The sequence below is a fragment of the Polyodon spathula genome, chromosome 25 (assembly GCF_017654505.1).
Source record: "Polyodon spathula isolate WHYD16114869_AA chromosome 25, ASM1765450v1, whole genome shotgun sequence".
In the NCBI taxonomy this organism is placed as follows: domain Eukaryota; kingdom Metazoa; phylum Chordata; class Actinopteri; order Acipenseriformes; family Polyodontidae; genus Polyodon; species Polyodon spathula.
The window spans coordinates 18,633,386-18,777,564 of record NC_054558.1 but is presented as its reverse complement, the minus strand read 5'-3'; the positions used below and the strand labels follow the sequence as shown (position 1 = coordinate 18,777,564).

The following is a 144,179-nucleotide window of genomic DNA, read 5'->3' as shown; positions in this document are numbered from 1 at the left end:
ACTATAGGTTACAAGGAATATACTATGCATACAAGCTCTGCGGAGCTCAGAACTTTGCTCTGTTTCTTAACACCTGCGTGTGTTGAGATTGTTAACTATTAAACTTATTTACTCAAATCTTGTCTGTTCTACTGAGTCTCTATCTTACAGAAGCTAAAGTGAAAACTTCCACAACAATGGCAGGTGGTGATTCTAATAACATATAACAACGCTTGACTGATAGTTAAATATTATGATAACAAAACGTGTGAAGTATAAATGCAAAAGTACAAGGTGGAAGACAATTGCTACAGTATGGCTATTCTTTTAGTCAGATGTAGCTTGGCATCAATTATATTTACCCCACGGCCAAAACAATCTCCATTGGCCTTTTCCTTGGCTTTCAGCTTGTCTGAAGAATCCTAGGTGCCGGACTAACAGCCTTCCTCATTCCATTCAAATCATGTGACAATATAACCTACTGTATGTTAGCCACACCTACTCTGTCTGTACCTGTCTGCACAGTGGAGTACTCTATAGGTGGATCAGCAGAGTTGAAAAGACACATTGTCACATGATGTGGATGGATTGAGGAAGGTTGTTTAATCCCAGACCCATTCAAGATGATTGCAAACACAACAGGGCATGTGAAAATATATATTTCATTGACATTTGAACCAGCTACTGTAACCAACACTTTCTTCTGACATTGTTTCTGTCAACTGTGCTATATAAATTATTGTATTAACACAACCAATTTAATATTTTTCCTGCATATAGTAAAACAAATAAATACACAAATAAATACAGGATTTACTATATATATATATATATATATATATATATATATATATATATTATATATATATATATATATATATATATATAAGAACTGTTATAAATAACAGCTTCTTATGAGTCACAAGAGATAGATACTGTTCTGTGGTTCAAAAGGTTTATATTAACACAGTGGTTATGTGCTACTTTTATGTTCTAGCACTTTGTTATCATATACATTCAATTGTGCATAATGTGTTCACATTTTAGTCACAATACCCATTAGTTCAAAGTCTTATAAACCTTGTTTAAATTTGTCCGTTCCCTTTTTTTTAGATTTTCAGCACTTCTGAAAGTCTTTAATTGTGCATTATTCATTTTTTTTCTATGATTATTCCATGGCTTACTGTAAATGTTTTATAAGTCAAAGCCAAGTCACATTATGTAATCAGGCTGCAAACTGTCTTGAATCCTAGCCTTGCTGTGAATGCTGAACTGACTTAGGTTTCTTGCACCTTGAATATGCTTCTCTGTGTTTGCAGCGGTATAATTTTTCCAAATTGCTTCTCAGTATGGGTTATCAGCCATGACATTTATTTTATTTTATTTTTGTTCAGTGAATCATTGTTCAGAATTATAATTCAGATAATTCAGAATAAAAACATTGTAGCAAACAGAAATTACTTTTTAACATTTCACTGACATTTAAAACCTATGTGGATATAGACCTCTAAGGGTCTGTCATGCAATCAGAGGGCATTAATGACATAAACCACATCACCTGCTTTGAAAAGGCAAACCTGAGCCACTTTTCAACTGCAAAGTAAATTCAAAACAGTGACTTCACAATCAGTCATGTAGCATTTTACATTATTCTCTTTCAGCCTCGGTCAGTTGACAACTTGTGACAATATTCTCTCATACTCACATTCCCATCCTGTAACACTATAATACCTGTACATTGATACAGGTACAAAACACTGTAGAGTTAGCTTTTTAAAACTGCACAATGAGAGGAGTAAGAATTTATAAAAACATTACAGAACATTACATGAGTATTTAAACAAAAGAAGATGTAGTATTATTGCAGTACAGGGAGATTGTCTGCCATTGATGTAGTAAAAATAAAGCCTTCAATAGAAGGAGTCTATTAAATGAAACAACAGCAATAAACAAATATACCAAGAACATTGTGATTATGTAAAGGTCACACTTAAGTGATGTAACATGTATGAATGGGCTGTCCTTATCATAACCCTATGAGAATGGTATCGTTTAAAATGTAGTGAAGCCATTTAATTCTATTCAATTCAATGTACAGCTCTCCTAGGATTCTAAATGTAAAGTGGGGTCTTCAGGAACTTCAGTTCCTTTACAAAACCTGTTTAGCAGTATGTGAGGCATGTGTTTGACATTCATTATATATTATTTATTTATTTATTTGTATGCAAATCTGCAGCCATCTTTGATTCTTCAAATAAACTGAACTCTTAAAAGGACAGGGAAGATGTGTTTTTTTTTTTTTTTTTTTTTTTTAGATTAACATGGATATTTAATTATTGCAACTACCATAGGGTATATTTGCAGACATGAAAATGTTCTACTGCCACATTCTTATATTTTCCATGTTTTTCCTTATATTTCCATGGAACCCATTTAGGCCCACTTGTGGCATCTGGCTCATTTTAAGATCGTTTTTCCTGTGCTAGTGCCATCTATAAACAGCTTCCGTCTCCAGCATGCTGTTTAGCATTTGAAGATGTGATAAATACTAAAAGATGATATTGTTTAAAGATGGCATTCACATTAAAAACAGGATAGAAGTGGGCCTAGGATGCAAGTGGGTTTTGATGAATCGCAACACTAGTGATGTGTTGATTAAAGGTGTATGATATTAAAAAGAAAACATGTTCACATGAGCTACAAAAAGCAGATCTTGTAAATGGCAATACAAAAATCAGTATTGTATCAGTGTTTTCTTTGGTTATAAGTGCTTTGTTTAAGTTAGTTCATATTGTTTTATTAATTATCAGATCAAATAAAGTCTTCTGAACAACTGACTGCAATATTTTCCAAGAAAATAATCATCATTCTCAAAATAATGCTTGATGATGATAATGCATGCCAAACAATTCAGACATTTTCTACTTTTAGCATACCCTGTGTGTATGAGATTGAAAGAAATAAAGGATACATTTCAAAGTACACTAACTACACCTACTTACACTGTAGTTACCCTTTACCAATATTTACTACATGCATTTAGCTCAATACTCTTGTGTTTGTGAGAATGGAACTCAATATATAAACAACATGTAGTCTAATGTGTTTGTATTTTGACATGCAGCTCAAATAAATAGCATGCTGTGTATTTAATGACTGATTGGCTGGAAATAAGGCAATTTCTTTTGGGATCACACATACTACCACAGGTCAATCGTTTAGCATTTCACTAGAAAGTTCCCTCAAGCCTTGATTTCAGCCCACGTTAAAAGTGATTGAAAGAACCAAAGAAATAACCCCATTCTTTTTCACTTTCGTGGTCAATTTATCATGTTTTTTTTTTTTCTTGCAGAAAGTAATGCCAGTTTAATTTTCTTTTAAAGGACACAACAAGCTTTTTTTTTTTTTTCAACTCAAGGTTAGTTATACCTTTGACATTGCAGTCACATCAGTGGAAGAAAAGGCAAGACTCTTTTTGAAAGGTATCATTGAGACTAGATGATTTTCTCAACTGTTTAAGATCTACCGTAACACCTTCGGTTCTTCAATAACATCAGCATTGAACAACAGTCTTTTTAACTGGATTTTGTTTAAATTTTCCTAATATGTTTTCTTTATTCTATTGTTAATTAGAAATGAAGCATTATTAAAACTCCTGAGGCAGGAGTGTGGTTAGCTGTTCCGATAGAGGAGTAAGACCTTGTGAGAAACGAGCTGCCCGGGCAGTCAGTGTCATTAGCCTTCAACTGATCAATACCATTGTAGTGGAGCTGGTGGGTTAGCTGGAGGAGCAAGAACCCAACCTTAGGATAATATACCGTAGGGTAACGATTGCTCAACATCACAAGATATGAAACTCTTTGATTTAAGGCTTTACACATGTGTATCAGCTATAAATATATGTGTCACTAAATAACAAAATGATAAATTAAGGACCTAACAAGAATCAGTCATTGAGCTTCTAGGCCTAAATGTCTTTATAAAAGTCTACCATGGTCAATTTGCCTTGCTTTTCTGCTACTCATCCTACTATAGTGAGTATAGATACTGCAGTAAAGATTTGTAAGGGTTCATTGTTTGTATTCAGGTTTTTGTTTTGAAATATTAACAATGCATTTTTCCTTTCATGAAAAAAGGTGCTAATCTGTCATAGTATATAAATATTAGTATGTTTAAAATAATTAAAACAAGTAAATTATATTCATAATAATTTAGCCATCCAAGTATCTGTAAGCATTCATCACTGGGTTTCATTTATAGCTGTTTCTGTATTAGTTTAGGTAACATTACTATGACAGTACCACACCAGTAAGATTTTGGATGTGGTGCAGTACATTGTTTTTTGTTTTCCCTTTGAAAACTCATTACTAGTTTAAATTATCTGACAGGCGTATGATAGATAAGCACTGTTTAAAATCCCTACGACAGTTACAGTTATTGCTGTCTGAACTTTCGGGCTGCGAGTAACATAATTAGCAAATTGCAAACTGCTCTGGGTTGCAAGGAGATGAGGGGTGATGTATGTCACGCTAACACTGTAATTGAACAGGCTTTCAAGCTAATCATCTGTTAATGCTGGGTTGGTTTAGGATAGTACCTATTTATTTCAATAAATACCAAGATTGTTGTAAAGACTTCATCGCGTTATTATATAAAGATATATTTATAGTCAGGATAGTTATTCTAGAAAAGGTTTAAAAGCATAATGTTTCTAACAGTGTTCAAGAATATTGGAAGTATGCCTGAGTTGACAACTCAGGGATTTATTATGTAGGGCGAGATTAGGAGATACTGTACCAGTTTTGAATACTTTACAAGTACATTTTTTTATGAATTCATCATCAAAACAGTCATTCGTTGTGAGGCGAGAGTGTATTAAATGGAATGTCCAGACAGTAATTTATGTGTACAGAAATAAAATAATTTATTTTTATTATCTATACACAACAAAATAATTAAATAACAAAAGAAAACAAAACGGCGTGAGGGAAGGAGTGCAGGGGTTCCAAAATCCAAAACCCAAAACAGACCGTGAGAACTTGTCTTTAATCGTCTTCGTGGCAAACCATACATAAACAAAAAAAAGACAAAAGAAATGTTAGTGTTTTCAAAAAATCCCGCTGCACCAAACTAGTCTCTCCCTCCACCCGTTACTCCGCCTGTTTTACTTTCGGACCAACCCTGAACACAGTAGTACTGTCCCTTTAGTATGTAATGTCCCGCCTCTGTAGTCAGTGGAACACCAATCCCCAACTGCGATGTGTCCTTATCATTCACTTGACTCCAGTGGCTGGAATTTACATACTCATACTTCGGCCCCTCACCAAGGTGCCTCCCCTCAAAAAGATGACTTTTGCCATAGTCACGAGATCTTGGTAAGGGAAGTCCCGAGTTGGTTTGATGCCATCTACTGTCGGGAGGCTGAATCACAGACCGAAATCCCTTTGACTCGTCACATTCGTCAACACACATAGGTGAATAGAGCACTTACAAAAGGTCCTAACCATGCTATATCAATGCAAGCTGTTTTCAGTTTGTCATGTGTCCTTAACACCAGCAAAATAAACACAACTGGTGTGTGTGTGCAACAGCTGAAGGCCACAAAGCTCACCCAGATCATGCTGAAAGAATTTGAATGAGATGTTTTTCTCGATTGGAATGTGTCTGATTGCTTTGCCACCTCGTTGAGAAAATGCTAATCTAATTTAATTAGATGAATAAGTTGGTGTAGTTTTGTTGCGTTTCAGTGTTTTTATTGATTGCAACTCAGCCAGCCATTTGTCAGCACTAATGTGTTAATTCGGAATTAGGGACTGGCTTGGTAGCTTCATCACTTTTAATGTGAAAGGATTTTGAGATAGGTTCCACAGCTGTTTCTTTTAGATTTAAAGGGAAGAGTTAGAACATTTGTTTTCCAAATTGCTTAACAACTCTTCCACATGCCAATAAAAATGATTTAATACATCCCCTTCGGTCACAATTTTTAAATTACATTTTATATAATATATTATATAAAGTTTTAATTACAAAATGTTGCCTTGCCAAGACTTTAAAACAAAACAAAACTATACTGTATATGCATTATAAAGCAAAGCATAGATAGGAAACTTAACATGGTACAAACATGCATTGACCTAAAGGGGATATGAAAGCTGTTTTGAGCTTCACAAATGTGGTTACATTTTGTATTGAAGGAATATGGAAGTTCTATGGGACTACACATTTGAACAGGGTCAAAGATTATATGCATTCCATTCCTTTACCTAGATTCGATTTGGTGTGGTATCAAAAGCCTGGAGTGACAGGTCATCAGTTGTGTATTAGGAATGTACTGTATTAGAACAGTTTAGAAAAACTTAACAATAATGATGATGAAATGCATGCTCCTGAGGAGATTTTGACAAGGTTCAAGGATTATAGCTTTCATTTATAATTGGTATTAAAGCTAGTGAAAGGTAGGATGAAGGTCTTTCAAATTTACAAAACATCTTGGCAAGTAATCCATGCACATGGCTCTGTATTTCATATTCACTTAAAGCCTTCATTACTTAGCCAGTTTAGTTTCATTAAAACCTGTCTGCCTAACCTGAGAAGTGATTTGAGGGATTCCCTTTTAAAATGCTCAAGTTCATCAGAATACATTTGAGAAGGTTACAGGCAATAAATCTTTATTGTTCTTTATGCATTCACTGGGTAGGTGCGATCAAATTAATTTCCTCCCGGCTTGCCACAAAAGGTAGGAAAGTAGCCCCCTTCCTCTGAAGGGTCAGTTTCAAAAGGCAGAGGGACTATTACAACCTGTCATGGAATCTGACATTGAAAAAGGATAAGGATTTCATACAGTGCTCTCTCCTAATGAATGATCTCCTTTCAGTTGTCCCTAAACATTTACAACGGTAAATAGTTTCACAGCGGAAATGTACTCATACTCATTTTAATGATTAATATGGTAAACAAGAGTCCCCAAAAGGTGCACAGTTATAATGTATTTGTAATAAGAGGGCTGGAAAGGTTCTATCAGCCCATCCTCAAGTCCAGCAATGGGCATCCTTGCCTACCATGCTCTAATCTATCAAGCTGGCAACTGCCCTGGAAGTGAAGGAGGGTATATAAACTACTGCAAGCCCACTAATCAGCTTACCTTTAACCCATTTACATTTCATTTCAATAAAACCCTGGACTTTGTCTCTGTGTCGCTTTGCATATGCAATAACAAATATTTACAGAGAACTGCTCCTTCGAATACAGAATCATTTCACTGCTATTTCAGCAACAGCAGCAGAGAAGCAATAAAGCTGTCAAACGTCATGATAGACAACAATAAATAACTCTGTACGTTTACAGGAGTACTTGCAATTGCTTGAAATGGAATATGAAAAAAAGTCATTCATCACAGCTTCAGATCCAACTACATGTCTCCTCGCTCTTCACGCTAAATTTCTCAGTCAACAAGTAATCAATTTTAATCATGCAAAAATTGGAGTGCAATAAAAAATGTAAAACAGCATGAATTCTGAATTTACATGTAAATCTGGCCATTGACATCCCTGCATGCTAACACCCTTAACCTTAACAGCCATTCCCCTGCATAACACATTAATTCAGGGTTATGATATCCCATTTTAGATTACAGCTCTTTCCCTTAGCCCTGTTCCTGTATCATGTAAAGCACCATTCAAAGCTGCCTTTCCTCTATATGCATAAAGCTCTGATTAAATATCCCTCAAAAGAACGCAGTCATATTTGCACCCAATTTACAGCAACCTTGTCACAGTCTGTAGCTTACTGTTAAATTTCCTTATCCAAAATATCTGAATCCTCCCTGTAAGTTAGGCTTACTTGTACTTACTGCAACTCAAAGACAAAGTTATATTGCAACCTACATTGCCTGTTCATTGAGCTGAGTTAGCAGGACAGATCCTTTAGCTCTAGTACTTTAATTTATGCACATTGTCTAAAGAAAGCTAATTAAATTATTGTTGAAGAAGTTTAAGAATTACTAACCTTGTCACAGCCGACCGTGACCGGGAGTTCCTAGGGGGTGGCGCACAATTGGCTGAGGGCTGCCCGGGGGGGAGGGCCTAGGTCGGCAGGGGAATGTGTGCATCAGCGACCCCTGTGGCCGATAGGGCGCCTGTGCTTCTGCAGTGGAGCTGTCAGATCTGTGTTGTCCTCCTGTGCTATAGGTCTGGTGGCCTCGCTGTGGATCTGCAGTGCGAAAAATGACAGATTGGCAGGAGCATGTTTCGGAGGACGCTAAGTATTTTGCTAAGTATTTTCTCCTTCATAAATGTGTTGCTTTGACAGTAGTACTTTCTTTCCAGTTTTCTATCAAAGTACACCTTCCAGACTGATGATAAATATTGCAGTACAGGATGTATCTAATGCAGTTACAATCATCAGGTAACATACTCCAAATGATCTGGCACTTTCAAAATAAGACATATTAGTTTCCTTTGCATAAATCAGGACTAACACGGTTGAACAACGACTGTCTGCAGCTGGATTTCCCTAGAGCATATCCTTACAGTACAAGGGATTCCAGCTGGATTGCATCATCCTCTTATTTTTAACGGATAATCCCAGGATAGCCAAGGATCCAGGTTGATGCGATCCAGGCTGATTCCACAGTGTAAAATGTTTCACCAAAAAACTGTGATTTGGCAAAGTATTAGATACTCCCAAAAGTCCCTTGTATTTAGGCCTGGAATATAGGCTCGGGTAGAAATTCAATTGAATATATTCCACAGCTACTTTACAGCTAGGATGGCACAGGCATGTCAGAGATATAGTTATCAAACCTGTATTTTTCTAAATAAGATGTCACTAGAGATACAGTGAGAATGTAGCCACCTCTGACCTCTGACAGCCACAGCTGTATTCAACTGTTTGACTGAGGCTTAGGTGACAATTGATTGTATGATAGATGTATCCTGAACAAAGATACTTGTGGAGTAGTTCATCTGCTCAGCCCCAGTGATAATTTGACAAAGACCCTAGAGAATAAAAACCTTGTGTTTATTACTGCTAGTGGAGCCGACAAAATGTGTTTCTTGTGATCTTAGGTACAGAAGGGCCTGCTGGCTTGAAATTTTCCATTTAACCCAATAACAGGGAAAATAAAAGTCACATATTGATTAGCTTTCAGTGAAGGTTAACTGTGATTTTCAGGCTCAAGAAGAGAGGCATCGATAGGAAAAGACTTGTAAGTGACAGTCAGTATACATTAGTAGTGCTTCCACATAGAATGACAGGCTTGTACCACAGGTTGCCTACTCCAGATTGTAAAGTAGCTTTCAGGTCTCTTCTCTTTTTAAACACAAGCCTTTTCACTGCTGAGCTTTTGGCTCAATCAAACGTCCATGTTGAAGATGGGGGTTTATATTGAATTCTCATCCTATTTTACATACTGTACAGAGAGATCAGGAACAGGGACAAATGACTCCACCGACAGTCAAGCAAAACAACCTGTTGTGGAATAGGACTGATTCGGTTGAAGTTAAATTCAGAGTGAAAACAGCACAAAACTGACTTTATTAAAAAAAAAAAAACAGCCCCCAAACAAACGGAATGACCAAACCATTTGTCCCAAAATAGCTTGACATCACATCTAGATTTCTTAAAGATAACTAACTCAGTCTCAGATTGTATCCTCTCAGAAGACTTGACAGGCCTTTCAGTTATTGTTTAATTGACTTTGTATTAAAGAATGAGAGGAGGTCTTTTAGCTCATTGATGCTTTCTGGTTCCTTGTAGCTAACAGCTTTCAAACCTTTGTCAAGTTTGGTCTTAAAGGATCCAGGTGATTCAGTATTACCCAAGATTTGGTTTATAACTAAGGAAATGTTGACGTTTCAGGCACTTCCACAAAGTTGTGCAGCAGGTAATTATAAAATTCCTGGGCGTGTTCTGTCATTATATCATTTAAAAACAACCACAACTATTACAACCTTCTGAAATCATAAATAAACAAAGATTTGTTCCATTGCTCAGAGCATTCTCTTCAGTTCCTCAATTTAATAACGAGGTTCAAAGTTATTTATTTGATCTGCAAATAATTGCGAAGCCTTACTTTCAACACAAGGTAGCAGACCATAACCACAAATGGTAAATGTAACTTACACCTCGCTGCTAAATGAAACTTATTGTATGTAGTATAGGGCTATGTCCAAGGGAAAGCTACATGGACCATGAAAGAATCTATTTTAAAATCTATCAGAAAGCAGTGACATTTTCATTGTGCCATTAAGATCTACACGGTTTAATGATATGGATCAGAGTTCTTGTGATATTTGACGGTGTATTATTGTACTTCCCTGGAAATACAGTAAGGTATATGCTTTAATTTTTTTTTTTGAAATGTGCATGAACAAGCACACTGTTCTTATGCTTTTCATTTATGTTTTGTTCAGTTAAATGTGATCTGCCTTTTAAAAATATATATTAAATTAAGAAAACCTGTGAAGCCTTGTCAGAATAAACATATTTTATCTGCATTCTATGAAAAATGGGTCCTTAATAAAAAACTGAACTTTTTAAAGAAGGTTCTGCTTTATTTTAGGTTCCATTGATACAGCACCAATGTAAATACGTAGTAACTACAGCTATGGCCCAAAGTTTAGCATCACCCTATAGAATTAACAAATTTTGCTTCATAAAGTCGAATGAAATCTGCTGAATAATTTTACGTTAACATATCATACCACTTTGTAGTTTTCCATAAACGTAACAAAAAACTGACACATTAAAAATGTGACTTTTTTAAATCTAACATGAAATACTGTACTACAATTATGGCTTCCAGCAGACTTTTGCGATATAATGCTGTAATTTCTTTGATTCCATGATGTCAAATAAAAGATTATGTTCATACATATATATATATATATATATATATATATATATATATATATATATATATATATATATATATATATATATATATATAAATGATGTCTCAATCCTAAAATTCCAGGTGATGCTAAACTTTCGACTAGAGCTGTACTTTAGTTTACAATAAATTCTTCACACAAATTCAAGCCAATCAGAATCACCAAGTGGAAAACCCAGATAGATTTGGATGAAAGGAGCTGTCAAATTTTTAAGAGAGTTTCATTTATTTCCTTTATCTACAGTAAAATATTCATCAAGTCTGTAAAAATGTAAATCTTCCAGATGAACTGAAGCAAAAATAAAATGGCAGCCATTGGATTTTTTTGTTATGTAATAAAATAAAGTGAATTCATACTGGAAGGGGGGTGGGGGGGTGTGTGTACCCCCACCCCCACCCTACCACACTGTGACTCTCCTGCAATGTATTATCCTTCATGCATTTAATCCATTTGTTCGTTAACTACTTGCTTACAATACATGTGTAGATATACAATTAAAATAATATACAAAAAACTCAGAACATGCACTCATGAATTTAATGAAACATGGGATTCCATAGAATGCATTTGTAAGTGTAAGAGAGTGGGATGACTGCAAGTTAGAAAGGTTATTTTAAACAAAGTATCAGAGCTATTCAATAATACTATTGTGGAGCAGTTGAACACACCTCAGAAGTCTGAATGCCATCCAATAATTATAATGTGACAAATCCACAGACAGTATTGGTTACCAGCCAGGTCAGCAACACTGACATATAATACATATCTCATGTGGTAAAAACAAATTGATACCATAGGTAAATCTGAGCACATGTTTGAAATCTTAATAAAGTCAGGTCCCTCTTCCAAAGTGCCTCCAGCAAAGTGCCAGCACAGATCAATTGAATTATGCTGTGTGAGCTGCAGCACAAACAACTTCAGCTTAGAATACATTGCTGGGAGCTCGTTTTATTCCCATGCAGCCAGTCACACTTAATTTGACTGATACTTGTTTTTGCAATATAGTCTGTGTTCACCACATTAATTTTCAAGTAATCGGTATGAACTGCAATTACTAGTAAAGTTAAGCTTCATTTTATCAAAGGGAAAAGGTTTAATTAGGTTTAATTAGGATTATATATATATATATATATATATATATATATATATATATATATATATATATATATATATATATATATATATCCTTACAAAGAGATAAAGTTCTTTATAATATAATGTGGACTTTGAGGTTGTTATACGGTACGTTGAATTTTGTTAACGTCTGTCCCACCTTTGCAACACACAAATAATTCATACTTTGTTTATTAAGTATGAAAGCCTAAGACTCATGCGTATATTATATATCAATATAAATTTCACAAGAGCAAACACACCGTCTAGGTTGGTTTAATTCCTGCAAATTAACTCAGACTTTAATTGTTAACACAGAGTCTGTTCAAGAGATGCATGCAAATAGAATGGCTAATCACAACAGTGCAATTGTTATAAATTACAAAAGACTTGCATTGTTTAGGGCTAGATTCTCAAGTAGTGAAAACTGTAACAAATAATACCGCACCTCCAGAGCGTTTGATTGATTCCCGCCATTGACAAGGCACTAACACGGGAGCGGTATTTTTTTAATTGAATCTCCCTACAAGTGTATTCCTTCCCCTAGTGAGGCTTGTCTTCAGCCTGTGAACCAAGTACAACTAATCATTTCATGGACAGGAGTGAGAAAATTCCATCAGATCTTTTCTGTATTCACCAGAGGTTGCCCTAACAACTCTGCTCTGCCATCTCTTACAGGGTGCTTCTAGAAATCCCCCACAGTACTATTTAGCATAAATCAAACAGCATCATAGATTGCCACTGCATAATATACACAGTCAATTGACCCAGAGGATCTAAAATTGATAACAATAGTTCTTGCAAATTATTCCTGAAATTCTCCAAGAAGCACTAGTTGACTGGTTGATAATTGGTTTTCTGTGGACCTCTGTGAGTAATGTCATCTCAAGAATTCAAGCCATTGTGGAAACAAACTGTGATCTCATTAAGCACGTGCTGTGTCCCTGATTTAGAAACATGTTAATGTGAATCCAGTCTAAAATGTGACTTTTGAAGTCCACAAACTCATCTGTAAAACTTCGGGAAATAGTCCAGCAATACTACAGAAATAGTTATTAATAAAGAAAATGATCTAAATAATTTATTTTTTTTTTACTTCAAAAGATTAAAGCAGAGCTGCTTTTCAGTGACAGATGAAATAGTTTTTGACAATGAAAAATGAGTAAAATGAGTTCTCCATGCAGACAGGCAATTAAAGCTGAACACAATGTTTCAGTATTCATGACTCAGAGTCATAAGTTCTTTGGTTATTTGACTCAGGCTGAGTTTCCCAAATAAAATTCCTACTCTTTGATTTCTTTTTTGTTTATTTATTTATACAGCATTAAGATTATTTTTATGAGTTTCTTTCTGATATATTATTTATTTACTTCTTAACATAATACAAAACCATGCATGCTCTGACATATACAGTCAATATGGATCCTCAACCAAAATCTTCAAAGGACTACACAAAGCTTCTTTTATCCTTGAAGCTTTGTCTGAAGACCTTTCATCACAGAAATCTGAAAATAACTATTATCTGAGTTCTTTATTATTTAGGAACATGTTCGGCATAAATCAATTTTATCCAAATTACTGAAATTGTCATTCTTTCACCTTTACTTCAAGTTTCAAGGAAATTCCAATTAACCTTAATTCCTTTCTCCTAGACAGTGAGCAAAAACACAATCTTCATTTTTGCTGGTTAAAATATATACTGTGGCGTGCGCGGGGGGAAGGCAGCAGCAGGGCTGATAGGTGACGTGATCACACACAAAGACATAATTCCGATATACGCTCCTTTTGTACAACTGTATCGGTGCTATGCTTTAGTGCGAGAGGTCCCGGGTTCATGCCCACCCTCCACCTGTGTGTGGATTGCCTCGCCCTGTGTGATGCGCTAGCCTGCATTAACCAAGATCGCTGCAATACTTTCAGACGTCATTGGGCTTCACTTTTAAACCTACATTTGAGGCAATGTGTCTCATTCACATTTAAAACATACTGTGGCATGCAACACCAATACTTATGGTGAGATATATTTATTGTTGTGTGACCCCAGTGTAGCAGCTTCCCTCACACCCAGTAAACTATCCCACAGCTTCCATTTTATGTTTATAGTTTAAACAAGATGCTGCAGCTCAGCCGAGCAGCCCTGTGTAAATATCAAGCAGATGGCATGATGGGTTGAAAAGCCTCTTTTGGTTTGTAAGGTTAGGATGGGTTTAATTCGCAGCTGGGGTTCTAACTGTCTTTATCAAAGTCTATAATTAGAAGTTCCTGGCATGCTTGACTGCAGGGTAGGTTAAATCATACTAAGAAAACAAATCAAAATATAGCTCTGTCTAATAGATACTGCTGAGGAGGTGTGTAGTGCCACCAGAATTTAAAGATCACAGAAATAAAAACGTGCATGTTTCTGCTGTTTCAATATGGTACCAAGGGATGAAGCACATGCGTACCTTACTTATTAACATTTTAGGTAAATGTGTACTATGCTATAATAAAACAAAACATATTAAAGATATTAATTCAAATGTCTTGTTTCAAATTATTAATAACTGTGAAAGGCCCTTTAAATGACACATGGAGAAAGAGGGGTGCAGAAGAAAACAGGTTTTTATTATGTGCATGTCACGAAGTGCAACAAACAAGTTCATAAATAAACAAAAACAAAAACAGTGCACTGTGACTTTAAATGCAGTGAACTATTGACAGTGTGTAGCTTTGATTCCCAGGGATTCCAGGATGGAAGTGCTTCAGATCGCCGGGAGAACAGGAGAGCTGTAGTAATGAGAGCCAGGCACTGCAGACAGCTGACGTTCCTCAGTGGTCTGGGAATACTCTTTGGTGGACTGGAGAACCGCGTACCTCCTCATCATTCTAGGAAAGGCAAAGCTTTTAAAAGAGTTTAGCACATTTTCTTCGAGCGCACATCGTGTACATCGTTCACCTCCTCCAGCCTCGTATCTAGCCGCTCCTATGGAAAATTAACCCTGTAGTTGCCAAAGCCTACTGGATGGACAGGTTCCTCCTGCTCCCTCTGCTGGTGGGAGCTTTTCAGTGCAGGGATTCTATCTACCCTGTCACAATAACCCTTAGATATTTCTGGGCATGCTGAACTACTCGTAGAATTCTCATACAGATATTAATTGTTCTTCTACAAGTACAAAGTGTTTTTCTTTAAGCAACACATACAGAAAATTGCTTAAAACATATAGTCAATGAGCAACCCTCAAAGGCTGACATGCAGATGGACTGTGATTGGCATGCATGCAGTTCCACAAATTGCTGCATCTCTAAATATCAGTAGTTCTGTAACTATAGTAACAAGTGGTACTAAAGAAAACCAGGTCCTGGCAGCTGTGCTTGGCATGGAGAAAACTGCATTCTAAATGAGAATGTTATGTGCTACATAATTTATAGAGGAATTAAACATGTTGTAATAGATTGCATCACCAGTGCATTGAGAACTGCTTTTAAAGAAGATATTGGCTACAGACTTTCACTTAACATATATATTCTTTAGATTTAGGAGTTGAATACAAGATGGTATCTCAAATACATGCACAACAAAACCATTCTGTACACTGAAAGATTAGAGGATTTGGTATTTATAGTATTAGTCTTACTGAACCAAAAGCTCTTGACAAGTCTACTTTTCAAGTCAGCAGGGACGTTTTCATACTGAACGTTTATACTTTATGATAATGACTTCGATTCAGAGTTGCTCATTTCAAGATGAAGTTTGTGTATTAAAGAGTCCCCATGAAAGATTTTTTTTCACATTATTGACCTGTTTGATTACATGCAGGTCTTACTGATGAAGTGAAGAGATTAGGAGATGTATAATGTCTTTAATGTTGTACAGTTCCAGCTCTTACAGGAGTTGATTATCCAGGAAATGTAACTGATGAAGGACAGTTGAAAGAAAAACAGTGTTGTTTCTCTTTCTCACCTGCGAATAATGTTTTGTGATATACACAGTTTAAACAAGCAATACATTATGGCACAGATTACATTTCTTACATAATGGAGTTGCCTTTGGCCCTTCATAAAATAAATCTTTATTATTATTTATTATTATTATTATTATTATTATTATTATTATTATTATTATTATTATTATTATTATTATTATTTCCAATAATAAATCATCCTGCATAAGGATTACTAATTAATTATATTAAAAAAAAACAAAAAAACAAACACCATTAACAGTATTACCATCTTTATTGAATATGCTTGTAGCAGGGCAGCAGGAGAGAAGCCTTGCACATGAAAGGGGGGCGAGGCAAGCCCTGCCATAAAATATGGTGTTTTTGTATTGTTTATTTATTTTAGAATGGGGTACCCCTCCGCCCCTGTGTTTAGTGTGTATTATTTTGTATCTGTTCTGTTTTGTTTTTGTATTTATTTTAAAATATATATGACGGCGTACCGTGTTATTGTTTACATGTGTATTTTATTAAATATTTGACGGCTAGAAGTTGTAGCTTTTGTTTTGCAGTGTGGATGGGAAGTCCCATCCACTATCAAAAAACTTGTGTAGAAGGTGGCCATCTCCCGAATTGATTAAGTGATCAATTTGTTGCTAATCGGGAGATGGTCACCTGCATAAATACCTGCAGCTCTCGGCACTCTGGGTGGGTGTTCGGAGGCGTGAATGAGAGGGAGTGAGGAGAAAACGAAAAGAAAACCCATTGTTTTAAAACTCATTGTTTTGTTTTCACAGAAATCCCAAGGAAGGCAGCTTTTCTGAGTTGAATGAAAATAGCCTCAAATATATGAAAGTAGTATTTGAGAAAAAAAACAATGCCATGCGTTTAGAGATGAACCACTGACCCAGTCCTTTGAAATCTGACAACCTCTCATTTTGATGCTTCGCAGTGTTTTAAAGTTAGTCTAAACAAGCATAAGAAATATTCATATAAATATAAGCAAGATAAACTTTGGCCCGACAGAAAAAAAAACTAAACAAACACCTTGATAAATCCAACCTGCCTTTGGCACTGGCGCAAATAATTATTTACCCGAGTTTTATTTTGACAGTTTACTTCATATTATCTGCATGGTCTAGACAAGAAAAGCATTGTAATCGTTAAGTATCCACAACATTGCAATCTGGCATTATGCAGTATAAACTTGCTGGCTATTGGAAGTGGAAAGCAAATGAAGGCAGAGGTATATTAGCTTCCAATCTGTGAATAGAAAAGGTGCTAGCATTGTTTGAGAAAATTACACTGTGATTGGAAGAGCCGCTACCATCTGGAGAGAGTAAAGATTACCGACAGCCATTTGTATAGCTTTCTAAACGAACCAAACCACTTCATATGCTTAGCAAATCACTTGGATATGAATACGGCTAATGCAGTTCAGATCCATCACCCTCTCCTATCACAGTTAAGCACTTTTCGGCGAAACTATTCTTGTAAGTAATTTAAATTATTTTCTGAAGGTATTGGTGCATTACATTGAAACCACTGACTGAACAGTTGTAAGTTAATGTGAAAAGAATTAGTACTGGTTTCTAAATGTGTGAAATAACAACTCCGAAAACAGAAATACTTTGCTGATCTTTTTTTGTACAGAGCATTCTGTTATTCCAAGCTTTAGGTTATATCATGGTTCTCTTGCCAGTTTAGAATACAGTACTTAATTATTCTCTACTCTGTATTCCAGCAACCAACCAATATGGGCAAAATAGTCACAATTCTAGGGCATTGCCATCTGGTAGATTCACACACACACATTGCGAAGGTAAGACAAAACTGACAAACAGTGCCTTCATTGTAATTTGAAGCATTTTAAATCGAACAATTGTACAACAGTCTTTAGTTGTTTGTGTTTATTTTTTATTTTGAAATGCATTTCATGGCCAAACCTTACAGGCCACAGATTTGATTACAAGCAATCAGTTATGACAGTGTTGTTTAATGTCTTACTGCACTTAGGAGTTTAATTGAATTCTTACTGGCTGTACTGTACGACTGTCAGTTATTTCTACAATTTGAGTGTAATAAAGATAATCTAATTAGATGAAGTTCCCAGTTATTAGATGCAAGGTCATAATGGATGGGGAACGTCATGCTGTTAATTCAGAGTGTGGTATTGTGATTTACATTATAAATAGCCACAAGCGACAGTGCTGTTGAATTACAGAATATACTGATGAGTGCAGGAGAGCAGGAATCAGAATCAGAATGGAAGTTAATGTTTTTATGTTGATCAGATTCCACTAAAGTAAATCCTCATTACATCATTAATGCCTCTTCAGCACAACACAAGTGGGTAATGTTTTGTAAAGAAATGATACCATTGTTTTCTACACATTCAATGTTGATGATTTGGTTTTGATATGACTTCTCTCATGAAACTTGTGATTTGTCAAGCATGTTCTATGTTTGGATGGATAAACAGTGCCCCATGTGCAGTCAGCAATATAATGGACTCTGCACACGTCACCAACTAATAGTGTCTGAAGGCTTTCAAAGATTCATATTGTCCACGCTGAACAACAACACAATGAACGTCTCTGTTTAGTGTTTTAATTCTACCAATCTCTTTTTCCTTTTTATTCTAGACTGTCTGTGCTGTCTGTCATATGCCTTCACTTGATTCAGAAATGGAAGATGAGTAGATATTATAGCTGGGCTTCCCAAATTGTGCAATACCAGTATATAATATATATAATATATATATTATATATATATATATATATATATATATATATATTATATATATATATATATATATATGCAATAATAAAAAGCAACAATAAAATCATGGTGAAGAAAAAATAAGATTCAAATGAATGAAGAACAATTTAAATACATTCATTTACAGTGCTACAGGTTTAAAAATGTTTTTTAATTACAGGTGGTCAGTTTTCCCAAGTGGGCCACAGTGCCGAATAAAGCTCAGGTACAGCTTACCTAAGGCCTCAAAAAAGATTTGGGAACCCCTGTATTAGAGGACTGCTTTATCTTAAAAACTTGTATGTACTGTATGAAGGGTGTCTAACAGCTGAGGACAAGACGAGGCAATAACATGAGTAAGTAACATTTCACTCCTGAATATTAATCATTAGCTACGGCTCCCTTAGACACTGAGTTTGAGCATGATATTAGATTTTCATTTAATGACCTTGCACAGCAGCTCGCAGCATTTGCATTTAATCTAGTTCAGTTAATTATGGATAAGATCTCATTACAAGACCTTGTGTCCCTTTTCAGGGCCATTTTTTACATTCATTTTTTACATTAACCTTTCCCCAAATTACCTAATTATTATCCCATCCCCACCCCACCCCACCCCCCATAATAAAGCTACCGTAAAGGACTGGACGATGATTTTATTTATTTATTTTATTATGTCTCAACCCTAAAATTGTAGGTGATGTAAAGTGTTTGGGTATAGCTGTGTATATTATTCTGCTTTAAATAGAATTCAGTTCCTGAGTAATGGGAGCAGCAGAAGAAAAGCATGCTGTTAATGGCGTGTCGAGGGTAAAGAACAGCTCTGGGGCAGTGAGAAACAACTGCAACAAGCAGATACGAACCTCCTCAGCAGAAGACTGCCATTGTAAATGAACAGCCATGTGGGATAACAGTACACATTAATAAAATGCAAGGTAACACTTCAAGAGGCATTAATTGCAACAATTGCAGTGTGAATTGTGACAGTGAAGGATACTGGAGCTTGGTTTATGAAGTCCTACTCTTTTTGGTAACACTTTAGTTTAGGGATCTGTTATAAGTGGTTAAAAACAACAGCGAAAACAAAACAATGGCAAAATTGTATAATAACTGTATTGCAAAATCTAAGCAACACCATATAATTGGCGAGACAGACAGACAGACAGACACAGAGGCATAGAAAGACAAACAGACCCAAAAAGATAGACAGACTATATCTGTTATAAGCGATTATAAATAATAGCGCAAGAAACAATGACAAAAGTGTATAATAATAGTCTTATTATTTCTATTCATATTCTATAATTGTTAATAGCATCATTAATAACATGTTTACAGATTCTTTACAATCGCTTATATTGGATACCTTAACTAAAGTGTTACCCTCTTTTTTATAAATCTATTTTTGTGCACAGTTTGTAAATCTAGTGTCCAAAGCAATGTGATTACAAAAGACAATAGCAACCGACAGCCTTTTTCATTTTGTAATTATAAATGTGCTGTTACATTGTCAATACATACTGGTGTGTGGTCACTGTGTTATTACAGTGTAATTACAATGCAGTTAGAGACACTTGCTACCAAATCCCCCTATTTGGTCCTAATGGAGGGAAGAAATCTTCAGATACAGTAGCCTCCAAACTGACAAAGTGTTTATATATATATATATATATATATATATATATATATATATATATATATATATATATATATATATATAGACACTCACACACAAAACTGATCATTTTTAAATTAGCCAGTTCAGGAAGTCAATATATGCTTCATTATAAAATGATTAGTATGACACGGCTGAAATGTGTATATTCAGCAGTTTCATTTTTATTTTGCTCATTAAATTCAATATCTGGGCAGGATTACCATTTCACTTAAGTATTGGTACATTAGCAAAGTGTTCAAGAGTCCAGGGTCTCACAAGTTCATGCCTTAACTGTTAACTGCATAGACAGCTAGTTCAACATGGTACAGAACACAGGTAATTGCTTAGGACTGCTGCCTCTTGCACATTGTATAATGCTGCTGCTCTATTTTAGATATAATTGTTTTGATATTTCTATTGCCATATACAAGGTTATTAATCAGCTGGGCAATCTATTTCACACGCCATCTCTGGTATGATGAGTAAAGTATCCATTTTTTTGTTTTTATTCCCTGAACAATCATGTAGCTTTTTTTCTGTTCCACAATAGCCAAGATGAGTTGTTGAAAAGTCCATGGAAATGTTCCAAAAACAAATCTATTAAAAACTTGAACCCCAATTTGCAGCCAGGCATACAGTAACAAAACCCAATGGATTTTTACAGAACGCAGCTAGCGCTCCATTAAAAAGTTTTTGTCTAAAAGGTTCAGCTGTTGATATGCTGTTGAAGCAATGGATTTTTTAGTCAGATGATAAACCCTTTTTTTCTTTTAAAGCATGCTCCTTAGATTAAAACCCAGGTGGATTGAAATGATTTTTTTTTTGCAAATGTTCAGAGACACAACCCTCTTCAGAGCTTGACAGTACTCAGCAAGGAGGGTTATTCACAATAAAAGGGATTTCACTCTTGTAGTGTCATAAATATGTATGACATAAATAATACAGCAATACAAGAATGTTGACGTACAGATTGAGTGTTTAAAATAATATTTAAAAAGTCTGGACTTTTGCCTTTTGTTTCTGTTTCTGTACCTATTACTTATTATTATTATTATTATTATTATTATTATTATTATTATTATTATTATTATTATTATTATTATTATTTTCAGTTGTTTTTGATTGTTCTAATTGTTGATTTATGGATTTATGGAATTGGTTTGTGGCATAAAGGTGATCAATCACTTGTGGAAAATTCAGTGTATTAAAAGGGGTATTCCTCTGTCTCAAATTAAGTCTGCTCATGATCAAGACTCTTCGTCGAAACGCGTTGAGATTTTGTGAGATTTTGTTTGTGAAACATGTGAAGAGAAAAGCTAAAAAAATAAGAATAATGGAAATAATTTGTTACTTTTTTTTTTTTTTTTTTAAGATTTGGTTGCCTTTTTCACTCGAATGACTATAATATAACAGAAATGAATTCCACGTTTACCACAAAAAAGACACTAGTCTACAAACTTACTCTCTAAAAAACCAATACTTGACAGTATTTTTTTTTATCAATATAGTTCGCTTTAGTGTTATCAGAGGGAAGTGAAATTAAAGGAATAAACCACAAAAATCTGATTGACTTTGAAACACGTTTTGCTAAAGAATACATACAAGTAATTTGCAAAATCAGAAATGAAAGCATGGAAATAATATGCAGAGCTCATACCAGTAGCCCTGTGGCCTTTATTGGTTTTAAGAGTATTACACCTGTAGTTTGATGTTTGCTGTCTTTCTATGTAAATCATTGATATCTGCAAGACGTTTTTTTCTTCTTTTTCCCCTTAAACATTAATGCTATGCTTTATGTGAATACTTAAACAGCATGACATTTACATCTACCTAACTGGCTGCATCTCAAATTGTGACTGACTACATTTTAAATGACTTTGCCACAGATTAGTTGTGTGAACGGTCTCTTTTAAATTACTAGTCCTTGGACCGACATTCTGCATTAATTTTACATTTGGATAAATAACGCTGCATGTTACAGAATCTAAAGCATGAAAAGGGTTACTCTTTTTTAATATAAAAATAGACTTCTACACTACTGTGAGGCATAGATTGGGGCCACATTCAAGGGTACTGGTGTGTATATGTTGTTAGTTTATAGGTCCAGTTGCTGTAGTTCTTTCTGATTTTATTTTCAATGTGTTTACAGCTAGCAATGCAAACATATGCACTGCAAGAAACCAATAGAGCTACATCCTGCAATGTTACCATCATATGGGAATCAGATTAATTACCTCCATTTCAGAAATGTCTTTTGTAGTTATGAAAAAATGTCACAGTTATATGAAAGATATGCTGACCGGCGTTTACTGGAAGTGTCTCCACAGGGACCCTGCCTACTTGTGCACAATAACCCTGTATATATAGCTCAGCTTCTCCAGTTCCTCCCCTCACACGTAGTAGCATGGTGTATAGAATAGACAAGATCACAATCCCAGAAAGACTAATGATTGCACAGCAAAGACACCCCCTGTTGCTGAAGATGGAAGGTAAGCTGCTATATCAGGAATCAGAATGCCAAAATAAATTGAAGGATTTGTTGTCTGCTATCAAACAACAAGAAGTCGCATCCCAGCCTGTGAAACCAAGATACAAAATACGTGTCTTTGAGCCCAAGGAGGTGTTAACAAGCCATTTCAATCTGAAATACTCTTTACTGCTACTAGTTCTAGCTGTAAATTGTTCATTACTTTTTATTACACAGAACACATAGCTAGGTCTGACAGTGTACACAGGCTATTGGTTTTACAAATCTTCCAGAATGCTCCCTACTAATACATTAAGTCATAGCCTCTGTCTTTCTGCTTTCTCTTCATCACCTTTATAGATGACCATTTCCTCATTACAATTCACTGACATCAGAACTTCAGCCTAGTTCGGATTGGCCAGCATCGAGACCCATACCACCAGACACGACAACAAAGAACATCCCACTAAAAGAGAATGATCCACCTGGGTAATAAAACGATTTAGCATGTGTTATTGAGAGTATTAGGTTCTTGGGATATAAAGGGGTGTCTGTCTCTCTGTACCTTTGTCCACCTGTGACACTAACGTTTTTGCATTTATCTGAAAGCCGTCTCAATAAGTTATCAATTATTATTTATCATTTTATTGTATCAGATAGTGGGGCTAAATGAAGTGTCTCTGTTTGCACATCTGTCTGTATGTCACATGTACATTTTGAGCTCTTAAGAACACAGGTTATTCCACATATTCAGTCATTCCTGTATACTTTGCCATGCTGATTAAAGTATTCGCTGACATTTCTTATTCTTAATAATTCTGTACATTCTGCTAAAATTAATTATGGTCATCAACTTGTTTGTCTCACTGATAGCTCTAATGTTGAATTACCAGCTGTAGCAGGAGATATATGTTACTGGTATACCTTTTATGAACACATGTGCCAGTCTAATGTAATAGTCTAAAAGGATTTCACTAATCATTGCTGCCTGCCTAGTATCCTTTAAAAAAAGGGCACTGTTTATTAATAAGCTTTATTTATTTTTGTGAGACCCTTTTGTGTAATCAATAAAAAAAACAGCAATAAAAAATAGATTTTGAAAAATAGCCTTGACAAAGATATTTTTTGTACTGCTACACTAACGTGTATTTTGCACAAAAATAAAAATAAAAATTGCCATCATGTTATAGTACATCCCCAAGCAAAAAAATAAATACAAATCTGCAACTGGTGCCATTATAGAAACCTGTGCAGGTCCGTGTAATAAGAAAAGGGTACGGCCTAATAAAAAGCACTTAGTTCATAATAGGGAAAAGAGAAATCCGAAGAAGAGAAAACACAAGGATTTGTTTCGGACTGCACTTTTAAACATTATCAGGATGCACTAGGAGCATTAACAAGAGAACAGGAAGAGATATGTTTGATTTTGTGCTAGTTTTTGTTCTAGCTCTGTGAGCAAATCGCTGGTGGGTAAGTTATTACTCAAACTTCGGAAAAAAAATATAATCTGTGTTTTAAAATACTGGAAAGAGAGTTCTTTATTTAGGTTCAGGGATAGAAATGATGGACATGGTTTGAAGTGGCAATTGCCTTTCTGAACAATTAGGTTGTGTATTAAGGGAAGGAGTCTCCTAAATACAAAAATAATGGGGCAGTCATTATGTGGAAGGATGGGTAAAAATCAGGTACAATAGTAAAGTATGTGTTTTTGATAATGTGTAAATGTGTGCAGTGCAGAGATAAACCCTTGCAAGGCAGGTTATGAAACCACTAGAGGTTTGCATCTGTCCACCAAGAAGAGTTGTGCCCATATTGCAGTTCTATATTGTAAGGATATAATGTAAAAGTGGCTTAGTTAAACAAGACAATACTGGGCTACTCAGCCCCACCATGTTGCTACTGCAATATAGATAGGGGTCAAAATGTGCCCAATTCTGCATTGTTTAGCACATCCACTATTACATTACATCTATATTTTTATTTCTAACTTGGCTTGTTTTGTACATATCACATCTTTATGAGACCCGCCTGTGCATCCGAATCTTCATTACATATTTACCAAAAAACTGAGGCCATTACAGCTGGATTCTAACTTGGCCGTTTCAGTACATGTGAATATATATATATATATATATATATATATACACACACACACACACACACAAACATGCACTGACGAAGGCCAGTGGCTGTAACATGTCTGTATGAGCATGAATTCTCTTGTTCTATAGATTTTTCTAAAAATTATTTTTTAATAATAAAGACACAAGCTTGATAGCTGACATTTGGTGAGTGCTTGGCGTTTTATAATTTCATTTTGAATATTTCTTTGAGCCTTTAGCACCCGGTGAATACAGAACATTGCTGCACATGTTTTTTTCAGTGTGCTCCTATTTCTTTAATTAATTCTACTTGTTCACACCTTGCATTACCAATGTAGTTCTTATCCAGTAACTGTTATTATCAATGAGCTATATAAACAGATCTCCTATGTCTATATAAGTTTCTCATAATCCCCTGGACAGGTTGTATGCTTGTTACAGTTGACCCGACACTGTTTCAAGGGTTACTGGTTTTTCAAGCAGAGCTTTTCGGATTAGACAAAATAATACACTGCTACAGTGTATACAAGGAAAAAGATCATCTTCAAATACCTCTTTATAAGGCTTGACATCATTTCAAGGTATTGTCACTTTTGTTCCTCAAGTCTAATTCACACAGAACTGTGTGCCAAAAATAACCAGAATAGAGAACATGTACAGTAGAAAGGGTCTCCAAAGACAGTAGAAAGAGTCCCAAAGACAGTAGGATGGAAAGAGACTTGCTTGAGTCCCATTCACAATGATCCTGTACGCGAGATAAAAAAGGTACTTTGTGGTGGTAGAACCAGGTTATTTAAGGTTCCTCCTAATGTAATCTAACCTATACTATTTTAACTGGTGAGGACTTCATCTCTGTTATATAATATTTAATACAGAAAACCATCAATAACAGATGTACATAATGAGCAAAACTCAAAATGCAGTTCTCAGAGGAGTAAAGAAATAAACAGGCATCCACAACTTCAGCCTCGTTACTAATGGGCAAAAAAATGAAGTGAACAAATATTTAGGTCAATGTCACAAGCTGAAACATTGCTTGGGTTTGAGTTTTGCATTAGGGATACTAATACATTTACAGTAAGTTGCACTTAAAAACACTGTCTAGGGAATCAAAGAAACTTAATCTGCGCACATTATGTTACAGAAAGGAAAATTAGGTACAGTACTCAGGGTCACTTGCAAGATCAATATGGTTTTCTCAAGCTGTTAGCCTATTGGTGAAAAACCTAGTTAACAATTATTCCCTGAAAAAAAAATAATGTGGCATTTTGTGACATTAACATATAAATTATATTAAATTTAGAATGTGGATATGGATTTGGGAGGAAGGTGGCTAAACTCTTTATTGGATCAACTTTTAGGTCAAATATGTAGCTATTGCATACGGAAAACTCAATGGCAGTGTCATTTTATTGTATCAATAGATGAAGCTAGTGAATGACATGTGCTTCACTCCGTTTCTACAAGACAAACAAAATTGGGCTATCCTAAGCTGAACTATCAGGAAATAAATACCCATCACTTCACAGAGGTGTGCTATTGAGAGACTGGCATTCTACAACATAAACACGTGACCTTTTCAAAATGTCAAATCTTCTAGTTTTTATTCATGCAGGGGAAGACAATTCCACGTTCCTTAATCCTTACAGAATACAGCATCTGGTTTACCTAATTTGAAAAAAAAAAAAAAAGAATCTGTCATTTATCCATGGGACCCTCAGTCTCAGAAACAGCACACCTTCCTTTCAACAAGGCTTTGTTTTTAATTAAATATAAAATTATTCAATAAAACCAAGTTAATTTGATAGATGGTGTTGTTTACAAACAGTTATTTCTCTGTGCCTTTAAATTAGTATACCAAGCATTACCAGTTATTGTTTCATACGGTTGAGTTTTTTCGAGTTACTACATTTCCAATCTGTTATATTCAAAATACATACTTTATACCCAACCTCCCAATGCTCCCTTTTTTTAATGGCAGGTCATTAAAGATAGAGAGAGGAAAAGGGCTAAGTTGGAAACACAAGGTCTTTGTCATTTCACACTATTATGTCGAGATCACAAGACATCATTCATTTCGTATTATAATTGCTTCCATGTACACAATGAGCCATGGCAATTTGTTAAGCTTGGTAACTTCTCTTCTCTGTAATGATAACACAACTCTGAAATTTAAAAAGCAAATCAAATATTGCGTATTTATTATCCAAGTCTTTACTGAGAAAAACACAATTATTTTAAATTGAAATACAAACACCAAGCACGTTATACCTTTGAGATCAGTAAAAGAGAGTGTTACTCAAACTGCTCAAAACTTTTTTTTATTATTTTAAAGTCAGGCCCCAGCTGTTATTTTGGTTGTAATCAAAAGTTTAAAACCCTATATTATTTTACAAATATATTCTCAGAGAAAATGTGTTTTGCTCTTCATTTAAATTGAAACAACCTCATTCTTAGTCTCCACAGTAAATGAATATCTCATGCATGTGATGAGAGTAAAGCTCGCAGTTGCCATAAACACATTAGTTATTAATCATGCCACTCTTCTACTTTCTTTAATTAGTGAAATATCTGATTTTGATATTCTCCATGGTATGCGGCACAGTATGACTTACTTTCTCTAAAATGGATTCACAATGAATACCACAACTTACCAAAATCATATTATTTATGTGTATATTTTTTATAGTCCATCAACACTGGTAATGACAGTCTTACATTTTAAAAGGATATGCAAAGTAAAATTTGACAAATAAACATTGGTTATTACTCTTTTAAACCAAAGAAAAAATCAGTTGTATGATTTGCCCCCACATTGCTTATATATTCAATGCAGCCAAAGAATCCATTGTATGATTTGCCCCCACATTGCTTAGATATTCAATGCATCAAACGCCATAGTTTCAGGTTTAAAAGTCAGTTTCCAAAGACATACCTAATGAAGTGCTTTAATTATAACTACCCACAATTTGAAGGACTTTCTGCTGTTTGTCACCTGTTTAATGCCGGACAGCCAAAGTATTTGAATGCTATTTTCTATTATATCTCAGTCATGAAAACAGCTTTATTTGCTTTGCAGTATGCACAGCCAAAGAACACAGCATGATCTTCCATGATTCTTATAGCTGTGGGTCCCTGTGATTTGGCTCGAATTCCACTCAGCAAGTTTGGGGGCTGCAATCAGGTGTTGTGAAAGTTGTAGGACTTCCTGTGAATTTTACAACATTCTTATAGCATGTGGTGCAGTGGGATTTTTATTAAGACAAGAAGATGGTTTTGTTTAATTCACATAAATCAGAGTCTAGCAGGAAACTTAGAATCTTGACATTATCTATTGATTTCACAAATCAACCTAACAAATAAATCCAGGAAAAAATACATGTAACTTAATTTTATTTATTTATTTATTTATTTAACTTGGCAATTCAACATTTATCTAACAGATAAATCTGAAAAACATTATCGTTCAGCAATTAAATCAAAAAAAAAAAAATCTGGGTTTTAACAAAAAAAAAAAAATATATATATATATATATATATATATATATATATATATATATATATATATATATATATAGGGTATATTTAGACTATCATAAATCTGATGCTAAAGGAATATGCATACCTGGAGCGAAGCGAACGACGCAAATACAACATGAATATATATAAAAAAAAAAAAAAAAAAAACTGTCAACAGAAAAAAATAAATAAAGCACACATAAATAGAGTATGGGTACGTCACACACTAAAAAAAAAAAAAAAAAAAGAAAACAGTTTGGGGAACACCAACAGCTTGTTAAGAAGCTAATGTGATTATTATTATTGGTCAACATTATTAAAACAAAGAAGCGTCATTTTACAGAATCAACATGTGGCGCTCCCTGTCACTTTGACTAAAATTATGGTGAAATAGAGAGACACACCAACAATTTCCAATTGTTCGGCTATTTCTTGCCATGTAGAGTCCTTCTTTTTATTGTCTTTATAACCATAACACTGGCATCATAAAGAACATTATATTTTTCTACTTTAATAATTAAATTCTCGTTGATGTCCATTTTTTTTTTTTGTGGTAATCTCAACGTGAGCGAGACAGTGACAGTCTGACACCTTTGACCTTATTTCTGATTGGCTTACTGCGATGAGAACAGAGTGAAAGGCGAGTAGGAATAAAACACGTTTATTTTTATATTTACGTGCCGCTCGCTTTGCATGCGGTGTGCATTACTCCATTTAAATCAACCGTTTTAATCATTTTTTATTTGCTCGCTCGCCTGCCCTTTAACATGTAGGCCCATGCATGCTTGATTTGGAATTGCATGCTGCAGAGCTGTTCCTACACTCTGACTTTTAAGAATGTATTTGTTAACATTTATGTATTTAGCAAAATCTTTTTTTGGTTACATTTAGGAAAAAACAAGCAATTTGCATTAAATCCGGGGGGAAAAAAAAAAAACACCTGTTAAAACATTAGTGCTTTTTTAAAAAAATGTTACACTTGGAAGCCGTCATTTCAGCTCTGTTCATTGCAGTTTCACTGACACACGCCACATCAAGCAAAATGTCTCCGCTTCTACAAGAACTACGAGTGATCATCAATGGCTCATTTGAAAGGTAAGAACTGGGGCTAATTAGCTGTCATTTATGTATTTATTTAAAATGTTCTATCCTTTTAAAAAAATATTTTACAGAATTGCCCCTGAGTCATAGTCACACCCCCTTACTGATTCTCTCTCTCTCTCTCTCTCTCTCTCTCTGCATCACTGTTCTATGATGTACATGCAGTTATTTCATAAAGAAGATACTCTTAATTTACTGCTTAATTTATGACCCAGCACATTCAATTTAATTTAAATGACATTTCTGGACACTTAAGTTACTGAATAATTTAATTAAGGGCACTTTTATCCACGCTTCCATTTCAGCCCAGCTAATAATTTCACTGATATTTAAAAAACATATATTTATTCTATTCATCCAAATATGGTATTATCTAATCTTCATTAGATGTGTTTTATTAGCAGTGGTTTCTATTGAAATGACATGTTTTGGTACAGTATGCATTTCATAAAGAATATCTTTTAAAAAAAAAAGTGGTATAGAGAACATATAGAGTACTCTATATGTACTGTTGCATCTGGTCTGAACAGAAGAATAAGAGGACCAGTGATAATATTGTCAGTGCTTATAAGCTGTAAGAAAATGTATTTCAAAGTCCAAGTGCTTTGTCAGTTCTGTTTATCCAATGAAGCGCTTCAATATTAATAATCTATTTCAGGAGTGCTGTGCAAAACATTTTAAGAGAAACTCGGCTTCCATTTGATTAGTGATTATATACATTTTTTTCTTTCTGACAGGCAAGTCAGCATACTGCTGTGTTTATTTAATTTTATTCACACTTTAACCAGTATACTGAAGTGCTGCTAAACAAGATAACAGTCCCAAAAAGTACATTCCAGTTGCACTGTACACACAGCAGTCCTCAAACAGTTTATGAAGGAAAATTGACTTGTAAAATAAATGCTATTAAATTAGCAGAATTAGTCAAGCAGCTTTTTTTTTTCTCAGATTCAGCACAACTTTGAAATGATAGCACGTGACAAGCCTCCCAATGTTAGGTTTGTGTAGTATTGCTAGACAATGCATTGCTGAAACAGATTTCTTCAGGAACCTGGCATTTCACCTGCCAGTAAAGAGTTACTGAACAATAGATCAAATTGGGACCCGTTAACAATCTATATGAATAATGCATATTGAATGTAATCAATAATATAACCAATACAGATTTATAGTTAGTAGGATGCAGGGGGAAAGGTTTGTGAATCAAGTGCTCGTAAAACTAGATTGATTTTCCAAAATGTATTTATATTGTGTCCCATACACTTCATTTCAACGTTGTTTTAAGGGGAGGTTGTTTGGACTAAATGTTAAAGATCTAACATAAAGACCTGAAAATTCAACCAGTGTATTGTTTTTGGTTTATGCCACATGAGTAAGGGCTGGTTTCACAGGTTTCAATTGAACTAATCTTGGACTAAAGTAAGGTAGATCAGATTAGATCAGATCTTTCCTGAAAGACGGAGGACAAGGAGGTTAACTGAGTTGCTAAGGGTCACACAGTGAGTCAGGGGCTGAGCCAATAACCTCCTGGTTACAAGCCCTTTTTTTTAACCACCAGGCCACACAGACTCCCATTATCATTATTATTACGTACATGATTGCCACAGTGTTCAGTAGATTTCTGCATGACATTTATGGATAATGCATGGAAAATGAAAGAACGGATCTAGTGTGCAATGGCCTTTATGAGAAGATGTATGTTTTTCCTTAGGCAAAATATAATGGTAGATGCTTTTCAGTTGTAATTAATACACGGAAATACACCCTTTGAAAACTTGTTTGCTGCCCATAAGCCTCCTCTAGATAATACTTCATCCTGTGATATTCATGTTCACAATAATTGCCAGCACTGTAGTTCTCATAATCAGTAGCTATGAATTGTTTCAAGAAAACGGAACATTATAAGTATGTAAACTTTGTCCCCTTATCCTAAAGATGTAAGGTTACTGCCCTACGCAGTCCCTTTTAATAAATCTTTTCATGAACTTAACAGAGAAGGTAGCCAGTTGGCTGGGATCCCCAAAGTTTTCCTCCTAGTCTGTGATTGAGTCAGGACTAATCAAAAATGTATTTCTTTTTGCAATAGGTAATGCTGAATCTTTCCACATCACCTTTACAGTAAGAAACTATTCCAGAACTTGCATAATAATAATTTACTTGCACACTGACTCTTCTATAACCTCACTCCATAAAAGATAGAAGTTACTGTATGACAAACTAAGCCAGGTAGACACATGTTTTGAATAGAGCTTTAAATGGCTTTTGATTTGAGTACAAATACCATAAACTAACACAGACAAGATTTTTCTGCAGGAGAAAAGGAACATGCTTGTCAGATGCAGGTACTAGTAAGCAGTATGTTTATTGTGCACTACTTCACACACACACACAGAGACACACACACAGACACACACACACACACACACACACACACACACACACACACACGCACACAAACCACTTTGGGATTAGCATTTGTTTTTGCTGAAAAAGTAATTCATTTGCCAGTAAAATTATCTACGTGGGTAGGATTAGTTTTCTGGTGTCAAGGCAAATAGGAGTGACCTTAGCTTGTGTGTTGCTTCTGTATTAAAGTATAATGGTGTAATATAAAAAAGGTCGTTTAAATTGCAGTCGACATGTAACATTTGGATGTTATTGAACTTCAATCTTTCGAAGCAGCATCACAATGAGGACTAGTTTTGGGACATGTTTTAGTAAAATCAAATTGCAACATAGTAGTTTAGCATTAAAGCAAGCAGTAAAAGTGATGCAAACTAACTATGATTCTTTAGACTTGCACACAATATTCACCACTTGCAACTTACAGAACTAACTTTTGCATTGTTCCACCTTAGCAATCGGATCCCTTTAAAGTCATGAGACACAGTTCTGCCTACATACAGCATGTCTAAATAGGCACCATGATTCATTTGCTGTAACAATCTCTGTTATAAAATGCAGCCTCTGTTGGCTGTAATGACCTGCCATCTAAGATGAAAGCAGAAGTCTACTGCACAATCTATTTTAAAACAACGCTGTTTCTGCCTGTGATAGTTTGAGTTCTTCATTGCATAGATATATAAATTTTGTTTGTGGTCTAACCATTGTTAGATTCTTACCTAGCTTTACCCAAATAAAATGCAAGAGTTGCAAATGTTCTTGTCCTGGCATCCTAAAGGTAGTGAATCACTAATAGGTTCTATTTTACACTCGATCTGCAATAAGACATACTGGTCCCCATTGTGCTGAGACACAAACCAGTATGTGCACAGTGTAAATGAGGTCAGCTACAATTTATTATATCACACATAGATCTATTTATTAACTTAATTCACCAGTAATACATGGTTCACAGATTCAGTAAGACTGTAATAAAGTTTAGACGGTAGCATAAAGTTTAATTAACCAAAAGTATATATTGAATAGTAGCATATGCATTTTAAAAAGAGAGAGATAAAGAAATAGAGAGTTTATCCAGACTACATGAAAAACAGCTTCAGTATGTTCAGTATATCAGTTTTGCTGCATTCTGACTCTACTTGCTTTTTTTCCCCATAATTTATAGAAAGATGTTTTCTGGCAGTAATAGTCATGTAAATCAAACTGTCATTCATAAATTATTAAAATTAACAGCTGCAGCAATTAAAAGTAAGATTGTGGGATACTGTAGCTTACTTTAAGGTCCATCCATAGAATTAAAAATGAATTAAAAGTACACAACTGTTTTCAACTGTTCCCTGTTTTATTGTAGGTATTTTTATATGTGTAAAAGTCTTAACTTTGTTATAAACCTATGATACTATGATTTGATTAACCACCTGTCTTCTACTTCGACTGAGGTAATTATAGACAGTTAACAGTAGTGCCAGCTGTATAAACCCCTGGTCTACTCATTATAAGATATAGAAATCACACTAATATGCTGATGTGACTAGAACTAAGCAATATGAATGGAATGCCATCAATTAGGCTAATTCCGCCTCACAGCACACACGATGAAAGGTGGGGTGCATTAGAGTGCTTTTAAATTGATGTGTGTGCAAAGGGGGTAGAAGGGAGGTATCTGCAATAGATGATTCCATAATCTGATAATAACCAAGAAAAAACAAACAAAAAAAAACAGGTAACTCCCTACCAAGAAGGTCCAATAAAAGGGTGTTCCACAAGAAATCACACCAATGTTCTCATAAACAGTTGTGCACATAACAGCCAGTGGGTAGGTGTTTTCCTCCACCAAGCAATTTAATTTTGAGTTGAATATATATTACTGGTCACATAATGGACTGCAGATATGCAGTGTAATATTAATCTCTTACTGTAATTACAACAGCACAAAATGTACACTCAATTAATGATTGATTTGATACATATCAGAGTTAATAAAATGTCTTATTGGTGATAAAACACCTGGTACTAAATGTCATGGATAGGTAATGAAAGCTAGTTCAAATAAATTAGAAAAAGTTTGAAACCCATTGTTTAAATGACATACAAGACTGCATTGCTGCAGGTTTTAGAATGGTTCGCTAGGGTTACAGATACATTTTATCTTGTGAAGACCCACATTGTCAAAAATCTCATAGGATACATCCTACCATGTGAAGCAAATTCTGAAGGCAAATTTCTTTACACAGGTGGGATTTTGGCAGTTGATAGGCTACTCTACTTTTTTTTTCTATCAACTTATTCAAACTAATGAGCACTAATTTAATTCAAATGGGGTTAATTTGAATCTGATATTATTTTAAGAGGAATTTGTCCCGTAGAGGCAAGCTTAAAATGAGTCAACAAGCTGATCCAATATGTGTCAGCTAATTTCAGGATACTGAGCTCATTTTCAAATTAGGTTTTAAAAAGAATGACATCTCTGCACCACTGAGCCGATTTACATATTTTTGTTATTTTATACTGTAGAGCAATATGAAAGAGCAGTACATATCATTTTACATGCTACCTGAAACAATGAGAACATCTTTGCAGTAGGACATTCCTGGAACCCAAGCTGATGACATCACAATGGCAGCTACAGCACCAATGCAGCTTAGCATGCGATAAACTGTACTCAGACGAGCATTGACAGCATTCACCGCCACATGAGAAGTGCAATCACTAATGGTTCATCTAAGAAAAATATTTCCAAGTAAGCAGGGCTGCTTTTGTGATGCATAACTGTTGCCATTTCAAATTATGTTAAACCCTCATGCTTGTAATAAACACAAACATACAGCAGAACAAGCCCCAGTAATATTGTTAACAATTATGCAATATACAGCATATCATACAAAATAAATGCTGATCTTCTGCCAGGACTGGGAAGACGTTCCCACTCTTGTAAATCTATATTCTGCAACTGACAGAAAGTAAAACAGCATTTAGGTCTTGGATCACGTGGTTAATTCAGTCTAGCACAGGTTGTTTTCAGATTCTGGATGGCTTTATAATAAGGTGGTACAGAACTGATCTGAGCAAAATTAATTTAAAGTTAACACCACCTGTTCAATTGTCATGCTTTATGCAACACAAACTTGGTTTTCTTGAATTTTTACCAAATCTTATTTCAACTTAAATAAATGAATAACTATGGGTGTTGATCATGTTGCTATGTTTTACAGTCTTGAGTATCACAGGCAAAAAAAGGATTAAAAACAGGAAAACTGCTAATTAATTCTGAATGGCACAGTAAGGAATCACTGTTTTTATTCCCTGAATCTGCTAGGCACACTCATTGAAGGCAAGCTATTCTTTAAAGCTGCAGGGTTATATTGCCCTCTTATGTTCCCATTAAGTTATGTATTCTAGTCGACTCCAAAGTCAGTTAACATTATGTTTTTGATGTTTAATGGACTGTTTTAATAAGATGCTGCAAGTGTTCCACAAGGCTGTCATTTGTTTTGGATTATTTAGGGTGGCTAAGCATAGCAGGTGTTAATAACACCTTGACATGTTATAGTGTAATACTTTTAATAACAGAAGGACTCCCTAGATAATGTTCAGATAATGCCCCAAAGCCCCAGACTCCAGAAAAGAATGAAAAGCCTAATAATTAAAACCTGGTAAAAAAAAAAAAAAAAATGTCAAAACTCTTCATCGTTACAACATGACAAATTCAGCAGGGCCTTCTTTCCTAAACATATGTATACAAATATATGATGTATGACGTGGTTGCCGCGGGGTATCTGCTTTACAGTTTTTTCACATACTAACAGAGGCAAAATTAAAAAATAAATAAATAAATAAAAATCTTGCCTCGCTATTTGCCACATTTCAGACTCTCTTGTCAATGAGTGAGTCCCATGTATTCAGCATTTATCATAAACCTTTTTTGCCAGTGTTACAAAACTAGTGAAGAATCGAGTATGAAAATTATTTTAATTGCAATGTTACTATTGTATTTCCTTTTCATAAAAATCACCCTGCAGTTTTGATAAATAGGGTCCATTGAGCATTATACAGTGTTGTACTGTTAGGTAAGTACCGGACAGATATTGTTGCTGCAAATGACTTTCTGGTGCATTTATTTTAACAGGTGCCGACATTCACTACCAATGCAATGCTGCAGATTATAGTGCCAATCCTGACTTTCATCCAATTGTTTCAACCGCTACTCCTGCTAATATATTTTATATCCCTTTGAAAATAAGCTCATGTTTTAAAATTGGACAGCAACTCCTGAGTCAATCAATGTGGTACTTACTGTTTAAATCAATCAACTGTGTCTCATTTTATCTCCCAGACAGATTTGTCTGATCATTGAGACCGCAAAGCTGGTGACTTGGCTTTACTCTGCCCTCTCTCAATCTTTTTTGCATACCGTAGTGTTTAAGTGACACAACATGCCACCAACCCAGTAATCAAACCAGATTTTTCTTATGACCTCATTCCACTATGTTTTCTTGTACAGTATATAGTGATGTTATTAAGTGAATTAATACATTACCCCCGGAGGACCTGCCGGATTAACGTAGAGTATTTGTTTAGATGCACCACTGTTAAAATGGGAACAGTAGACCTCACAGACGGTGCATTATGTACAGAAGGGGAAAGTAAACAGTTATGTCCTGGTACTGCCTATCAGTAAAACATTTGCAAAACTATTATTTAGGATTGTGACAAAGTGCCCGCCGCTGTGTATATTATCTGTTATGTTGCGTCTGTTTTGTTAAATGTTGGTGTATAATCATTGGTACACGGGATATAAACGGGTCTGTGTAACAAGAGTGTTTAAAATGTATATTTGTATTTAGGCACGGGATTGTACATCACTTCACGTACATTTAAAGTAGTTAATATGTGCACGAGGTTGCACATAATTAATTCACGTGCTGGGATTCAAGTGAATAATTAGTTAGTGAATTAATCCCAGCACAACAGTATATATAGTTGCACGTTTTACTCACTCGTGGTTGGGTGTTCGGTGAGTGGAGAACTGGAGAGACAGGAGGAGAAATAGAAGTAAATATCAATTGCTATTGCGTGCTGGTGGGACCAGCACGATACTTGTTTATTTATCTGCTCACCGTGTTTGTTAGTGTGTCTGTCTGTGCACCGTGTTTGTCTGTATAGTCCGTTTTGTTTGTCTTTTTGTTTTGGCGTAAAGTGTCCTGTACTGTTTTCTGTTTGTTCAACTGTTTTATTACAATAAACCGGCGCAAGCAAGCACCATCATCATTTCACATCATCTGTCTTCCTTTTCCTGGTTCTGACGCCGCCCATTTCGGCCATCTTTGTGACAAGGATACATCATTTTTTCTATGTATTTCAGCAAAAGGACTCTCAGTACCTCAGGTCCTGTTAACAGAGTGTGATCGCCGTGGTAACCGTCACAGGTTAGATTAGTACAGGAAGAAGCATTCCTGAAAAAACTCCTTGCAGAGGAAACTCTTGCCAATTTTGTAAACTGAAATCTTAGTGGCCTGAATTGAAGTGAATACCCACATAAGACAATTATTCCACTTCATTACTTGGTAGAATTATACACTGTGATACGCGGCTCCTTGCTTTTAAAAAGGAAAATTGTCAAACAGAAAAACAACCATGAGATGCTCACAATCAAAAAGAACTACACAAGGTAACACCACTCGGAATTAAACATTTTGTCCGTAGTTTAGTCCATATTCTGAGCAGACAAGTACAGAACAATATAAAGAAAATTATAGTGTTGTTATCATCTGCAATAAAGAAGGACGGAACTGACCAATAATACAATGCTGGTAAGAAATTGAAGTTACTTTCACCTCTGGTTATATAGCCAATGAAAAAAGTCCTCTTTGGGTGAATAATCTCACTTTTAAACAGTTTCTTTCTAAACTTTGAGACAGTCTGTATATATTTATATAATTATCTTGCATTTGTAAAAACCTCACTGCATATTAAACATGAGATACACATGAAACTTGAGTTCCCAGATTTATAAAATTCAAAAGTACAGATTCAGCTGGTCCCAATTTGCTTCTCAACATGCTTGTCTTCCCGATTCCACTTCATTATACTTGCATGGCTGGGCTGGCCTGATTATAATACTTCTGGAGATCATTAGTACTGAAGAGCTGACAGCTCGGTTTCAATGAAGGTCTCAGAGAGAGGATGATAACAGTTTGCCAATATAATTGAAGGTAACTTACTGTTTATCTAAAAAACATTTCAAAAGTGTCATCTACTGTACAGAATAAGTGGCAGCTGAGACCTAGAGACCACATGTCAGCCACCTGATGTTTCTTCGCAGTAGTCTTTCAAATTACTTCTTCCGGTGAGGAGAGTATTGAATTATGCATTTGAACTAATCAATAGGTGTGCATGCAAAGTTTTGCTGAATTTAAGAAACCTCAATTTTTTCAGTTTGTTTAATTGAAAGAAATGTGGATTACTGTGACATCAGCACTATGCCAGTGGTCCTCAAAGCTGTTCTATGGTAACAATAATATGAGTCATTAGTTAAAGCGCATCACATGGGTAAGATTCTCAGATTCCAGCATACAGTACCAATGGTGCCACTGCACCAATAGTTACTGGCAATCCATTACACAACTACATATCACTGTGATTTCTGTGAGTTAAAACACTGCTATTAATTTATATCATATAGTCATAGCTTCCTAGCTTCATCAACCCTAGACCTAGAACTACTGTAAACTGGACAGACCTCAAGTAGACAAACCTTTCAGTGTTACCATAATGGTATCTCATTGGTAACTTATCTGTATAAGGCTGGGATTTACTTTTGCTCCATTGTATTTAATCCTCATTGACATGTTGCCAAATGAGAAAGGAAAAACTCAGTGATGCTTATTAATGTTTTTTAAAAAGGCATGTCCTAACGGGGTGTGAAGCAATAACAAAGCAATACAGACTGTGCTTTAAATGTTAACTTTGGCATAAAGGTATTACTTTTTCACCTTGCAATGCTTCAAATACAAATATCAGAGAATGCATCAGGTGCTACTGTGCCTTTTTACAAGCTGGTTATTTTGACTTGGGAAGCTTAGCTTGCTAATAGTGTAACTGTCAATACTGTCAATTTTTCTTTCAAAGGACAATTTTATGACTGTATTTTATGTTTTTAAACGGCAACTCAACCTTAGACGAAGCTTGCTTCTATAATAGCCACACACATTCTTAAAACCAATTGCCTTTCAAAAGCTAAAGTATTCTCTAGTAGCATCCATACTACTTCCAAACATCTACTCAGCTGCTCTCCAGTGGTAATGCATTTAGCAGTTTGACCAGACTGTTGATATTACACATGAGAATCTAAAGAGTAAAACACTTATCAAAAGCATTTAAGTCTTGGATGTTATTGAACTGGTATATAAGTCTTGCTAGAATATATTTGCCAGTACACTGATATTGATTTGCAAATTTGAAGACGTTCACCTTTCAAAAGGCATGAGGTGGCAATACATACAGAAAGTTTGACCTTAATGGCTGGATGAAAGCAGGCATGCTGTGAAAGTAATGCAAAGATACAGTGCTGTGTGCCAGGTGACAAATATGTCAAATTTGTCACTTTCTTTTGTCAAAGAAAATGTATATGTTTAAGGGGACTTTGGGAGGCATATAATATCAGAGATATATTTAATATATTTGCATGATTCTTTTTATTTGTTAAATTACATTTTGATATATAATAACTGTATTATATACAGATTGTGGCTAGGTCCAGATAGGACACTGATGTTTGAGTCAAGGTATCAGAGTACATTTTACACCAATCAACTTGTATCACATTGTAGGGTAATACAAAATGTACAGAATTTGTGTGTGTACAAACATGGAGCATGTTTAATGAACATAAACAAACTAAGAAAAGGTCTCTAAGAACTCTGATCAGTATGGCTCCTTAAGAACTCTCTGATCAGTATGGCTCTTAAGAACTCTGATCAGTATGGCTCTTTAAGAACTCTCTGATCAGTATGGCTCTTTAAGAACTCTCTGATCAGTATGGCTCTTAAGAACTCTCTGATCAGTATGGCTCTTTAAGAACTCTCTGATCAGTATGGCTCTTAAGAACTCTCTGATCAGTATGGCTCTTTAAGAACTCTCTGATCAGTATGGTTCTTTAAGAACTCTCTGATCAGTATGGCTCTTTAAGAACTCTCTGATCAGTATGGCTCTTTAAGAACTCTCTGATCAGTATGGCTCTTTAAGAACTCTCTGATCAGTATGGCTCTTAAGAACTCTCTGATCAGTATGGCTCTTTAAGAACTCTCTGATCAGTATGGCTCTTTAAGAACTCTCTGATCAGTATGGCTCTTTAAGAACTCTCTGATCAGTATGGCTCTTTAAGAACTCTCTGATCAGTATGGCTCTTAAGAACTCTCTGATCAGTATGGCTCTTTAAGAACTCTCTGATCAGTATGGCTCTTTAAGAACTCTCTGATCAGTATGGCTCTTTAAGAACTCTCTGATCAGTATGGCTCTTTAAGAACTCTCTGATCAGTATGGTTCTTTAAGAACTCTGATGAATATGGCTCTTAAGAACTCTCTGATCAGTATGGCTCTTTAAGGACTCTCTGATCAGTATGGCTCTTTAAGAACTTTCTTATCAGTATGGCTCTTTAAGAACTCTCTGATCAGTATGGCCCTTTTGGCCAAAAATCACCTGAACATCTCTGTTCTACAATAAATAGGACAGGTTTACAAGCAAAGATAAAAATGCAGACTGCAACTACCCATCTGGCTTTTCAATAAATAGCTGATAATACTGTAGGGAAGGATATGTCACTCGTAGTAAAGGAGAAGGGGAAGAGAAATCTAACAAAAAGTAGTTGATAAACAGCCTGGAGGAATATAGACTGTGCTGTGGGGTTTAAAAATACATTGACAGCTTGCTGGAATTGATAACAAAATAAGGAAACTGCAGGGCAAGCTGCCAGAATTCAGTCATGATCTCAACATAAAGTGCAGCAAGAAAAACATAAAAGAAAGTTAAGATACAGTGCCTTGCCACAGGAAGCAACGAGCAGAGTTTTAGAAGGTAAATAATAATAAATAATAATCTTGTTTAGAAGGCGAGAGACATGTAGAAGAAAGGATTTAGAAGGCATTGTTACAAAGGGGTGAAGACAGACTAAAAGAGGTCCAAGAATATATTAAACGTATTTTAAAATATAAGTGTGATATTTTGTTTCTGTAAGAAACTTTCCTGTATCTCTGCTTCTATTGGACTTCCACAATGGTACAAGTAATTGAGAACTGTGGGATTATTGGAACAGCATGGGATTTGAGGCAATAGAAAAGAAAATGTATTGCCTCAAATGAACTCGCTTATCAAAAAGTGTTTCAACCTTGCAGTCACATTAAGGCTTAGCATGTGTTATTTTATTGTTATAAGCTAACAGTTTGCGACTGAGTGTCAAAATTAATTTTGCTGTTGGGGGGGGGGGGGTTTATTCATTCATTATTCACTTTTCTTTCTTCTTGGGAGTTCTTTGCTTTGTGTTTTGCCTTTTAAAGCTGCATTCCCTGTGTGAATAACTGGGGTCCCCCGACAATGAAACAGAGCTAACAGACAGAGATGAAGTTTTGATTTTCAAAAACATAAACATGCTTTGAAATTGGACATGCATAAAGCCTGGAACTGTTAAAACAAAAAACAAATCTAGACAATGTAAAATACCTTGCTTACATTGCTGTTAGCCAAGTGGAAAAGGTGCTTTTGTTTTGTTTGTTATTGTATGAATCCCTTATAGACAAGGTAAAGGCATAGCAAAATGTAGTCCAGCATCATGAATGCATTATAAAGTATATAATGGAATGGTAAAACACTGTAAAACCACAGCACACTATGGTAAAGTATGGTAAATGCACAATGTAAGTATGGGGAAACAGCTAAATGAACATGGTACAGTTTTTTTTAAGAGCAGTACTGTTGGTGATAGTTACCCTATCATCATTCACAGTTGAAATCAGTAATAATAACAAACTTGACAGTTCTTTACATTGTATTGATGCTTCTTACAAAAAGTCAATAAGATGACATGCAAGTAATTTAAACATGCATTTCATGATTCCGTGGTGTAGCATTCTGCCTGGACAGCTTTGAAGTTGTAACACTTAGCAATCCCCTATCATGCAAACACCCAAGGCACAGCAGGTTGTAATTTCAGCAAAAATATACATCTAAAGGAAACCCCTGATGCAGTGGCCTATATTCGCAAGTCACAATGTCACAACAGATTTTCCATTTCCTTGAAACTTCAAAATAATGTATAATTTTACCCATACATATATGTTACTGTTATCATTGTATACCTTTTTTTTTTTTTTAAAATAAATAAATACATTATTTAAAAGTGGAAACTGTGTTCAAGGCTCTCATCTCAACATGTGGAAATAAGTTCATGGGCATATCAGTGTGTCTCAAAAAGCACAAATCAGTCTCTATCATTAAAATCATGTCTTTCAATATTCAAGGTTAACCTCATAATACAGACAGTGCAGGGTAGGCTAATTCAATCATTTGACAGTGTTAATGACTTAAAAAATTCAGATTCAGCAACATCGAAAACATTTTTGTGAGCTTACAGATGCTCTTTATTTATACAACTGTGTTACTGTGTCTTCATAGCGTTAGTTACAGTGATCTATACTGTATAAAATACAAATTCACTTACAGTTAACTAGAATATATAGCATTTGCAAGCATGTCTGGCGAAGATCTGTGGAACGAAATATACAGTAGAAGTAGGTTTTGATTCATAGCACCCTTTGTACTGGGTTATATAGTAGACTCTGCTAATACTAACTCTGTCTGTATCAACTTACCATTTTAATATGTGTTTTTAAATATTATTGCAAACAGTAATCATCAGTACAATATATTAAAGTATAAAAAAAACCCACTGTCAGCAGGTTTATTGTTGATTTTAGATTAAATATACATATAACAAAGACATTTTAACTTTCAGTACAATTCACTAAACTGAACAATTAGTCTGCTGTATATTCAGTAATATTCTATTGTAGGGCTTGTACAAGTACAAATATAAAATCATAAATATTAATAATCATAATAATAATTACAATAATTATAAAGATGTCACAGCTGATGGCAAAATGCCCCGGGGTACCCAGTTGAGTAATGCTGTGACTAATGCTTTGTTATCATACCTTTGTATTGAAATCAAATGTATAAACATCTTCAGTATCTGTCACATTTTCCTCTCCTCACTGACTAGATCACATATTTCATAACACATATTTAATACTACCAGAAACCCAGATATGAGATTCCCAGCAATGCTCTAAACGTTTTATAGAAATAAGCAGTAAAAGTTTAGACCAAACCATATTTCTCATGACATGTAAACTTTTGTTAGGAGTTACAGGGAGTTACTGGACTCTGGTAGTGACAATGGCACAGCAAACATTACAGCCAAACCCTTTTAATATCACTTCAAAGAAACGGAAATTGTGACAATAAGACTGTAACAGGATTTCCCCTGTAACCTTTTAAAATAAGGGTTAAAACACAAAGCCCAGCCCGGACTCTGACCCTAATGAGCAGAACACTAACTGCCATGCAATGCAGTCATATCTTTTAAAAATAATTTCAATTAAATAATCAAAATGCTGAATGATCTTTACACCATACCTTGACAAAATCATGTTTTGAGAGTAGTCTCTCGGTGGTGTTATACTGATTTAAGAAAAGATTTCTAGAAAGCAAAGCACAGATTAATGCAGAGCTTTACTTAGAACGTGGAGGTGGAAAAGCTGCAGCTGTGCTATTAACATGTTACAATAACTTACAGCTAAGGCTATTTGAACCATCATTTTTGTTGTTTAACCCTTTAAGTCCCACGTATTTATTTATTTTTTTGACTGGCATCATCACTGTGGCTTATCTTTCGTTTATGAAAGAAAAATGCTTTGTTGAAGGTCAAACCATCTCCCGTCAACCATAAACTTTTTAACACCAGCCCGGAGAAAGCAACTCCAAAGGGCAAACTCATCACTGGTCCTACAACACAGTTCACATGGTTTCCAGTTGACATGGAAAACTCTTTGAAAATATATTCCGGTGCATGTATATTATCCTTTTTTTTCGTACCATTGAGACGTCGCAGCACAATGTTACACTGCAGATAAAGCAATGCGATTAGCTGAGTTTGTGCTCTTATCCCATGTGTTAATTTTTGTTGGGCTCCCATCTGGTCTGTTTCCATTCATCTAGCAGGAAAAATAAAATGAAATCGGATCACCAGTTATACACCTTTCCTCACATCAAGACTAAAAACTAAACATTTAAACACTCTTGCAAATGTGATCACTTGGATGATGGGAAAATTAAAAGAAGCAGACTCTGCACTAGAGAGGTAATTCTCACATTCATATGAACCTTCAGATCAGTGATAGCTTAATATAGTATTCAAGCCGTGTACACTTAAATCTATTTTTACAGTCAGTGCAGTAATTTCAGCTAACCTACATCTCGTCAACTTCCACCTCATTTTCAGCCAGGGTCTATGGCTGTCAAACTGCCTCCACCTGATAGATCCAACTTTCCAGGCAGCACCATTTCTCCCGAAAGACAAGGCCAAATGCCAAAACCAAGCTAGTCAAAACAATGTGATATATGCTGGTGCCAACTGATTTTATTCTCTAATAAAAAAAAAAAAGGTTGTCCTCACTGAAACCTCACTGCCAGGAATTAGGAAATACATCTTTTGATGGAATTGGAATCTGATCCATTTAAGGAACAGCGGGAGATAAAAGTTAACTTCCCCTCGCTCTGCTCTCAGATTGCAATCCTACCTTATATGAAACATTCGAACCTTTTATACTTCATTTGCCTTGGGTAAGTGGTTGTGACGGATGCCAACATTTTATTGTCTCAGCACATTTATTTTTTCATAATAATAATATAATATTTAATTTATGGAGCCAGGATATTTCTTCAGCAGAAAGTTTGTCCTAGTCAGTTTCCTTCTGCCAGCTCGCACTGTACCTCCGCAAGACACGGTCGGATGGCTCGTTGCGATTATGCAGCTAGAAGCAGCTGTGATCTCTGGCTGCAGTCTCTCTCTCTTTGTTGTAGAAGTTTTGAAGTTTGGAAATACGGAAAAACGTAGAATTATCTCCACCCTTTCATAGCTTGCTTTTGAAACTGCAGATTATTTCTTGAACGATACAAGTAGAAAGAAATGTGTTGCATCAGCAGGGTCAGAATTTTTTTTACTTGCACATCAGTGCTTTTTACTTGTGATGGGACTGAAATTCTGTTTATCTTTCCTCTCTAATGCATAAATAAATCAGAGATTTTGCAGCTACCAGGAGGTAAAAACTAGTCCGCCCCCCTTGCAAATATCACCCCATACCAGGAACACTTCTAAATGTATGTTTTTGACAAGCGTATTAAAGCCTTGAGAAACACCCCTTATATTGAGTAAGTCTCTTACTGGGCCTGCCTTCTGCCAACTAAAGTAGCAATGGCAGCAAATCATTTTAGATAATGCTTTTCAAAAAACAAAACTCAAGTCAATGGCTTTAATAAAATGCATTTATTCCATTTGGAGAGTTCGAGTATAGGGTAAAATCATGGCCATCGATCAGAAGTGCTGAGAGAAATTGGTTAAATGCGCTGTTTTTGTAATACTTAAAGATTTTCAAGGGGGCATTAATGATGGAATTTAAGCCATTTGTTAAATGCCTTGTGCAAACATGATATGTCATCCTGCTTCACTGAACTTTACTGGTGTGTGTTGAATCATAAAACCAATACACCTACGCTGCCTCCCCTGCAGAGTCTGTGCCTCTTACTTTTCTACCTGTTGTTTTTCAAGATGATTAACCTTAACACCACAATGGAAAAAACTGGGAATAATATACAGATTTTCTTCAGCAGAACTGAGGCAGCCTGTACTTACGATGTCTGAGTTGAAAGGTTTCACATTGATGTTTCGGACAGAGCTGCTGGTCAGAGACCATACCTTAGTTTTATGTTTAAAGGCTGCTCTGACCTTAAAGAACAAAGAAGAAAAAGAAACAAACAATGTTAGTAAGTTATTTGTTATCAGAATCATGAAAAAATAGAAACGATGACCTATATCTGCTGTAGTGGATGTGCACTTAGATATAAAAATAAGTGAGTCATGTGTGCATGAGGATGAATAGCTTCACCCTGACAGTATATCCCAAAATAAAGACAGAAAGACAAGCATTTCCTAAGATACCAGATTCTGATCCACTCAATAAGTAGCGCTTTAAACTGTCCCTACAAAGTGTCTTTACAATTGCATAAGCACGTCTCTAGATATATGTACAGTCATTTTAAAATGTTGGCAAATGTGGGATAGATAACATACTATACACTCATTTATTTATTTATTTTAAACCTCCTATTGTATCACTGTCACTGGGATATCCCACACACTTTTCTCCATTCCAATACAGAAGATATGGAAATATTTTTAGTTTGTTCAGTATTAATAAGGTTGCCGCATTTCTGTGCATATACCTTCTTTGTTCTACATGACACGCGTGCACCTAAAGGGAATATTACTAGTAAAAATGAGCTAATCAAAATGATTGTTTTTCACTTCTTTGATACCGTAAGCATACTTATTTGTGTCTTTCAATTCATTTTTTTTTCTTGCAAGAGCATCGTTTGTCCTATTATGCAGAAATCACCAACCGCAACTGAAATTAAAATATATTTGAATGAAATTACATTACCTCCGAGTTGAGGAGGCAGTGGAAGAGAAAAATGAAGAAACCCTTGAAAAACAAAATATATATATATTTTTGTCAGAAAACCAAAGGCATCAGACTAATACAATGTTAGAACTGATCAAATCATCACCTGAACTCCTGTTTTTTTATGTTAAAAAGCCAACAATGATCTAAAAATACTTTATTCAACAGTATTTTATCCACTGGTGTGATCGAGCCGGAATCTGCTGGAATGCCAGAACCTTGATTTAAGAATTAACTTAAGCATCTGTAGCGATTTGATATGAAAATGCTTATATGGCGCCCGACCACTCTAATTTCGGTGGCTGTGCACCAATGAAGCGATCTCTTTTCCATAGGGAAATTAAATTAGTCTTTACATTGAATAGGCACTAGGAACCAGTGTTCTGGTAAAATCAGATGGATTGCAGGGGTTGTCGTTTATAAGGGGGGTGGGTTAGCAAGAGGGCTTTGTACAATTTAGTAAAAATGTAAAGTGCAACAGCATATATTAACATCCAAACAACCATTGCAGTATTCAGTATGGTTATATCTAGCATACTGTATGCTTGCAATTATTTTGTATCTGGTATAGTGTACTGCTGCTATTCTTCTGAAGGTGCTCACAATCATAAACCAACATTTGTTTTTGCGTTACTGCAGTGGCCCTTTTTGGATTTTTTTTTTGGATGGAAGGTAAAAGAACCAGAAAAGAAAAGCTTAATTCTGCAATGGTGTTTTTCCGGTTTGGAGGCAGATCGTGGTAATGAGAAAGCCCAAACTAATTATCTGTCTCATTAATTCAATACAGTCCTAGAGGACACAGGCTAGCAACTGTAACGTGATCACTCATACATACTGTACAAAGCAAATCCATAACAGCCCTCCATCAAGAAAGAATATTTACATGAATGCTTACCCAACTAGTACCTCTGCAATGCATCATTAAATCTTGCATTAGTCAACTGTATTTGTCTCCCAGGCAAATTAGCCTAGGAATTCCATCTACATCGGCAAGGGTGTTTTTTCTTAGCTTGTAATTATTTAATACGACCTTCAAAAATCACATCCAAAATGAGCAGCATTAGGATGTCAAATGACTTACCTGCAGGGAGTTGAATGTGGCAAACATATACTGGAACAGGAGGGAGCGTTCATTGACTGCCAGGACCCCAAATATCCAGGAGATTCCCAAGATGGGCAACAGGACAGCAACTGCTTTGGCAGTCAGTCTGAAAGAGAAACTTAAATCCGTAACGGCACAATGCAATCAAGTTTTAGGCTTGAACTGGTCATAGATATACAGTTCATACAGTACGTGAGCTTTGGTTTATATTAACTTTGATGGAAGTTGTCCATTTCGGATACTGCCCCTTAGCAGAAGTGTAGCAAAGCAAAATAAAAGCGTAGTGAAAACACTGCAAAATTGCTGAGCAAATATCCTAGGGTTTCATATAGAACAGTATATCTATGCACAGTGCTCCCCTCACTATAACGCTCTCGGTTATAACGCTCCTACAGCATGTCCCACGATACCTTATACTAGTGATTCATGCAATATTTCTACAGTAAATACAGTACTGGTTTTGTTCAAACTGTAAACAACTTCTCAGTCTAACTTCTGTTTATGTCTCTCCCTTTTGATACAGTTTCTGAATTGATGAAAAGCTGCACTGGCACTTTATAACACAGACATCTTATTCAGCATTCGTGTTGTAACTAAATGAATATTAGGCCTATTACGTGGTTATTTTTCCTGATGTATTTACTTTTTTCCTGCGAGAGGAGCTGCGGCTTTCTCTGGGAGACGAGATGCTTCAGCTTCATTTCAGCCCCACTCCAGCAGCCTAACCTGGGGTGAGCACATTCCCTCTTCCCCTCTCTCAACCTACTCTTCTTCTCGCACTTGGTTTGATTGTCTGTTGCTTCGAACTGAACTCCCAACCACCATTTAGCCAGGCTGTTTATACTTTAAAAACTGCTAATTAAAATGATCCATTTATGGAAATTTACATTTTTGTTTCACTATGTATGCATTGTGTGGTCCAGTGGTTAAAGAAACAGATTTATAACCAGAAGGTTCCCAGTTCAAATCCCCAGTCAGCCACTGACTCATTGTGTTACCCTAAGCAAGTCATTTAACCTGCTTGTGCTCTGTCTTTCAGGTGAGATGTTGTTGTAAGTAACTCTACAGCTGATGCATGGTTCACACACCTTAGTCTTGTATCTTGTAAAGGGCTTTGTGATGGTGGTCCACTATAAAAGGTGCTATATAAAGATTATTATAGACAGTTATTTTAGTCAGATGCGTGTTGTTATGTGTCCTGCAGTGCCCCCCACCCCCTCTCCTGTTTATAATGCTCTTCGGTTATAACGCCCATATTGTGTGTCCCCGAGACACACAGTTATAGAGAGAGAGCCCTGTATTTATACAGCTCTGTGTGAGAGGATGTAATGTATAGCACAAGACCTCCTAGAAATTAACTGAAGTGTTAACTGTATAACCAGCTGTCAGCAATAAATACAAACAAACCAATATGTTTCAATGCTCTCCTGTAAGCTCTAAAACCATCTATAGGCACTCAGAACAATTCCTATGAATGTGTGAGCCACATCCTGGTGAGATATATTTATGCAGGAAATATATATACTATATATATATATATATATATAACCAATATATATATATATATATATATATATATATAGATATATATATATACACACACACACCAGCACAGCCAAGTTAAGTGTATGTATGCATGAGAAATAAGCCATGCTTGATAATTAAATTGCTTTCATCCACATTCAGCCAGAGCTTCAGGAAAACATATTTTGATGGAAAAATGTGTAAAACAGAGCTACTTAGCAAAAAAAAAAAAAAAAAAAAAAAAAAAAAAAACACAAAGCTTCCTTGAAGTTCCAGTAAGTTCCTAAAAGTTCTTGCGAACCTAACAAACGAAACTTTAAACTGATGCACAGGATCAAATAACACTTTTTGGCAGGAGGGAGTGATCCAGCTCCCAGTAAAGCCCATTATTTACATCTTACTGTTGACTTCCTATGACTAAAGCAGTCAGTCTACTTTGGAATCCCACAGATTCTGATTCAGTGCTGACAGTAATTCCAGATGAAATAAGAGTCGCTGGTGACAAACGTTTGTACTTTAATGAGATATTCTTAGAGTAACAGGCATTAAAGAGCTAATCAGATCATCTGTACTTGTTTGATATGCATCTGTTGTTATGAGCAACCATGTGACAGGGTAGCCAAGTAATGACGTTCCCAGACCAGAAAGCTGACAAGAGACACACAGGCAGGTACTACAGATGATAGGCATGTTTTTATTGAAACAAAAAGTATAATAAATATTTACACGAGAAAAAACACTGCTCACAAAGCAAAATAAAAGTTTAAACAAAACAAACCACGAACACATAAAAACTAAGCAATACCTAAGTCAGGCTGTGCAACTGCCTTCACTGATCCTGTAGGCTACTGTAGTTTTAGTTTTTGATTTTCTCCACTCTCGTTCCTCCTCTCAAACACCCACCCTGAACACAGGTTTATATGTCAATTAATTTGGAGACACCACATTCTGCACAGGAGTTTGCATGGCCGACAGTCAATAACAACCGACAGTAAACAATCAATAATCATTGCCCTGCCCAACCCCCCCCCCCCAATTCTGTGCATGGCTTTTCTTCTGCCCTGCCACAAACCAATTTTTATTTGATTGGCAAAATCAGCGATGCAATTATCATGCAGTGACTCAGCAAGAGTATAATGAGAAATTATCTGGGAATTTTCAGCAGCTTGCACAAGGAGCTCAAATTATATATTGGAAGAGGCTGTCTTGTGAAGATCTGTGCGTTTAAGGGTTCTGTTTTATAACATATTATATAACAGTGTAAAAAAACAGGTTTGAATAAGTACAATTAAATTAAGAAGTAATTGGACACATACAAACCCTCATGACTCTAGACGTTCGTAAACCAACAACAGACTTGTTTTATAAATGATTTAAATAACTCAGGTGTTTAAAAGCTCTAAGAGTGTATCCTTTGTTTCTGGAAGATTGTTCCTGGCTTTTGACATCTGTGCAGTAGCTTTCTTATAGCACTACGGAAAATGCCTTTTGAGCAAATGAGCAGTCATTATACAGGAATATAATCAGTTAAATAACATGTCACATCTGTTTTTCAATCTGGATCCTGTGTAACAGAAATTGACTTATTTGGTATTCCAAAATTACAACGTTTCTATTCTACACTCAGAATGCTTCATTTAGATTTCCTCTCATCAACATCATAGATACTGTTATATTTCAAAACGACTCCCTTTAAGGTCAGTGTCTAACACAAAGTTTTGTGGCTTGTTTCCCTGTTAGTAAAACAACTTGAACATCAGCTTATAGAAGAGAAACCAAAAGCAGACCTCAAGTGCATGTTTTTCAGAGTGTACTGTGAACTACCAGCATCCGTTAAAGATTCTGTATGTCTTCATTGTCAGTATCTGCCAAGAAATCACTGTCAGAGTCAACAAACCAGCTTAGATTTTCTGTGTTTCTTAAAAACTTCAGATAGCAAACCTATAGAAACACATGGTTACCTCATTGAAAAAGTCCACTCTTTATTCATCGATGGACTATGAAGGCTTTTACTAATCTAAAAATGCACAATTGTATTCTGCCATTTATAGAGAGACAGGAATAATATTGCGCTACATACATACATATTCACACATCGTTCATGGTGCTGTTACAGAAATAAACAACAGTCTTTAACTTTCTTTCGTGAAAGTTCATAAAAACATATAACCTGGGAATTCAAGATTTATGAACAGAAAAACGAAACCGCTGCTGTACCTTTGCCTGCATTTTGCAAACAACGATGAAAGCTTGCAGTACCAAGTATTAAAATATAAATTCTGTGTTTCACAGCTATAAAGAAATACAAGAACAACTAAACAGATGTGCATCTTTCAATACGAAGACAATACATCACAGCCCCTACTGAAATATTGCAAACTGAGGAAGACAGCACAGGAGAGAAAACGCACGTTCTGTGTCCCATCACTAAATTGAAAAAAATTTGATTCACTCTACACTTACAATGGAAAACTGCCCACTTGTTTACAACGCTACTATGGCTGGTGTATAACATCATAATACAGTTTGTGACCAGCATCAATGCACACTTCCACTGATAAAAAAACAACCAAAAAATAAATAAAAAAAACAGACTGTCAAGTTGTTTGTTGTAGCCCAACAGACAGAGAATTTGCCTCTGATCCAATTTTTTAAATATGCATCTTAAATCAAAAGGGTTACTCGTAATATGTACATAGGTTCTTTCTTTACTAATTGCATTGATTTTTCTTTTTATAGCTGAGTTTTCTGCCAGCCTAAATTTCTAATTGCGATTCAGATGCGGTGAAAGCATGTATTTTTTATACCTGCTGTGATGACTGTAGAGTGTGATATTGATAGTGTGTTATTAATTAATTGCTGAAATCTTGTTTTGAAATGTTGTCTATGGAAGCAGCTTGACAGTCAATAACAAAGCCTTTTAGAACAGGATATGAAACATGAATTCTATGAATTTCCTTGCAATATGAATTATCTGTCTCCATGACAACATCTACACTCAATCAAACATGGTTGGAAATATCCAGAAAGCAATTTCACACTGCCCTGTTTAAAAAGAGCCCTAACATCTGTAGAAAAAGGGAAGAGGATCCCAGAAATGCACTGTAATCAGAGTACAACTGCACACGGATCATAACAGGGCCTAATGTTTAAAAAAAAAAAAAACAGAGAGGCACATCCAGTAAAGGCACTCCACGTGGAGTGCAGGATGTGCCCTATAGCCTGGGGATCACAGGTTCGAGTCCAGGCTATGTCACAGCCGATCGTGACCGGGAGTTCCCAGGGGGTGGCGCACAATTGGCTGAGCGCTCTGCCCGGGTAGGAAGGGTTTAGGTCGGCAGGGGAATCCACAGCTCACCGCGCATCAGCGACCCATGTGGCTGATTGGGCACCTGTGACTCAGCAGTGGCGCCTCCAGATCTGTGTTGTCCTCCGGCACTATAGGTCTGGTGGCCTCGCTGTGGATCCGCAGTGCAAAAAATGGCAGGAGCACATTTAGGAAGCAGCGTTCATCCTCCGTTCCCCGAGTCAGCTGGGGGGGGGGGGGGGGGGGGTGAGTGGTGAGCCGTGGATACAGATAATAATTGGGTACACTAAATTGAGGAGAAAACCAAAAAAAAAAGTGTCTTTACTCCATTAAAAAAAGTTATCTGTTTCTACTGAATGGGTGCTGAAATCAGAAAGTGAAAAAAATAGATTTTCCATTCTTGATATTTTATTGTTGAAGAAGAGGGGCAGGGGGCCAAGATTAACAATCTGACTCTCCTGGATGTGCACTCAAGGGCAGAGTGGCGTCAGGTAAATAAAACACATCCTCATTATTATTTAATTGCTCTACTTTTAATTGCTCTACTGCACATTTTTCCCAGGGTGAGTCTCGCTGTACACAACATAGCACTTGGCTTCTAGACAAGCACAAGATAACTGTCTGGAACATGTACTTTTCACAGTGCTCTTCACAAAAAACGATTTGAAGGCAGTGCTATCATTTCGAACAATTGGAAAATTCAGAAGCCCAAACGTTTGTTTAAGATGTTATGGAAATTGTGTAAAAAAAAAAAAAAAAAAAAAGAAAAAACAGCAGTGGTCTATTTGTTTTGCTTGTTTGTAATTTACTAATAGAGCTTCAGAAGCAAAGAAGATGTGTGCTGATAAAAGCGAACAAATTAAGCAGTTTCACCACCGATAACAGTATCTTTTCGGCTATTAAACTAGTCTTCCAAATCATACTGTAGCAAATATATTTTTTAAATTAGTACTGGATGACAAATACTTCAGAATATTTACAGGAGATATGCATGTGCCACAAAGCAGTGATTGCTCAATCAATCTATTTCCCGAATGACAAAGCGGCTGTCATACAAATGAGCCCACCTCTTCTATCCTTTTCACACCTCCACCATCCCTGCCACAACGATAGGGAGCCCATTTGACTGAACAAAGGAATGCAAATATTGACAAGAGAAAAACAAAATAGGATCTGCATGACTGCTAAAACCTTTCAACGAATATCATAATAAATACTCAAAGCTGGTCATTAACATTGCATCTCTTTCTTTTTACACAATCAGAAGCAATAGCTAAATCATAAATGATAAATTATAAATATACAACAGAAATAAAACCATAACATATTGGCAATCAAATCATTGTAGAAACAAAAAGTAACTGTTCATTGTATTATAAATAACACACATTTTATTGTTCTGGGAGTCTTTTAGTACTAATTAGAAACAAGAAAGTAGATTCTAAATACTTGATTCCTCTTCAAATGTGTGTCAGAGAGGAAATTAACACCTACTGCTATCGCAAAAAGTTTAGTCTCACCCTATAGAATAAACAAATCTTGCTTAATAAAGTCAAATGAAACCTGCATAATAATGTTACGTTAACATATTGAATTACATACCCTTTGTAATTTTCTGTATACTTAAAAACATGAAATACTATAATACTATTATGGCTTCCAGTAGACTTTTATGATGTAATTCTGTAGGTTCATTGATTACTTGATGTTAAATAAAAGATCTAAATTATGTTCAGATAGCTTTTTTTTTTCTCAGTCCTAAAATTCTACGCGATGCAAAACTTGCAGCCATAGCTGTATAGCAAGTTTCTTTAAAAAAAACAAAAAAACATACAGAGCCCTTTTTGTCCCACGTTGTTACCTTGTTCTGTGTTCATATTTTCCAAAAAGCAAGTGGTCATCAGTATTGAAATAAGGACTTCTGGGAATGCTAACACTGGATATAGTTATTAATGCTCATGTAGGGGTACGCTGGGGGCATGTCTACATATACATGCAAGTGTGGTTGAATAGTAAAGCAGATCCCAAACCCCCACATGTGAGAAACAGTACAGTTAAACAGTAAATAGATAATGTCTGGACTTGCTGTTATAGCTCTGTGCTGTTTTATCTGTGTCTGCAAGGCAACAGCATTCCTACATCGGCAAGATGAAGTAAAAGGGCTTACTTGACTGCACTGGCGTCTCCGTGTACCTTGTAATTATCGGCACTGATTCTGGAGATGATTCTCGTCACAGCGATCAGGATACCAATATTCACCTGAGTCAAAAACAAGACACGATTTTAACCCTGCAGTATGCTGCGCTGCATCCAGGACTGTGAGCATTTAAAATAGAATATAAATCAGCTCTTGCTAATATGAACCCCTTCAGACCTTTTTAGTTACTGATCACAATATGTATCACACTAAAAATGCTTAATTTATTCTCTGTTTTTTAAACTATCCCTAGGATTACATTTTAAATTTGGTGCTGCTCTTCTTATGGCATCAAATAACAAGGCAAAGAGGTATTTTATGCATTGTAAGTATTGCATATTATAACACACTGTTACCATAGTTTCTGTTGTTTTGGTACTTTTTGAAAGGCTTCTAATGGACAGTGGTGCCAAAAATAATATCCTAGGACATGACAGATTTCAAGACTAAGAGTTACATATTTAGGTCATTTGTAAAGCAGTTTAGATTTGAAGTCATTTTCAGCATCCCCGTTTAATACAGTCTTATTTCTGTTCGAGCTACTAGACACTCCAACACAGTACTTGTAAATGACCTTCACAAGATTTAGTTGGATTTTTTCATTTAAAAAAAAAATCTGATTTAGATTTTGACTGAACATATGAATAAAAGTATCCATTCTTTAAAAAGTCATTTTTCCTTCTGTACAGTACGATGCATGATAAAATGCAACATTTAAATGAAAAGCAAGAGCCATATATTCGTGTAAAAAAAAATGCATCTTGAAAACCCTGAAAACTGTATTACATTTAGGTTATACTTAGAAGCAATAATCCCTGCACGACTAGCCCATCTATATAGTGTTCTACACCTTGAGAAAATGATATTAAAGTGGACCCTTCTGTTTAAAAAACAACAACCGTTCAGCATTCAATGCATAGGGGAATATATCAGAAACCAGAGATATTAAACAGACAATGAATGGAGACATATAAATATACAACAGCATTTTAATACAAAAAAAATCATTAAACTGTAATGCTGGCTCTTTTCACAATACTCATTACTAATATGGAAATCAGGGCAACAGAGCATTCACTCAAGTGAATGAAACATCAATCATGTTCCGTGCCAGTTTGGCTATCTGCTTATTACAAGAACAAATTCTTTATTTTATTTTTTGTGCTGAGGTATTTTTTATGGTAATGAAATGAAACCAGCCCCCTTATCCAATAGCCATCTTCATACTTGAGATATTATTTTTGTTGACACACTTTTCACCCCCCAGTAAGAAATCGTTTTTCAGGCGAGCTGGAGGGTTTTATCTTATTTTACATTTTCTAATGGAACTGATGTCCCCATCTGCACCTGTGTCTCTCTACACACAGCGCTACAACGCGGGGAGGAGCTGCTAATCTAATCAAGCCGCACAATCTCTTCTAGCCTTCAGATTTACTTTATGAAATGGACTGTACCAAACCAAAGCCGACTGGGGTTTTAAAAGTTTAGGGCCTTGGTACGCCAGTACCAAGTCAGCGCCCAAGATGAAAGGAAAACATTCTTTCAATTGGATTTTAAAACACTCACTGCGGAAGTGAATTGTCATTGATTGGTACTCAATTGTAAATGTGAGGGAGGACTGCTTTTCTGGTTTTGAAATCAACAGGTCAATTAACGGTTTTATTGAATACCTAAATACTTCTTAAAGACAATTTCAAGTAGGAGTAACACCCTTTTGAACACCTCTAGCAGACAGATGAGTTGTCAAAGTTCTATGACAGAATTGGCTCATCTGTAGTTTGTTAACTCATGTAAGGAGAAACAGCTGTTGCCCACCGACAGCACTTGAGAACGTCCCTGGGATTCACATTATCAGCCGTTGGGAAGCACCGTCCTACAGCTGCAGTTTCTTTTTCATACAATCTGTGGAAAGCACTGCCAATTGTAACTGGTGAGAGCAAGTGGCAGGATTCCACTGGGTAATAATTTAGACTTGAATGCTTGACAGGACATCTCACTTACTGTTAGATTAGATTAAAAACCTTTTGAAAAACTGTATTTTTTTCAGACTTGCCAAGTTTTAATATCAAAGTTTGGGTTTGGAAAGACGACAGTAAGGTTGTGGAGCAGTACACACTTTCCCAAGCTTTTTTCTTTGGTTCTCAAACACCCCACCCCCGGAGAAAGACTTGATAAGTATTTCAGTGCACTGTACTTACCAGGATTACAAACAAGGCAGGTGCCACGAAGGCCCAAATTGCTCCATTTTCCAGGGAAAGCCAGCAGCTGTAGACAGAATGAGAGGCATAACAATGAGTAAAAGTGTGTAGATCACAACAATTCATTTTGGAAGCGTACTTAAAGTAGAAGAAACCAACAGTTTATGCTGCCTGCTTAACGTACTTAATCCAAATAAAATCATTTAGAAATAGTGAACTGCAGCTAGCATTTAATCTTATGTTTCAAAGCACACTTACACATTTTGTATTTGTTTTTTTTATTTATTTTGCCCTCATTTTATCCCCAATATGAGCTGGAATACCCAGAAAACATCATGACAGCCCATGTTGACCTAATTTCTCTGTTATATACTTGTTGTTTTCTTTTTCATTGTCCCGCAAGTATGGAAGCCCATTTCCGCCACCAAAAAAAAAAAAAAATACATTTTAAACTTCCATTATAAGGTTGACATACTGTCTCATTATTTTGACTTACTATCTTTTTATTTTGATTTATTATCTCATTATTTCGACTTACAATCTCGTAATTTTGACTTATTATAGTAAGTCGAAATAACGAGATCCTAAGTTGGGTGTCAATGTTATAAAACAATTAATTTTTTTGAGGAGTTGGTAGAACCACAAAATACTGAAATCTCAAGGTATCACAGACATACTTTTTTTTTTAAGAGAAACTTTTACTTGAAGACAATTTCAACATAAAACACGATTCATGACTATTTTTTTCTCACTAAAAATGTAATTCCCTAAATGCAAACAATGCATCAATCCAAGGGAATGTTTATATGGGACACTGGCTGGGGAGTCTAGGAAAATCCTTGTCAGAATGCATCTGTGAGCCAAAGCTACAGATAGAGCTTGTAGAACTTACTTCTCAAAGGACTCCTAACAACAAACCGAAGTGCTTTGAGGAGCTCTCCAGACGACTGCTCAAGAAAGAAAACGCTTTCTAATGCAAGCAGCTAAACTCAAGCATACGAAATGTGCGTTCATGTATACCTCACCTCTGCTCTATAGAATAGCATGTGAGTACATACAGTACAGTGTCACCCTGGTCCTATTTAACAGAGCTTCTTAGGTGGATATGTTTTCAGATAGCCATGTAGACCATTCTCTGATAGCCAAGTAGACCATTCTCTGAATCACAAACTCTGAAACAAAAAAAACCTGCATTGGGTAGCACTTTACATTACATGGCATGACTAGCCATGTAATTACATTGTAATAACTAGGTAGTTACAAACTGATCCTACTCTGCCCCAATCCCGTGGAAATAGCCTTGGTAACACCATACAATTATACAATTATCAATAGTTACTATATAAGAGCAGTAATCACACAGTTATTAGCCCTCAAGTGCTACCCAGTAATGTTATATTGTTTTTTTTTGTTTTGTTTTTTGTTTTTTTGTTTTTTTAAGTGGAGCACTTAAGGATTATGAGGTTGTTACAAGCCTTAACTATAATGCGAGTCCCTGAACAGGGCTCAAAAGAGAAAAATAGTGGGTCAATATCTTTACCCAAATCCAACACCGACTGAGCATTAACTGCAGCTTCAAAGCAGGTATGTACAACATTGGAGCTGGTCTTTTTTGCATCAGTCCATTCGAGCCAGTCTTGAAAAGTGCAATACTGCCTTCCTAGTCTTCCCAGATAGCTAAGGGTGCAGATGTAGCTCAGGCTACACCTTAATAACCCTAGACACAAAGCTAACAGAGACTGGCTTTAATGCCTGCAGGTTTAGAAAGAAATAACTATCTACACCTGACTTAACTATTCAATCCCATACATCTAACTAAAGAAAAGCCTAGTTCTGCCAGCCTTACCAAATAAGCTGCTTAAAACTAGAATGCAAAACTCTGCCAAGCCCAAATACCACCCCAACAGATTGGGAAAATGCATGTTTTAATAAGAGCCTTGGATAAATTCACAGAGGAGTTAAGCCCACAAAACCAGGGCTGTTTACTTACTTGCCCACTTCTCCATAGCTGTTAAGTGCTGATGTTACAGACACCACGCAGATCACCAAGGGAGACCCTGAGAAGAGATCAGACAACCAATTAAAACTAAAGCCTTTATTCTGGAACCGAATCACAGACCTGATTTCAGACAGTGCTGGAGTAGCAATTGCCTTCAACTGATAATGAAAAACAGAAAAGGCAATTCTGCTTTCCATCAAAAAAGCAGAATGTGTTCTTACCTACACTCATTATGGCTATTTACATGTCGTGAGTGCTGTGCTGCATGCATCCAGCTGCAGTGCTCTAATCTCACATGCGTCAGCAGCAAGAATTTTGTCATTTTGTTAGTGGTCGCTCCTGGTTTTACAATTAAAAAACGAATAAGAATGCATGAAATGTTGGAGCTGTTTATTTTCGGTTTGCCAACTTTACTGTGTGAAAAGGTCCTTTCTGAAAATAGAAACATGCCAATGACGATTTGGAGGAAAGAATTCAGCCCAGTCTTTCATACTAACTTCAGTCGGCAGGAAAACAATATTTGCCTTGTTGATATGTCTGACATGTCTGCTGAAAAGAAAAATGACCTTCGGGCACTCTTTCAAGTGCCAGTTCAGTTTATATTAAATAACATTAAATCGGTTATAAAATTATATATATACACACACACACACACACACTTGAGCTACAGCCACAGAACGCATAATGAGCCTCCACGTGGGGATATTAAGCTTTTCTTTTCCCGCTATGATTAAATGATATTAAGGATGGAACATTAGTTGTAAGGAAAGTTGAAACGGCCAGCTTGCCCTTCAAGACAAATGAAGCAAGCCACACAAGCCGTCTGTGAACCTCTACTTGATTTATTATTTTATTTACAGTGGAACCATTACTACATATTGTCTCACCAACATTAAGGCATCCATTAGGTTTCCCCCGTAGCTATACGTTTACAAAGCTGAACAATGAAGCTAACCCACATTCAAAGGACTCAAAGCATACTACTATTCCTCCATGCGTTATTAATCTCATTTTAAATGGCTATTAATTGGACATGCTTATACAAAGAGTAAGGAGGAGCATTCATCTCCTTACTGTCAGAGACGCAGATCAATCTATAGGATGTTTGCTCAGCATTCCTTGGTCAGGAAGTGAAAGGGCACATACAAAACACTGACTAAATATAAAACCGTATGATATACAGTGGCCTCTAGCAATTTCATTCTCTTCCATGTACATCAGAAAACCATGAAATATTGAAATTCAGTGACTTAGTGAAAGGCCTGTATACTGTAAAGGATAGCAGATTTACCGTCAATGTGGCCTAACTGAGAATTAACCAACTTCACAAATTGTCGAATCGCGAAAATAAAGAAAGTGCAGAAGACAGCTATTAAAAAGAATTACAAAATGAGACATTCCTTTAGATCAGAAGTCCTTTTCAGTTTCTACTGTGTAATAAAATGTGAAAATGTTTTTAAACTAAGCTCTTTAGTACTTCCGTACTTCAAATACTGGGTGGACAAAATATGGATTTAACACATTCAACACCATAAGAGAAAGGGTCAGCTGATCTTTTATTAATATTACAAAACATGAGAACAACATCTATAGTGCTACCCATTTATGAACTTGAAACACTATCATGTTTGTTAAGTAACTTTACTGTTTAATGGGATGCGCGTGCTTGTCTTGGAATGTGCTTTTTTTTATAAGAATGTCTGTGAATACAGCTACTTTTTTATGGACTGAGAATTGAGTGGTGATTACACCGTATAACAATTTTTTTTTTTTTTTGTTTTTGTTCCTGGGTAGTAAGTGTTATTTCCTAATTGCTTATGCCTCAAAAGTATAGAAAATGGCTATTATTCCCCACAAACATTGCTTTTGTGACCAGGACAGGCAAATTTCAAAATATCACTATTTCCAATGAGAAAACGGGCGAATGTGTGTCTTTTCGTTCACATAAAGTCATAAAAAAACAACATATGAATCCAAATTAACATGTATTTATACTAAAATAATACAAAAATGACTACAAAAGATTTAGAAGTGAGTAGTTTTTCGAGATTTACGATTATACTGTAAATTTACAGAATACATATTTATACGTAAATTCAGAAAAGAAGGGCTATTTACCTGGAAGGTCATTACGTATCTTTGTAATATTTTTGTTTAGTTTAATGTCACAGTAAGCACTGTTCTTGGTGCTGTGCTATGGTTAGCAATATATGTACTGCTAATATTTAAGTGAACGCAAGTTTTATTATAAGTGCTACATAATGTTAATTTACAAGAAGAATATTTAGCAATAAACAGCCTTCGGAAGTACCTTCAGATTACTGACAATAGTGTTAAAATGCATCAGATTTATTACTGAAATAACAGCTAATTTTACAGTATACTAGGTCATATAGATAGCCAGGGTGGAAACGGCTGCATTTCTCCTTTAATCCACAAGAGGACACTACTGAAACATCCTTTCTAAGCTAGTTCCAGTCGACTTACCCCAGCCTAGCCCGTAGTAGAAGATGTGTTTGCTTTCCTCAGACCCAAACACTTTGATCACCATGCTATACAGATGAAGACCTTCCACCAGCATCCATGCAAAGGCACTCAAGAAGAAAAAGTGAAGGAGGATGGCCATGATTTTGCAGGGAAGCTGCAATAAACAAACAGAAACATGCAGAAAGATTTAACGACTATATCACTGACTGGTTCCTTTGAGTATTGCCCAAACCTGTCTGAAGACTGTTTTGACAAGCCAGTCTTTCTTTAATAGCTCTCATTATTTCATTAGATCCTTGCTTACCTGCTGTATTTATAAACGCTTCCTGCTTTCTTACCTATTTCAATTTTAATCAGCATTTTAATCTATTGTTCAAACACTCATTGTCGATGCAGCACAGAATCTTATAAATAAGTATCTGTTTCAAACTTACAAATATAAGAGATAGGTTTGGAGAACATACATAATAGATACAATTACATAAAAGTTTCATCTTTCTCAGTGTCTTCAGTGGTAAAATTTGTTTTTGTGGATACTTTTCATTAATTTTTTTAAAAATGTACTTAACCCACTGCCTGTTTGCAGGAGAGTCATTTCTAAATTTACATTTAAAGTTGCTAATTTATTTTAAGCGTGTTGAGGCCAACCTTCACGTAACCTTACACCATCAAATGTATTGCTGTAAACTTGAATTCTCTATAAAAATAAACAAATAATTTTTCGGTGGGGTCTAAACTTGTATTAATAGAGGAAAGAACAAAGTTTAGCTGAAGTTAAGGTGCTGTTTTACTGTCCCAAATCAATAACCCTATTGATTTGGGACAACTTCCTTCAGGAGCAATTGATTCTCAACGGACAATGTCTTGCTCCAGTAGCGCCAGACCCTTTTTTCTTTTTAAATAAAGAACACAAAAATGTGGGGTTAGATGTACACATGCGTTTTTTTTTTCTTTTTCTCTTCTGTTGGAAACTTTGTTTTGTCTGTATCGAGGTAAAAGCTGTTAACCTGTCGACTACCGGGTGAAACAAAGAAAACGATACATCTGTCCAACGAGAATCTGGAATGGCCCTCGCGATACACAAATCAGCAGTGAAAAAACAAGGAGCTTTGCTTCTTACCGTTCCTGAGTCAAATCTAAAGCTGATCAGCAGCAGGATCTGAGCCACTAAGATGGCGAAAGACAGGTTGGCGTGAATGTGGTAGCGCTGGTTACGAATTGTACTCACAGACCTGAAAATAGACGCCAACAGCAAAACAAGATCAACATAAACCCCCGCTCTTGAAAGCAAAATAACTTCTTGCAGCAAACAGAGGGACCCCCTAGAAACATAGGGCAGGCTTCATGAATAGGTTTGTTATTGTGAACTAGATTTTTATAGCCTCTAGTGCTAAAGAATGTCCAGACCAAGTTTCACCACATGAGCTTCTGGTGCACTTCCTTCTTTACCTATGATTTTAATTATGTGTTGGTTAAACTCTACATGGTGAACATGACAACGAGTCTTGATTTTACACCTTTGTAGCTTCACAGAGCTTTTATCACACACTCCTAGCCTTCTATAGATGTTTCGGATTGCATCAGGCAATCATCTAATAAGCTCATAAATATTTTTAACCTTTCATGTACTTTGGGATTATTATGTGACTATGAGGACCCTCTGTATGCACTGTTTTTTTTTTTTTTTTTTTTTTTTTTAATTTATTTATCTTTGCCTGTTTTTTTCTTTTTTAACAGGGTAGAACCCATTATGATATTCCCATTGCACAGATTGCATTACACTTATTTATTTATCATAAAACAAAATGAATGATCACATATGCAACATGACACAGCTGCAAAATGCAGCAGCAACAGGAGGATCTGAAAATTCAATTAACTTCTATAATGAATCTATTAATTTTACTTTTAGCGCTTTTAATGGAAATTGTTAAGGCCTCCATGGAAATGTTAGGAGCTAAATCCATTTACAGAAATATACTGCCATATTATTACAATACGCTGCAGTATTCTGTAATAATAATAATTAAAACATACATATTGGTCCAATAAAAGGCAACATATTCTTTCATGGCACATTCCTTCACTAGATAGTTTGTATAGTTTTTTAAGGGTGGAGGTGCATGCGAGCTGAACAAGCAAGCAGACAGACAGATACTCACGAGAGAATGGCAAAGGTAACAATAGTGATGGCCAGGCAGAAGATGGAGATGGCGCAGCCGATGTAGGTGATTGTAGACAGCGCCACCTGGTTTACAGGGCTGAGCTGTTTGGGAAAATCAGACATTAGACATTAGCCAAAATGTTGGTCTACTCAACTTTCTTACTGTTTTTTGGTAATAAACTTTGACTATAATGTAATAAAACCACCCTGAACACTTCTGTTGTGACATAATGGTTAGAGTCAATGCTTTTTTTTTCTCCTTGCATCCTGCCCTTGGAAGATTTCCAGATGACCCTTGACTAATGGTTTTTACCAACATTACCACACTGCTCCTGTCTGAAAACCCTTATTGGTAATGTGGCCAAGACAAAGTGTGAAGCCCCATGGTACTGATTGAAAACCACAAAATACCAGGTTCCCTTGAACAACACTTTCTGTAGGGACTAACTGAGTACTGTACCTCTCTTAAAAATCTGGGCTACCATTAGGAAAACAAATAACCAATTTATTGTGGTTTGCAGTCTTAAACACTGTAGAGCAGATTTACAAAGCGAAAAAAATAACTTGGAAAAAGAACTTAGACAAGTAGATAGAAGCCTAATCAATTATTGTTCTATGTTATGTGTCTGTATTTTTTAAACATTATCAGTGTCCTTGTTCTTTATAAAATGTCATTTTGGAAAACACACCATTCTTCTACGCATTCTTTACAAACCCAAGCCTTGAATGAGACAGTTCACCTCTAATTGTGTTTTATCCATTAACAGACAGCCCTGACCTTATATGTTATTTGGAAATAATGTAAGAATCATTATAAAACAGTGCATGTAACTCACTGCCTGCATAACTTAATTTCAGTGACTTTAAATCTGTGTTCAGGTGCTTATTCCAACACAATAACCTTGTGTGAGGCGAGAGTGTATTAAATGGAATGTCCAGACAGTAATTTATGTGTACAGAAATAAAATAATTTATTTTTATTTTCTATACACAACAAAAGGATTAAATAACAAAAAAAAAACAAAATGGTGTGAGGGAAGGAGTGCAGGGGTGAAATCCAAAACAAACTGATGACTCGTCTTTAATTTGTCTTCGTGGTGACCATAAACAAAAAAAAGACAAAAGAAATGTTAGTATTTCAAAAAAACCCGCTGCACAAAACCAGTCTCTCCCTTCACCCGTTACTCCGCCTACTTTATTTTCGGACCAACCCCGAACACAGTAGTACGTTCCCTTTAGTATGTAATGTCCCGCCTCTGTAGTCAGTGGAACACCAATCCCCAACCGACACGTGTCCTTCTCCTTCACTTGACTCCAGTGGCTGGAAGTTACATACTCGTACTTCCGCCCCTCACCAAGGTGCCGCCCCTCAAAAGATGACTTTTGCCATGGTCACGAGATCTTGGTAAGGGAAGTCCCGAGTTGGTTTGATGCCATCTACTGTCGGGAGGCTGAATCACAGACCGAAATCCCTTTGACTCGTCACACCTTGCAATATTGCAAAGAAGTTAGACTGAAATGAAACAATCTGGGAAGAATTGCACTTAAGCATTACTGTTCAGAGATGCTCCCCAAAGTTCCTGTATTGTAATACAATTGCATGCTTGGTGTTTGAGCAAGCCTGAAGGCATCAGTTATACTGTATTCTCTCCTGGTAAAAACTGAATATCCTTTAAATTATACAGATTGTGCAGAGTATCTCTTCCACGACATGTCTTTAACCACACTGGCATTCATGGCAGTTTCAAGACAGTTTACCCTGTTATTTCAAAATAAGTCAAGCTAACCGTTCATGCAAGTGAACAATTCATCAGGATATTTTCATTTCATTTGGTAAAGCAGACATCTATAAATCTGCTGAACTGACTAGAATGGGGATCAGAGAGAAATGCGGTAAATAAGAACAAGCCAGGAGCTACACTTGGAGACACACTGCCCCCTTGTGAGCAATTTAAAACAAAAAAAAAAAATATTAATTTTAAAAACAAAACAAAAAACTGTTTGGGAGCAGCTTCCTAGTGTATTCCTCACATGAACAAGTTCCCTTTCTTTAGTTGCCATGCCAAATAACCAACAATAAAATAAATAAAAAGAGCTGTAAACTGCTGAATTTGACAAGTGAATAACAATAACACGATCTGCTTTAGGGTTACAGGTCATCGCTGATAAAGTGGAGCTTGCACAAAATACAGCTGCCAGGATTTTAACTGGCACATAACTCCGATCCAGCTTCATTGGATTCCTGACAGACAACAAAGGTTTTCAGATGCCTTTTAGTGACTTGCAACACCGTTATCATGCTGGCTCTGTGCACCCTTAGATGTAAACTGAGAGGCTTCTTGTCACACTGATGAGTTACTGTAAGAGGCAGTGTGTCTTTAACTGTTGAGCCTCGAATGTTATTCCCGTCATTTGAAATCTAAAAGTAAAACATACTTGTTTACTTTGGGTTATAATATGCAACTCATCTCTTCAGCTTGAACAAGTCACTTTATTTTTTTATTTTTTGCATTTGAGATGCTTTGGCATGATAAGGCACTAATTGAGATCAATTACCGATACATTAGCATACCGAAACATGCTCAAAGCATGTGAAAGTGTATTTTTAAATCACTTGCAAATCAAATTTAATGGAAGGTGACATCTGTGTGTGCTGTTGCACTATACTACCAAGGCTGTTATCTCTAAAGATGTCCTGCTTGTTAACACTCATTGCACGCACTCGTTGAACCCTGAGCTGAAGAAAGTGACCCCCACAGCCCTCACATGTCTTATCTGAGCATCTGAGTCTGGGATTCAGCTCTGAAAGCCAAGAATGGGACTTCAAACTGAACCTCCAGATGCAAGAGGTCAGCATATTACAGCACCTGGCAGAGCTCCTTAGAGCCCAGTGATTGCGTTAAAGAGCCAGCTCTAGTTTTATGTTACATGTGTGGTTCTGTTTCTAAAATAACCCAGATAGCTTTTTTCCTACTATTTTATGGTCAATCCAAAGAAAAGGGAGTGTAATTAATGTTTTTTTTTTTTTTTAACATGTAGGCTTTGTCATGGGATCTACATTGTCTATTTTGTTTCAATGCTCATCTGGAGGCATTGGCTTCTATTCTATTTTAACAGTGGATAATCTTAGTATCCTTGCCATTCGTATCAACAAACAGCATGTTCTCTGAAAAGCAAGACACACACTAAAGAAGCAGACCAGCACTGTGTCGTGTTAGATGTCATAAAGGAGTCCCTTGTGAATGATTTTAATGGGAGCAGTATTAGTGGCAGCTAAAAAAAAATGGACAGGCAGAAAAAAAGATTGTATTCTATTGTATTCTGACTCACAAAGTTTTTCATATCTTCTTAAAATTTTACCTCACTAGCCAGCATAGCAAATAAAACAGTAGCCCATCATAGTTTATTCTGATAAATGTAACTGTTACACACTCTCAGCGCATGTTTAACAATGCAGTGCATACAACATTAATATAGCATTCCGATTTCAAGACAACATCACAGGGTGAGATTTGTCAAAAATTTCCAGGGCTCTGCCCTTTGAAATACCGGCAGGGATGGAGTTAAATTCTCCTCCCTGCCCAGGTTGATTGCCCCAGGTGGGAGCAATCAACTAATGTAATTATTCAATTATCATTTAGCCACCTGGCATAAAAGGAGGCCTCAGCCTCAAAGTAAGGAGAAGGGAGCTAAGGAAGCAGGTTGGTGTTTGTGTGTGATTTTTTGAATTTTGCGAAATCCAGTGAAGGCATTGCGCAGCCTGGAAACCTTTATTTTTGTTTGAATATATGTTATTTTGCCCTTGTGCACCTTTATTTTTGTTTATTTATAATAAAATTAGTATTTTTTTGAACTGCAGACTGTCTCTGGGCCTCTATCCACTCGCCAGCCTGCCACAGGGACAAAATACAATAACTACAAAACAGTAGGAAAGCCTCTAGTAAAGATACATCACCTTGATACACCACTAATATACTAACATCTGCTACCATGCAAATGTTATTGTCATTTAACATATTATTATTATTATTATTATTATTATTGATAACTAAAAGGCAATACAACATCTGATTATAATGCTACAAACACATTTACCAAACTAACACCGGAGTGATGATGTACTGTACACATATACACAGAATTGTACTATATGAAAGAACGTTGTTATAAATTATAAATTAAATGCACTTTTTAGAGATCAAAACTGTATAAAAGCACCAAAACACAAAACAGATCAAGTGAAAATGAAATCAACACAGTAGTTATTACTTTCAGTTCTGTCTACTTTTCACTGATATATGTGCTTTAAAATATGCATCAAAACGTATACACTACATGCGTAATACGAGAAGAGGGTTAATAATAACACTAGCACGATTTCGTAGGTCATTATAGTTCAATGTAATATTTTTCAATTACGAACTATTTCTTTTTTTTTTTTTTAAAGCCCACTTGCTTGAACACAACATACTTACTGCATTCTACATTAAAAAATATGCCTGCACAAGACAAACACAGCTGTGGTTAAATATATAGTGCTCTTAAAATTTTCCTACAGTTATAATGATTTTTTTTTTTTTTTTGTTCTGGTCACTTTTGAAAATCTCGAAACCGAATGACGCAATTATCATTTTCAACAATTCACTCTCTTTGAACTGAATGTCTTTGTGATGTCATTCACTATACATCTAATGATGTAGCAATCTACTGTTCCTTTCTATTTAAACCTTCAGAAACCATGGTATCTACATTCTTAAATTTACGAGTCTGTTTTGTATATTTTTTGAGACAGAAGGAGATGCAGCTGCTTTGGTTTAGATGTTAAAAAACGATGAGCTTGACAAGCATAAATATCACTTCGTCACTTTCCAGCCTTAGCATTCCTCTCGTCTGTACTGGTGCGATTACGAATACATGAATCAGTATTTCCGTTTGATCTGCGTCACCTCAATGCCAGGCTTCACACCACGCTTAAATCCATGCATGTAATTGAACTCAGTCTTAGTTTAAAGAGAGAAGAAAATAAATGCTCTCGACCGTTGCAGGATTGCACGCCAACCAAAACTATATAATAGAAACCATTCTACACAAACACACCTAAACCATTTCACCTTCAAAAGTGCAATGTGATTTTTATTAGTGTAAGAAAGACTAATCAGATTTGGAAATCTGGGGAAAAAAAAGTTTGACATCGTGACTCTGCTGGAGCGATAAGGTAAGCAGTTTTAAATTGCCTCCAGAGAGACTCATTAAAATAAAATTGCATCCACAGAGACGTGGCATAAAAATATCAGGATACCTAAGGGAAGGAGCAGTATGAGGCTCACACAGAGAGAGGTATGTGAGAAATGCTTGCTGTTGCCTCCATTTCAAGGTGTCAGAAAAACATTTAAACATTTAGACCCCCACCAATGTTTTTGAGGAGGGTCATAACTACCTTGATTTAGTTTTTAAATTTGAACTCTTGTGCTGTACATGCAAAGTGCTTTTTTCATGCAATACTCGTATCAAGAAAGTATTTAGTTGTGGGGGCAATGTAGGCAGACAAGTCCACAATATTACTTTAAAATAGCAATTATGTTTCCTCTTGCTATCACCTGCACACTATCTCCTACAATATCTGCAAAGTAAGGATTTCCACCTGCACTCAAAATTGTGATTACTGATAATGGCTTCCAGAATGGGATACTGGAAATACAGCTTTACTGAATTGAGGTTTGGAGGACTTATCCTGGCTCTGTTGCAAAACTACCATCACAAATATCACAGAAATACAAATTGGCACTAAAGATCAAGGCTGTATCATGTACGGTTATTTTGTAACTTATTTTAGGTTGCATCAGTGCTTGAAAGGTATTTTTGGATATACTTTTAACCGTAAAATTAAAACAATTAAACTTAAAAATCCCAAAATACATTTCAATTCATTTTTCTTTTCTACAATTGCTTGCTAACCTATAATTAGAACTGACTTTATATAACAGCTTTCCAGAAACTGCAAATCAGCAGTGTACATAAACTTCTGCAAGTGTGGGAGTTAGCTTCTAATTAGCTTCCTTACAAGAATAATAGTTTCTGAGCTCAGGGCAGTGATTACATTATTGAACATAACAAGGGAGCGATTTTCTTTGAGAGAAGGATGAGTAAACCAGCCCTCTCATAATAATGCAGTGCTTCCTTTTTTTTTTTTATTTGATTGCCCAATTATTTTACACTCGAATTTTTCTCCCCAAATTAGAATGTCTAATTATTTTGTTTCCACTCACCGCAGCAATTCCCCACACTAGATGTCATTAGTCATACTCATATATAGCAGAGATGGAAACTATAGGTAACCATGGGCTACAAGCAGTGAATTGATCCTGGACTCCAAAAGCAGAACTTGACATGTACTGTAGAGGGGCATTCTCCATTACGCATGATCGTGAGAGTAGTTAAACTGTACAAAAAACAGATGGTGGCAAGCATATCCATCTCAATAGGCTGGATTTTCCTTATCAGCGTAGACCCCCATAAATTACTCAAATTAATTTAGCTTGGAATGATGGTGTCATAGGAAAAGAATCAACCCGTTTCATAGTTTTTCATGACTCACTGAATCAAAGGATGAGCACCAACCAAGTTTTTTCAGTCATGCACTTAAGAGTTAGGAAATTGAATCGTACTCTTATAAACAAACACTGATCCGAACAAACTGAACAATGCTCTGAACTTTAAAGTGCGGTATTTGAAAAATGTTCGTTGCTAAATATTTTGCAACTTTTATTCTATTGGTTCATATTTGTCTCCCAACATAAAGATTCTAGTTGCTTTGATCAATACCACTGTGTATGATGGTACAATTTCAGGACTCAAATAAGTTAGGGTTGTACACAAAGAAGCCAAAACATGTGATGTGTAACATCATTTATTATGCAATATATAAGACCTAGACCAGTTGTAAAATGGGAATATGTGAAGATTTAACAGTTTAAGATGTGCTGGCTGTGTTACCTGCCTATGCACAGTAACTGGTCTGGTCGCTTTAATTTCTCTTTGCTTGATTTGAATGGCCGGGGTGGGTTTACTCTACTTGGTCTGTGTCAGTGAGTTATTAGCTTGCTCTGGGGATGCGCTCTGTTGCTGGTGTTAATGAGCCACTGTTTTCCACATCAGCTGGAGGAGCTCATTGAAAACAATTGCTCACCAGTTACTATAAGCTATTTTAACATCTCAGCACCGTATGTCACACAATGTCAACCAATGGAATAACTTTCTGCAAGTAACACTGGTTTGTATAATGAGATCTGGCTCGTTGCTTTGAATGCCAAATATACCAGTTGGTTCTGGTCAGCTGTCATATGCTTTTTGACATTCAGAATGTGTCTGGAACACTTAGATAACACTTTATGTAACCCATTATTGAGCACACTATCTGACACTGTATCTGAGTTTACAAGCCTGGAATAGTAAGTTTCCGGTTGAAAGTCATATCTACTGCATAAACACTATTGCCACAGAACAGACTACCACCGGAGCCTAATATAGTAATTTTAAAGTCAAGAACTTGCAGCGCAATTGTTGTATAACACAAAATAAATGTAAGGCCTTAAGAAACAGTGTTAAAATAAAAAAAATAATAATTATTGCAAGGAGTAAAGCACAGTCCCACATCTTAAATTACACACACAATGTCTATTTTTGTCCATTTCCATTTTTCTATAATAATGCAGTAAAGTCAATTCAACAATGTGCATGATTTCTATAAGCCCATGAAATGCTACTTTTTTTCTGTCAATTAGTCATTTAAGTGCATCTCTTTTAATGCAGCTGGAGCTTTCCCTGGTGTTGATAAACTAAATCGCTTTTTAACCCTACTACCTACAGTGAAATGAGGTCTGCACCTTTTTAAATTGTATGGTGGCTTAATTATGATTAGTTAAAAATGTATTGTTTTGAGTAACTTTCAACTTTTTCAACAAAAATTTCAACTTTAACAGTTGATAAAAATTGGTGTTTTATGAGCTTTAATCAACCACTGTACCCTATATAAGTTAGTAAGTGTTGCTCTTCAAATATATTCCATACACCTAGCAGGAGGAGACCAGAAGGGGCAGTTAAGCTTCCATCACCTAGATGGAGGAGGCCTGACTCACCTCGAGGGGCACCACCTGCATGAGAATGGCGAAGTTGGTGAGATGGTTACAGAGGCACGTGGAGAAGGTGAGGTTGCCTTCAGCTCTAACACAGCCTTCATTGGACCAGACTCCAGATCCAGAGCTGTCAAAAATACAGGACAGGTGAGAAGTCAACATATAGTTATATGGCAACAGAATAACTTTGTATTGTGTTGGCAATTATTTTAACATGTGACATCGATGTCTGTTCACGAATAAGTTATAAATGTTACAGTTAAATGAATATGTAAGAAAATACTCAAAAATAGATCACAAACCTGTAATCCAGAAAGGCGCAGTAAAGAAACACATTGTTGCTGCTGTTCGATGCAAGGCTATACTGCTCAAGACTCTGCAAAGACATAATGAAGCATTCTTGTTAAAGTTTCACAGGTTACTTTAGCAGCTGCTTGTTTATGCCAAGTCCACTATTTTCTCAACCTTTAAGGGTCTATTTCTTTGTTTCTTTTCAGGACATGTACGACAACACAATCCATTGTCTTCTTCTACAGCTCCTGCATGATTCTCAAGATGCTTTAGAAACTAATTTAAAAGACTTGTATGAAGGTGATAATATTCCAGCATGTATGAAGGTGGAAGAGACTATAACTGATATCTTCAGGCAGCAATCAGACTTTATAAGACAGCAAGGCATGAAAGCAGTCAAATCGCAGGGTAATCGATATACAGTCAGTGACCAGTAAAATATTAAGAGAGATTGTTCTTCTTTTCCAGGTGTGACAAAGACAGACCTTTAACTTCTATTATTTAGAAGGCATAATATAAAAACAACTCTAGCTTGGGTTGTTGCAATTCTCAGTTGAGCTGAAAGGCAGCTGCACACAAAAAAACCAGCTCAAGTGGTTCACATTTAAAAAAAAAAAGTTTATGGCTATATGTGCTTGACTTTGTTCTTTCATGTTTAAGAGGCATTGTTGTTGTTGGAGCTGAACACTTCTGTCAGCAATTTAATGATCACAAACTGACTCCAGAGGGCTTGGAAACCAAGCCCCACTCTACTTTTCCTCCTTGGCACTCAAACAGATCTTAAATGCCCCTTCAGATTTCCACGTGCACCATGAGATGAGTCTGTAAAACTCAATCTCATCTAGTTCCTCTTGCGTCCTCCACAGCTGAACACCCTTAGGTAACTTACACTATCAGAGCGGGTTGGAGAGATTGAATTTTGCTGGCTCGTAATCCTAACCAGGGCTGACAGAGTCCCAATTTAAATCGATTTGATCTAGATCTGCTGCTGATGGAAATGAACATCTTCTTTCGATACAAATCCATGTCAATCTCAATGGTAGATGGAAACGTAGGTTGGCTCAAGGTGTCTCTGTAACTATCTCACCAAATGGGATCCAAATGAAAATTTAAAAAAAAAACTATTTCTAGATGAATTCTGTAACAACCATCAAGACATATAGCTACCCCCCCCCAAACAAAGAACCCTACTGATCAATCCACCAGTACAAGAGCACATTATTTGAGAGCTAGAACAATCACAAAGAATATTATATTGTATGCAATTGTACTACGACTCCCTACCATCCTAAAGCACTTTATATAACTATAACTCACATTTTCCGTGTAATTCCTTGAATCTGATTTGGACTCCCAGGAGAAAGTGAGCTAATGGTTTTAGGAATGAGTATGGTAATTAGGGCTTGGCTCGGCTCACAGATGAAATCTCTAGGCTCCTCGGGCCAGTTTCTTACATAAACAGAATCTCAACGTCTGCCAAAAGCTGGGGTCCAGTTTAGAGCTCAATTCTTAATTGGAAAATTGAATTAACTCTTTGTGAGATTATTTTCATTACCACCAACAATAAGGACACACATTTATCAAACTCAGAATCTCCACAAAGACTGAATGAGTTCATTTATTCTCTTTAACAACTCCAACCTTAGTAATAAAAAAGAACAGCTTATCTCGCTTCTATCACGTTACATTCACTGTCATTATTGTGTCTGTATAAAATGTGTTTTACAAAATGTTTTAATTTGAGGTCCGTATGGATTGATTCAAGGTGTCTGCATACAGATGGAATTCATCCGGAATTTAGAGAATATTATTTATTTATTTTTTTTAAAGAGGTGTTACATACTTTTAAAGACAGGGGGTTTATAAATATATTTTTTATAGGTTAACAGATTGAAACAATCTGTGTGGCAATAGCAGTGTAACAACTGTCATGAAACTTCTCAAACACAAAAGTAATTGTATAACACACATTAAAATAGGATACAATGGGTATAACACACATTAAAATAGGATACAGCAGAAATTATTTCATACAAGCCGTCTTGGAAGACATGCAAAAGGCTTCTATAAATGGTCATTTGAATACAGTTTATTTCCATCAGAGTTGATACTGGTGAACAATGTTTGGGGCCTCAGATAACCTGAGTTTTACTGTAGTACATCAATTGAGCTGCAACATTACATTTCTACAGAGGGAGTAACAACTAAAAACTTTGAAATTCAATAGCCAAGCCAAAATCTGACCCGTATTGCCGTTTTGCCCCCTTTATCTTCTTCCAAATAGTACTATTTAGTCTTTTGTCCAGAAAGGGACAGATCTTTTTTTTCCAGAAAGGATAAACAAGAGCTATTTAATTAGGGGCTTGAAGTTGTTTGTTATTCGTTTTTACAAATTTAATTGATCTTACTAATTGGGGTAAAAAGCTTTGAGAATCTAGTGTCCAACAGCCATAGTGTCTCCTAACACCATGTTGGGACGTTGACTCAACACCCAACACCGCTGTATACAGGTCACTACAGTGCTTTTCTATCAATCTTCTATCCTGATTCCGAGCAGGTCCACCTCTTGGAACACACATTGGATGGCTGCAGTTCAAAAGTAGTTTGGATTCAGCAGCAGCACAATGTGGTAACAGTGCTGTTAATGTAAAGTCTAGCTGCACTTTGTAGATACTTAGCCATCTTTGATTGCACTCGTTTTCCTTCTGGAGTTCCCTCTTACCTATTCTACTGCCAAGGTCTATGAATGATCGCATCAATTCAGCCGAGTTTATAATTAAAACCAGCACGCTTTAAAAATAACTTCAAACGTCAATTACTCACAAAAGTTGGTGCAGGACCATTGCTTGAAGGCATTTCTGCTCAATTAAGGGATCTCAAACAAAACACATATACAACATTCTACAACAGTGGTGCTCTGTCCTCCCAGTGACTTTTGATCCCAATATAAATGCATGGAGAGTGTGCTTGGCAATAGCGGAGTAATTCAGTTTATTTTACTACATTGTATTTAAACATGTTTAACCGTCCGTTTGCTTTGGATTCAGCATATGAACTATGAACAATTTGAATTCTGCAAAACAATTGGATTGCTCTCATGTCAGGCATAGTGTGTCCACATTATCATGGATCAACTTAGTCTTAATAGTGCTTCAAACTCCATGGCTCTTAATAATACCGCAATCTAAAGTGTAAAACAGCAGATACGTTAAAATAAAATACAACGGTAAAGAATTATAAAAACATAATAGCCAGCTGGATGTTACAGCAGTTGCTGGTTTTCTAGTGAGCAGCAATACTGGATAACTGGAACACACATTTACTGGTTATCCACATGGGTTACAGAAACCCAGCACAAAGTTTGCTGTCTGAATTTAACAGCAGACAGCAGCCAACTGAGTGCAGAATTTTATAGTGAAAGAATAGGTCAGTAAATGTGTTGTTTTTGTGCTTGAACCAGTTCTAAAGTCTTCCAATTGCACAGCCAGCTGCAAACCATGCAAATAACAAGCATTGTTCCAACTAATTCTGATCTCCAAGTCCAAAGTACTGCTTGGTAGAACCCCAATGCATGGTGATGCCAGCATTTGGTTGCTAAAGTTCCCAATGGAAAAAGTGTTAAAAGGTTAATACTGTACATCACTGCTGCTAGTGAGCAAACCTGCATGAAGATGTTCTTTAAATGTCAGACTATGGTTGAAAGTGGACATTTACAAAGGGTATAGGCTTATTTACATGGTCGTTATATGTGTAATTACAATGTAACAATGCCCCACACATTCAACCAAAGAGAAATATTTTATATGGGTTGATGGACTTTAACCTTGAGAATGCTGCAATAATGACCCTTTAATATTTCTGGAAGGAATATCCAACCACTAATCAACACGTCACCTGCAAGCGCCATAAAAATTTGGTGTTCTTTTTAGTTTGGCCTCTCAGTCACAAGAGGTGAGGCCAAACAAAGAAACGTCCATCTTTAGAGTCTGGAGGAAGGGCTACCCTCAGCCATGGATTCCCTAAGATTTCCTCCTACCAGAGGGTTTTTTTCCTTACCCGAGTGCCGAGCGGTTTGTATTTAGTTTCTTTAGGGTGCGTGGCAGGCCGGAGAGGCCGTGTTCTCCCTCTGTGCATTTCATGCGCAGGGGGCGGGCCCGTGTTTCAGCTGCTTACTTTTCATTCATCCTTTTCCTATTTTTGGGGGTAGGTGGCATTGCACCACTACAGTTGTTGCATTAACCATTTGTCATTTGGGGGGAGGTGGCCCAACGAGCTACTTCCTATCCTCGATACTAAACTACATGATGTCATCGTGTTTTCGATAGTCGACCAACATTGCGGATAGCTGTCAAAACCAACGGACAAGGTCTCTGGCCAAATTCATTATCATCATTAATTTGTCCGTTCAACTGCAATTTAAATCATCCACATTGCAGATTCTCCATACTGAACTACAAGGTGCACAAAATTAAATAGGGGTTCTGGATGAAGAATTGTTGAAACATATGCGTTCTCGACAAAAAAAAATCCCAGTCTTTGTTCTCCCTGGCTCAATGCACTGTGCAGCTGCAACTTAACAGCCTCTCTCTGTTCCACTTCCTTGACCCAGAGAGGACAGTTGATTAGAGGCTTTGAAAAGTGTAAACTACACACTGCCATGGAAGTAGCATGTCACTGAATCAAAGATTGTGGAAAGAGTTGAGCTCAACACAATAAACTGAGAGCATGAGGCTCAGCTGTATGATGACACACCTATACGAGCGTCCCTCCCCACCATATCAGAAACATTCATTGCAAGCAGTAAATTTCAAGACAGTGGGGTAAGTGATGTGTATTGTCCATCAAACATCTGGATGCTATTTCCAAACTATTTGGAAATTATTGGCCTCTGTTAGTTATGTTTCCTTGCACTCTCTTTGTCTTAAAAACGCTCAGTGGAAATTTTACAAACTGCATCCTCTGGTTCACAGACCCCCATGAAAATCAGATGATTTAAATCAATATGTCAATTTCCCTTAAATTGTCCTGAACATTCTTTCACAGCACATTTAATAAACACTTTTTCAGAGAGTTTATAAAAACTATGCATAAACCACACACTTTCCAGCCTTCATTCATAAAATGTAATGTCCATACATGTCAACTGCCATTTCTGTTTATTCAAAATCATTAAAATGTTCTAGTTGTTGCCAAAACACAATCAGTTTGTAAGTCTACAATTGTAATAAAGCTAAAAGCTGTTTATTTTGTTTTTCAACATCTACTAACTCACGTCCTAACTTTTGGCCAACGAATCTAAATTCTTGATCAAAGGAATTTGAAGAAAGTCAACTTGATATGTGGTTCTAAGATAATTTGAGTTTGGAAAAACAGAAGACTATTTTCTGTGACATCCATATGTGAGCAGATGGAATTCATTCATTTCTTAATTTTTCAGGGAGATGTGAATACTGTTTATTACTTCTTCTACATTGTCTTATTGATATATGATTCTGTTGACTTTTTTTTAAAACCCCATTTGTGGCCCCAGAGGACAAAATGTATTTATAAATTAAGCCTTGTAGGACCCTGTTATGAACATCTTAATCTTAACTGCAATTCCATTTAACTGGTTTAATTAACACTACATTCAAAATACTTTCAATAATTTTCAATAACCAGTACTCTGTTAGGTTTTACACAAGTGTACCTTATTCCACACACAAAACTGGTAACTTAATCTAAGCAAACATGATATAAACTATGCAACGTGGCTATATTGTACTCAGTAAAATACATGGTTGTCTCAGATAACATTATTACTACTGACTGTTCCAAAAGTTAATGTGTATCATATGACTGAAAGCACATCATGTGGTTTGGTGGTACGTGAATAATCACCACACTGTGGTCATGAATATTTTAAGAGGGCCAAGAACTATATAAAGTTTTCTGATGTTCTATATTTATAAAGTGCTTGGCCCCCCTGTATTTTGAACTGTTTTCCAAAAAGACAGCTTTTCATGCTCTTGAAATCTCATACCGAGCTCAATAATTAAAGAGAAAAGCAGTACTGGCTATAATCGTATCTTTTGTTTTATTTTATAGATAAAAAATACATTGATTAAATTTTTCCCTCCCTCCGTTTTCAACAGACTGTCAGCGGCATTACACAGATGCCATCTTGAGCATCCAGGAGAGCTGAGATGAGACAGGGAGGGTAAGGCAAAGGGTTAGAAAAACAAAAACATGCCCATGAGCCATGGTACCATCTAGAAGGGATAATACAGTATGACATTATTTGGGAAAGGATAGGGAATCATAACAGAAACTGTACGTAAAACACAGGTAGAAAAGCTTGAATGAATATATCAAAAAACAAACATTTACTTTTTAGCCAAATGAAGCCATGTAATTAACATCCCATGTACAGCAGTTGAAATATACAGCATATGTTTAAGATTTAACAAGTTCTTTACTCCAAAGGGCAATTTGTATCAAGGAAATTGTTAATGTTACAAATCTATTACATTAACACACAATATTTTTTTGATATAATAGTCACAAACATGGATAATTAAAAGGGCCTTAATTATAAATGTTTGTGACTACTATATCAAACAGATTATTGAAATCCACCTTGATAAATCAGTCCAGTCGTACCTTCTTGGGTTTTAATAACAGGCAACATGTCTTATTCTCGTTTGCGTCAAAAACACAGAAGTGTGTCGTAACTCTCTGCAGCACAAAGGCACCAACAAAAGTACCGCTTTGAAGAAAGTTTATCGCTTTTAAAAACATTAACACACATTCGTCAACAAGAGACCTGTTCAAAGGAGCTCGAGTTACAAATCACAGGTCCCTGAACCAAATCAAAACCGACAATTTTAAAACCTGACATGAGATAATATCGTATTAGCAAGATTTACATAAAGCCATTGAAGCTGAAAGAACCTCACCAGGGGCCTATTTGGCAGGAATTTGACTGCTGAGATGAAGTCATGTTATCGAGGGGAAAGTATAACCAGTGCAGCTGTGTGGCGAGAGCCGGTACAAACAAACCAGGGATGTACACACATCTCTACCAGTCAACTAACTCAGAAATGGCTCTCTGGACCACAATCAAAAGAAGCCAACCCAAAATGCTGCCGTATTCTAATTCAATTCAGCAAAGGACAAGAATATCTTGTTAGAAAGAGTTTTAGTGGCAACCGTGAACTGATTTTAATAGTGGAGTGGGGTTTAGTGTAGCTTCTAAGGGAGATTGCTGAATTGTTACCAACTGGACAGGCTACCCTCTTCAGTTTCAGCATTTCTGTATAAAGTTCCTGGCAGTGCGAGACAGCTGACAGCCAGACATTCATCTGAAATTGATCACTCCGCTACCCAAGTGAGAGAGCATGTCTCCCCACAGGATTTGGGTGTGTTCTGAGAGTTATAAAAAGGTTTTGGCAGTCAACATATTACTGTGGTATGAATTACTGATACTAACTACGGCTCATTTGTTAACATGAAAGGGATTTCTAAAAAAAAAAAAAAAAAAAAAAAAAAACACACATAAATTAACAGAAGCACTGATTAAAGAAATCTTGTTTTAGGCACAATGTGTAATGTGTAGAAATCAATATAAACTATATATTTTTTTAGATCCTGGTAAAGGTGACACTTCTTACATAACACAGCAAAACCACCTTAAATTGCCTATGAGTTTGTAGCCCATTCCAAAGCTGGTAAGAAAGAACCAGTAGGAATCCAAATAGGAAACACTGATAATATTACTGCTTTATTATTTACAATCAATTCATATTATGCGTCTATTGCAGTAATACTGCATCCTGATTTATCTACTTGTACTCAATGTATGTTACATTTACAGTAGTATCCTGTGAAGGCATATTGAAATCCTGGGTCATGTTCCTCAAGACAATCCAGGGAAAACAAGAGACAGGTAGCAACCCTACTTAAAGGGTTATGGGTTATGAAATGATTCAGTTTTCCCGGTCCTGCCATTGCATTGGCTACGTAACTCTCACATGTGCACTTTTGAAAGAAACAAATGTATATATATATATAGTAATTTAAATAAAAACTACCCATTTCATGTGCTGAATGCTCAAAATGCACAAACAAAAGCAATAACATCTGATTTGCAGAAAACACTTGGGTAATTTACTGCATTTAAGTTTCCTCCCTGATCATAATAGCTAGCAACCGAGATATATGCATTTTTATTGCATTCCCCCGCCACCCCCACATTTTATAGTTTTATAATGCTATTAGTTAACATGACCGCAGTTGTCAAGCTGATAATGGCTTCATATCGTCTCTTAATTTTAGGTGCACAGATATTCAGTTCCTCACTTGCTTAAGGGCCCATTTCCCCACTTCACTCCTCTATTTAAGGGATGTTGGCCTTTATTAATGTTTACCACAACCTTACTGCTAGAAGCCTAATAAATCACCCCAAGGCCAAAATAAACAAGTCAAGATAAGATTGGCATGGGAAACTCCAGGGCTACCCAACCATGGGGAACCAGTGTTACTCAATGTAGCATTGTTTATTTGTCGATATATTTGTTGATACATTTTCTGCACTTTTTTGTTTTTTTCTCAGTAATAATAGATGTGCGGTTCCTTCAAACATATTTTTGATGGTATTTAGTGAGGATATATGCAAATGTGGGTACTATGACACTACTGCTCCTAACTATAACTGTATCTTGTATCTGATTTTGGGTTATAGGTAACCGTACTCGTGTTTTTTGTATTTGATCTTATTGGGAAATCATTCTCATCCATTTATCATACTTACTATATGTTCTTACTGGACTCTACACATATAAGCAAATATTTACTATACGTTATAACTGAGTCAAACTTGCTCTTACTTATACCTTACTGTATTCTTTTATTTTGTTCTTATTGTACTTTCATAATTGCTCTTATCTGCATTATGATATTCTGTAATGTGATATTTTATAATGCGATACTTTGTATTGTGATATTGTGTGACAATTGTAAGTCGTCCTGGATAAGGGCGTCTGCAAAGAAATAAATAATAATAATAATCATTCAAAAGGCACCAGCATTTTCTTAAGCTCCCTTCCTGTCTGTGTCTTCTCTCTCTCAATATAGAATACACCTTTGAGAGTCGAGACTTCAGTATGTAGTCAATTTCACACTTCTTTGGCCTTCTTTCCATGTGTTGGTTGAACCACTAACCTAGCTGAACGTTAACTGTGATGCTGTTGGTGTTGTAGTCTCCTGTGACATTTTACAGTGGTATTCCATGACAAATCCCCATGGTTGACATTTGGTTAAAGCCTGATTAAAGCCTGGTTAAGAGGTAACCAAGCACACAATAAGCATGGTAAATATAAAGACCATTTTAGTACTTTATGTAACATTTTGTAATGGCATCCTTACTAGGGAATACACTGTAGCGCTACACAAGAGGAAAAATTCTTAATACATAATCATTGTTGTTTCTGATTATGAAGCCCACTGCCTGGAGCCATCAAAAGAAAAGCAATAAGATTGATCACAGATGGTCATTCTCTGTGTTATTAATGGGTGAGGTCTGAGTAAGGTAACCATGGTGGGGGAAAAACAGTCTGAAAAATACGGCAGTAACAGACAACTGCACTCCCAATACAATAGGCCTTCTCTGTTTTAATTAACTGAATGTGGTCACTGAACATTTTCTTTGTTCAGCTTAGATTAGAGTCTCTTAAACGAGGATGCTAACACTGTATGGGTCCAGTACCTTACTTACAGTATATCACCACAGAATGTCAGGCACTGCTGGGTGCTTCTGGGAAATTGAATAAGGCAGGCCGTTTAAAAAAAATGGAAAAGGCCAACAACCTTTGCTTAGTTTAGCTTGAGGCTTTTGTCCACAGAGGAACCAGAGAATAAGTGCTGCAATAACTCTTTGGGGAAAATCAAATGGATTTGCAATCCATTTATGTTGGGAGTTGTAAATGTACCTGCACTGTGACTACACTCAATCCTTTCTTTCTAGGGACGGACACTAGTACCTTGACTTCCTAACACATTTACTATTGCAAGCAGTTTATCAAAAAAGGGTTCATGTGGAATTGGAGGCCTTTTCCGGCTGATAACATGTTCTTGCCGCTGGTGGGTTCTGGGCAGGCAACTGTGCTAAAAATGGGTGGTAGTGATGAAAGCCATTGAAAAACAAAATGTTCTCAAAAGAAAATATGTATAATGCCTCATGTTCTATTCAAGTAGTTATATATATATATATATATATATATATATATATATATATATATATATATATATATATATATATATATATATATATACACACACACAAGCCAATTCATTTGCAGTTAATGCAAAAATACACAACAACTATTCTGTCCTATTAAAATGACTGCCAAGAGGCTTATGTAGTGATGTCACTCTGCAAGTCCTAAAAAGGAAGCCCCTAACTCCCACACCATGCTAATAAAGGGAACGAGAGTCTGCTTGAATAAACACTTGTATAATTTGACAAAGATAATGTTGAGTAATAACTAAGTCATTATTTCCCTTCACAGAACCTGCATCAAAAATATATTTTTTTGTGTGTGGAGTATTTAAGTATGTAAGTATGTGGAGCTGTTGATGACAATGACAATGTAGAAAAAAGGATATAGTCATGTTTGTTAATGAATTGTTTCTTTTTGGTATTATAGCAGGTATTATATAGAGGACAGTCCATGACAGTCCACGAATGAGGATGAGGCCAAATAATTGAGTGAAATAACCACAGTTCTCCATGAGCACTCATTCTGTTTATATAACAAATACAATATATGTAAAGGAAAGTACTGTATATTTAAGCCTACATTAAATAACTGAATTCAGAGAATTACTTTCCTTAGATGAAGTGCTTCTTAGCAACATGTTGTAATTTGGAACAGTGAGAAGTCATCTGCTCATTCTGCTACTGGAGTTGAATAAACACAAAATTCATTCTAGAACACTAAAGATAGCGTTGCATCCTGGCACCTTTGCTGTAGGTCACATGGTCTCAATTCAGACAATTGTAGCAAGTCTGAACTACAGCATATGAAGTGGATTGGTATCAGGAACAAGCAGCAACATTTGATATTTCAGGAATTAAGTGTTAAGTAGAGTTCACTGACCACTTGGGTTAACCACCACTATACATATGTTATAGTTCTCTCGCATCATTGCTTTCATTAGGGTTCTGAGTTCCTTTCCCATGGAAAATTGGAAACCAAGTATATTCTTTGCTAAATCCCAGCAAAAATGACTACCAAAGCAAAAACTAAGCTATCCACAGAGTGAAATAAAACATTTAAACCACAAGGTTCAGATTTGTTTGTCTTCTTGCATCTTGCATGACTCTTTGAGACTATGCAAGATGTCATGGTTGCATGTGCCTTCCGCTGCCTCCAAGACCCCCCTGTTCAGACTGCACATGCAGATCTCTTGATCTACCCCTCCTACTATGCACTGGACTTCCCTGATCTACACACCACATTACTGGTCCCTCAGCTAATGTTCTGTCCTTGCACTGCTACACTACTGTTATGTCATTGTTGATGTAACTTGCTGCATCCCAGTTCATATTGTATTTTAGTCATATTATTTGCACTTAAAGTAAACTATACTGAATTATATATTAAGCTTGCATTGTAACATTATAGTAACCTGTAACACCTGTAAATAATAATAATAATAATGTATGCAGGGGAGGATATTGTATGTACATTACTAGAATGACTTTTAGTTGTTTCATCCACTGTATATACCATTAATATCCCACCTTCAGAGACTTCCACATCTGAGAACATGGAAACATCATATTATTTTACAGCCATTGATTTGAATGCTTAGATCCCATTTGGTGCTGGTGCTTCAGATTCCCCCAGTACACACAGAACTCAGTCCCTGTGCAATACCTGATTGCCACTGAATTTGACGCAACGTTTCACTTCTTACCAGCACATGTGTGAGGACGATGGTGATGAGAGGGGTGCCTGACAGGTTGACAGAGAGTGCAGGGGGTGGCTCAACCTTTAGGGAAATGATGTAACTTGTGGCTGAGATCTTGTATTCTTTATAATTTGCAGCTTCTTTGATCCTTCGAAGAAAAAAAATTTACATGGATTTTGCACTTTGAGTTCATTGCGTTCGCTGTTTCTGATTGGTTTCAAAGCATCATCAGTTTTGTTGTAGGGGGGGATACTTGTGTATAAATGGACAGTGTAGCTGGTGCTAGCCTAAACCAGCTTTCATAATGTGTGCACACATGCAGTGAAATACCATGGGAAAACCAGAACACTTACAAGGACGAATATCTCCTACCTAATCTTAAGTAAAGGTTACATCATAATTAAGGCATCCAACTGATATACAGTGGTAATTGACCATTATCAGTAGTGAGTCATACGGCTGAATTTTATTTATTGTGCAGTAAATGAACAGCATTTGAGAGATATTCTGGTGAGTTACAGTGTTGCTTGTCTCTAATAATGCTGCAAAGTGGACAGCCATGACCTTAACAATATATACTGATAACCTGTGTAGCTCAGACCTACAGACATGCCAAATACAACCTGCTAATTTCTCACAGAACAGAACTGACCAGAATTTCACAAAGCTTGGCACAATAAAATTTTTTTTTTTTTTTAAATAAACATCACAAAACTAAAATAATACTTTTTGGAGCATGCGCATGTAGTTCAACACTTATTAATAAAGAGCTCTGTACATGCCAATTTATAATGCCCAATATTGTGAGTACAGCCTACTTCATTTCAAAATTGAAACCAAAATCAAGGGTTAATTATAAGTTGCATTTCATTACAAGAACATTGAATATAACAGAGGCCTAAAAACATATAATCGCAGTCTGCAGTACTAAATGCATGGTGTGGCATATCCCTTTCTGTTGTGGTGTGAGTTTGCAAGTAAATGCAGCCTTTTTTAATAGCCTTTATAAGGCCTTTGACAGCAGCGTAATTCTGCAAAAATGCCTGCCAGCTATACAGAGGAAATTACATTATATTGAATATAAACTGAATTGGTGCTCAATAAAATTATTAAAATGGACAGATTATTCCGCTATGCCACTCGCATGAGTGGAGTGTACTGCAAGACATATAAAATTGACAGATTTCATTTGTCATTACAAAAATGCGTAAAAGTATACTTTATGCATCTCTGGAAGTGTTTTAGGTGTCAAACGGAGAAAATGTAAATCTAAAGCAATCTGAAGTAGATAATAGGGCATGGCTTTGTGTGTTGGAAGGGAGGTTTAAGTAAACACAATAAAGTAACAACTATATTATTAAAACAGACACCGCTGGACTTCCACGATACGATCAGCTAGTTGGTTTAAGTTGGTTGAGCTATATAAAACCCCAGCACTAACACTGAGCAGAATCAGAATCTCCATGGAACCTTTCAAATGGAATTAAACTGTACTTGTAACACCAGTGGTACAAACAGTATATAAAGACCATACATAATTTCAAAATACTGCAATGTTTTTTTTTTCTTTTCTTGGCTGCCAGTATATTTAAAGATGACTTACTTTGTTTTGAGAGGGTCGATTTTCTTGTAGTAGTTATGCATGGTGTGGTAGAACAGTCCCACAATGGTGGTCCGTGCTAAAAGAACAAAAGTAAAAACACGAAAATATGAATTTCAAAATCAGAGACCTGTAGCTAACATTTTGAGAGCGTCTGTGAAAATACGCGCTACCTATAAAAATTAATTAACGCTCACTTACTGCTTAGCTCACACTCTGCCACTAATGTGACTCTTGTATGCCCACACATGGGTGCCAGGATTGAGCTGCATGCCATGTGTCTGACTTGTCAAAGGGAAGCTCTTAAGAACTGAAATGCTATCTAAACTAGCAACTAGCACATCACGTTTGACTCGTCTATCTGTGCCATTTTAATTGTGTATTTCAAAAAGAATAATGAGCAATATTGAACGAATTGTACATGTAAATAGTGGTTCTACATTATAGCCTTTGCAATACTACATTTACAAAAACAGGCCTGTTTTTATTTTTGTGCAACTGTTATAGAAGCAGCTTAACCAAGTTAAAGAAACCAGCCTTCTTAAATATGTTAAAACTATTTTTAAAGACCACCTGGGACACCACCTGGGACACTTTGAAATCTTCACAAGTCCCTGGGATTCTCTGGTTTGGTGATGATTACTCATTGTGTTAACACAGCATGAACCTGTCAAATTAATCACTTGCCTGTGAAAACCCTGATAAAAACATGTGTAATACAAAGCTGCTTAATTGTGCAGGGCATGTGATTATTACTGAAACCTTTTATTCAACTACCTTTCTTTAGCGAGCCTGTCTATGAGACAGTATCTTTCATCTCTGAATATCCTGTCTAAAGGAGTCAGTCAGGGTCCGTTCACAAGACCCAGGTGCATGGTTTGCAGTACAGAGTAATGGGTGAGATATTTCAAAGCCTGTAATGGTCAGCATTGTAAACAAGATGCTGCAATGTCAGTGGGTATTTCCAGGTTAAAAATCTTTTAGATAAATTAAAAAAAAAAACAGCTGACACAGGCAAATAAGATAAAAAACAGCAGCAGTCTAAAAGCCAACATTTTTCTAGTCTTCAACTAACCAACGAGCATGTTTAAATGAAATCTCCATTCCATTGCCTAATTAGTGTTAGATTCAACTCCATTTTTAAAAAGTCTTGCTGCTTTACAGGCAGATAAATGTATTATAAAAGCTGAATGGGGCGTCCCCCCCAGCAAAGCATACCTTGAGCCTGTGTGCTTACATTATAATTTACTGGATTTCGCATAGCCTAGTGGTTGGAGCAGAGGACTGGGAGCCAAGAAATTCTAGTATTTCTTAGGAAATCCTTTATGTCCAAGTCAATTACATATTGACAGCCTAAAGTAAAGCTTGCAAGTGCGGTATGACGTAAAAAATAATAATAATATTGAGTAAAATAATTTGTAAGTCTAATATTTGAATATTTTAAATTGTTATTTCGTAATTTATTAAAGAATGTTGTCTTCTGTTTAAGTTAGCTAATTACTGAGAACGCTCTCTCTCTCTCTCCACCCACAACCCAACGCGTCGGCCCACCCTCGGAAAACTCCCAAGACAACCCCGATCCTCCTCTCGAGCTCTTAACACGAAACTCTCTCTCTCCTCTCGACTCCCCCGTCTCTCTCCCTCACTCTCTCTCTCTCTCTCTCTCTCTCTCTCTCTCTCTCTCTCTCTCTCTTTCTCATAGAGTATGATTTGATTGTGGCCTGTGCCAAGGGACATCTTTTCACGTCAATGCAGTTATTGCATAAACAATTTCAGAAATGCTATAAATCCCCTAATGGAACACCATTATATTAGGCAACCTGCTGTAGAGAAATATGTTGAATTTACAATGTGCTGTTGCTGATACTGCCTAGCTTACTAATGAGCAGGAGTTGTGTTACTGTGAGTGGAATTTGTGCCAAAAAAAGAAACTAATACAGCAAGTTTACATTGTGGTCCTGGCTGCCAGTGTTCTATCTATTCCAGTAGTTCAGAGCAAAACCACACCAACTTTGAGAGGATTAGGATTCCACTTACTGAACCGCTCAGTGACACTACATGTAAACCTGGCCGAGGGAGAATTTCTGGTACTGTAGTTAGTCCATGAGTATGAAATCAATTAATTAATAAACGCTCACAGTTGAAGTTGAAAGCTTTGCCAGGGATTGAGATGTAGCTCTTTCCTTGCGAAGGGAAGCGGTAGTGAGGCAGGTTCATACTAAGTGGTAATTTCACAAGAGAATAATCTGTCACAGAGAAAAACAAAGCAAACATCCTTTAATAAGAGACAGGAAAAAAACAGATGGAATATACAGAATATACAGCAGGTAATGTGTAGCGCTAAATCACTTTTTCACATTCAACACTGCAGTGAATTTTATTTTATTATGATTATTATTATTATTATTATTATTATTTTTTTTTTTTTATTATTTTTTTTATTATTTTTTACGGGGACGACGTAAAATTTTGGAATATTTTTTTTTTTTAATTTATTTTTATTTATTTTACCGGACGTCATTTTGGAATGTATTTTGAATCAACTGAAATCCGTATCAGTGAGCCGCACTGTTCAAATTACACTGCGTTGCTAAGCAGATGCAGGTGCAAAGCTTACCTAAAGAAAGTAATTCTCCAGTATCATCTGTCTGGATAAGCCACAGCTGGATTTTGTTTCACAGCACTGTAGAATCCCCCTAGATTGCATTAACCAGTCCAATCGCCCTTAAAAAGTGGTTGCTTGCCTGCTGCTTTAAAATGCTGGTGAAGTTGTCAAACATTTCAGCGAACGCCGTCATCATATGAAAGTAACATATCGGTGTACCTGCTACTGTTGAGGACCCATCAATTGAGATGGGACTGGTTTCCAGATTGTACACCATGTGCACCATCACTTTATCCACTGTTTCGATTAGACCGCTGACAATAGGGCCAGGCTGAAATGCAAACAAGGACGTTGAAAAAGCAAGGGAACGTAACTTAGTGGTGCAAATTATCAAAGCGATTACGGAAAATAGAAAAATAAATCTATTACCCACATGCTTCGGAACACTAGAAACTCTATTAGGAGACAATCAGATCTTTAGTGTTGTCTCGGAGATAGAAAAATATTCTGAGAGTTTCTCCAAACTTGTCCACCTTGTCAATCATGTTTAAACCGCAACCTCATTTAGATGCAGTTTACATTATCAGTTACATCCATCTTTAAACCTATCAGGCTTTTTTTATTATTCAGTATTTGTGGCCGCTGTGTGAACACCAATTTAACCCTTTCAGTCCTGCCTTATCTCAGCACTGTAACATATGCCATCAGCCTCAGGAGATTCCTATGTCCCAGTCTGAGTTACTGTATAAATGTATGTAATAAAAATTTAAAAAATGGTCCTGTTCTCATGTATACTCAATAAAGGAGTTTATCCTTCAGGGTGACAACAAGAATTCAGGACTGAACAGGTTAATACAACATTTTATCTATCAGTCTTACCTCTGCAAGATCAGACCAACTTGGTAACAAAAGAACTTCTTCAACGCTTTTCAAGAAGGTCTGAAAAACAAGTTTTTGGGAAATCTAATAGCATGTTAATTGCCTGGTTAATATGAAGTGTGGCATATCAGTACATTATCAGTAGCTGTACCAGTTGTACGAGAAATATGTGTCACTAGGGTACTGTACCTTGGTCAGGTTGGAGGCAGTTTCCTTGGGGATGGTTTTGTTGGGCAGGCTGATTGACACCGATTCCAAGTATCCCAGCATAGATACAGGGTACTGGAAGTGCTGTATTTCCACTGTCAGGTTTGTAATAATGGGATGGTATGCATCTGTGGATAACTAGAATACACCAAGAGGCAAAAATAAATAAATACACAAAAAATAGAAAATGAAGAAATGCATGGAAGTGTCTTTCTAGTTTTGAAACACAACCACTTCTTCCATTTGGAAGAAAAAGAAGCGCAACATTTTCACTGCAACCAAATCAGTTTTATGAAAAACTCATACAGTAGCTGCCTGCAGAAAATAGCTATACTTTTGATTCCAGTGAATTCTGCTTTGCAGGAATATACCAATTTAGAGCGCAGAAGTATTTTACATCTGTTTTCAATTTAAAATGTTCTGTTATGTTCCCTCACAAAGGTCAATAGGTGTCCTCCAAGTCTCACCGCCAAGCCAAATGCCTCTTTACACCCAAGAGCATGACAACAGAGGTCAGGGAGCTACTAGCCCCTGGAGAACAAAGGCCAGCCCTGGGAGTGTGTCTTTGAGTCACTGCTAATGCAAAACCCCTGTGGAATCCCAAGCAAAGATCACCAGCTTGGTACCGCCAGGACAACACTGCGTATTTTTTAAACATGAGCAATTCATTAAACATTAGATCATCACATTTCCAAAAACACATCTTTGAGAGTTGTTTTCAGTATTTGAGTGCTCCAAGAACATGCCAAAATACAGAAACAGTTGTATCCACTTACAAAAGCTCAGTTTCAAGAGGGAAAAAAAAAGTTACATTAGGGCACTTAACCACAATGCACACAGAGCCAACAATTTAAGAAACTGACACAAATAAATTACGCTTTTAGTGCAGAGGACAAGTAATGACAGCTTTTGAGTATTCAACCATAAGGACCGGAATATTATTCATAGAAATAAAACGTCAACACACACCTAGCCACACGTAACCAGACTTTCAGGGATAAAATCCTATGTGTTATCTTTGAAACATACCATTAAATCCACTGGAGAACTAGTAGAGTTTTGGACAAATGGTGTTGTAGGAATAATTACAGGCTCTCCTGAAAGAAAAACAAAAACACAATTAGTCCTGTTAAGAAAACAGTACATTAACAGAAGATTCGTATTAGGTCAACCAGAACCATTATATTAGAATAAATTGCTGGTACACCATGTAACTATTTCAGAAATCATACATCGACTCCAGTGCAATTTACTTTTTTTCTGTATTGGTTCAACTTTTAACTGATAGATGGTACAAAAATAATAAGGCAGCAAAATAAATGTGACAGTCTGTTATAGTTTAAACTGTTCTGTAAGTATATATTCTTTTCCCGGGAGTTCCAGTTTAGCTTTTCAATCATAAAACTGTAGTAATAATTTAATAAAAATACATGTAAAAATTACTCCATCAAGAAGAAATTCTGTTATTATAAGATGAATAATTTTTTGTGCCTGTTGGAATTGTTGTAATGAACTGATTATGCATGCTGAAGCAACTGCTGTGATATGAGATCTAAATTCAGAATGTGTACAAAAAAATAAAAAAAAATATTGAATTACTGGTACATGTTAAGATCTACATATAAACAAGTCCAAAAAAACAGGCGTAGCTGTGCAACTATAAAAGGTTACAGAAGTAAACAAGATATTTCCTATATGATGCAATGTAGCTTTTTAAAGAAAATCATGGAAATGATATACAGAGAAGCAAAAGGGATAGGTATTTTAAAATTGTCTATGTCACTCATAGGTTCTGTCAAACAAAGTAACGTTCCTTTAACAGAATTTATTTACAGCCACTGATGTGCATTTTTCCCAAAAGGGATTTAAAGACTTTTAAAGAAAAAGTAAACATAAACCAAAATCTCTGAAGCTGTCCAGATGTGCTTTGATGAAATGGGCAACAGATACCTCAATTTACCAGCCTCACAGACAGGAGAAACTGTCTAAGCTTGATGCAAATGAAGTTCGGTATGTGTCTGACACCCTTTTCTTTCACCTGTTATTGGGAGTGTTTTTTTTCCTGTGGTTGTACAACAGCAGTGTCAGGAAACATGCCTCATTTGTCCTAGCTTAGTGCTATTGCCATCTTACTTTTTAAAATTGCAATGGAAAACCAATATTTACAAAATATTTTTTGGATGTGTATAATAACAGTGCATTTTAAAGAACCAGATATTTGCTAACAGCAGTGAAAACATTCTGCGCTCCATAATTGATTAGAAATATAATGTAATGTGACACAGATTTATTTTCCTAAATTACTAATTTGCCTATTTTAATTTGAGAGTGCATTTGGTTTAATACAGAATGTAGAAAGCTTACACTGATATAAAATGCTGGATGGACATTACAGACCACAGTGAAGTCCACTTGCCCACATTCCCTCACCAATACGCTTCCAAGAAGCTTAGCAGGAACTTGCTTGACCATAAAAGAACTTCTGATTTACAGAATTCATTATGACAACCAGGGTCGGGGGTCAATTCCTATTCTTTTCTAAAATCACTTCCCAATTCAAAGCCCTTCAAAGAAACTGAAATTTTAATTGATATTTTAGAGACATAATAAGTGTTGCGGTTGTTCGACTGTTTTAACTTGAAGCCAATTTAATTGACTAACACTGACTTCAGTTCGAGTGATTTGTTGACACAGTAAGAAGCTAATTTTTACAGAATGCTGCTAATTGCAATTTTGATCAATGATGTGTCGGAGTTGATTAAAAGCGAATGGAAATTAGAATAGGAATTGGGAATTGTTTTTTTTTGTTTTGTTTTTTTTAAATAATTGGAAATGTAATTGCAATTGAAAAAAAGAGAATTGATCCCAACCCTGATGACAACTCCAGTTGTTTCCAATATACAAAATTCTTAGAATGAATGAATACAGTTCACTTCCTGTAACCTGACACAGTGACACGGCTTTTCCTGTCACATGTAGTGTTACCTGTTCACTTTACCCGTTTCATGGTTATGCTGGGTAAAGAAGTATGTGCAGGAGAGCAAAGAAAAAACAGATCATCAGGAAGAGGATAATGTGGTTGACACCTGGCATTACAGGGGTGCCAGGTTTTAGTCACGTTCCATACAGCTATTATCTGTTCTGCTTAATACTTCAGAACCTCCATGTCCAAATATTCACAACACTAGTTTTTCAAACTATTATTTTACAACACTCTTATAGCAATGGGCCCTATTTACAAAGCTTTATTTAAAGATCTACTTAAAGGAATCTCATCAAGTTTGACGTTGATAAAATGTTCATCCATACCTCCAAAAGCACTCAATCACAGATTCTATGGTAAAAAAATTAGCTCTACAAAGTCATGCAAACAATTGCCTCCCCAAGTGCCTTCGTCTGTATATTCCTAACACTGTCCACTGCTGCTGTTAAAGACGCCAATATCAGTTTCATGACTATCAAACAAAGACCTAAGTGAGAAATGTGTGCCACTTTAGGGCTGCGTTAAGGCTAACCAAACCATACGATATAGTACAATTAATAACTATTAATGTTGATTACATTTGAATACGTTTGGAATGTGTAACACATGCATGGTTATTTAATGCAAGTTAGAAATTTCAACAAGGAAACCATGTCATTCATACGTCATGACACTCAAATTACCTTTCCGCTAAGCATTTTACAGTCAGTACCAAATATGCATACATTGTTATGACAGAACTCGTTCTATTAAGCACAAAAAAACCCCTGCATACTTCATATGATACGTTTAACAGACCCTAGTATATGCTAGTCTGTTATGTTGTGAGTGTTTATTCCCCCAGTGTCAGGATACGATTACTATTAGTCATAATTCAGAGGCTGATTTTAAAGACATTAGTATCTGGGGCTGCTTAAAATGTCATAAAACAGAAATATAATCTAATTTTAATGTGTTCTAAGTGAGGTAATCTTTCTGTGTACTATCATAAAGAATAAAAGAACAACAAAACACCAATAATCCTTGACAGTATACGGCACAACTATATTATATAATTTACATTTTTTTGTGTAGTCATAGTCAATGAATGTTACTTTATGCGAAGCGTGTTTTTTTTTTTTTTTTTTTTTAAATCAGCATGCTGTGTGTGTTTAAATATTTGATTGTAAATGTTGCTACTCTGATTGCATTGGAAAATTAACTCAGACAGACGCAGCCAAAGATAAAATGAAAGCAGCAAGTCCGGAAAGCTGATAAACCTAAAACAACCTGTGTTTTCAACTGAATCCTAATAACACTGTTGAATAGATGATAGTCACTGGAGGAAAGCACAGACTGACACCAATATAATGTCATTGCATATTGCACAAAATGCTGCTTAGCATCACCGTGCTTTTTATAAATGAACTAGCTGGACATAGGAAGTTTTTGAATATGTTTAATGCATGAAGTAAATAGAACTTTCATTTAACTCTCTTGTGATCAATTATTTTTATTCCTTGCTCTTGAATTTAAATAATTTTCTGTATAAACATTACTAAATCTAGAACCAGTTTGTTTTTCTTCCCCAGGGCAAAACTATAACAAAAAACCCGGATTCATTTTGCCATTTCTTTTAACATTACAGTAAATATACTTCACATTAGGGGTGGCACATTCCCAACTAAAAACTATGTGGGTGCTAATGACAAAAAAAATAAATATTATCTATATTGAGTTTGGGGGGTTGAATCTAGTTGAAAATAAATGTGGTGTTAGATTAGTCTGTAGTTTATATAATCACTAAAATATCACCTATGCAGAATTTTGACAGGCTTCAGGCTTGAAATTTGGAAAATGGCTCTCTTGCATATGTAAAGAGAAAACTACACCCACCAAAAATGCTTCCTCCAACCATAGAAGGTTATAAAAACATTGTGCCCAATACGGGTTTAAAAATAGATTCCACATGCTTACAAAGTTATTGTGCATTAACCCCATGTTGCTGTAACGAATCTGAAAATCCACACCATGGAATGGTATTTTAGTGTACAATCATAAGCATGCAATGCAACTGTTTGTGTTGACCATTCCCTTGGTGTACCCTTACCTATGGCTGCTTTGTAATACAGTTCTATTTCTTCAGGGGTCAGAGCTCTTTCCCATATGACAAACTCATCAAAGGCTCCTGTCATATAGTGACCATAGGACTGGTCATTGTCTGCCCCAATGATGAGGTTGTGATAAGGATCCCCATAATTCTGGGACTTCCTCCCTTGGGAGTCGTTGGTGCTGAAGGTCCCATTAACATAGACTTTCAGACCATCGGTCAGAGTCCAGGTGAACAGAATATGAGTCCAGTGAGGACCTAGGATGAGAGAGAAGGAGATGGATTGGAATCAGTATTCTCACAACCAACACTCATTGTACATGGTCTCTGTCCAGTTTGTATTTAGGGTCAGAAAAAAAATGTCTTCTGATGTCTGAGTGCCATCTAAATAACCACACCATTCTAGAAGATTCTGCTTCCCTCTTATAGAAGTTTATTTGGGGTAATGGGGCATTACAGTATGCCTTATGTGCCAGTCTGTATTATACAGAAGTATAGTACTACTGAATTAGTGGAAGTATTCTTTCTAAAATCAAAATACATCATTAAAAAGACATGTGCTGTAATCACAATGGGACTGTAAGACTACATAAAGGACTGCAACTATTTCCAAATGATTTTATTATAAATGAACAATATTCTTTTTACAAGAAGAGACAAGGACACTATTCAGATGGAACCTGGAGATTTTTATACCACACGGGAGAGAATTCAACCCACAGTTTAGCAGATTTCCCGAACTCTCAAAACAGAATAAAGAATAAACGTAGAACTGCCTGGTTGGAGTCAGCTGAAAGCAGTTGGCATGAAAAAGGAAATGTGCAATAATGATAACATTTTCTGGTTTAAGCTCAAATGATACATTCAATTTGATTCCACCCTTTATTATTTGGAATAAAAAAAAAATTATGTTATGGATATGGACTTCACGATTCTTCTTCTTACAACAGAGAGGGCACAGTGGTGTGTGTTTCCAGCAATTCGCTGTGGCTACAGTCAGGGTGCTGCATGAAGGGCAAGGGTTGTCAACATGGAGTCATCCCCAAGGACCAACAATCTAAAAACACGATTCCAATAGCTTCCCAAGGTCACATCTGTCTTTGGTAAACAATAATTTGAGTTCAAAGCAGCAGATAACTGGAACGTTCTAAATAAACGAAAGGGATTCAATTTCCCTCCTTAGTCTCTGCCTATGCATTCAATTATAAGTTGGACCTGCTTATGGATCATATTTTTTTTATAATTTTCTACAGTATAATACAGCTTCAGTCTTTTTTGTTATTCTATCAACAAAAGATCAAAGGGCTGGCTCAACTCCAGAGAACATTTGGAATCTCAGTTCACAACATTTATTCCGGGTGCTTTGGTCAAAGAGAAATATGGCATGTTACAAGAAGACAACCAGCCCGCACTTCACATCTTTTAAAAAAATAGACGGCTGTATTTGCAAAGTCTTCTTGGCCAGGTCCACTCAGTGAATGAGAACTGGGTTCTCACCTGGTCAGGTAAAGGAACTTAACGGTTGAGATTCCTGTTTCTGCTTGATTTGGACTCATTCTGTAACTTGGCTCCTCTTCTGTTTGTTCAAAGTGCTTTACAGTAGCATCGAAGGCAATGTGAATGCAAGCTCAACATCTGGGTCGATCAACAAGCTCCCAGTGGTGATTTAAATTACAGCTTGAAAGCACTGTTCATCCCAGGAAAAGCAGCTCTTCAAATCACTCCACAAAGACGGAACTGGCTACCAAAGATTTTACCAGGAGTAAAGAAGCAGCCTTAACTAGGAAAGTCCTGCTTTTTCCTCTGTTTTCTATTTAACCAAGCTACTGAACCCCAGTTAGTTGTGGTTACAAGTGATACCTGGCAGGGTGACTTTTGCTCTCCATGTTCGGGAGTCCCCTCGAGTGTAAAACTCCACGTAGTCCGCAAACCCATTGGAGTAAACTGAGAACCCATTGGAAATCACTTTCCCTCCAGAGGCCATGGCAAACCGGGTCTGGCTTTCCTGGTTCTTCCAAAAAAAAGAGAATGTTACACCTAAAAGAGGATGAGAGAAGATTCCAGTCAAATGGAGCAATTCAGCATCAAGATATAATTATGCAAGTCATGGATAAGGGTGGAACACAAGAACACAAAATAAAAGAAATAAAGAACTTTTCAGGATCCAGACATAACAATATTATATTCATTTGTTTCCTGTACTATTAAGATACAATAAAAAAAGAAGTTTCCAAAGTAATCTGGTATTCAGATACTTTACAGTACAAATGCTGCACTGAAAGAAAAGATTAAATAAATCTGGCCAACAGCAGAAAACATTCAAAGGTAGAATATCTTATTTTTGATTTACCGCTACTGGGATTTATGGGACTGTTATTGTTAGATTTATGGATGAAAATGAAAACCTTAAAGACCTAGAACAGAGGCATGCCTAACCTTGAGGTCCACAGAGTGCTGGGTCACTAATACAACTGTTTTCATAGCTCCCAAAATGTAAAAATGTGGCTCCCTCATCTCCATTGAGATAAATCCCTCTGTTAACCATTCCTTCTACTAGGTCTACAGGAGGAAAAGAGGAAAGAGATATTATTGTTTCTGTTCAGGAAATAAAATTCACTCCTAATCTTTTTGGGCCTAAGAACAAAAATTCTGCCTTAGGATACTGTACCAAAACTTTAAGTAATATGCAGTTTTTAGCCAGACTTAGAGAGTTTGAAAATGTTATACGTGTAGGGTAGCCTTTTTATCAATTGACACGTGATACATACTGGTATAGTAATTACATTTAAGTAATTAACCATAAAAATCCAATTTAATTACTACAGTAATTCATCATTTTGGTTTGTTTTTCAACCCTATGCTTAATGTACAAGTGTATTGCTTTTAACCCCTTGCGGTCCATTTATTCTGCGCCTGTCAGGAGCGGCAGGTCTAATTTATTTTCACACGAGCTGTTTATTTTACACGCACTGTTTAAAAGTAATTTTATTCACAGTATTTGCTGTATTTATCACATATTTTTTCATAGTCATGCATACTGATAAATCATCTCCTGATAACTTGATTTATCACCAAACTCCACAATAATGCTGTCCAAGTCATTATTTTATTACTATAACATCTCAAAAAGCTTGGCGAATGTCTGCTTTTTTCTTTGAGCGCCGGATGTGGAAGCAGCTCTCTTGTTTGTTTATGTCCGTGTTATGTCTGTGGTGACTATGTGTATTGCTCAGATCTGTCTCTTTCTTTTTCCCCAGTCTCTCTCAACTTCTTACTGCCTCTCTCGGCCAATGAAAGCTTCTCAACTTTAATGTCGGACCTGATCCAACATAGGACCGCAAAGGGTTCAACACCATACAGTATTACTTGTGTCTCGATTATTTCCAGATAGCATTCTGCAGATGATTACTTTAATGTAACATTCTTTCAATACTCAGATTAAGAATGAAAATTCAGAAAAAGGGTTGGAATTGGGATCTGAAATCTCAAGTGAATAATTGGATACTCTCTGACAGAGGTGGCACTGCATTGCTAATACTGCTTCCAAAACACTACAAATCTGCTCTATTGAAGAAAATCCAGAATCATTTTATGGTATGTCAATGATGTTGTGGGGGCAAAAACCTGCCAGATATAAAGGGTGTTAAAGGGTGGTAGTATTAAGATACAAATACCTAAACATCTTTCCCTGTGTGATCTGTTCTGCTGTTTATTACCCTGTGTAATCCCTGCTGACTTCAATGTATCTTCCCTATCAAACAATGACAGAAACCACTGAATCCTCACCTACGGTTGCAGTAAGGTTAGTGTAGGCAGAGTCATTGGTATATACAGAGGTAGAGTTATGGGAAAGAAGCACAGTATGGTTGTGGATTCTGAGAGCTGGGTGGAATAAAAACAAGGAAAAGCATGAATTACAATACAACACATGATGGGTGCACACATAGTGAAAATAATGATATAAACACACACACACACACACACACACACACACACACACACACACACACACACACACGAGGACATGTAGACAGGTAATACAGACAGTATACAACAGAACACAATATGGGCAGGATATTCATTATATACAGTGCTCAGGCTAAATGTAATGGAAGCAGTTAAGGAACAAATGAATGAAATGTTTTCTTTTAATTTGCATTTACATAACAGTGGAAGTGACTGACTTATAGTGAGCACTGTCCACTCCACACATATTGGGTATAAAAACTGAAACAATGATAATACTAATACTGTTACTACTATGACTACTATAATAATAATAATAATAATAAATAATAATAATAATAATAATAATAATAATAATTTCCTTCACAGCTGTCTGCCCAGCATGGAAAAATACAAAGTTTTGATAATACATTCTGTGACATAATGATTCAGTTTTTCTATTTTTTTTCGTACGTTTATTTTAAGTAATCTCCAAAGACATTTCCCTCAATAAAATGGAGCTGTCAGTTTTCTTTCTGGTATGCATCTGTTAGCTAGATACTGTTTCCCTTTGCCTCAAAGCAGTTATTCACCGAAAAAGCGCTCTCCCTGTTTTAAATTAATTACTAATCTCTGCCTACAGTATAAAGTGAGCATATCCACACACATAAATAAGCACAAACCATTACCAGCAATAACTTTTAATGGGATGTGTGGTTTTTGAGGCTGAAGAAATCAGCAAGTAGACTTTTAAAAAAAATCAATAGGTGTTTGGATGGGGAATGCAGAACTTGAGATGAACTCCCTTTAACTGACTTATTTTCAAATAAAAGTACATTATTTTTTTTAAGCATGCACGCATTTCACAAGAAAAAAAAACAGTTTCTCCTGGCCCACACTGCACTATATTCCCAATATTCTTTATTCAATGTAGGCCTACAGAATTCACGGTCCACAAACATTTTGTTGTTTATTTACCTGCATTTCGACAAAAACTAAAAAATATATGAGGAATTCAAACAGGAATGCAATTTATTTATTTGCAAATAAGCTTATTTTAAGGGTGTTTATCTATAAATCTAGTTCTGCATTTAAGCTTAAGCACTGTATAAATATGTACAAACAGTATAGTGCATTTGCTGTTGATCATGCTTTTTAAAGAAATGAAACAAGCAATTATATGGGACAGTAGCTGAATGAAGACCACACAGATTCTGCGAGATTCTGGAGCTGTTGTAAGCCATCATGTGTCACTGCCACATACTTATACTGGTTCCATTAACATAACCTGTTCGGTTTCCAACTGCATCCCAAAGTCTGTGAATCCCATCCACCGCATCCAAGGGCCAATAGTGGGAGGCCGTGGCTAAAACCCGGAAACCTGGAGCAACAGACACATAGTTTTCTCTATATTGTAACAGCATTCATTGTCTCCTTGCAAAGATTGCTTAATGACACGCATAATCTCAGCATAGTTTTGAGACACTGGCAGATGATTTTTATTGTGCTCAATTGTAAAATGTGCTGCTCACTATTTGGAAGGACAAGAATTAACCCTGGAAATTGTGTGTAGGTTTATTGACATGCCATTTTAAACTAACAGTGTTAAAGACATCATCAAAACGCCTGTCTACTTGGTAAACATTACCCATTCTGTCAATACATGAAGTAAAATAACTTATAAATCCATAAAGAAAATGTGCAACCAAAGAGGATTATTATTATTATTATTATTATTATTATTATTATTATTATTATTATTATTATTATTATTATTATTATACTGTAGTACAATACAAAACATTTTTATAGAATAATACTGTTAATATTCAAACGAGAAATACAAAATATACTGTAAAAAAAAAAAAAGAAGAAACTTTTTTTTATTGAGTTTTCCCTCTGTTTTCTTTACTAGTGTACTTGTACGTGTTATAGCGTGTTCCTGATGTTCACGTTTCAACAGTGTGTTTTAAGTAGAGCAATGTTCGTATATGTGTATGTATTAACGGTCCCTTCAAAGCCGATTTGAAAAAGATCGCTCTTATCAAATTAAATTATTTTAAACTGCAGTATCGTATTACGAGGTGGGACCTGCAACTCAACACGTTATATTTATGATTTCACTTGTTGTGCTTCTAGTATCGCATAGACGTGTCTCAGTTTAAACGAATATACCTATCGATAGTCTAGGCGCATAACATCTTCACAATTCATTAAGTTATTATTAGTAAAGACCCTTGCACACTAGTCTATAGGCAAGACCATGCGAATCAGTTTGGTCTCCCTTATAAAAAATAAATAAATAAATAAATAGCGTTGTCAAGGTATATAACCGTTGTTATTACTAAAAGTTTGGTGTAATTATAGCAGGATGAATAACCCATGCAAAATTGTTATGTAACCTCATACGAAATATCAAACGCCACAGATATCTAATACTGCAACAAAATGCTATTCTCTGCCAGGTGCTAGAAGTCCCATACATCGGGTAACGATATAAAAATATTTACCTGGATGCTCAGATGGCGGTGTGTATTGACCAGAAACCTGCATATAAAAATACAAATATATTTATGCAACGTTATTCACCAAAAGCAAAATAAAACTTGTATATAGCTTTTTAAAAGCGATGTTATATTACCTGTAGGTGTGAAGGGATAAGAGCCAGAAAGCTTGAGAAAAGAAGGCACCGTTTTTCCATAGCGTGTTCTCTAGGTGTTTTTTGTTTGTTTGTTTGTTTGTTTGTTTTAATGTTGTTTAGTTTAAATGCTAGAACCCTTTTGAACAGCAATTCCGAACTGATGTGCACATTTTCCGCGAGATTTAAGCAAGTTAAGAATTTCACAAGTATCAAACTTCTCTCTCTCAATATAATATGTGATAAACATACATGGGGTCCCAGCTATTAAAGCTGTGATACCTTCAAGGGTTTATTTATGCTACTACAGACCACAGCTGAATCAGCATTTACAAAACGTGATAACACATAAAATAATTATAATCTTCAAATATTCTTCTGTTCTCGATTTTCTGTCCTCCTTTCCAATTTTGTAATCCACCCGATCACAGCGCGGGTGCTGTATCCATTTTTTTATTTGGCAGTTCAGAATAAAAATCTGCCTTGGGTTAAATTCGCTTAGTTTTCTCGGCACAGCTCTCTTCTGTTGGAGATTACTTGCAAGAATTCAGCGGTCTGGCTGCGACTCCAGTCCCATCACAGATTACGTTGGGTGGGGAAATTGAAATTGTGATGTCATTGTTGAAGCGGAACTTTAGTTTGTCTGCTACAACACGGGTCTGAACTCAATTTAGAATACTGTGGTAGCGAGAAAGAAAGATTATGTGGGTGTGTCCAAACAATAAAACAATAAAATAAAAAAATTAAAATACGGTACTGTTTATGATTTAGATTCGTACCAGAAAATAAACAATACAGGTGTATGAAACAATATGTATGACATTTACGACTAGCCAATAACGACGCGGCTATGGGTATAGGCAAAACGAAAATACTACAAAAATTTGTATAGGGCACAGAAAGAGATTGTGAGATTTATATGCAGAGGAAATGCTTGTGACCAGGGATAGAAGGGTGTGTTGCGTTGCTTTTCTCATTAACATGCATGAAAACCGCTTGAATCAACCCACACCAAGAGTCCTGTGAAGTGGATGGCTTTCATTTGTATTTGGCCAACACCGAAACTGGAGCGCAACTCGAGCCTGTGGAGACTGCTGTCATCACACTCAATGGGAACTCCCAAGTCTGCACATCTATACCTGCTGAAAGACTGAAATTTGTCTACTACTACAAAAATAAAACATCTGTTATGAACATTTAACGGTTATGACATTGTCATGTAAAACTTCACCAGGAAATTATTTCTGTCTCTGTGTTATTTATCTTTATGTTTTTAGTTTTGTTTTCTATTAGTTATATTTCCAGTTGTTAAGAAAAAACACCCCCTTGAAAAAAGGAAAGCAAAATATTGTCTCCAAGACTACAGCGCAGTTCAGTAATTGCTACTGATTGCGCTGTGTGTGTGTGTGTGTATATATATATATATAGAGAGAGAGAGCTCACATTCACGTACTTAAAACTGCAATGTTAATTATATCCAACTACGTGTAAATAAAATGTATTTATTTATGACTACCCTTCTGCTGAGTTTAGCCAAACAAAAATGACAACGCCACATTCATTTATAAAATCAAATTCAATTGGAATTATTTTTCGGATAAAGTTGTCACCCCCCAACAAACAACGAACTAAATCGAATTAGGCACGTTTGTAGCGCCGCCTTCTGGACGAAAACGTTGCAAATGTAGCGATTTATATCTCAAGTAAAAAGTAATGATAATTGAAAATTGCATTATAAAGATGTTTATAGGAAAAATGGTAGCCGTATCAAAGGCCGTGAAAGCTTGCGAATTATTGTGTAGTTAGTCCAATAAAAGGTATCCCCAATCCTTCTGTCTATTATAATGCATTATGTGTGCCAGTGGTTATCAAAATCTGACTCTACAAATTAAACATTGGCACCTTTCGTTCTTTACACATGAAAACAATTAAAAAAAAAAAAAAAAAAACTTAAACGGAATGCACAGGGGTTGTTTGCACTTTCATTTACACTGGCCTAGGGATAATCGACAAGGTTAAGTGTTTTGTTTCTGCAGATAAACGATTTTTGACTAATAGGCTCGTTCCTCGTATGATAGTGGTTTCAAATCAGTATCAACATCGATAAAAAAAAAAACACCTCAACCTGCAAAATGAACAAACGTGCAAACTGCGGATTGCTTCACTATGATAGCAAGATCAGATTTGTTGCAGCCTCTGGCGGAGAACAATGAAAATACACGTTAACCACCAAATCCAATGTTCCACTAACTTGATTCTTAAGATTAATAATCAGAATTTACTGATATGCACTTTCACTTAGAATGTTAGCTCCAGCCATGTATTCCGCATATTGCATTTACACATGACAGACTCAATGTCTAACAATTTAAACTACATGCAAAATGTGCTTGAGTTTTACTGCACCAGCTATTTAAATAACACAATTTACACTGAAGCAGGGCATTTATTATTTAGGGAAAATGTAAAGCAGTACATAATTTCTGACCTCTTTAAAGATTTATCTATATCTACACACACCTATTGGGCAGTTTACTTTGACAGGCAAAGCATCTTCCAGACTGGTTTCCAGCTATAGTTAAGCTTTTACCAATTCTATTTCCAGTTAGAGTAGGACTGAACAAGTGTAGACTTGGAGCTAGTTTCTGAAAACTTAATACTAGCATGCCAATAGTATCAGCTTTGAAGGTCTGCAGATGCTTTAGATCTTGATGTTTTAGGCCATTAAAACACACTTTGTATGAAGGATGGGTTTCCCCCCCAATCACTGGTTAATAGACTGTACTGAAAAGACAAAGAGCCAGTATTTACAAATTAAAACATGAAAATCGTATTAATCTCAATAGGGTATGAGTATTGCTCACATTACACACCTTAAAACAAAAATGCTATTTAAATAGCATGTTCAATTTAACATGAAATACTGACACACATACTGATTAGTTGTGCTAGAATTGCTACCCATTGCTATTTAAAAGTTATTAATTCACTGCTTACCAACTTTATTGCAAGGTACTCAGTTTACTTAAGCACAGACCCCTCAAAACAGGTTAACATACTGACAAAAGTCCTAAAGCAGAACATGACCATTTGAAGAACTTAGACTCCTTGTCTCAGCAAACTATGAAATAAAAGTAAATTAACTTCAAATTTAAGGCATGAAGAGTAAGTCCCCATTTATTTCTAATATTTGCTCCCGTTTTACAACATGCACCAAAAATAGTCCAGAATCAATAGCTTTCAAAACTGAAATACAACTTTATTATGTTAAACAAAAAGGAAAAAAATGGGGAGAGTGTAACAAGTGTCACCAATGTGTATTTACTGCAGAAGGCTTATAAATTAGATTTAAACAGAGAAGGAAAACGAACAGGATAGTTGCAGTCCAATAAGCCGAGCATTACGCAGGTCCAAAGTAGCAGGAATCAATGGTTGGATTTTGTTTTAAACTGCCACATGTTCACTCTGAAATCCACTCTTCAGCCTCTCCGGGGGAGGGGGGAGGGGGGGTTTAAAGCACATAAATGTTTTGTTGAGCTACAGTGGCACACAAGCTGCACCACCAAGATTTTCACAGACAGCTGCCTATAAAACTAGACTGCTGGTGCCAGGCTCCAGCCACTCACAGATCATCCTCATCATCTGGCAGGGCAGTAGACTGAGCAACCTGGGGAGAAAACAGGAGTTAGTATTGTCACCCTCAATGGAACAACAAAATAGACTTACTGTGACCAATACCATCCAGCTGGACACCTGGCATTACCTATTGGTAATCCTAGATTACCCATCATTGCAAACAAATCTTGAAATCTGCATTTACAAGCCTGTTCTGAAAGCTTGTAGATGTTAAATAAATAAAGACTGTAGCATGGAGTGAGACTAAATGAAACCATTGAGTCAGAACCTCTTCAAAAGTACATCTAACAAGCAGCTTCTTAATTCTGCCAAGAGACACCCGCCTGATAGTACAATCCAGTTTCTAGTGTCAGCTTTTAATTTAAAGTGGCATACCTGTAAATCTTGCTCGTACTGTGCTGCCAATGCTGGATCCATAACAACCTCTGGTGGTGCCAATGCGGGCATAGCCACAAACTCCAGGTTAGGGTCTCCAATCAACTTTCTGGCAAGCCAAAGGAAGGGCTTTTCAAAGTTGTAGTTACTTTTGGCAGAAATGTCATAATACTGCAAGGAAGGGAACAATTTGTTTAATGAAATTAAGCTTTCAGAACCACCAATTTATACAAGTTATAAAACACTTGAAGCTACTATTACTTAAATGCATGGGGTTGGTTTGATTATCAAAATAGTCAAAACAAATTTAAAAACAGCAGAAGACCTTCCTTAACCTTTTGCGGTCCTATGTCGGACCAGGTCCGACATTACAATTTTCCCTTGCCAGTCCGATGTCAGACATCAAAGACAAAAGCACAGGTCTCTAGTTGTTTTGTTCTCTGGAAAAAGCCAAGAAAACCTTTTAACGGGTTATTCCCCTAGAGATAACACAGACACAAAAGGAGAGAGCTGCTTCTGCATCCAACACAAAGAATATCAGATATTTGCAGAGCTTTTTGGGAGAAGTTATAGTAATAAAATAATAACTTGGATCACATTGAGGAGTTTGGTGCTAAAACAAGTGATCAGGAGAGGATTTATCAGTATGTATGTCTATAAAGAGGTACGTGAAATACAGCAAACAAGGGGTGGGGCTTGGCTGAAAATGCAGTACAAATGTCCTTTTGCAATTCAATGCCTTTTAAACCTGTTTTACTCTATTTTAAAAACAGCATGTGTGAAAATAAATTGGACCAGACACGCCTGACAAGCACTGAATAAATGGACAGCAAAGGGTTAAGATGGACTGCTCAATTAGTTACAAGACAAAGAACAGTCCAGGTTTTCAAAGCTCTCCACAACCCTTAGATGTACACTACACAGTTTCTGAAGTGTTTTATTTGTATTTCAACACAGGACAGTTAGTCATTTAAATACATGCACTTCTGCTCTGATTGGACAGCCACCATGGGTCAGAGGGTGCTGTAACCTTTACATTTTTGCCATTATCCATTTAATATGTGAACTGCATGAAGTCTCAAGCACAGATACTTTATAAGCAGCCTGTGCAGTTCACTAGAACATTAACATACCTGGAGGTTCTTCTTTCTATGGAAGACAATGGACTTTGCCTTCACCTTCCTGTCTTTGATGTCGACTTTGTTGCCACACAACACAATGGGGATATTCTCACAGACTCGTACCAAATCTCTGTGCCAGTTGGGGACATTTTTGTATGTTACCCTTGATGTTACATCAAACATGATAATGGCACACTGAGCTATGAAAGAAAATAAGACACGTTAAACTCAAAAGAAAAGTTCTCCACTTAATCCACAAGGCTAGCCATGGATAAAGGCTTTTACAAGAACTAATTACAAACTTACCTTGAATATAATAGCCATCTCGAAGGCCACCAAATTTCTCTTGACCAGCTGTGTCCCAGACATTGAATTTAATAGGGCCTCTGTTTGTATGAAACACAAGCGGGTGAACCTCAACTCCCAAGGTAGCTGGAAAGATGACAAATTAAAACATATTAAATAGTATAGGGTGTCAAACTGGAACAAAACCTCCTGACACGGTTCAAAGTAAATCAATCCTACAACCAGGGATAAAAGTACCAGCCTTTTACTCTTTCCATTGACTTAAGTAAAATTATAAAGGAACTTCTGCAGCAATTTATATTAAGTCAATGGGGTTTAAAATGTAATCATGAAATTACAATTACTTAGCATAAATTCTACAGTACTAAGCAGTGTACACATTTATAAACGTTTTGCATTTCCATTTGAGTAAAGCCACACCAGAGTGCCAGTCACCTTGGTTTAAATAATTCTGTAACAGCACAGAATCTAATTGTTTGCGATTGGTGGACTACCACAATGACAGCTCAGACTGTGCAACTATGGAAATGCCATCACATTAAGAGAAGCTTTTTTTTGTCCATTACAAGGAGCTACACATTTTGGTACACCAGAATATACAAAATGTACATTTCATTGCAGGGGCGCTGGATTATTGAGGCCATTTAATGATTAGCCATACCAGATATTTACTTACCTACATATTTCTTCTCAAACTCTCCAGTCAAGTGACGTTTTACAAAGGTAGTTTTGCCAGTACCTCCATCTCCGACTAGAACAAGCTGTGGAACAAGATATGTTAAATCCATTATTATAAAGGGGACATGCTTCTTCCATTATTAAATCAAGTGTTTAGAACAGGCATCATACCTGACCTAAACAAATGTTAAGCTTTCACATGAACAAGGTCATCTACGCAACCTGTTATTTCTTTATAGATTTTGTTTGGTACTTAATGCATGGAAATAACATCTGTCGTCTTTAAAGGCATTCTATGCTACCAAAAAGATGTAGATGTTTACTTAAATATAAAAATAGATCACCTTAAACTGAACTTGGGGTTCTCCACCTTGTGCAGCCATTTTATGGTTTTACCTGTTAAAAAAGTGTAATTAGTTGCAGTGGAAATCATCCCATAAGCTATACAGGACATCAAAAATAAGCATTAAACATGATACAGTATTGTTTGAGACATTACCCTACCCACTAAATAATAAAACAGGTTTATGCTGACAGACCGTACTAGCCCCATATTAATACATGCATTTCCTGTCGGGGATGGTCAAGTTACATATCAGATTTAACACAACGCCCATACTGGACGATCGACATTTCAGGAGAGCATAATTCAGTCTGGACCGATTATGTTCTTGCACTCTAGTCAATTCAATTGTCTGTGGCTGACTCCATTCAAAGAGCCACATGAGGGCGAGGCCCCACATGGTCGTGACGGTTAAATGAATATAGTAAACTCCGACTTTCTCCGTCACACTTAACACTCTCGGTTTAGTGATGGGGAAAAAAGGTTAAAAGAATAAGTTAGCTCCTCCGTTTAAACTTAAGCCGCCATGAAACACAATAAACGACTTCCTTATTTGATTCACAAAAAGAACTGATATAATCAATTTCCATTATGAACACTAAATTACTACGAATAAACTAATGTATACAAGACATTGTGAACGCTTTACCTTTTGAGAGCTGTCATTAGAATCAGATATCTTATAGTACCCCGGTCTACCCTGTATTTTAAAAGGAAATATCGCAGCGTTTGTAAGACAACCAACATCAGCCGGTGTATTCCCATAATCTAATATCACACAAGGCCCATTTTCTGCATTTCTGGTTCACAAGGCTCAGCCTGTTTCAATACTGATTTACTCAGCAGGCCCAACATCTACCACATCATTTGGAAAAACAGATCAGACACGTTAAATCAACCACCATATCAAAATAAACGCAATCTTCAACACACCCTGGCATTAAAGAAATGCTTGTTATTTTGATGATTCCTGACTTAATTGTTATACAATTTCACCGTCTCATAAGCGCCGGAATTGCGCTAATAAAACAGCTTACGAGACAATATGTCACAACCTGCAACCGAGAAGCATCCAATACAATTCTTACGAACCCTAACACAGCTTTGATTACATATGTCAATATTCAAACACTGCAATCTCATTGTCATATGAAAAGCCCGCCAACTTGACTCTTCCCCCCATTTTCAGAGGTAGACTTTCTATAAAATATAACGAAAATAAACGCACTTAGAGATTAAATCTTTCACAAAAACCCACACCGACACGATTTAAAAGAACTCTTTTTAATTCCGCAAACGCCATATCTATAATATCTGTGGTGATGCCTGCGATACTGCTTTGATTCGAATACGCCTCTTCCTTACCGTTTCCAGAGGTATGCGAGTCTCTTCAATACCCTGTAGAAAATGGCTGAACCACGATTCAAATACCCAGACTAGCCACCTCGGTCACATGACTCACGTTCGCCATAGCAACTGGCGGTAAAGTGGCGGGTTTGAAAATCTTCCCACATTTAAAAGGGTGGTTCTTATTTCTAGAACGCGTTTTCTATTGGCCAGCGGACCGGTTACCTAGATCACATGGCTTTGCCCTGGGCCGACAAAGAAACTGTGCTACTGTGCTCGCCATGTTGGATCCAATTGCTGTATAATTTAGTACATGACTGTAACGCTCTACGAGTCATAATGGCGGTAATTTCCAAGTGTCTTTCACTTAAACGTGACAGTGAACTTTCTGGCAATGCAACATTTCCTGGTGTAGAATTAAATTACGATAAATACAAAAGTTATTGTATTTCTACCCAGTAAATTACAGTACAATTCTGACGTGAATCAATGTATACTCTTACTGTTTAACATACAAGAATATATCAAATAAATACAGTACATGTGAAAAGGTTCGTGATAGATGACTTGAATAGCTAATACTTAATTAGACAATTGGTCTAAATAAACCGAAATAATTAACCTCAACATGGAAATAAAAATCATAAAAACAGACATGAAATCGTTAAATCGCATAATTCATTCAACAATTTTCATGAAGCTGAGTGTTAAACAAAAACAAAAATGTTGTCAAGTCATAATTTTTATTCATGTTTTATACATGTTATTGCTGCTGCATAAAGCACTAGGGATTTAAATTAACATGTTCAAAATGACAGGTATTTAGTAATCAAGGTTGCAAAATGTTTTATGGCCCCAAAAATACCAGTGTTGAGTCTGACAAATCTTTTGATTTTCAGTTGCTTTGCTATATTTTGTCAGCTATTTAGTTTTAGTAAACAAATGTTTTAAATTCAATAGTCTTATCTCTCTTTAAAGGTCCACCAGTCAACCCTGGTCCTGGGTACCCCCTGTGTACCCCCCTTAAGGGTCTGGTTTAATAATTTAGAGCTCAGTTGGAACGATTACATCAAACTTGGTATAGTCAGTGTAACAGATCATTTTTCTCAGCAGATGGCAGCCTTGAGCACAGAAACAGTACTGTAAATCCTAAATGATAACACTTTACACATTCATTTCTGCACCTCATCTAACGTGTATTCTTACTTACAAATCCACCTACCTGTGAAAGAGGTTAGATTTGTTGTTTCAGACTGTGCCAGCTTTATTATATTTTTCTTATGCTACAGTTTGAATCTCCAATGGAGGAAATCGTGGTTGATAATCTGTTGTTTTATAAAAATCTATCACTAATTTGTGCTCATAAAAGGTACAATGAGTAGGCAACTCAGCCCACTGAATTCAATGGAAAGGCAAGGACTGGAAGCAAACTGTAAACTATATGGTTCAAAGACTTACCATTCGTTTAAAGAGCAAACTCTGTCGTCGAAAGGTCAGTATTGATCCTAAATTGATGTCAGTATTTTACGGCATGCTAGAAATCTCCATGTAAATGTGGTCAGTGGTGAAAATTCTGCCAGCAGCATTCTAATACCATGGCAGATTCTAGTGTCCTTGCAATGTGGGTTTTTATTTTTGGAGCCTAGCAAAACCTGACATGGAAATTAATATCACGGCCCTAAATGTTGATTATTTTTGGTAGACTTGATTTTGTTTCTGTACTAGTAAAACAAAATGTGCATATATACATTCCACGAGAAACTTGTAACCAGCTAACTTCATATTTATCTTCCCTGTCATATATTTTCAAAGTTAAAACCTGTTTGGAATGGACAGATGCTTTTGTAATCCACAGTAGTTTGACTTGGGTGGTCAGTTGGGGCCCTCGCATTTACTTTCCACTGGATCAGAAGCGTTTCAGTGTTGGGTCGGCTGGGATACAGAAAGTTACCCACTCACTGTGGTATTAATTCACTTCCTGCTAGAATTTGAATAGAACTGCTGAACCAGCACTAGGCAGTACAGAAATACAATCCCTGCCTGGCACTGAAAAACCTGTGGACTGTGGTCTCATAATTAAGTCAGTTGGTAACATGATGATTACAGTTATCTAAACTAAACTAAACTAAACTGGCTCTAGGAAACAGAGGGTGGGATTATGTTAAAAGGGGATATAAGGAAAGCAATTAAAGTGATTTTTTTTTTAGTTGTGCTGTTTGTTTTTGTCATAATGCACATATGTCATAATGTGTACTTAGAATCTGTGAATCTATTATTATTATTATTGTTATTATTATTATTGCTAATTTGACAATAGCTGCAACCACTTGATGTGGTTCTGTACAGTGTGATTAGATATGTGAGAATTAGTTTTTATTAATTTGTGCCATGATTATTAAATAGTACGGATTTATGGTATTTTAAATGTGTAGTGTCCTATCCATTTTTAAGAATTGTGTGCATATGGAGCTAAAACCAAATTAGGAAATGTAAAGAAACAGGTTAACAAACACTGTCCGGTTTCTGATAAAGCAGCGTGAACTGAACCACGAAAAAATCGAGTAAACACCCTTTCAATGGAAGATATTTTTAGCAATTGTAAAATACACAGCTTGTCTTTTCCCCATATTGCCTCAGTGGTCAGTTTCAGGGAGGACCGTGTTATCAGTGCCGCGTGCACGTGCTCGGTGGCGAGCGCGCACAGAGGCGTTCCCGAGTCTGCCTTGGTTGCTGTAGTTTGTGAGAAAGAAAAGGAGAGAGTCGGTAGTTTGAAGTTCGCTTTTAGCATTAAAGCCTCTATTACGTTTAATAATACCGACATTTGTGCTTTGGGATATTAGTACCTTTTATTGTGACGATTGTTGGCTCCCGAGTCGGTGTTGTGTTATAAAAAGAAGATTGCATGTTTTATGTTATTTGATCGAGTTTTCTCAGTGTGGGGTAATGAGGGACCGGTTGGCTGATCTGACAGGCGTAAGTAACTTTTATAACATAGCGGAATCTGACGAGCTGGTCTCAGTGATTACATGCGCAACAATATCTGGACTTTTTATAAACGTACTATTTACTGTAACTCACCTCATCGAATATAACAGCAGGTTCAGCGTGTATAATTCGAATTTTTAATTTGTAAACAACGCATACAGGAGGTAAAATTGTCAGAATGAATACACTGTATAGGTTTGGACAATGGATTGCATACCGTATTATATATATATAGTTGTACAATATAATGTGTGTTTTTATTTATGTCTAAAGTTATAGAAGCATACACATTATGTTGTTTTTCATGTGATTACATTACAAGCTTTTTTTTTTAATAGTCTAATCCCTTTTATTTGTGACTATTTTGTATTCCATTAATTGGTTGCCTTTTAATTTTTTTTTCCCCCAAATACGTTACAGGAGGTGTAGCTGCACCATTGTTGTACAGTACCAGTAAAAACAAAAACTAAAGTTAAACTTTAGCCTCATCAAAAGTACAACTAAAGCCTTGGTTCCTATTAAGTCATGTAGTTGGTGTGACTAAGTATATGATGCCAGGAAGTAAAAAGAAATAATTAAATGTTATGTTAATTGTTGAGAAAATGCACAGCCTCCATAATAAGCCAGTCTAGGTCAGTTAAGTAATGCTGGACAAAGAATATACTGTCCTTCTAATCCTACATGATACAGTACATGGAGTTTCGAGCTATCTCATATACCCTTTATTGTTCAATCCCTGGGATTCTAGAACCCCTTTCACACTGGCACGCCTACCTGGGTTCTCGCTACCCGGGTCACAGTCCTGCGTAGTGTGAAACCACGTACCTGGGACGACACGCATTGACCCGGGTTGAGCGAGACAAAATGCATGACAGCGGACAAAATAACAAACAGCCGCACCAGTGTGACGGATTCACTTCCTCAAGAAATGATTTTATTTATTCAGTTTAGCCATATTTTTGTTGCTTGAGACACACCATGAGCCAGATTGAAGCAGAGATGATGAAACATTTGCTCTAATCAACATTTGGGCTGCCGGTAAAATCCAGAGAAGCTTGGATGGATGCAGCTGTAACAAGCTGCTTCCGGGGCATTGATGCAAGCATTGTTTACTAACCCTGTTTTATAAAAAAAAACAGGGTAGAGCATGCCAGTGTAAAAGTGGCTTAAGAGCCAAAGAATAACATCTGGTCTGCATTCACTTGTTTAAGAACTAGTTTCTATATTAGAATTTAGGCCAGACAGTATACAGAGTCATGCAATATTGCAAGTAAAAGAAATGACACTTTTATGTGGAATCATTCATGTCATTATTAAAATGTGCCATCTGATGCTTTAGTATGGAATGATCCCCTATATATGAGTAAGCAGATATTAAAAGGCCTGTCAATGCTTTCTGTTGCATGCATTGGCTATTTACTAATATCTGAAATAGTGATTCTGTATTGTTGTGCTGCACCTCTTTCTGTTTATCTTCAGGTCCCACATCTCTCTTTGTAACATGTGTTTAGATTAAAATGCTGATACTTGTCTTGCAGTTAATCATAGTGTAAAAAAAAAAAAAAAAAAAAAAAAAAATCTACCTCTTAGAGAATCCCACAGTGGTGCACTCTCTGTTTCAGAAATTCAAACTATTTACACCCTATGCAGTAACAAGTATGGACAGGTTGTAATGTTATGAAGTGTTTTACAGTCTAAACACGTAGAACTGTGCAGAAAGTCAGGGATTTTTCTCTCTTGTTTCTCTCTTGTTTTGTTCTAATCAGTCACTTAAGAGACAACTTATTTACACCCCCAACCTATTGCCTGTGTCTCTAAAGCCCCTTCACACTGGCACTCCTACTTGGGTCCCGACCCTGTCACAATCCCGCGTTCTGTGAAACCACGTACCCGGGTCATGCCCGGGTTGCAGCGACCCACCTCAGGATGTGGGTCGAAACTCTTTGACCCGGGTTGAGCAAGACAAAATGCATGACAAAATAACAAACAGCCACACCTGCGTGAAGGTTGCACTTCTGGAAGGAACATTTCTGTTTATTCTGTTTAGCCATATTTTTATTGATTGAGACACAGCATGAGCCAGATTGCAGCAGAGATGAAGAAACATTTGCTCTAATCAACATTTGGGCTGACAGCTCAATGCAGAGAAGCTTGGTTGGAATCATCAATAACAAGCTGCTTCCAGGGCATATGCACATTGTGTACTTGTGTCTGTCACCCAAGTCAACCTTGCTTTATCAAAAGCTGTGTGAAATCGTTTAGCCGGCCCGTATTATGCTGGGTCCTAACCTGGGTAGGTTCCGACCTGGGTAGAGCATGGCAGTGTGAAAGGGGCTTAATACTTAGTACACTCAGGCTGTAGATAGTGCATGTATATGTTTGCACTACACTGCACCTGAGCCATTCGGTAGTAAGATAACAGCGTAATTGCACAAACATGCTGAACAGATGAAGGACAACCAGGTGAAATTAGCTCTCTTTTGGAGGAAATCTCGAGATATCATAGTATAAGAGATTACATAAGTGAGATGGAAGGTCAGGTTTCAGTGTGTCCTGCAAGTTCACTACCACCTCAGCATTAATCTGAAATATCTTTTTTTTACCTCAAGAATCATCTACATTTCCAATATATTCAGTGAGTGTTTCCCCCTATTTAAGGACACTATAACTATTGTGCACTTTATCAACTGAGTGGTTCATATTTGACAGCTACTTATGCATATTTAAAAATGTACAACCATTTACAGTAAGAGGGAAGTATTGTCGTATAGGGTAAGCACTGGATTATTATTACATAATTTCATTTTAGTTTCCTGTTAAAACTGTTATTTTAAAAATGGCCTCATTTAAAAAATAAAATCAAATAAAAAAAAATAAATAAAGATTTGGTCGTATGAATTTGTTATAAAAAAGATTTACAGTAAAAGGCAAATTGTCTTTATACTGTAGAGCGGGAGTGGGGAAAACAAGGATGCTTATTTTATAATAGATAATACATTAAAATCTGTTCTTTAGGTTTAAAATATGAAAGTACAACTTATTACTATGATTCAAAATCTGTTCTGTAACCTTATACTTACATTTAAAAAGTGCATTACTGTACATTCTAATAGTGGTCAATAGTGTGCCAAATAAATCATTACACGACAAAGAAAATTTCAATCATATAAAAGGCTACAGTGACTGCTTTCTCCCTGAACTTACAGTAGCATTTACCACCCCCACAAGTTTGTTAATGTTAAAATCCTTCAGGTCTGTAAGCCAGGTCTGTTCTTTTGACCAACTGTTCACAGTGTTAATATTGACAGAAACAGGGTAAACTGTGTCGGACTGTATGAAAGCCCATGTGAATAGCATGCAGTCAAGGATTCACAATCAGAATTTAAATTATAAACTCACCACAAAAGACATTGTTGGTACCGAGAAGGACAATTAGACCAGTCTCAGTTAATAAGCTAAGAGAACAGGTTAACATAATTAAAACTCTTCTGTCTAGAAAAAAAGATGAGTAAGATTTAAATCTCAGTTTAAGTTTATAAAATCCAAAGTGGTATAAAGCTAAATGAAGTCATGGTTAACCCAGGTGTCATCCAGGCTAAGTAGTAATGTATTTAAACATTAGGATCATTCAAAAAAACAATTGGATTATTTCCTATTAAATTAAGCAAGGAACATGTACTGTACTGTACTTTTTTATTGAGGGTGAAACAAATTATAGTGCTAATACTGTAACAAAAAGCATGACAATTAACTATTGTTTCTGTCACTTACATGAATAAATAATCAACTGTGTATATATTTTTTTCTTTTAGTTTAGCAAGAGTGAAGATGAAGAAGCCACTGTCACTATTGAGAAAGACCAGTCCATGGATGGATTCTTCCAAAATGTATGTTGATCCCATATCATGCTTTTAAAAGGATGAATTGTACAGCAATATCATCTGCCAGTAAATCTTTCATTTTTATTTAAGGTTGAAGAAGTTCGAGACCTTATTGATAAAATTGCAACTCATGTAGAGGAAGTAAAAAAGAAACACAGTGTCATCCTGTCTGCCCCGAATCCTGAGGAAAGTGAGTAACAACTGTACAGTACTTTATTCAGAAAGGTATGGAAAGAATGTAAGGCAGCGCTTGAAATTATAACCACATGGCAATCATGTAAAGAAAAACAGCATGTAGTCTTATTCAGATCTATTCATTAGTAGAGGCAGAGGGCAGAGTGAAAAATACATGATGAGCTTCATTAGAATAACATGGGTGACCTCAGCACTCTGAAAAGCACATTTTTATGTACAAGCAAGAAATAAGAAAAAACTGTAAATACCAGACTCTCACAAATACTAATAGCAACAAAGTGTTATGTTGTTGAAATTAAACAAAGTAAATTACATTCCAAAAAGTATTATAAATGATCTCGGGCAATAACGTAATAACTGGTCGGTTATTACGGGAAATATCAACTGGATGAGCCCATTGAAAAAAATGCTCACAGTTATTATTAATGTTTAATTGCCTGCACTTTGCTATTTCATGAGGATGTTCTGAGTAATCCTCCTATAATGGGTTTATTCATTATCTAATTATGCTGGATCAAGATGATACCAGATTTGCTACACAGCCTTGGCAAGAAGTGTACTGTATACTTTATTCTCAAGTGGTATGTGGTGGTGGATGGTGGGATCAGATAATGCCCAGTGTGTTTTTATATGTGGGATGAAGTTTATAGTCAGTAGGACTGACAGAGCCATTATATATTATTTTTAAGCTTATACAATTTTAATGCTAGAGGTGTAATGTCTTTGATCTCAAACTGCAAAATTCTACTTGAAAATGAACTTGTCAAATATAGAACTCAGTCTGGGTCTCCCATTTGTTAGTGCAGTGATACAGTTAAACAAAATATTCTGACATTTAGGCCTGCTGCTTCCAAGATGTCCTTCTGTTGAAGCAACCTAATTTTCATTTCCTTTATTTCGCTGACATTGTTATTGGCTAGGAAACCTCATATCTGTCATTTAATACAAATAAAGGGGGAAGTAAGGAAGTGTGGTAAGAAAACTGGCCATTCAATAGAATCCTACCAGGAACTGATAAGCGGGAGTCACTGAGTGTTACCCCTTTAAATAGATTTGTGCAGGGAGTTTTACCAGTTTGTACAACATAACACATAATACAGTTTAGTTGTCGGACAAGCAGGCTCAGTACTTTTCATTTAGCAGGCTGTTGAATAAAAGAGGTTTATAATGCCTCTTCTGATTAGGCTCATCAGAATGACCTTCAATGAGCAAGACAAATATTGAAATTAAAAGACTCATCACAAACATATAACATTCTTTATGATTATTTAAATGCTATAATGTAGTGGAAAGTTTGACAGTGTTAGAACTGTTTCTATGCATGTTACTGTGTGTGATACATGTGTATTTGATCTAAGACAGAAGAGCTGTTTAAAAGATAAGAAAGTTGGGTGGAAACCTAGCAGTAAGCAAGGAACTGCCTTGTAATGACTGTTTCGAAATTAGCAGATCACTTCTCCTTATTTGAAGAGATGGGCCAGTCATTTAGGGGAATTTCATTTTTTTTCATCTTATGTTCTTTTAACATATCAAGCATTGGCTAGCCCCACCGAGTAACTCTGTATGAACTGTTTATTGATATTAATGCCAGTTCTAACATTCCTTCAGATGGACACAGGCACAAGTCTGATACTCTCAATAACTTGTGCTAAAGAGTGATAAACTTTCATCACAATTTGATTCTTTAGAAGATATATACAACAAAGTGTGACATGAACAGACACATGTCTGAGCACCACTATATCCCTGGGGATGGGAGGGGTTAATATATGGGTCTTTTTTGGATTTGAAGCTATTACTGTATATTTATTGGGGTGACATACCCAGTGTTCCAGCTCATCCCATGGAATTGAGATGTGGAGACAATTGAATTGTGTTCATTGAACCAGACTGGAACAATAGCGTCTCTGTGATGGTTGCATTATCTTGGAAGAACCGTCACCACCAGGATAAAAATGATAGGCAGGACCTGCTAAGTGTTTAACTCCTGTAATAAACAGACACAGTCTATACTGACCCATTACCCTCATAGCTAATGGTAATGCATATTGTGACAGTCCACAGTAAAGATGTGGTCGTCATTTAGACTTGATTATTGAATAAATAGGGATAATCTTTACATGTTACCTCTATTTTCTCACTGTTGTTTTATGCCTCAAAAAACTAAACAACAATGAATAATTCATTGCATTCTTACTGACTGAAGTACAATCTGTTGTCTATTATTTGCGCTGTCATTGCTGGGAATGACAAATGTACCTCTTTTCAAAGAAAGGCTACAATTAATGACGTGGCATACTACATCTGGTATCTTCAATTTGGCTTACTTTAATGCTGTACTGTGTGACAAGAGCCTGCTAAACAATTGTAGGTCAGAGCTAGTCAGGCATAGCTAAGGCTAATGTTGGACTGTATGAAAAGAACTTCTGTTATTTTTGTAATGTCCAGGAAAAGATCTAGTTTGATGTTAACTTCACTGTTCTAGAGGGGAGTCTTTATTGATGTCAAAAAACAATTTGGTTTTTCATTTGTCTTCAAAGCAATAGCAGAGATGCTACCAACAGTAATATATATATATATATATATATATATATATATATATATATATATATATATATATATATATATATATATATATATATATATATAACTTAAGATATAGATATAGATATATATAGATGTGTGTCTTATATATAGATATATATATATATATATATATATATATATATATATGATATATATATATAATATATATAGATATATATATATATATTCACTATATATGTATATACATGTTGTGTTGTGTTGATATATACTATATATAGTATATATAATCATATATAAGTCCATATATATATTTATTGATAGTATATAATACTGTCATACATTCAGTTATTCAATTTGTGTGAATGCATCATCCATTTATTTCAGGTTACAATCCATTTTGAACAACTGAGCTCATTTCTTTCCTTAGGACCTTTTAATTTGTATAAATGTCTAAACTGTTTGATATTACTGGTGCTAAATAAAATAGTAACCTTTGAATACAATACAACTCATGCTTGATTTGAAATCCCATTTTTGATGCAAATGTCTGTACTGTTAAATGTCTATAATAATGTGCAAATACATTTAAGATTAATTTTTTCCTTATAGAAACACAGGAAGAACTTGAGCAGCTTAATAATGAAATCAAGAAAAAAGCCAACAAAATTCAAGCAAAGTTAAAGTGTGAGTTACATTTACATTTCTTTCTAATTTTTGCAGTAAGTATTTGTTCAGTAAATGTCTTAAATTGCCATTTTATTCAAAATCTTGAGTCCTTGGTATACTGAGTTCACAAATATTGGCAGTTGCTATTCCTTTTTTAGTATCATTTTATTTTTTACTTTGTTAATCAACATATGTACTTTTATAATGAATGAATGGACCACATCCAAACAGGGATGTTCAGCTGTTAAAACATGAATCCACTCTGTTTATGAACCTCAGGAAATGTTTGTGCTTGGTGTAAGTTGTCTGTAATCAATCTGTTTACTTCACTGCGAAGGGGAAATCATTGTCTAGGTAAAAAAGAGAGCAAAGATACTGTTCATGAGTAATCTACTACTGTAATATGTAATACACTACATGGTTTTATAACTAGCACGTCCTTAATCCCACAGTGATCATCTTTTCCAGAGTTATCTTTTCTTGCTGAGTAATCACCTCAGTAAAAGAGGTTTTAAGTAAAATGAATTTGAAAAAACTGGCTGCATTCATAAATCCATTCAATCTTTAAAATCTTTAAAAAAAAAACTAAAGAATATGTATGTTTTGTCTTTTTCATTACTTTTTGTTTAATTGTTTTTCAACTTTGTTTAGACGTTTCATTCTTTTACTGAACTTTCTTCCTAAGAAGTGATTTCATCTGTTTATTATTATTGTTATTTTTTTTTATAATATTTAGCAATGGAACAAAACTTTTCCCAGGAACAAAACCAACATTCAGTGCGCCACCGTATTCAAGACACGCAGGTATGAGAAACTTCCTTTTCAGCTGAAGTGTTAACAGAAATATTCATGCAGTGTCTTTTGTGTTTTGTAATTATTAAATACACAGTTACAAAGTAAATGCCACAACAGTATAATGTTAAGCTAAATTTAACACTAAGCTCTACCACTAAATAAAGTGTATCTATTTCTGTCCTTTTCTTAAACTGCAGCACTCGGTGCTATCTCTGAAGTTTGGGGAAGTCATGACGAAATACAATGAAACTCAAATATCATTTCGGGAAAGAAGTAAAGGAAGAATACAAAGGCAGCTGGAGATAAGTAAGTGCATTAATAACAAAGCTGTATGCTTGATTCATTGTAGTGTGTTACCTGCAGTTTATTGAGGCATTGTTTTATGTTATTTTGTATTATATATACCAGCACAGGCTGAGAGTAATTTGCTACAGGAAACACCTGTGTGTATGTTGCTGTGGTTACTGTGGTGGAAACAGCTGGGGTTGTTGTTGCAGTGTAGCCAGAGAACAGCTTATCATATGGAGGAGTGTCCAGATGTTGTTGGTGTTTGCTCAAATTGCGGAAGCACTTGTTACCTCAAACTACAGATGAGTTTTTAAGAAACACTTTAACATTTATTTATGAATGTGTCTATAGTATTTACAAACACAAAGATATGTCCTGTTTTTAATTTCAGGGATTTGTGTTGGTCACTTTTTTAAAATGGCTTTTAGGTCAGTCTTTATTAGGGAAGGAATTTTGAAGCATTCATCACTTACAATCACAAATAATTATTAATTCTTTATCTTGGTGAACCAATACATATTGGGCTGATGTAAAGAAAACTGAAAGTAGTTTATCTATTTAAATCACCTACTGGAAATTCCATAGGTTGCGTTAGGCTCATGTGTTACAGAGTAGCCAGTGTTACAGAGCAGCCAGTATACTCTGGGACTGAATAATGCCAGATGTTAGGAAAGACTTCTGTTTTTATATTCCAATAAATCCCCCACCAGAAATTCCTTCAGTTAAACAGCTTGGTTTACAAAGTTCATTTAGCTTCAATCTTTGGTAGGATGCCTTCCAGTAATCCCAACTTCCTCTGGTAGAAGATGGACTGAAGAGTTACACTTCTTAAAAAAGCATACCCCCTCTATATATATTTAATGTACTGCAGTATGTATGAGGACTTAAAACTAGACATTATGTTAGCCATTTATCTTGTGATAACTTTATCATGCTCTCCATTTAACTTTAAACTGCATGTAATGGCTACTAAGTAGCAAGCTTTGTTTGCAGTCTGTCACCAGGGCTTTTTTTTTAATTTTTAAATTTTTTGTAGAGTTTATATAGATTGAAATCACCTGAGACAAACCTTGCTGTGTGGAGTGAATTCCCTGTGAAACACATATTCCCTTAACACAGAGGCTCTGTGCTGCACTCTTTGTACATGGATGAAATTTCAGATCTCTGTTTGGCAGCAGCGTCATTTTCCTTAATAATCAAGCAAGGCATTTCCTCCCATGATAAAGAGAGAGACAGTCGATGCACTAACCGAGGGGGCGCTGGATAGGATTTCACAGGAGACGTTGTAGGCAATTGAGAGCTTGCAATACAGCATACGATTTATTTCCATGGTCAGAATCTTATTGTGGGTATTGGTGCAGGTTGCTCTCAGAGGACAGGTATGCTTACAGTCAGAGATCAGCTTGTCTCTGTTCCTTTTAATACTGGCCTTACTTAATAGCTCAACCTGAACAGAGTGGGAGGGAGCTAGAGTACTTTGACACATATTTGTTACTGGAGACAAAATCTGGATTGCATTACTTATCAGTAATTGATTAAATGAAATTGTAAAGCAATTGGCAGAAGGCATTGGCTACCACCAGGAAACAAAGCAGCGGGTATTTTTTAGGGAGAGAAAGTGTTTAATGGAGATTCATGGTTTGTGAGGTTTCACAATGTCAAGCACTCCCCCTCACTACCCCACTGGTTTTGTTGCTAGCCCTCAGGACTTTATTTGGAAAGTTTTATATGTTGTAGACTGTTATTCATGCCAGCATACAAAAGGAAAAACAATAACCCACAGGTTTTACTCTGTCTGTCATTGGACTAGCATTCAAGTACTTTTGTAGTGCAACATTTGAAATTCCTACCGTAGTAGAGACTGGCATTTTAAGAGTGACCAAAACAAAAACCTCTAATTAAAAATAAAACATAACTTTTGGTGAAAATGTGTTCAGGTGATATCTTGACCTTATCATGCCTGTTACGTAAGCTATGTACAACTTTGCTTATCTTGTAACAAATGATATTCAGGCTAATGTATATCTTAATGTGACATTATTGTTTAGCTGGTAAAGTGACCACAGACGATGAACTGGAAGATATGCTAGAAAGTGGCAACCCTTCTATTTTTACTTGTGATGTAAGTATTCAAAACACATAGTTTGTTCTATTACTGTAATATATTTGGAATCTATACAGTTATCTACTGTGTAACCATGACCCTTTATTTTACTTCAAATTTTATTTGGAATTTAGTGTGTAACATATAATTTTGAATAATAAACATGCTCAGGGAGCTTGTTAAAACTGAAAGAAAGAAAAAGAAAGAAAGAAAGAAAGAAAGAAAGAAAGAAAGAAAGAAAGAAAGAAAGCAGGCTTCTAACAATACGTACACACACCTTTACATTGTCACAATACTCTCCTCAGATTTTCTGTTTTATTTCATTTTAAACTACTGTGGGTACATTCAAAGAGCTGTGTTTGAGACCAAGACCACTTATGAAACTTCCTTCCTTTTACATCACCAAAATTAGTCAACAAGGGACCTGGTTAGAGAAGTACAGCCATAAATGTGCTGATAAAATAAAAATAAGGAATATGCAAAGTGCCTATGTTTTTTTGTTGTTTTTTTTTTTTCAAATGTGTTGCATGTCACTATGGGTACCAGAAAATAGGCTTTTGAAACAATGATTGTTATTCTACATTATATAATAATTCCCACGCAAAAAAAAAAAAACATTCATGTATATTAAATTATATATATATATATATATATATATATATATATATATATATAATATATATATATATATATATATATATATATATATAGACAGTTACGTCTATGATACATCCGTCATGACCGTATTTTGATACATCCGTCTTGATTACCAGTATGCTAATTATTGACCACATTTGTCATTTTCTTCAGATCATCTCAGACTCCCATATCACTCGGCAGGCGTTGAATGAGATTGAATCCCGACACAAAGACATCATCAAACTGGAATCGAGCATTAAGGAGCTGCATGAGATGTTTGTGGACATGGCCATGCTCGTGGAATCTCAGGTACTGGGTTAAGAATAATGAAGGACAGAAAGTTCTCTGTAACAAGTGTTACTGTGTGTAATAAGTCAGTTTAACTTCCATTCTGCAAAACAGCAGCTGTTTAGCTTTAAAAACCAAAAAATAAATAACTAACTATATATATATATATATATATATATATATATATATATATATATATAGACACACACACACACACACACACTATATAATATATACTAAAGAGCAGATCCATAATGTATTTATTTATTTTTACAAATTAGTCATGCATTAAAAATGCATTCTAGACAGAGAGAGAAATGCGTGCTGCTATTTAGGGAAGTGCTGATTTGAGCTTGCTTTCGCTCCCCGGATGTGGTAGGACACTGGTTTTAAGCTTGTATAAAAAGGGGTTAAAGTTGTGTAAAAATCATAATTGTCTTGTTTTGTACAAGGATTGCTGATAGTGTGCTACGTATTTGGAACTGGAGTGTTTATCTATGTTGATTTAAATGCTGTGGTAGAGTCCAGCGTGGCACATTTATCCTGACCAACATAATAAACTTGATTTAGTTATATACCTCAGAGTGTTTTTTGTTTCCTTGTTTGTGCATTGCAAATAATTTTGCTGTTTAGGGGCTACACCAGAGTGGTTAAAAGAGCTTAATCAACTAATGCCCATAAATTAACCAATCTAAATTTGTATTTGCATGACAGCACTAATATATATATATATATATATATATATATATATATATATATATATATATATATATATATATATAAATAATAGTGAATTACTGTAAGTTGATACCACGTTGCAAATAAAATTCTGCTTTGATCAGTCACTTGACTTTTTAAACTGTGTCCTCTCAGGACTATACAGTATGATGGTTGTATGCTCTGTTTCTTTATGATTCTGACTTTGCTTTAATTCCTGCTGCTGGGTGTATCTAGTGCCAGACCCACAGGTAATCTAATTCTTATTACTCAGTTATCTCCATGGACATACCTGGTCTTCAGTGCTGCACAAATACACTTTTGTTAAGCAGCGTCAGGTCTAGAAACCCATTGTCATGGTATTTAAGGGGGGAGCAAAACACTGTTTGTTTCATTTGTATATAAACCTATTGGCATTTTAACAAAATTATACACCGCCTCAATTTTTTAAAAATACTATGAACCCAAACACCAACAAAAAGTTATATTTTTTACTTAAGTTGTGACATCAACACAAAGATCCCCTTAAATTACCAGCTTGTATACCATTTGTAGTGAATCCTATGTTTTATTTTGAATAATATCTCTCTCTCTCTACATTGTTTCAACTGACCCACTTTCACTCCATGGTGTGTTTACCTGGTTGCAAGGCAACCAAATTGGCTTGCATCATCTGTTTTAGTTTGCCAGCAATGTTTGTGTTATGAAGCCTTCCTTATGCACCAGAGTGCTTGTATTATGAGTCACAAAGACTAGGCATTGGCTGATGAAAAAATATTGAATGAGTGACTTGAAATATTAAATATCAGTCATCTAATATATTTGACTTGTTTAGATTCACTTTGTGTATTTGTTTTATGTGGCATCTCCTTGTGACAGAGTGCTGCAGACATGTTCATGATTCTCTTTCAGTTCTATTTAGGTATTATACATGTTTCAGTGTGTTTTAAAAAGTAACCAGGATAGTAGATACAAAGTGAATCTAAACAAATGGAATGCGTTAGTTAAGACTAACATTGCAAAATCTCTCCCATTTTGATCATTTAACTTTACCACTATTTTCTTGTTAAGTATAAAGAAATAGTGCTAAAGTATGTGGACTAGCCATCCTATTGGGCCTTTACAACAACAATAAACCGTATGTGTTAGAAATATATTTCTCATTTAAAACTCTACCTTTCATCAGTAAAAAACAGTATGCATATTTTTTTTTTCTAAGGGGGAAACGATAAATAACATAGAGAAACACGTAACAAATTCAGTTGACTATATAGAACATGCCAAAGAAGAAACAAAGAAAGCCTTGAAATACCAGAGTAAAGCCAGAAGGGTAAGGATATCGTCACCTCTTTGGTATTATTAACAGTTATGTAGCATACAATGTAGGATTATAATTTATGGCAAACAGTTTCAGTGTTTAATGAAGTTGTGGAAAGCATTTGGTTTTAAATATAACAAAATGCTTATATGTTATTAACCCATCTTACTACTACCTTGTATTTGTGATGCACTCACTTTAAGTTCAATACTCAAATGCAAACATAACCAGCTTCCTAAAACTAAATGGGCTAGATTCTCAAACGTCATTGTTATTTTCCTTTCAGACAACATGTATCCTCATAATGACTTGGGTTTGAGGATCTAGCCCTGTGTGCCTTAATAAGAGGATTCACGCTGTCAAGATACGTTTGATCTTGTGCTGTATATTATTTAATATCTTTCAAGTTAAATACTGGTTAGTAATAAGTCTAACTTGCAATGCAATATTCCATAACCAGTCCCTTTGCTTTTAATTTTTGCCAGAATAACAATACCGTTGTTTGCAGTGGAATGTTCCCTAACCATTTTGCTAATCTTTTTGCCAGAAAAGTTTTATAATTGCCATAGTTGTGGTGATTCTTCTTGGTGTAATTGCACTAATCATTGGTCTCTCAGTGGGAATTAAGTAGTTCCTCTCGCCTGCAGCACAAGGTAACTGTCATAACAAAACTGCTGCTTCAGCTGAACTTGTTGTTTTTTCATCTATATTTGCTTATTTCAATTCTTATATTCTTTTTATGCATAAAGCATTATCATACAGATCTAATGTCCTTTGTGTTTTTTTGTAATTAATATTATTTTAAACATGCTGTCATGTTTTTTGTCATCTTTCCATTGTACTGTTAGCTGCCTAAATTATAATAATTTGAATGTAACATAGTTGTTATAGCGTATGAACTGTATTTATACCTATTTACAACTTTATTTCTACAACATCACATAGAGTATGTACTATATGCAAGTCAACAAGCACACATCTAGAGATAAACTACTAAATTCATATGCATTAGATAGTTAACTTATTTCTTTGTTTTTTTCAGAAAATGTTTCTGCTATCTATTTGTGTGGTTGTTAGTCTCATCATTTTGGCTATTATCATCGCGGTGTCTCTGTCATAGTACCTGTCTACTGCAGACACAGGAGCCTGCATCATCTCAAACTGGAGGAGGAAACCTGAGCACCTCTCAACATTTCAAACTGTTGTAATTAGCATCTGCGTTTCTAAATAACACTAATTCTAATCTCTGGTGGGGAATTGAGCTTTCAGACAGCTTTAATCAAGACATGGTTTATAAGATGCACATTATTTTCTGTTACACAGTTACAAGTTTCAATGCCATCTGGACTTGTGTCCACATTTAATAATCAAGCCCATGTTCTGAGATGCAGTGCAACTGTTTATCTCCATATTCCCCACCACAGATATTTAGCAACTATACTATTAAGGTAGACCAAGATTAGTGCTAATTGGCACCTGTGAAACTACTGTAAGAGTCTTAACAAATGCACACACCAGTGTTAGAATTGGCAGGGGAGGAGTGTGTTGACAGACCTCTGATGGACCAGTTCAGGTGTATATTTTCTGTCTTTTTATAATGAAGATATGTATCTAAAGAAGAGACCAAATACTTCCCAAGACCTCATTATGTTCAGTAGCATTACATTTGTGCTGCTCTGTGTATTTGATTGTATGATAGTTTGTGTGATAGTCAGATATTCTTTTTTTGTATGTTTTATTCAAATTACACTGGATTTGTGTTCCTGCCATGTGCTTTTACATGAAAGAAAGCTATCAGAAAGCAAACCCACACATGCCTTCATGTTTTGTATAAAGGTTAAGTCTGTCATAAAAGTTGAACAGCTTCACTTTCTATTATAATGGAATTTTCGATACAGATACCAAATACATTTGTTATGGTAGTATGTAAACAAACCTGAACTTTTGTAATGGTTTTTACAATTATTTCTAAGTATGCTATTCAAATAATTTAAAATGTAAATAGTATGTGCTTTGCAGTCACCACAAAAGCAGCAAGTAAGAGACTGTCTTGTTGTATGCAGTCTTAAAGTTCTACACCTGAAACTTTATAAGATTCCAACTGGAGGGCCTTTGTATAGTTGGTTATGTGACCCTACATTAGATGAAGTTACCGTTCTGTACTTGTCTTGGTGAATCTGGCTGATAATTCTATCGTGATACATAGTGTACATACACCAAGTGTTGAGGCAGCATGCTTGTTGGAGGGTACTGTAGTGTACTGCATGCACTGTTGAATTTGCCACAATAGCACAAATATAGACATGCTTCAGTCTTCTTACCTACAACTTGGGAGGTATGATGAGATGATAAGGTACATTTACAATGTATTTTTGATACCAGAAATAGAACAAGAACAGTATTGTATTGTATTACAGTATAGTAATATTGGGGTAGCTAGCTTTTGTCTTCACAGTTTTATTGTTTGTTTTTTTTTCTTTTTGATTTTACAGTTTTCCATAGATTTCCATTTATTGGAAAGTTAGGCATCCGTTTCAGGTAACCCGTTCAAATTAAAACACGTTTATTAAATTGAATGCCATTATTTCTTCAATTATCAAGTCCCTTTTTTAAGCTATAAAGTTAATTTTCTTTTTCTATAATAACTTAGGAGGCATGATCATAAATACCAGATTGACACTGTTTTGAAACCTTGTTTATTTCCTAAAAGAAGTACAATAATGTACAATTTCATGAGAGAACTGTATATACTGGTTTTGAATGTTAAAAAACAGAAAATATATTCATTTAAACCAAAAAGCTTTTTGTTTGTTACTAGCTCAGTACCACATCTTAGTACTGTTTGTGGCTTGTATGGATATTTTACGGTATATCTTAACACTGTAACAGCTTAATTAATTCTTGACAGTGGATAAACAAAAAAATAAATAAATGTTACCCAAACCAAATATGAATTGTGTTTTTGTTTTAATGGTGCATTTAATGTATGTGGTGTTGATGAGTTTTGAATTAAGAATGAAATTAAATTAAATTTGTTGTGAATGCAATTATTTAAATTCTGTTAAAATATGATTTGGTAGTGAATTACTGGAGATCCAAATTATTATTTCACCAATTTTGTGTAAAAAAATTGGATTATCAACATAGTTTTCTTAAACATTCCCCTCCAGCTAGTAATTTGACATAAATGTCACTAATCATAATTAAGGCTGTATTCTTTTTTTCACAGTTATCAATAATTTACGTGAAATCTACCCATTGTTGCGTAATTTGTTGTTCCCCATGAAAATTCCCATTTCTGAAAGAATAGTGTAAATATACATCACTTAAAAATAAATACATCATCACCTTACTGATGCCTCACGTGCTACACTGCATTTAAGAACCTGTCGGTTGGTTTGCTTTGTTACATGATTGAAGATGCTCCATAGTCCTGCACAATTTCTTAAATGTCATCAACGAAAAAGACACCAGCTGCATCAAAGATCAGAAACATTTCTGTTAAAGATCGCTCTGTCCAGCACACGAAAGGGACATTCCACATGGCTGTTGTTATTTTTACATCAATATATGTGTTTATTTTGTTTGATAATTCACTGATTTAATAAATGTTATGTTTACTTGTGAAATACCTTGAAATACCTATTTTCAGACCGTGAAATGCTGTCAAATAAGCCATTTTTGTACTATGAAGAATTCTTGAATGCTTCCCAGCACTAATGTGTTTGTATGTTTTGTCATATGCTGATCAAGTTAGAGGAACGGAGCTGAACTGTTTGACTGGGTGTGTATTAAATCAACATAGTGGGTGAAACGTATTAGCCACTTACTGTTACCTAGGAGTACTGCTGGGGGCATGCTACTTTAACATCACTATATCTTAGCTTTATCTATTACAGTGAGTATAGTTCATGTATTTATTGTTAATTAAAGCCGTAATCAGTAATATGCCATTTCTCTTAACAATACCTCTAATATAATATAAATATAGTAGTAAAAATAAATAATATAATACATCAATAAAATCTTCCATCTGTGCAGTATCAAAAGAAATGTCATACTGTCCTGAAATTCCATTCTTTAATGATTAATTCTATCCACAGGAATGCAATTATTCCAAACTCTTTCTAATTAAACAAACACAACTGCGGCACAATATATAACCTGTTAAAAAGCAATTTTCCACGTGGACAGATACAAATATATTAAATTGAAAACTATAAAAAGGAGACAAAATGATTTCTCTAAGAAATCTTGCTTTCAAACCATATATCACAGACCCTTAACATATAAGTATACACAACACATTTTTAAAAACAAAACTATGAAAACACAGACTTAGCAAACAAAAAACAGGACATTGTCTATTTATACATTTTTAAAAAATGTGCAGTAATACCAACAACTTTTGCCTCATTGGCACTGACTGAATTTGTGTTACGATGATGTCAAATCAAATACTGGATGAATTGCATGTGCACAGGCCAAAGTGATGCATCATAGTTCACGTTGTCAAGCACCCACAGCAACAGAAGTATTGTAGGCTTTGAGCAGTAACACAGTTTGAGCAGAACTGAACAGCAACCTGAGGCACAGGCCAGTATGGTGTTGCTAACCATTTTCATTTCTGTTTTCAATAGATACCATGCTGGAAGTATACCCAGCAAACACATCATCTCTAAACTAGTTTCCTTTCCAGATTTAAAACACAGAATCATCCTTGTCCATAATGATCCTTTACATCATACAGTATTAGATTACATATTTTTATTAGCAGTACTATAATTCTTATAATTAATGAGAAAGCAGAATTGCGCACTAAGCTGAATCCCAAAACTGACTGACTGAAAAAAGAGAATTTTAGTTTTTATCAGTAAAAAAAATAGATATACCCCAGGGTTTATTGCAGTATATACCATTTGTGTCCCATACAAGATATAAATAACCTCCTACTGCAGCAAGTAGTAGACTAAACAGATACACATTTTGGACAATATTACCCTTTTTTTGGTGGTGTATGGAACAGTGCAGTAAACAAACACCAAGGAGTTCTTGTTTTGCAATGGAGCTGGCCTCAATTAACAGTGGCTTGCAGGCAAACAACCATGAGAAAGCAAGTCATGTTATTATTATCAGCAGGTATAGAAGAAGGTATATCATTAGCCTCATGCCAATAATTAAAACGCAAGGCAGTTCAGTCACACATGCGGTACACTGAGTTATTAGTAGTGTTGCTGAGATTGGACTCATTATTTACTGCCTCCACATCACACAGCAATCATCAGTATTAACCTCAATACAGATACAGATGGCCTAATGATACAATGAGTAAAGGCAAAATTTGCAACACCCACATAGGTGCAATGTCGGCTATGGCACATCTCACACTCACCCCCCCTCCCTAAGAGATCATAACTGCCTGTCTTATAGTATTCAGCTCTTCTTCTCACTCTCATATGGTCTTTGTGCAGACTGCATTGGAGCTGTGTGTGTGTGTGTGTGTGTGTGTGAGTAACAGGAGGGCTACTCCAATGAGTGCTCACCAACTGGATTAAAAGCACAGACGGTGCCTTGCCTACCTCCAGACTTCAGCAGAAACAAATGGAACTCAAGCATTTTGTCGGAGCAAACTGCACTGACTGCATGTGGGATGCCTCCACAACTCTCTTTATTTTTGGAGTTAGCTCAAAGAACAGAATTCAATATCATTTTTGCACCATATTTGGCAGCCAAACAGGGAGAGGTGCAGGATTTCAACACGTTTGTTTGCACCACAGTTAAATGTATACGTTATGTTAAAAAGGGAACAACACACAAGATAGACTGCTGTAGAACTGCTATAGATCGATAAAGACTGGGATTCTGAAGAGGATCACACGCCACGGGATCGTTGCAGTTCTGCAGAACTATGGATAAGTGACAGCCCCTGGTGTTTTATGCATACTTGCTTTGTAACATCCTGTCTGTAGATGGGACAGTGTGCATGCAGCTCAGAGCACAAGAAAAAGGTAAGGACTTAAAACAAAAGGAACTCAGAAAATGCTGTACAGAAAAAATATAATTATAGTTCTGTTGCAAAATACCCTTTATAATGAGGATTGCTGTATATCTATCAATCTATCAATCTATCTATCTATCTATTGGATGTTCAGAGTCATTCCATTATTCAGTTCACACCTCTTGATAACTATAGTGTATCCCTATGACAAAGATTCTCCTTATATGTACTGTAGGATTTTCAATGCCAGAATGTATTTTTTCAAGCATGTAAAAAACAAAAAGCAGCTACAGACTAGGGGATTTAATACGTATTTGTTCTTATAGAAGGTCATGTTTTCAATACATCAATGCGATTTCGGCTACCTAAACGCCCACATAGAACTGGAGTCAGTGTCAGTTCTGTGTTTCTATTGAAATGTTCACGAAATGTTGATTTGAAACGGAACAGTCAGAGCAGTGACTGATTGTTAAAGTTGCAATACTGTGGTGTAATCATGTCTTACACAGCACAAGCTGGCATAAGCTGGTTATTGCTCTTACCAGCTTGTTCTATTAAGCAATAGGTTCAAACTTGTAGCAAGTGGTTTGATGAGAGGTACAGACCACATGAGAAACCGTTTACTATAGTGGTAAATGTAGATGAATTGCGTAATATACAAAAATGATTGCTTTTATCAGCTGCTCCTTAATCTGCAAGACTTATTGTATAAATAGATGGGGTGTCTAATAACTATTAACAAGCCTCTGAAGCAGCATCTTGATTATTTGGTTGATAAGATTTTTGAGGCAAGCAGCATCATTGCTCATAGCTTCTGGAGCTAAAGTTTTACAGAGAACACAATTGAATCTAAATCTCTTTTCTCCTCTGGGAAGAGTAGCAAATTTATATCTAATCTTTGAAAGTATGGTAGGATGATCTCTGAAATGCCTCCAAATCAAACTGCTAGCTGCACAGATTAATGCATAACAATGCATTATATAAAACAGCAAGTTAGGTAGCACAGCCAGGCAATAGGAAGGAAAAACTCCACATCCCAGAACAAAACAAAATAAGGCAGACACTTCAAATGCACTTCCTGAGCATCTTTATTCATTTAACTCTTTCAAGAAGACGCCAGTTTGTTCTGTATAAGTGAGTTTAATGTTTTAAACGTCAAATTTGATTTAAAAAGGCGTGGATCAATGAGAAAGCAAGAACTACGGGCTACAGTTTCACACTGAAGTGTTTGTTTTTTCTTAAGCTATCTTTTAATACACTGTCTATTTTTATGTCGGAATACGTGATAGCTACCTGTTCCCTTGTAAGGAATATGGAGTTTATTTAAGAAACTACACCCACACACTGAAAGCTTCCATTACTAAACCAGCCCCTGATTCCAGTTGGCTTGGCAACAGGCAAGAATTGATTTTGTTGAAGCCAAACCTGAAGCAGTTTCAGCTTGAGTGGTCTTAAGTATAACACTATATAGTGAAAACTATTGGGATATTTTTTAGGAAGACTGTTTTAAGACATCGTAAATCACTCGCACAATCATTTGGCGTTTTTTAAATAAATTCAATTGCAACTTCACACTGCCAGTTTTGTTAGTATATCCATGACTTCTAAAATTCCATCATAAGACTTACAGTAGTACTAAAACAGAAATGTTTGACACAGAAATACATTGATAAGGACTTTCAATCAAAACGTTTGTTACAGTGTTGCCTGTTCTTATTAGTACAATTGTTCATTTAAGTGATATGTATTTGCCAAATGTACAGGTAATCGTTAAGGAAATATACATGAACATATAACAAACAGATTTAAAACAGTGTGTGGGTGGTGCAACGACTGCTTTACATGGTACATTAAAATCGTTAAGGAGGATCAGGAAATCATGAGACAGCTGTTTTATTTAGTAAGACGATATAAATAAATATTCTATGTGATTTTCATAAGGGGAGAAATAAGACCACTAAATCAATTGCTGTTTATTTTTAAAAAAGCAGACACTATAATACTCACTGCACTCTGAAGCAATCTAGTGGCTACAGTGAAAGAAAAAAAAAAACACTACTGAAATCGTTGTCAACCTGTTGCTTCATAACAGGGGCACCCAATCCTGCTCCTGGAGGGTAGGTGTCCTCCTGGATTTTGTTCCAACTGTCCCCTAAATTAGTTAATTGGACCAATCAAGCACTTATTAGAAGCTTAATTGGTCCAATTAAGCAATTTAGTGCGTAGTTGGAACAAAAACAAAGAGGGACACTCCGCTCATGATATATAATGGAATTGTAATATAGTTTAATTAGGCGATTTAAAGGTTTTGTTTTTCCCCCCAGTATTATAATAGGGTGTGTTGTTATGGCAACTAAATGATCCTCAGAGCGCCTGCACTCATGGTTGTATTCCGGAAAAGCTATGGACAAAAGTTTTGCATCATCTTGCATTTTAGGATTGAAACATCTTTTTTTTTTTTTTTTAAATAACAATATTAACATAATTTAGATCATTTAATCAAAGAAACTACAAAATGGTATACCTGATAACTTAATAGTAACTACAGTATTTCATGTTAGATTTTGAAAATTCACATTTAAAAAAAAAAAAAAATTGACAGTGTTTTGTTACGTATATGGAAAACTACAAACCGTTGCGTAATTCAGTACGTTAAGGTAACATTATTCAACAGGTTACATTCGATTTTATGAAGCAAAATTAGTTGATTTTGTTGTAAACATTGTATCAAGGACTATGGTTAAAGGTTTTGGGTTTTTTTTGTACTTAAATAGATAAACAGGTGTTGATGCTGGCTTTGTTTGATAAACCTGTTTAATAAAATAGCAACTGAATGCATGCTTCCATCGCGTACAAGGGTTAGAGTTTTGTTCAATGGCTTTCAGCACCACCACTATAAAACCGGTCCTAGCACTCAATACATTTACTTTGGGACGATGCAGTGAATGATGGAAACTATTATTTTTTTTTTTTTTGTGAGCATCGTACACAAAGCTTAGTAAAAACATAGCAACAGCATGGCAAAGCACAGTAAATGCGCACTATTAGCAAGCCCCGCCCCCCCAAAAAATAAAAATTACACTGAAAGACTAATGGCGCTACATTGAATTTGCCTGTTTGCACATCACTAACAAAAATAAATGTTACTATACCAGTCAATCACATGGAATGGTAATTGCTATTGTACACTGTCAAGACAACAACCTCATTTCAATAGGTCTTGGCATGAATGGGTTCAACATAAGAAGCACAGTGTCTGTGGGGAAAGCCAAATCAAGCATGTTGAAAAGTCAGAATGTTTCTTATATAACACAGCTGTTTTTCTACCCATGCAATCTAAATGCTGCCTTCCAGGGGTTTCAATGTTTTGTGGAAGTCCAGCTGTGGCCCCCTGTTTCAGAAGGAAGTGTTCTGTGCTAACCTGCCTCCCTGGGTTGTGCTGCTCTGTTGCAGGACAAGTTTGGAGGCCATGGCTGTGTTTTCAGTGATGACTCCATCCTGCTGCAGGCCATCCAGAGACTGGAGCAGACCTGGACCAAACTGCAGGAGGACAAGGAGAGACAAGTAAGGAGCTGCTTTTCAAAACAAACCAAACAATGACCAGGATGGTTTAACACCCTTAACAGGATTACAAAGTTTTAAAGTGTAAAGTTATACAGCTAACAAACAATATAAGGTGCAGTGCGGTGAAGTTATGGTTCTGATAGTTGCTTTTTAGTTTCATACCATTAGAATTATTCTATGTGGAAGCATTTTGACGAAGCAGTCTGTTAATGATAATGGATCACGTGGTTCACACGACAAAGAACTTTTTCTAGGGGCATTATCATCAAGCAATGGACCTGGAGTCGGCTATGTGATCAATGTAGTTCACAAAATGACAACCATTTTCATTTCCAGTCCTTCTTATTAAAGGACATTGCTGATATTATGATTGATGTATATTTCATTTTTTTGCGTGACTCACAGTGCCATCAGCTATTCAAAGTTGTAACTGTGATAAGGTTCTTAAACAGTCAGTTTTATAAAAAAAAAAAAGAAAAGCAAGGAATCAGGAGAGGTGGTTGAGCCAGTCACGGCTCACCTGGTAACTAACTCATACATGGACATTATTCACTGTGTAAAAAGTTTTATGAATATCAAAGTTATCCATAACTATAAAAACAATAGTGCTACATTTTGAAATACTAAAATAAACATTTTGACAAGAGGTCTTTTTCAGCATGGAAGCCTTATCATTGAGTGTATTAAGTTTCTTTTATTATTCCTGGATATCAAAGTTAACTAAATTCATCAGAACAGACTTTAAAAGAATCAAAACTTTAAGTTTTGTTTTTAATCTGGCCCTTGGATCAACATCTTTATAGCCCTAAATGTTCTGCCACTGATGTTTCTTAGAATCAGCTAACACTGGTGCAATGCAGCCTTGGGGGTCAAACCATTTGATGCATGAGAACCAGTTCCATGAAGAGTTTATATACTTTTAGCTTGATAGTTGTTAAATTATGAAATGAAAATGAAAGTCAAGTCAACGGTAACCATGCATCAAATGATGTTATTGCAGGCAATTTGCTGTACACTCAGTGGCAAAAAGGATACCTCTTTGACCCTAGGACTCAAGTTCCACAAGTAAAACTCTTATGGTCTTTGCCATTATGTTGGAGAATAATTGCAAATCGTGGATGCAATATTGTCATATTGTCATAACCCTTTCTTTCTTGTTGAAAAACGCTGCTGGCAGTTTTTTTGTTTTTGGATACCGCTCCCTGGCATCCAGATGTTTTGCAATGTTTTGATTTCCAGCGTTGAAACAAAATCACTGTCTGGAAACGAAACATCTGGGCTGCATCAACTGGAGGCAGGTGTGATCAAAAGTGAAAAAGGCCCATGCCATGCAAGCAGAAAATTGAGGACACACACACACACACACACACAAAATCATGAATGTGAATATTATGAAAAATAAGCTGACAATGTTGCACTTGACAGTTTTCTTTCAATTTAAACTTGAAGAAACCCATGATTTTGATGCAAACTTGAGGAAAAGGTCTTGTTAGTAACTCTAGTCAGTTGGAGAACTAAATTGCAGACCATGAGGAAAATGGACCTACTATTAAGCCAAAAGGGTGAAGTGTGAACTAGAACATTTATTCAAGTCATGGAACAGTTTCTGAAAAAGACTGTGGGTCTCGCCTTAATATTGTAATCTGTTAGACTCGGGGTCATAGAAACTTAACTTATTAAGTGCTGTGTTGCTTTAGTGTTATTTTACTGTCTGTAATGCAAATATATTTAGACTAGAGCTTAACTGGGTGTTCAAAATCAAGAACATAGTTACATCTATAAATTAAATGCATAAGTGCCTGTTCATGATAAATTACTGTTGATTGTGTGGAATTATCATTGTATTTGTGTTACTGCCTTGATAACAGGTCTTAATAAATATAAATAAGTAGGTTTGATTTACAGCCCATAACTGAAGCTGAAAATCTTTACATTTTGTATTACTGTATCTGCTCATTTTTGCTATTATTAAATAAATACTGTTTTTGCATAAATTGTGTATATGCATTGTGAAGTCTAAAGCTTTAAAGAATCCTGTCTGAAAGCCGTAATCACAAATTGACAGAGTTTTATCGAAAGCTTACGGAATTCAGAATAAAACCCCTGATTGATTATTATCAATGAGTCATTTAGCAAAGGCTTTTTATTCAAAGCGACTTACAGAGACTACAGGGTGAGATATGCATGTTTTCTGTGACAGCAGCAGGACTGCTGGTACTTTGGATAACTGTTACACTGGAACAACCTCATCGGTTCAGAACATCACGTTCCTTGTTGCTAACGGGTTTTATGAATGTTGTTGAAAATAATATTTAAAAAAAAAAACACAACGCAAAAAAGATTCTTGAGCGATCAATAAATAAACAACCAAAATAATATGTTTTGTATTTTTCATTACAGCACAAAGCAAACAACAAAGAATCAGCTGTGAGCATGAAACACTTGAGCCATGATCATGAGAAGCCAAGTGACATGTTGCCTGGCAACCAGAACAAGGTAACATTGCCATCTGACACTTTACAGCGATGACTAAGGTGTGCATTTTGGATTCCACAAACTTTATTACATTTTTTTGTGTTCTGCTCAAATCTTTGCCTTAACCCAGTCACCCCAAAAACCAATAGAATTCTAGGGTACGTTTGTGAAGTGCTTATTTCATTTATGTGTAGCATATTAGGTCTAATCCACTCCCACACAATATATTCTAATTGCATAACATGTTAAATCACTTAATGATTTGAATAAATAACCCTACTAACTGTCACATAATGGTTTTTTGTTTTGTTTTGTTTTTTTAATATATATTTGGAATGTCCAATTATTTTGTTTTTTCCTCACTGCAGCGATTACCCACACAGACGTTCTGTGGGCGTGTGGGCGTCCTCTGATCTCACAAGCCTAAAGCCAGAATTGCTTTTTTTATGCTGAGCCAATTCAGAGCAGAGGTGGGCCTACTATAGATCCCGGAGAACAGAGACCAGCTCTGCCTCCAATCCACTCTGAATGTGTTCAGTGTCTGGCCAGTAGGGTCGACGCCCTCTGGGGGTCCCCAGCAACGTTCGGCCTCTTTGCACAGCCTGGAAACAAACTGGCTGTGTGACTCGCCCTGTGCTCCCCACGGCAGCGCTTTAACTGGATGAGCCACTCTGGGACCCCCACAACTGGGGCATATACTGGGCCAAGGCTGCATGGGGGGTCCACTTGCGCAGACTCATTAATATAATAAAATTATTTGTATTCAAAATAAGATGTAAATAAATTCAGATCAGATATATAGCTAGGGCTGCAGTACAAACAAGAATGACAGATTCAGTTAAACAACCCTATTTACACTACCCAGAAATTTCTGACAATGTGTTTTGTTTGAGAAGTCTCTCTATGTCTTATTAGTATAGGTAGTTTAACAGAACAGGTGGTACATGACGTTCCAGAGTTTAAGCAGAATTCATTATGTTTATAAGAAGTGCACAGCGCTTATGTTGAAATCATAATTACACCAGAGGTCAAATTGTGTGTCAATCTATTAGTGACATACTGTTATCTGTTGTTTGAAAGAACCAAGGACCCACCCAGACAGGATCCTGATTGGACTGCACAGTAAATGACATCACTTATGCCTTATCTTCATTTCCCATAATTTCTAAACACATTCTAATCAAAAGACATTGGGAAGTCAGCCCAGCAGGTGTGCAATGTACTGTACACCATTGCAATTTTGTGCATTCACGCGTTACAAAAATGAATCTAATTTTACTCATATGTGGTTGAATGTTTACAAGAGACTACAACCCCAAAAATGAGTTTGATTTTGTGAACCTTATAGTTAGACCAGACTAATCTTGCCAAGCTGCCTGGCCATAAAAGTGACATTGTCAAAAAAGTCTGTGAAATTGTAGTGCAGTATTTCTAGTGCAACCTGTGTCCATGATTGTGGGACGTCCTGTAACAGGACAAAGGAGAGCTTCATGAACAAGCTAAACTAAGCTAAGCTCTAATAAATTCTGTCTGCACACTGAAGACATTAACAGAGCAGGAAGATTTAAAAAATCTTTATATCATACTGTTGTTGTGAATTGTTGCCATTTTTAGGTGCAAAGTGTTACTAGTCATAGTGTTTGCATTTTGTCAGATTTTTCATTGGACATTTTAATTTTATTTCATCTGTGGACAGTATGCATCGGAAATGATGTAGAATCCAGGCTAACATGATGCTAATCTATAAAATGGCCATAAGGGTGCAGTAATGTACGCACGTAGGAAAAAAAAAAAGCCGAAAACATTTTAAACACTTCAAGGACAATGGACAATAGTTCTGCATTTTCAAAATCTAAACAAAATCTAAACTACCACTATACTGTACAAGGACGGACATGACAGGCACCTGGACAGCGAGAAGAGCGGAGTAACTGTCAATTACTTTGCAGGTGTGCGTGTTCGTAATTCCGACACCAAAGTTCTCCCCTAGTCAACCGACAAGCAAGCAAGCAAGAAGCAAATTAAGTAATGTTTTGGTTATATATATATATATATATATATATATATATATATATATATATATATATGTATGTATGTATATATATATATATATATATATATATATATATATATATATATATTTATATATAAGATATATATCTATATATATATATAAGTTATGATCGTTAGCAAGGATAATAACAACAACAACAGCAACAACAATAAAGACGGCGGTCACTGTAAGCTAACTATTTCGTTTTGGTACATTTATTGAAATTGTGTGTTTTCGGTGTTCTTATAAAATGCCCTAGTTACACTGCTTTTCAACGTATGTGCATTCTCACGCTGTGCGAATTCGTTACATTCTTCATAATAGATGGCCGTATGTGATCCATAAAAGAATTCGAATATGGAGAGAATTATTTTCTACTCTAGTGAGTTTCAGTGGAAAGGTATTTGCACGTTTGCAGTTTTCTATGAAGTAGGAGACCGCATTAGAAAACTTTGGAAAATGCTTACCGTTCCATATGTTTTTGGACTGCATTTTTGTGCATCCTTCGTTAAAACAAACTTTCATTTGCATGCAAAAGTGAAGGTAAAAATGCAAAATATATTACAAATATTTGTATACTTGTGTTTGAAAATGCAGCTCGTGCAGTGACACAAGTAAAACCACAGGCTTGAGTTTTGTTAGACTGCGTTTCCAGTTTTCGTATTTAGGGCTTGTGTAACTGCACTTAGCCCCGTACTGCAGTTCAGCAGCGGGTTTGCATATACCTGTAAAAAAAATATGTATATATATTTACAGGATAACAGTGTAGAATGTACTGGAAGCATCTCCGTTCCGAGACAGAGGTTTGTGGCAGTAAACGGGGTCCCGCCGCAGATGCTCCCTGTAAATAAAGAGACTGCAATGATGCTGAAGGACCTGGATATTAAAGCGCTGGAGGAGGAGTGTCACGAGCTGAAGACTCGTCTGGGAGCAATCAAGGTAACACGTGCTGTGCTGATGATTTCATAACAGTTTTCAAAAGCGGCCAATCAATATATGTGGCTGATTTATACACATGCATTGTTGCTTTCACAGACCCAGATTAGCTCTATAACTTGGACTATGCAATGTTAATTTAGGTAAAGACTAGTAGTGCTAATTGAGGTCTGTGAAAACAGCTGAAAGTGATTTAAAGTGCCCCAGTATTAAAAAAAAAAAAGTGTTATCTGATATTTGCGCAGTAGTTTATTGTTTTATCTGAAACATTTGCATATATCGCAAAATAAAGTAAAATAATAAATACAAATTTAAAAGTTGCTCAGCACAATAAATAGTGGATCAGTAAAAAAATGTTAATAAAGGAAAAAAGGACTGTATGGATGAAATCCTAATGCATGGTAAAGCATGCTATCAGCAAAAAGAGTAGAAAAGGATAGAGAACACACATAATAAAATATTACAGGTAATAACTCACATGTCATGTAGGGTTAGGGTTAGACAACACACATAATAACATATTACAGATAATAACTGACATGTCATATAGGTCCCTTTAAACCTGTTCTGTGGTTTGGTGGCACAGAAGCCTTAAGGATCTACAGGAGACAAGGCATTTAAGAGAAACATGTTATGCTATGAGAGCCTTTTTATTGTTATTTATTTATTTATGGATTAATTGTTATATCAGATTATTCCCACTTTAAATCCAGCAACACACTTAGTGATCTTACTGCTGTAGATGAAGCGTTGGGTTTAAACCAGTCTGCAAGATTACATCACATGTAATCCATAGGTTGATGTGATCTTACCACACAGAATCTGACACTGTATAAGAGATTGCCTCTGAACAACTGCATGTAGAATGAAGCAACCGCAAACATTCCACAAGGGAATGATTCCATAGAAAGAGTCAAGGTTAAACTTGCAACAGCGTGCTAAAAGTATTTGTTAAAATAAGGCAGAGGGATTAAGAAAGGATTTATCAGGCATGGAAGCAAATGCAATACATATTATGTTAGGTTAACTGTTGAGGAATCACTTCATATAGAGGTTAAAAAAAATCTAATTCTCAAGATCTGGTTGAAAATAATAGAATTTTGCTGTAGTCCCATAGCTCCACCTGGTGACTGAATATTGCAATTGTACTAAATTTTCTCTAGCATGTCTCAACTAAATCACTGTTTTTATTTTCATTCTGAAAATGTGGCCACTATCCTGGTAACAAGAAATCGCACTGTCTACAGTTCTAGTACCTCCAGCATGTCACCTTGTAGCAGAATACAACAGAACTAGGTTTGCACATACAGTACTGTGCCCTCAGTTTACTCATGGTAATAAAGCAGCTGGCCTTGCTTATACTTGAATGTACCACGTCATATTTCAAAATGAATTTCTGAAGTGAGGTGGTTTTAAAAAATGATCACAAGCAGTGTTAAGCTATCATTTCTGCCCCCACTGTATCTGAAACTCAAGAGTTTGGCAGTTCGAAGGGAGATAGAAATACAGCTTTTTGCGATCTTTAAAAAAAAAAAAATAACAAAGTAGAAACGGCACACAGGATATTAAACAGGGAAGGAATAAAGATGTATTCCCTCTGTTGGTTGCAGGAGGGGATGGGGGGTCAGCGATCGAGTGACGTGGAGGAGCTACTCAGACAGTCGCAGAAGGAACTCCTGTGGCTTCAGAGGCAGCTTTCGTTCATCTCAGAGAGGAGTTCGCTGTACATGTTGTCTCAGGACAAAGTAAGTGCCAAACACTTCCTGTATCATGCACAGTGGACTGCTGGGTCATGGATGAGTCAAAGGGGTCTATTTTAATGATCTAAACAGTGGCAGATCTTAATACTGCTGTACTAAAATGTATAAACATGTACTAGTAAGTCAGCCTGGGGGATAACACAAGCAGGATTAATATAAAGGATCTATACTTGATTTAGACCCTCCACGGTTTAGATAATTGAAATAGGCCCCAGAGTGCTTGCAGGAAGGCTGCAAGATTAAGTCGGTTGCAGGAACATTTTATTGCTGTTTGCAGATGTAAAGGTAATCTGAAAATCAAAAACTTTTGGGCTCATCCTTTTAACTGTTAATAATTAACCTTTTAAAACTTCAAACATACACTATTTTGAGCCCCTCCCCTTAAATATAAAAGGGAATGCTGCTTTTACCTTGTTTTAACTATTTTCCGAGCTCAGAAGTTTCAATAAAACACCAGCCATGATGATGTCAGTATCAGAACAGATATGCTTGCAGTTGGAAAGAGGTGATACCTTAGGAAGATAGCTGTTTTTGCAATTCAGTCAAGGAGAGGCGACCTCTTGCTGACATAAGCTTTAAAAGCTGCATGAAAAAGCCCCTCCGCAGATCCTGTTTCACAGCACCAATTGAGAGTGTCACTCACACACCCCTGAGGGAGAAGAACAAGCAGCTTGCATTTTCATGAGGTCCAGAGACAGGCTTAGTGAAATCCAAGGTGACAAGTGAAGGTGAAGCTCCCAGTGAGGTCAACAGGGTTGAAGTAAAAGCAACCAATTGAGAAACAAATAAGGAAAGTATTGATACAGGATTTTTTTTCATTTACAATGGGTCACCAAATATTAATCAATTAAATCTATCTGGATATAGAGTATTTTGCACATATGAAATATTCTAGTTCAGCCACAAGTAAAGTTGCTCTATTACAAATTAATCTGGAATTTTAGGACATGCTGTAGTAAAGTATTACAAAAATGCAATGGAAAACTAAGCACAAGGAGGTCATTGAATTTTTCTTATTTTCTTATTTTATCTATTATTATTTCCTCTAATCTACAGAACAGCCTTGTTATTGCTCACTTACTTGAGTAGCCAGCTTTGTTGTTCTAAATTTAGAGAAAATTGACTTTTCATTGCACAGAAGACCAATAGATCAGAAGATCAGGCTGTGTGGTCCAGTGGTTAAAGAAACACGCTTGTAACCAGCAGCTCCCCTGTTCAAATCCCACCTCTGCCACTGACTCATTGTGTGACCTTGAGCAAATCGCTTTTGGGTTGTTGTTGTTGTTGTTGTTGTTGTTGTTGTTTGAAGTCAGATAGAGTGCTTCCTCAGGTAAGTAAACATCAAGCAGACTTCTCTCCCTCCAAGCAGATTGCAGACTTATTTCATCCTTGGGGTGCAGTGCTAAATACTGTCCTGGAAATAATAAAACATCCTTCTTTGAAATCACTTTAGCAGGAAGATACTTCTTAAATTAGTAAGAAATATAAAATTCGGTAATGACCTTAAATCTTTATAAATTCCAATGTAATAACTTGATAGTCTTGTAAAACTAGTTAGAGGGTTACAATTCAAGCCAATGCCTTGTTAACCCCTTAGGTACACAAGGAATTAAAATAAATAAGTTAAATCAGAAACCATTAAACCCATAGGTGTTTTGCATATACATATGTGCACATTTATATTTCATGTATATATGGCAAAATGTGTACTTTTCTTTTGTAAAAATGAATATGAATGCATGTATCAGGTACCAATCAGACCACTGTTCTGTTTTGACAATAAAATGTTAAACAGCAGTGTAGTCACAAATGGGAGAGTGAACTGTTTGAAATTAGGATTGGAGAAGTATGATGTCCTGAGGAGCAGAAACCGTTGCCATAAGTGTTTCTCTAGTTGCTAGGCAGCTGTTGAAATACTGACTTGCTCTTCAGTCAAGTCTTTTTTTTATTTTTTTCTACCATGTACCGTACAGTAAGTCCTCTTCCCTTTGTAAAAACCCTGGCACTGTCCTAATAATCCCCTTTAATACCCTTCTGCACTTGATTTCCCAATCTCTGATTGGACAGAGACAAGGGATATTACATCCAGCATTTGTATACCCGATTGGTCTGTCCTGCATTACAGACAGAGAGGGTCGACCTGCTTTGCTTGG

General features: G+C 36.0%; 3 protein-coding genes across 9 annotated transcripts; 1 reads left to right on the top strand and 2 right to left on the bottom strand.

Annotated features, from left to right (window-relative positions):
* Positions 1 to 39,599: 39,599 nt before the first annotated feature.
* LOC121300024 (adhesion G-protein coupled receptor D1-like) lies at positions 39,600 to 101,588 on the bottom strand. Of its 6 annotated transcripts, none has more exons than XM_041228361.1 (26): positions 101,015 to 101,588; positions 100,884 to 100,920; positions 99,638 to 99,754; positions 98,215 to 98,310; positions 96,865 to 96,987; positions 96,289 to 96,465; positions 94,429 to 94,686; positions 90,386 to 90,453; positions 89,339 to 89,494; positions 89,150 to 89,209; positions 88,490 to 88,601; positions 87,804 to 87,911; positions 85,669 to 85,744; positions 84,072 to 84,213; positions 72,122 to 72,195; positions 71,823 to 71,946; positions 63,686 to 63,789; positions 62,644 to 62,755; positions 61,524 to 61,677; positions 59,028 to 59,094; positions 57,038 to 57,104; positions 54,810 to 54,901; positions 47,791 to 47,929; positions 46,689 to 46,730; positions 45,881 to 45,973; positions 39,600 to 44,183 (listed from the first exon to the last, which is right to left on the bottom strand). In XM_041228361.1, exons 1-26 carry the CDS (start codon positions 101,072 to 101,074, stop codon positions 44,088 to 44,090), a joined length of 2,754 nt encoding a protein of 917 aa, XP_041084295.1. In that variant the 5' UTR covers positions 101,075 to 101,588; the 3' UTR covers positions 39,600 to 44,087. The 6 variants fall into 6 exon arrangements, with proteins under 6 accessions (XP_041084295.1, XP_041084296.1, XP_041084297.1 ...); XM_041228362.1 differs by having other exon boundaries at positions 47,791 to 47,917; XM_041228363.1 differs by having other exon boundaries at positions 99,662 to 99,754.
* Positions 101,589 to 104,249: 2,661 nt separating this feature from the next.
* LOC121300303 (GTP-binding nuclear protein Ran) lies at positions 104,250 to 108,921 on the bottom strand. The gene is made up of 7 exons (XM_041228827.1): positions 108,836 to 108,921; positions 107,472 to 107,523; positions 107,126 to 107,210; positions 106,450 to 106,575; positions 106,156 to 106,343; positions 105,023 to 105,193; positions 104,250 to 104,678 (listed from the first exon to the last, which is right to left on the bottom strand). Exons 2-7 carry the CDS (start codon positions 107,508 to 107,510, stop codon positions 104,634 to 104,636), a joined length of 654 nt encoding a protein of 217 aa, XP_041084761.1. The 5' UTR covers positions 107,511 to 107,523; positions 108,836 to 108,921; the 3' UTR covers positions 104,250 to 104,633.
* Positions 108,922 to 111,534: 2,613 nt separating this feature from the next.
* Positions 111,535 to 128,188, top strand: LOC121300021 (syntaxin-2-like). 2 transcript variants are annotated; one of them, XM_041228353.1, is made up of 11 exons: positions 111,535 to 111,790; positions 115,615 to 115,689; positions 115,774 to 115,873; positions 119,035 to 119,109; positions 119,828 to 119,895; positions 120,084 to 120,192; positions 122,223 to 122,296; positions 123,089 to 123,226; positions 125,142 to 125,252; positions 125,788 to 125,893; positions 126,283 to 126,371. In XM_041228353.1, the coding sequence occupies exons 1-10, from the start codon at positions 111,761 to 111,763 to the stop codon at positions 125,869 to 125,871; spliced, it is 864 nt and encodes a 287-aa protein (XP_041084287.1). In that variant the 5' UTR covers positions 111,535 to 111,760; the 3' UTR covers positions 125,872 to 125,893; positions 126,283 to 126,371. The 2 variants fall into 2 exon arrangements, with proteins under 2 accessions (XP_041084287.1, XP_041084288.1); XM_041228354.1 differs by lacking the exon at positions 125,788 to 125,893 and having other exon boundaries at positions 126,283 to 128,188.
* The last annotated feature ends 15,991 nt before the right edge of the window (positions 128,189 to 144,179 follow it).

What these genes read in the sequence shown, in the direction of transcription:
- LOC121300024 (XM_041228361.1), bottom strand. Translation starts at nt 101,074, where the DNA reads ATGGAAAAACGGTGCCTTCTTTTCTCAAGCTTTCTGGCTCTTATCCCT. An exon ending in GTTGGTCTGATCTTGCAGAG is followed by an intron (nt 88,602 to 89,149) that starts GTAAGACTGATA and finishes TTTGCATTTCAG; the next exon opens with CCTGGCCCTATTGTCAGCGG. An exon ending in GGAGACGCCAGTGCAGTCAA is followed by an intron (nt 47,930 to 54,809) that starts GTAAGCCCTTTT and finishes TACGGATTTAAG; the next exon opens with TTTCTCTTTCAGACTGACTG.
- LOC121300021 (XM_041228353.1), top strand. Translation starts at nt 111,761, where the DNA reads ATGAGGGACCGGTTGGCTGATCTGACAGGC. An exon ending in ACCGTATTCAAGACACGCAG is followed by an intron (nt 119,896 to 120,083) that starts GTATGAGAAACT and finishes CTTAAACTGCAG; the next exon opens with CACTCGGTGCTATCTCTGAA. An exon ending in ACAAAGGCAGCTGGAGATAA is followed by an intron (nt 120,193 to 122,222) that starts GTAAGTGCATTA and finishes ATTATTGTTTAG; the next exon opens with CTGGTAAAGTGACCACAGAC.
- LOC121300303 (XM_041228827.1), bottom strand. Translation starts at nt 107,510, where the DNA reads ATGGCTGCACAAGGTGGAGAACCCCAAGTTCAGTTTAAG. An exon ending in AACCCCAAGTTCAGTTTAAG is followed by an intron (nt 107,211 to 107,471) that starts GTGATCTATTTT and finishes CTTGTTCCACAG; the next exon opens with CTTGTTCTAGTCGGAGATGG. An exon ending in AGATGGCTATTATATTCAAG is followed by an intron (nt 106,344 to 106,449) that starts GTAAGTTTGTAA and finishes TTTCTTTCATAG; the next exon opens with CTCAGTGTGCCATTATCATG.